At 43.1% G+C, this 137,068-nt stretch overlaps 1 protein-coding gene and 1 long non-coding RNA gene across 4 annotated transcripts; one reads left to right on the top strand and one right to left on the bottom strand.

Annotated features, from left to right (window-relative positions):
- Positions 1–30,686: 30,686 nt before the first annotated feature.
- Positions 30,687–82,038, bottom strand: JAG1 (jagged canonical Notch ligand 1). 2 transcript variants are annotated; one of them, XM_073553830.1, is made up of 26 exons: positions 81,710–82,038; positions 80,939–81,244; positions 63,298–63,349; positions 60,940–61,194; positions 60,591–60,651; positions 57,884–58,014; positions 57,529–57,648; positions 56,987–57,100; positions 56,762–56,875; positions 54,414–54,527; positions 53,958–54,004; positions 51,499–51,672; positions 50,906–51,056; positions 50,220–50,384; positions 49,972–50,085; positions 48,896–49,009; positions 48,683–48,796; positions 47,717–47,833; positions 47,319–47,346; positions 46,640–46,725; positions 43,547–43,660; positions 43,003–43,112; positions 35,846–36,085; positions 35,142–35,273; positions 34,849–34,996; positions 30,687–33,174 (listed from the first exon to the last, which is right to left on the bottom strand). In XM_073553830.1, the coding sequence occupies exons 1-26, from the start codon at positions 81,785–81,787 to the stop codon at positions 32,720–32,722; spliced, it is 3,654 nt and encodes a 1,217-aa protein (XP_073409931.1). In that variant the 5' UTR covers positions 81,788–82,038; the 3' UTR covers positions 30,687–32,719. The 2 variants fall into 2 exon arrangements, with proteins under 2 accessions (XP_073409931.1, XP_073409932.1); XM_073553831.1 differs by lacking the exons at positions 80,939–81,244; positions 81,710–82,038 and adding an exon at positions 79,349–80,816.
- Positions 82,039–82,144: 106 nt separating this feature from the next.
- LOC141057287 (uncharacterized) lies at positions 82,145–130,094 on the top strand. Of its 2 annotated transcripts, none has more exons than XR_012222021.1 (4): positions 82,145–82,207; positions 107,351–107,547; positions 107,639–107,688; positions 128,549–130,094. It is a non-coding gene; the product is annotated as an uncharacterized lncRNA (long non-coding RNA). The 2 variants fall into 2 exon arrangements; XR_012222022.1 differs by having other exon boundaries at positions 82,159–82,194.
- Positions 130,095–137,068: the final 6,974 nt, after the last annotated feature.

Raw genomic sequence — 137,068 nt, 5'->3', positions numbered from 1 at the left:
TTCGATATGTAGGGTGGGAGACTGATTTGAGGTTGAGCATTTCCTATCGCCAGTATATATTGGGCAGCTTTTGTGGCAGTAGAGTGGATGCTGCAGGTGTTTGCCAGTAAATGAACCATCTTCTGTCTTACCGTAAGTGAAGAACCACATGAAACGTGCAGCAGGTGGTCCTTATTCCCAGAAACGTACTTTAATCTGGATATAATCTCACCTGCCTGTGGTTCTGTTGTGGCCGCGCATACTTATTTCTTGTTAAGCATAGAGATTATGTCAAATCTAAAGGTATTAATTGCCTGAATCATTTATGCATGACTGTCATAAAGAAGTACCAGGTAATAACATAAAAGACAACAAACAGGTTATTCCCATTATTGATTTGATTGGCATATCGCTGGCATATGATTTAATGGATACACACAAACCAAAAAATGGAGCAAGACCAATTGTGTCATCATTAAACATGTTTTCTGGTTTAGGAAAATCCCTGTTAACCTTTTTAAAAGCAAAACAAAAAAATGTACTTTTGTCACGCACAGTGTAGGAAAGACTAAGTGCAACATGAGGGGAAGGGAGCCCAAACTAGGGAAGGGGGGAGTGGAGATCCCTAGGCAAATCTAAAGTCGACCTGTCTGCCCTAAATGTCCCTATATAGGTTCTGCACCTATTGCAGAGCAGGAACCTAATCCTTGCCTTTCCCTGGCAATAAGCCCTACTTGAAGAATGATGGGATGAGCACTAGTCACTAGTCGATCCCCACTAACACTAAAGACAGCTGGGATAGACAAACAAGGGAAACACTTATCTTGATGACTCCGAGATGTAACACAGGTGTCCTTCAGTGACACCAAAGAGGAAGATAGCCTACTTCTGTAATTCCAAGCCTCAATGGGGGAAATGGAAATATCACCGGCAACTCCCAGCAGAGGCTGGGAGTCTATAAACACCGCAGGTCCCGGTATGTCAATTAGAGCCGGAGAAAGGTTGTCACTGGGTCAAAGAGTCAGAAGGGTTAAGAAAGTGTCTGCAAGGCCTAATGCAGAGACCATCTGCAGCTAGATGCAGTGTGACTGCAGCCTCTGACACACCATTGACAACTTTAGTCACCCTCCCCAGGTCCAGTGCTGAGTCTCCACCACTGTTATTGTCTAGAAAAATGTAGTAGTGTTAAAAGTGAGCTTAGTGTCTCTTGCGATCAACTCAGTCTGAACTCCAATTATCAACTTGACATTAGTGCTGCAGCTAAATAACACAGATCGGGAGCAGCGGCGGAGACTGAGCACTAGACCCAGGAAGGGTGAGTAAAGAACTTTTTTTTCTTTTTTTAAGAACAAACTGCACCTGGGCAAGAGAAATTTTCAAAAAATGAAAAACCTCTTTAATGACACCATATTATATCATTATATAATACAAAGAAAACATTATAGGAATAAAAAACACAGATAGTGGGTAAACCCCTCAGCTGGGGTACAGAAATGCCGCCATGGTCATACCTATAAATAAGGCTGCCTTTATATTTTTCAAGTTGGATCTATACATTAAAAAGAGATGGAAACTTTGGCTACTTGTACCTAAATTTTGGCTTACACATTTAATGTAGGTTATGCATCCATTTACATCTGTATATACTTTTTAATCATAGAATAAGGGTTTTTTTCTAACTTGATCTTGCTAATTTAGATAGGCCTACCCCCTGGTCTTTATTGCCAATTCTGTGGAGAGGTGCAGATTGTTTAGAGGGGTAAAGCTTTTTTTTTTTCTACCACATTCATTAAAAACATACAGTACAGACCAAAAGTTTGGACACACCTTCTCATTCAAAGAGTTTTCTTTATTTTCATGACAATTAAAATTGTAGATTCACTCTGAAGGCATCAAAACTATGAATTAACACATGTGGAAGTATATAATTAACCAAAAAGTGTGAAACATCTGAAAATATGTCTTATATTCTAGGTTCTTCAAAGTGCTCGAAGAGGTAGTCACTGGAAATGGTTTTCACTTCACAGGTGTGCCCTGTCAGGTTTAATAAATGGGATTTCTTGCCTTATAAATGGGGTTGGGACCATCAGTTGTGTTGTGCAGAAGTCTGGTGGATACACAGCTGATAGTCCTACTGAATAGACTGTTAGCTGTTTTTTTCTTTGCATAATACAAATTCTAAGTAAAGAAAAATGAGTGACTATCATTACTTTAAGAAATGAAGGTCAGTCAGTCCGAAAAATTGGGAAAACTTTGAAAGTGTCCCCAAGTGCAGTGGCAAAAACCATCAAGTGCTACAAAGAAACTGGCTCACATGAGGACCGCCCCAGGAAAGGAAGACCAAGAGTCACCTCTGCACCTCTGCTGCGGAGGATAAGTTCATCCAAGTCACCAGCCTCAGAAATCGCAGGTTAACAGCAGCTCAGATTAGAGACCAGGTCAATGCCACACAGAGTTCTAGCAGAAGACACATCTCTACAACAACTGTTAAGAGGAGACTTTGTGCAGCAGACCTTCATGGTAAAATAGCTGCTAGGAAACCACTGCTAAGGACAGGCAACAAGCAGAAGAGACTTGTTTGGGTTAAAGAACACAAGGAATGGACATTAGACCAGTGGAAATCTGTGCTTTGGTCTGATGAGTCCAAATTTGAGATCTTTGGTTCCAACCACCGTGTCTTTGTGCGACGCAGAAAAGGTGAACGGATGGACTCTACATGCCTGGTTCCCACCGTGAAGCATGGAGGAGGATGTGTGATGGTGTGGGGGTGCTTTGCTGGTGACACTGTTGGGGATTTATTCAAAATTGAAGGCATACTGAACAAGCATGGCTACCACAGCATCTTGCAGCGGCATGCTATTCCATCCGGTTTGCATTTAGTTGGACCATCATTTATTTTTCAACAGGACAATGACCCCAAACACACCTCCAGGCTGTGTAAGGGCTATTTGACCAAGAAGGAGAGTGATGGTGTGGCACCCCTGAGGATTCAGTTGCCACAGAGGTACTGCACCTCCTCCTGAGGTGTGGTACCCCACCATCCAGGTAGGTTGGAGGCTCCTGACCACGCTCCAACACCTGCATCCCACACAACACAGTAGTTCAGCAAAGCCACATTGCGGCTCCCTGCTTGGAGTGTAGCAGAGCACCTTTGGTGGCTCCCTGCTTGGAACACGAAACGTGCTGCGAGGTGGGTGGAGTTAGAATGCATAAATGAGCGGGAAGGTTTAGGATTTCAGGTCAGTCGGTCGGTCAGTAGGAGAGAGTGAGGAGAGAGGATTCCTGGGAGAGGGATGGAGGAAGGAGGTGCTGCAGCAGACCTCAGTGACCTGGGTCTGCTGGCACGGGAAAGGAAAGAAGGAGAAAGACATTGAACAGAAACCTGATCTTCCATAAGAAGGAGAGACTAGTACAGAATGAAGGAGTAAAAGGGAACAGAGGACGTGGGTTAGGAGAGAACCCTGCCTTGAAGTTCTAAGTGCAAGACCGGGGCCCGGTCCCCGAGGTTGTATGGATACTAATGGTCCTACAGCAGACACCAGTGGAGTAGTGAGCTGTAAATGCACTACTCCCATCTAAGACTTGGGGGCACAACAGCAACTTGGATAGTGAGCCAGGACTCAGGAGTAAGGAGTCCCCAAAGCAGGCTACAGCTGTCTGCCGTACAAGTATGGTTCTTGGGAACATGTCAGGAGGAACTCCAGTGTAACTCAGTACTAGGAGTACTTCACACCAAAGGCGCTATAAGAGACGTTCAGAAAGGCACATGTTGGCGGAGTGTTGGAACGGAGCATTCCATCTGACCTGGAGGTTGACTGGGTCCCTGGCCCGGAGGACACAGCATGGAGGCAGCCACCTGTGTGTACTACAGACTGTGAGTAAAGCTTTGGAACTACATGCCCTGGTGTCCTCCAATTATTCCTGCGCTAACATACCCTGTACCACTACATCGGGGTACCAGCTTCTACACCGCCTGTGCCTCTCCTCTACCCCTACATCTACACTGCCCTGGGACTACAGCTCCACCTGTGGGGAGATACACCATCTTGGCTGCAACACACCACCAGTCCCAGAGGATCTGCATGCAGCGTCGGCTTAACACCTCACTTGCCGAACACCACAGGTGGCGTCACGAACTATTCATTTAATCAACTACATTCCACCATTCAAATCTCCCCCATTACTTGGGCGCCCAGGGCCACGGACCGGGTCACTGCTGCTGTGACACATCCCACTGACACCGACCCGGTACCGAGTACCCCACAGCCCTGGGAGGGCGACCCAATGGGGTGCTACACCAGATGACCTGACCTCCGCAGTCACCAGACCTGAACCCAATCGAGATGGTTTTGGGTGAGCTGGATCGCAGAGTGAAGGCAAAAGGGCCAACAAGTGCTAAGCATCTCTGGGAACTCCTTCAAGACTGTTGGAAGACCATTTCCGATGACCACCTCTTGAAGCTCGTCAAGAGAATGCCAAGAGTGTGCAAAGCAGTAATCAAAGCAAAAGGTGGGTACTTTGAAGAACCTAGAATATAAGACATATTTTCAGTTGTTTCACACTTTTTTGTTAATTATATAATTCCACATGTGTTAGTTCATTGTTTTGATGCCTTCAGAGTGAATCTACAATTTTCATGGTCATGAAAATAAAGAAAACTCTTTGAATGAGGTGTGTCCAAACTTTTGGTCTGTACTGTATATGTCAGACATTTAAATATACCATTGTTCGCTTCAAATAGTCCCCAAAAATAACAAAGAAAAAACAAAAAATCTTTTATAAATTTGTTTTTTTGGACCAAAAAAAGTTATTTTCTGTAGTCCAAAAAATGCAATATGACATCAACCTGACAAAATGAAGTCAAAAGATCATTTTTTAACCCATTTTAGTCTGAGTATCATGCCATATATGTCTGAATATAATTTTTCGTAGGTCAAGCGTATACACACAGCAGAATGTACTGTGTCTACAGTGGCATGTCAAATTTTGGGCACCGCTGGTCAAAATGACTGTTATTGTGAACAATTAAGAAAGTTAAAGATGAAATGATCCCTAAAAAGTCCTTAAGTTAAAGATGACACATTTCCTTTGTATTGTAAGCAGCAAAAAAATATATATTTTCATATTTTGCATATTAAAATTTACAAAAAGCAAAATGGGCCAATGAAAAAGTTTGAGCACCATGGTTAGTACCTAGTAGCACCCCCTTTTGGAAGTATCACTGCTTGTAAATGCTTTTTGTAGCTATTAAAGCATCTTTCAATTCTTCCGTTTCTGTGAGATTCCTGGGTCATCTTTGGTTCTCTGCTATTTTGAAGTCTAGCCACAGATTCTCAATGATGTTCAGATCAAGGGACTTTGAGGGCCATTGTAAAACCTTTAGCTTATGCCGTTTGAGGTAGTATATTGTGGATTTTGACGTGTGTTTAGGATCATTATCCATTTGTAGAAGCCATCCTCTTTTCAATTTCAGCTTTTTGCATCAAGCATTTGTTGAAATTTCATTGAATCTGTTTTTCCCTCTACCCATGAAATGTTCTCTGTGTCAATGACTGCAACAAAACCCCAAAGCATGATTGATTCACCCCATGCCTAATGGTTAGCGCAATGTTTTTTTCCTGAAATTCTGAACCCTTTTTTCTCCACACATACCTTTGATCATTGTGGCCAAAGAGTTCTATTTTAACCTCATCAGTCCACAGGACTTGTTGCCAAAATGCATCAGGCTTGTTTAGATGATCTTTTTCATACTTCTGACTCTGAATTTAATGGTGAGGATGCAGGAGAGGTTTTTTTCTGATGACTCTTCTATACAGGCCATATTTGAGCAGGTATCTCTGAACAGTAAAATAATGTATCACAACTCCAGAGTCTGCTAAATCTTTCTGAAAATAGTAACTTGGTTAGCAAGGCCGAAAAAAACCATTTGTCCATCCAGTTCAGCCTGATGGTCTTTGGCAGTCAAGTGGTGGTTCTGATTTGCCTCTCTAGCAATCCTACGAGCAGCTCCCACTGAAAATTTGCTTGGTCTTCCAGACCTTATCTTAACTTCCACTGTTCTTATTAACTGCCATTCCTTAATTACATTTCAAACTGAGGAAAGGGCAACTTGAAAACGCTTTGCTATCTTTTATAACCTTCTCCTTCTTTGTGGGCCTTCACTATTTTCAATTTCAGAGTGCTAGGCAGCTGCTTAGAAGAACCCATGGCTGCTTTTTTTGGCACAAGGTTAGAAGAGGAGGCTGGGTTTTTATAAAACTGGGAAATTGGCATTACGTGGCCTTTCCACACGATGATGGAGAACAAGCCATAACCCTAGCAGGCTAATTAAGGTCTGAAACCTTGGTGGTCAAAGTTATCCGAGCACACAAATCTTCAAGGGTGCGCAAACATTTGCATTGGCCCATTTTCCTTTTTGTAATTTTTTAAAAGTAAAAAGAAATGGGTAATCTATAACTTTAAGCCTTTAGAGATCATTTCATCTTCAACTGGCTTAACTGTTCGTAATAACAGAAGTTTTGACCGGGTTCCCAAACTTTGCATGCCACTGTATATATGAACTTAAGTCTAAATTGCTAAATGCATGAAAAACATTAAACCCAGATCCAATAGCCCACAATTTGTTAAACAGAATAAAGCCTTATTAGGGCTTGTTCACATGACTGTATTTTCGCTCCAAGTTCTGTCCTTGTAAAAAGCAAACCATACTCAGACCAATTTTATTTAATGGGACATGTGTATGAAGGAAACCACAGCATGCGCTTGTACCTTCCATAAATTGGACAAGGCTCACCCTAGGTATAGGTTCACACGACCTTATAAAAAAAATCGTTCAAATTTTCATCCAGAAAAGTGGGATATTTTTCTCACTTGTCGTCCATGTGCAATCCGCTTTTTACAGCAGCAGCTATTAATCAATTACAGGAAAATTTATGGTTTCTGCTGAAAAAGACATGACAGCGCCTCCATTCATAGTTTCCTATATTGCAATGTATCTGTAAAATTTCGCTGCTGGACTGTGGCTCCATATGGAATCCGATTTTTTCTTTCTCACACCCATAGACTTGAATGGGTGAGTCTCATCTGATTTCCCGGGGGCAATTGTGCATGCTGCGATTTTTTTCACACGCAGATTCGGTCAGTGAAAAGAATCGTTCATCTGCACAGCCCCATTGAGTGACATTGGTGCAAGTGTGATCTGTTTTTTTAACGGATAGCACTTGGACCGAAAATGTGGTCATCTGCGTGAGCCTTAAAGTAGATTCATAAAAGTATTAAAAAAAATCATTTAAGAGGTTTTTTTATACTGAAAAGTTGTAAGATTTTTTTTCTCACTTGTCATCCGTGTGTATTCCATATTCAGTCTTTTTTTTACACAAGATATTAATCATTTACAAGACCATTTACACACCCATAAACTTGAATGTACAGAAGAAACTAGTGCATGCTGCAGATTAGGTCAATGAAAAGGTCATCTGCACTGCCCCATTGAGTAAAAATTGGTCTGAGTGCTGTCCGTTTTTTTTCCACAGATAGCACTGGGACTGAAAATACAGTGGTGTGAACGAGCCCTGAGAGTGATCAATTTATCACCCCCTAATTCCATACAGTTGCATAATAACAAGTGCCACAGACAATTGTCTTAGGTTCACCTACCAGATTTAACATGCGTTTCAGCAATATGACTTTTTCGTAGTCTGATACCTGGGAGTTTAACATATAGGACCCTCTCCGATCCAAGGGGCCTCATTTTGACCCTTAAAGGGAACCTGTGTCAGGTTTTCCCCATATAAAGTAGGGCCAGCACCTGTACACCCTCATATGCAGCATTCTAGAATTTTGTATATATGTCCCTAATGTGCTCTTCATAACACAAAAAATAGCTTTTATTATACTCGCCTAGAGCGCAGTCAGATGGGCGTCTCTGGTGTTGACCCGGCACTTCCTCCCTTCTTACTATTGCCCTTCTCCTTCCCTACTTCGTGTGGATGAAGCTTCCTACATCATCATTACGGTGTTCCCCATAGCGCTCTGCACAGGCGCACTTCTCTCTGCCTTGCTGATGGGCAGAGCAAAGTAATGTAAATCGCATGCACCGGGAAAGGTCAAAGAGTGCCGATGACCCGTAGGTAAAGCCGGCGCACGCACACTACAGTACTTTATTCTGCCTTCAACAGGGCACATAGAAGTACGCCTGCACAGGAGCGCAATGAGGACACTGCGGATGACGTAGGTCGCATCATCCACACGAGATGAAGGACGGCAATTGTAAGAAGAGAGGAGGCACCGGGTCAAGACCAGCGACGTCCATCGGAATGGACCGTGCTGTAGGTGAAAATAATAAAAGCTATTATTTTTGGTTATGCAGAGTAGATTGGGGGAATATATACAGCATCTAGAATGCTGTGTATGAGGACCAGCAAAGAGAGATTGTCTATTTTCATTTGTCCACGTGTTTGAACTATGTTAGTTTATAAAATGTGAGGAGGAAACGGTCAGATGATTCTGCTGGTCTCCTACAGATAGACCTTATTGTCTGGAGATTATGTGACAAGCCCTACAGCCACTCCAACCATTAATTAAATTAAGTCTAGTAATGTATAATGATCTGTTATAAATGAATGCAGGAAATTTAACTAAATGACAGACAAATTAATGCACTGCTCTCTTTGAAGACATTGCTCTCTTTGGCTATTTTTTTTTTCTTTTTTGATGTTCAGACCAGTCTGGGTATTTTGTTCTAAAAAAAAAAAATTACTGTAGTATTTTGACTGACAGAATTTATAATTTAGAAGCATAGTCTCAGCTTTAAAGGGAATGTCTAATCAATGATATAAAATCTGTTTTTTGTGTTTATTTTATTTGTTGTTTGAGTATATGTTCCTGACGAAGGTTCCAGTCTGGAGCTGAAAACCAGTTTGTGCATGGAAGTCCTCAAATAAAGGTATCTCCTGATACTTGCAGTGTTATCCCTTTCGTGATTGGACAACACATCAGCATTCTCCCAATATATAGATCACATTTAACCTGCTCAGCTCCTGAACGGGCAAGAAATTGAGGTTACTTCCCACTCCCCAGGTGAGTGTGTGCATCCACTCCAGATGCCACTACACTTGACTACTAATATATTTGCACACATTCAGGATTTCGCATTTATAGCTACCTGTGCTGCACTTTATATTAGGGGTGTAGTAGAGTCCTAAGGGACAGTCACCAAGGAGCGGGGGAGTCATATTGCACAACTTAGGGTGCCAACCTCCGCTGACAGGCAGGGATTCCCATAGGGAATTCTATGGTGACATAGTCCCTACCTATTATATTTCATCAATTCATTACGGTATATTTTTGTAGGTCTCTTATGCATCTGTTATGTGTATTTGGATAGACATTTTCTAATATATGTCTTTGAACGTTTTTTAGTTTTAATTTAATTATTAAAGGTTATATTTTAGGGGTCTGTTTTGTTTGTGGTTTCTAAATAGATTGGGGTCGCACCCTTGATTTTTTCTTTATGGTCTTTTACCATTACAGCATCACCATAACCTTCTTCCTTTATGGCTGGAGTCACACTAGCGTACAAAAAAATGATAATTACTTACCGGTAATTTGATTTTCCAGAGGCATGACAGCACCGCAGACATGAGATGGTATCCGCCCCCGGGAAACAGGAAAACTGTAGCAGAGATATAAGAAGGGGGCGGCCCCTCTCTCCTCAGTTTTTCAGAGTATGCAAAGGTAACCGCCTTATTAGTTTTCATATATGTTATATAACAACGTCACTAATATCCAACTTCTTTTCCCTTTTTTTCCATATCTATCTATCTATCTATCTATCTATCTAAATAAAAAAAAATCAAAAAAAGGGCAGCACTACCAAAATTAAATAGTTGGTGCAAAACCTATTCAGCAGTGTCCAAACAGCCAAATTAACAAAAGTAAAAAAATAGGCAGCACTCAAATTAAATGTGAAAAAAAGTGGATACTTTACTGATCCTCCAGTGGCAACGTTTCAACGGTGACCCGTCTTTATCAGACGGGTCACCGTTGAAACGTTGCCACTGGAGGATCAGTAAAGTATCCACTTTTTTTCACATTTAATTTGAGTGCTGCCTATTTTTTTTACTTTTTTTTTTATCTATCTATCTATCTATCCATATATATATATATATATATATATATATATATATACATATATAGATCAGCTCTATCTTCATATAAATTTACATATCCAGATACAACTTTCAAATTTTCTGGTGCACCACACAACCATCACCAAGATAGGGCGGGAATAATGCGGTGCTGTCATGGCTCTGTAAAATCAAATTACCGGTAAGTAATTATCATTTTTTCCCTTCCCCATGACAGCACCGCAGACTTGAGTGGAAAGATAGCATAGACTCCTAGGGTGGGACAACAGCAGACAACACTTTTCTCCCAATGGCCAGATCTGAGGGCCCTAGGTCTAGTCTATAGTGTTGGAAGAAAGTGGATGGTGAGGACCGTACTGCTGCCTTACAAATCTGTTCAACAGAAGCATTTGCTCTTTCAGCCCAGGACGTGGCTATGGCTCTCGTAGAGTGAGCTGTTACACCCAGTGGGGGAGTCTGACCGAGGAGTAAGCCAGTGCAATACCCATACGTAGCCATCGTGCAATCGTTGACTTTGAAGCTTTTTTACCCCTGTTTGTCCCCTGGAAGGAGACAAAAAGGGCTGATGACTGTCGCCATGACTTTGAGGCTTCTATATATTGAAGCAGGCAACGTCTGACATCTAGGCAATGGAAGGTTTTCTCTCCCTGGGATTTAGGGTTTGGACAAAACGAGGGCAAACTTATCTCCTGCTCCCTGTGGAATTTGGAATTAACCTTCGGTAGGAAGGCCGGATCAGTTTTTATGATCACTCTATCATCCAAAAAGGTGGTATATGGGGGATTTACCGATATAGCCTGCAGCTCGCAGATATGTCGAGCTGAAGTCAGGGCCACTAGGAGCACTGTTTTTAAAGTTAGTGCCTTTAATGAGATGGAAGCAATAGGCTCAAATGGAGACGATGTCAGTGCCCTTAATACTAAATTTAGATCCCAGAGAGCTACCTTAGTTGGTAATTTTGAGGGCCTAGATGTAAAGGAGGCCCGAATGAACCTATAGATCCATGGGTGGTCAGCCAATTTTTGATCAAACAACGCACCCAGGGCAGATACCTGCACCTTTAAGGTGCCTGTGGACAGTCCTTTTTCTAGTCCTTTCTGGAGGAACTCTAGGATTTCTTTTATTGGTACTTTCTGGCCTGTCTCAGCCCATTGTCGGCCCAAGAACTGTAAGAATTTTTCCCAAATCTTTTGGTATTTACGCGAAGTTACCTCCTTCCTGCTAGCGAGCAGGGTGGTTACTAACGGAACTGAGAAACCCTTTGCTAGAAGGAGTCCCCTCTCAAGTTCCATGCAGTGAGGTGCAGCCTGTGAACCCGGGGATGTTCTACTGGGCCCTGGTATAGCAGACTCGGGGTATCTGGGAGGATCCATGGGTCCTAGATAGACATGCGTCTGAGCCATGTGAACTATGCCCTTTTCGGCCAGAAGAGCGCTACCAGGATTATTCGAGCGCTGTCTTGTCGGATCTTTTTTAAGACTACCGGAATCAATGGAAACGGGGGGGAACGCATAGGCCAGCCGAAATTTCCAGCGGTGTAGTAGCGAATCCACCCCTTCTGGCTGTTCTCTTGGATTTAGGGAGTAGAACCTGTTCACTTTTCGATTTTCTGTTGTGGCAACAGGTCTACCTCTGGTGTGCCCCAGGAAGCACAGATTTCCCCAAATATTTTTTGATTTAGGGACCATTCTCCTTGGTGTAATACATGACGGCTTAAATAATCGGCCAGATAATTGTCTGCCCCCTTTAAATGTGTACCCGATAAGGACAGAAGATTGTTTTCCGCCCACACGAATAATTCCCTGGCTTCTGCCATAAGGGTTACCGACCTTGTACCCCCTTGTATGTTTATGTACGCTATGACGGTGTTGTTGTCAGATAGTATTGTGACATGTCTCCCTTGAACTTCTTGTTTTACTAGGAGAAGGGCTCGCCTTACAGCTGCCAGTTCTTTTAGGTTTGAGGATGCATCCCTCCTTACGGATTCCCACTGGCCCTGTAGGGTTCGTTTCCCTATGTGTGCCCCCCAACCACTCGGACTTGCGTCCGTGGTTAGTACCACCGTGTCTTAAGTAGTCCAGGGCACTGGTCTGTTTAAATTTTTGGTGCTCAGCCACCATTTTAAGGACTCCTGCACCTGAGGTGAGAGAATGATTTCCCGATTTAAATTGTAAGGACACTTCCCCTGCTTGGATAGGATCTACCACTGTAGTTCTCTCGTGTGGGCTTGTGCCCACTGGACCGCTGGGATTGTCGCTGTCAAGGTGCCCAGGAGCGACATTGCCTCTCTTATTGATATGGCTCGACCGGATTGTATCCGTTGTATTTTTTGTTGGATAGCCCCAACTTTCCTTTCTGGAAGGATGCGTTGTTGCTTTAATGAGTCCAACTGAATTCCCAGGAATTCTTGTGTCTGAACTGGAGTTAATCTGGACTTTTTTAGATTGATCATCCAGCCTAGTCTGGTTAATTTTTCCAGAACCTCTGTGACTGCACTCTCGCAACTTTGCTTGCTGTTTGCTATGACGAGGAAATCGTTTAAATAGGGCACCAACAGAATGTTTTCCCTTCTTATAAAGGACGCTACTTCCCCAATGATTTTCGTAAATATACGAGGGGCTACTGATAGCCCGAAGGATAGGCACTGATGGCACTGCTACTGGAGGTGAGTGAGAACTTGAGCGATCTCCAGTACCAATCTTAGATATTGATGATGTTCCCCCATATTGGCACTTGGTAATAGGCGTCGGTAAGATCTATTACTGCCATGTAGCAGCATGGGTCGAGTAGCTTCACTGCTGATCCCAAGGTCTCCATTTTGAAATTTTCTGTTCTGATGTATTGGTTCAGGGCTTTGAGATTGAAAATTGTCCTTAGTGACTCATCTGGTTTTGGCGTGAGGAACAGGGTGCTGTAAAACCCCTTCCCTACTTGATGACACGGTACTTTTATTAGTACCTCTTTTTGTCTGAGGAGTTGAATCTCCTTTTCTAGCGTGACCTGATTCTTTTTGGCTACCCTGGTCACTTTTACTCATTGAGGTGGAAGGCTTAGAAAACTTAGTCGTATGCCCTCGGCTAATAGGTCGGTCACCCACTTTGAGGTGGGCAATGCTACCCATTGATGGACAAAGAACCGAAGCCTCCCCCCAACCGCCCTGGCGTCATTGCTTATTATCGGGTCTTGGGGTGGTTTTACTAAAGAGGAATCCTTTCTTTTTCCTTTCCCTCCAGGGCCTGCCCCGCGTGGCTCTATCGTCTGGCCGCCCTCGGCTCCCTCTATTCCCCGCTCCACGAAAGGATGAGCGAGCTTCAGTCCACCGATGCCTAGAGAAGGGGGGTGGAAACCGTTTCTTCTTATCTGATGCTTTTTCTAAAATTTCCTCCAACGCCTTACCAAAACAGGTATTGACCCTCATAGGGGATGGCGCAGAGTTTGACTTTTGACTGAAAGTCTGCTGACCAGTTTTTTAACCAAAGTGCTCTGCGGCCTGAATTCGAAAGGGCCCTCAGACGGAATCTACCGTGGCGTCAGCCAGGAATCCCGCTGCCTTCTTTAGGGAAGGTATTGCTTACAGCAGTGTCTCCCTTGGGCATTTACTTCTTATTTGCTCGCTTAATTCGTCCAACCACTTGACCATAGCACGTGCTGTACAAGTGGCAGCTACCCCCGGTTTAAACGACCAAGCCGATGCCCCCCAAGCAGATTTTAGAAATGCATCAGCTTTCTTGTCAAGGGGATCTTTTAAGGCGCCCATGTCCTCAAATGGCAATGCTATCCCCCTAGAGGTACTAGCGATGGCGCCATCTAGTCTGGGAGCTTTTTCCCACTTATCGCATACCTCCTCATCAAACGGGTATTTACGTTTGAGCGCCTGCGGTATGGACATCTTTTTGTTGGGTTTTTTCCATTCCCTCTTAATTAGATTTAACAGGTTATCATGAAAGGGGAAAACCTTTTGTTTTTTTCCCCTCAAGATTACTAAACATAGCATCTTGAATTGACTTTGGCTCTTTAGGTGTCTCAAGCCCCATTGTGGACCTTACAAGTTTTAGTAACTTCCCAATGTCCTCAGATAGAAAACAAGGTCGGCCCTTTTCCTCATCCGAGGAGTCTAGGTCTGAGTCTGAGGGCCCTATCTCCCCTTGTTCTTCCTCAGACTCTACGTCAGTAGTTATTTCTGTAGGAGGAGGAGGAGGAGGTGGGGGTGGGGGCGAAGCTGGGGTTACGCCGGAGCTAGGTGTAGTCTGCTCCTTCAGCTCATCTTTGACTGTCGTCTTTACTTGATCCCGGATCATAGCTTTAATGCTCTGGAATAGGGATGGTGACTCTTCGGCCACTGTCTTTTTAATGCATGAGCGACAGAGTCACTTCTCATAAGTTTTGATAGGGCCTTTTTGCATAATGCACACTCCTTATTCTTTTGTTTTTATGTGGCCTTTTCCTAAAAGAGATACAACATAGGGCAATTGTTAATATAATATGTTGCCTTACAAAGGCACCCACCCGGACCCTCTGGGTACCCCGGTAGCCTGTGGTTCTTCCTCCTGTGCGCGCATCTCGCCTTCAGGATCCATTTGAACCCTTTTGCCACCTGGCTGCTGGTCTGGCTCTGCTGCCTCCGGAGCCTATTATGCAGCCTCTTAGGGACCGGTGGCACCTTGTGCCTTGCTTCTTTTTTATGGAGGAGCAGTGTGCGCCTCTGGGGCCGCTCCCTCCTGGAAGTGCCCAGTCCACCGCTCCCCCGGCGTGTGATGTCACTTCCGGTGCGACCCCGGAAGTCGTCCCCACTCAGTCGGCGCCAGCGTCGTGGTGGCCACACCTCCCCCGGCCCAGCCTCCCCCAGGAGCGGCCGCCGGGGAGCCCTGCGAGGAGGAGCATCGCTGAAGCACCCGCAGAGCTGGGCTGACAGGCGTGCGCGACCGCGTCCCGCTGCCCTTCACTCCCTGTGGACCCCGGCCTCCTGGCCGGATATCATCAGAGGGGGATCCGTCCGGGTATGTACTCTGCCCCGGCTATCCGCCTGCGGGAAACAGGAAACCAAACCGCCCCCTTCTTGTATCTCTGCTACAGGTTTCCTGTTTCCCGGGGGCGGATACCATCTCATGTCTGCGGTGCTGTCATGGGGAAGGGAAAAAATCAGTCCGATTTTGATCCAGAAAAGTATTACGAGTGCCGTCATGTGATTACAATGCAATTTTTCTCAACTGATCTGCATGCGATTCGTTTTTAACATCATCTTTTACATACTGTAATATCTATGTAATTTAAAGTTAGTTTTCTAGCTAATAAAGCAATGTTGTATGCAGATATAGATAGATCATTAGATAGAGACAGAGAGAGAGATAGATGGCTGTCAGATATTTAATAGGCATCGTGGAGCTTATCCAGCAGCTTTTTAGGAACAAATGTATTTTTAATAACCAGCTAAGGGAAAGCATACAGCTTTGAGCTAGTCTTATTAGTCTGGTAAGGCACCAATATCCATGGAGCTTCCCAGTTTATTACTATCAGCTCATAGCTGTCTGCTTAGTCTTTACTGGTTATTAAAAAGGTGGACCCTAAAAAAATTTACGTGGGATCACCCCCTATTTTTAATAACCATCAAAGACTAAACAGCAGTGGGCTGATCATAATAGGCTGTGAAGGTCCATGGATAATGGCCACTTCCCAGCCTAATAAGACCAACCCTCAGCCACCCCAGAAATGGCACATCCATTAGATGCCCCAATTCTGGCACTTAGCCTCTGTTCTTCCCGATTTCCCTGGTGCATTGGCAATCTGGGTAATGGATTTGGGGTTGATGTCAGCTGATATTAATCCTAGTGGATAGTAATGGAGAGGCGTGTACTAGACTTGTCCATTACGAACGCCATAGTAAAAAGAAAAAACACACAAACAAAAGTCCATTATTTGTGAAAATCACTTCCCGACCATTTACCTCTGTTACTTATTTGTTATCCCCAAAAAAAGTAATCCACAGTGTCCTCTGTAATCCATATGGAGGGAGGTCCAATGATGATCCCTATCTGCTTCATTCAGTGTATGAATCCCCATTCAGAAAAAATAAAATGTAAAACCAATATGAAAATAAAAACATTAACCACACGGTTGCAGAAGAACAGTTTATGGTGGCAACCTATGGATAAGCTACAGCAACAGAAGACCACTCCATGGTGCACACTTGTCAGTTAAGGCCACGTGTAATGACAAAAAAAATTTTTTTTTATGAAACAATGTGCAATGGAGGAACTTTTATGGGTTATTTAAGAATAAGTATTGCTTTTTTTTGTTTTTTAAAAAAAGTTCCCCCTTTCATTCAAATGAAATAAGGCAAAAATTGTATTTTTCTGCCAAAAAAGGACATGCAATTTTGCATTATTATCTTTTATGTTGACAATAGGAGGGCAGATTCCTCGTCCAGATAGACCTTTTTGCTTTTACACTGTTGCTGGAATTTCTAGAAGACATTTTCTGAATGCACTTCTTGATCGTAAAACTTGAAGCTTTGCACTGAAAATGAAAAGATAATACTAAGTTCCAAAATATTTTAAAATATTCCAGAATGTTCTAGATGTGAATAAAATACCACTTTTTGTTACAACTTAGAAACATATTTTCTTTAAAGATTAAAATTAAAAGACGAAAAATCTTTTGAAAAAGAGGGGGAACTTTTTTGAATATTTTACAAATTTGATGATACTAATGTCATTTGAATGCAATTGTTCCTCCAATGTAAGGGGTTTCATTTTCGTTTTGCAAAATTTTTAATCATTGCACAGTGATATCGCTGGCGAGATCGCTGATTTTGTGACACATCAGCGATCTCTCCAGCGATATCGCTATGTGTGACATCCAGCAGCGACCGCCCCCCCCCCCGCTGGGTATCGCTGATCGTGCTGGATCGTCCTGGAATGCCTGCGTGTGGCAGCGGGAGCCAGCGATCAGCGACGCTGCACGCTGGTATCCAACGTAAACATCGGGTTTCTAAGAGCTGCGCAGCTCTTAGAAACCCGATGTTTACGTTGGATACCAGCTTGCTCGCTGGTCCTGATTGCTGGAGGGGCTGTCTAACATGTCCCAGCGATCCCATCCATGTCGGATCGTTGATGGGATCGCTGGGACATCGTTATGTGTAACGGGCCTTTAGGAACAACTGCATGTGTCATGTTTAATTGGGCTCTGTATCTGTGGAGGTAGATCTCCATAATCATAGAGTCTGTAGCCGGGTAGGTTTTTCTCTGGAAGAGAGAAAATATAGTTAGAAGACCGTCTGGGGATTATGCGAAAAAATAGACTAGTTTGGAGTCACCTCTAGCCAGCTTTTACTGCTGCCGGTGGAGTAGGTTGACCTGTCAGTCATCTGGAGAAACACTAGGATCTTCCACCTATATCATGCAGCTAGGCTCTCATTAAAGGTGGTGTCGACCACTAGGACAACCCGTTCTTAAACTAAATGTTCTGCCCCGATAAAATAATAAAGCCTATACTCCCTTCTCATGCCGGTGCAGTTCTAGCGGTGTCGGCACTCGCTCACCCTGGGGTTGTGATGCCGTGTTGTGACACATGATGCCCAATCAGTGCTGGCGTCACCGTCCCCACCTTCGCACAAACTGAGCATGAAGAGGGAGTGAGAGATCAGCTGCAGCTCATCCCAGACTACTTCTTCATGTTCATCTTGTCCAAAGGCAGAGACAGTGACGCCAGCACTGATTGGGCATCATGTGTCACAACACCACATCACAGCCCTGGGGAGAGTGAGTGCCGACACCGCTAGAACTGCACCGGCATGAGAGGTGAGTATTTTATTGGGGCTGAACATTTAGGTTAAGAGGGGGTTGTCCTTGTAGTAAGCAATCCCTTTAATATCTCCCGTGGTTTAGTCAGCATGAATCAAGTGACAGGTTCCCTTTAATATAATTTGCTTTCCTCAGCTCATAAAATGGTGAACGTCTTCATTCCTCAATGGATATTTTTAGGTAATTCAACTTTCCCCCCCCCCCCCCCCCCCTAATTACTGAAATTGCGTGCTTGTTTAGGCTCCACTTTAAAGTGAGCTTTTATCCTGGGCATACAGCTCATTACATCTTGTGTGTATTGCTGCCTCCGCATTCATAGGATCGTGCACGCTCCTACACTGAATGATGATAGACTAACACACTAGCAATGTATCGAAGATATACATAATATAATATACATCTTTCCTGTAGCAATGTATCGGTATTTCAGAGAGGGAAGCGGATAATGGAAATGGGTTTTCTCAGCCCAGGTCTGTGGATTAACCTGTAATTTATAGATTAACAATATGGTGGATCTTGTAAACATACAGCGTTGCTAGAAACAGACTGATATCCCGTGACTGCACCAAGACAAACAGAAGCAGCTGACTTTAAGCTTCACATGCATCTCTGCTTTCACTATGACATTGGATGTATTACTTCTCTCTGTGTTTATGTGGGGGTTTTTTTTTTTCGATGCTGTAACATATTTTTCCCACGCTATTGTGGTTGTATCCATTTATAGAAAATGTCAGCGATACATACATGAAAAATCTGAGACTGTAAAGTCTACCTGCATTACCTAATGTCAGACTACATTGGGTCGAGCACTCGAGCAGGGACCTCTGCCTATGATCTATGACCTTTTTCTGGATGGACAGAACCCACTTAAATAATTCCAGATGAGTAATATTTGGTGTTTCAGTTATAGGGAGACTTTTCTTTTTTAGCCCAGAGCTCCATATCATACTTGCCGTTAGGGCATGTGCATATGGCTGTTTTTCTCGGAAGAATGCTATCTGTGATTTTCATTAGAGATGAGCAAGTATATTCGTTAGGATTCGGTACTCGGCGAGTAATGCGGTACTCGAATTCTAGAGAGTAAATTTCACTACTCGCCTCCCAATATTCGGATCTCCCACCCAGCATGCGTTAGCCAATCACAGTAAAGCCACCACCTTCTTTGTTGTGGCATTACTGTGATTGGCTGGCCACGCAGCGTCATAGTCTATGAGTCATAGCCTATGACTATTTGTGTGCGGAGAATGTGTGCGGGGGTCTGTGAGGCTGTGTGTGTGCGGAGAATGTGTGCATGTGTGTGCTGTGTCTGTGCGGGGCTGTGTTGGGCTCTGCGGGCTGTGCCGGCCTCTGCCGGGGCTGTGCGGGGCTCTGCTGGTTCTGCGGGCATCGTCCGATGGGACTACTTGTCCCATCCGGCTATGCCTGCTACAATGACAGAATTAGCGGATGATGGGAAAGTAGTATTCCCATCATCCAGCTAAAGTGAATGTAGAAAAAAAAAAAAAAAGACATACAGAACATACAACATATAGTAGATACACAACAGAGTACATACCGCACACACCTATTTCCCCAAAGCCCTCGTCTCCTGCAAATATTAAAATAATAAACCAACCTATACTCACCTTTCCAACGCAGTCCCTCTTTAAAAACGAGTGTCCCACGACGATCTCCCATGGAGAGCTGCCACATCACCTGATGCGACCGCTCTCCAGGGGCTCCAATGACACTGACCGGAGATAACCCTTCGACAGTGTATCATTGGAGTTCACTTTACGGCAGCACTGCTGCGTGAGAAAATTCTCACGCTGTAGTGCTGCCGTAAGTCACAGGTGAACTCCTGTGACCTCCCGGCGGAAGATTATCTCCATCATTGTACCGCTGGAGCCCCTGGAGAGCAGTCGCATCAGCTGATGTGGCAGCTCTCCACGGGAGATCGTCGTGGGACACTCATTAATGGATTACGGTGGAAAGGTGAGTATAGGTTGGTTTATTATTTTAATATTATTTGCAGGTGACAAGGGCTTCGGGGAATTAGGTGTGTGCAGTATGTACTCTGTTATGTGTTGTATGTTATGTGTATGTACTGTATGTTATATGTTGTATGTTCTGTAGGTCTTTTTTTTTTTAAATTCACCACATTAGCCGGATTGTGGGAATACTACTTTCCCATCATCCGCTAATGCTGTCGCTGTAGCAGGTATAGCCGGATGGGACAAGTAGTCCCATCAGACGATGCCAGCAGAGCCTGAGACAGGCAGAGGCTGACACAGCCCCGCACAGTATCGGCAGTGCCCCGCACAGTATCGGCAGTGCCCCGCACAGCACCGGCAGTGTCCCGCACAGGCCCAGCAGTGCCCCGCACAGGCCCGGCACCGGCAGAGGCCCGCACAGCACTGGCAGAGCCCCACAGAGGCGGGCACAGCACCGGCAGAGCCCCGCACAGGTCCCGTACACACACACACACAGCCCCACAGATCCCCGTGCACACACAGTCTCCGCCCACACTCTCTCTGCCCATTACTGGCATTTCCCATAGACTTACATTGGACTCGCTAATCGTTACGAATACCCGAGTATTAGGACTTACTCGTAACGAGTACAGCGAGTCCGAGTATTTCACTACTCGCTCATCCCTTGTTTTCATACCTGTGATAATATATGGGGATGTGCACATCTCCAGTTTTGATCCCAGAGACAAGTGGTTCGATTTAAAAATCAGAGATGACTGATTTTGATACGAGTGTCGGCTCAAAATTGGCAATGCAAGTCTTTGGGTCCCTGAAACAAATTGGACCACACTCTGATGGCAACATCTTATTTTATTTCTGCTGTTCTTGAGTATTCTGCTGAGAGTATATGTCCCCGATGCAGGCCCGAGGAAGAGCATGGTATCATGGTGCTGTCTGCACCTTTCCCCAGTTGCTCTGCATGTTGGAATACAATAATGCTGGAGTTTTTTATATGGTGAGCGCTCTGTTCTTCCCTGTTGGGTGGCTTGCCGAGTGGTGCTAAGAGCCTGCAGCAGTACAGTAAAAATTAATTCAGACATATGAACGTATGTAACTCTTCCTGTTTGCCAGTCAATGCTTTGTCGGATCTATGCCTGTTACATGTAGTGCCGATACACATACATTCTCTGCGGACTTCATTGCAAGGTTCAATTATAATTCACACCAATAATAACAGTTCAGTGTAACAAGCCAAGAACAGGGGCTGCTTTTTGGCTCAGAGCATGGCTCTATCTGTGGATTACAGCTGACTTTCTCTTTGATGCTCTAGGAAGGAAGCGAGTTTGTTTTCATACTGTCTAGAGTAACAGCTGAAGTGAGAACGTCAGCAACATGAAACAGACAGTGGTGGATCTGTGCTGATGACTATACAGTGTCTCTTGGCTTGGGAGATCATCTAATAATGGCGCTGTGTAATTCTGCGCTGTGTAACTGTCATTTGAATTACAGAAGACCATTCAGCCACAGCAATTATTACCCCCCAAAATGGGAATGTCCTGTGTAGAAAGTCTCAAATACCTGATTGATTATTCTGAATTGGGATGGGGGTACTTTTTTTGGCTAAAGAGATTGGCTAAAAACAGTAAGGGTACCGTTACACTTAGCAATGCACCAGCGATCCCGACAACGATATAGATCGCTGGTGCATCGCTAAGTGGTTGCTAGTGAGCTGCCAAACAGGCAGATCTCACCAGCGACATAGCAGCGGTCGGCGGTCATTACTTACCTGTCAGACGTGGCGATCCTGACGTCCTCCCGCCCGCGTCCACGCGTCGCTCGTCGGCGCCACAGGAAGCCCAGCAGGAAGCGCCCGATGAGAAATGGTCCAGGACGTTCTCGCGCGATCAGCGATAATCACCGGGGGAGCCGGTCGGAGGTAAGTATCACATGTAGAGATATCGCTAGCAATATCGCTGCTGCGTCACAAAATCAGTGACGTTACAGTGATATTGCTAGCGATATCGCTATGTGTAACGGGCCCTTGACTCTCGCTGTAGGACCCAACACTATCATACATTAAAAAAAACATTTCATTGTCTCCAATGAGCAGCATGCAATTATCTATTTTCCCTACGATGGCGCTGCAGAAAAATAAAAGATTTTTGCAAGGTAACAAATCTAAAACTATTTTCCCTGGGGTGGGTGGGTGCAAGGTAACAAATCTAAAATTATTTATTTTCCCTGGTGTGGGTGGCGCTGCAGAAAAATGAAACACTTGCAGCAAGGTGTACATCTACAGAATGGGAGGAATAGAACTAAGCAACAGCACGTATGAAAAAGACTTGGGGATACTAATAGATCACAGACTGCACATGAGTCAACAGTGTGGTGCAGCAGCAAAAAAAGGCAAATAGAGTTCTAGGATGTATTAAGAGAAGCATAGAGTCTAGATCATGTGAAGTCGTTATCCCCCTCTACTCCTCCTTGGTCAGGCCTCATCTGGAATACTGTGTCCAGTTCTGGACAACACATTTTAAAAAAGACATTGAAAAACTTGAGCAAGTTCAGAGAAGAACTACCAGGATGGAGCAAGCTCAGTGAAGAGCTACCAGGATGGTGAACAGAGTGCAAAGTATATCCTACAAGGAACAGTTAAAGGATCTGGGAATGTTTAGCATGCAAAAAAGAAGGCAAAGAGGAGACTTAATAACTAAAGGGATGTCACAGTGTAGAAGGATCATCTTAGGATTAGATATTAGAAAACACTTTTTGACAGTGAGGGTGATCAATGAGTGGAACAGGTTTCCATGAGAGGTGGTGAGTTCTCCTTCAATGGAAGTCTTCAGACAGAGTCTAGACAGACATTGGCCTGAGATGGTTAGTATATCTTGCATGGAGCAGGGGGTTGGACCAGATGACCCCAAAGGTCCCTTCCAACTCTAACATTCTATGATTCTTTGATTCACTCACAGTTGTTAGTTGATCTCTGGGGGTCCAAGCAGCAGGACATCCTGTATCTTATCATTGAAAGATTGGTTTAATCCCTTCCCGACATAGGACTTGCTATTAAGTCATATGTTGATTACAGATGTGGGCAGCAGCCACATAAACAGATCCACTCCACATACAGCAGATGCCAACTGTTACTCAGCCAGCACCTACTGTTAACAGCAGTGACCGGAGCTGCTGTTAGGATCATGGAAGCTATTGATACTCCAGTGGTCTATTAGTAGTGATGTTGTCCAACTAAAGGGGTTCTCAACAGGTGGGGTTTTATTTTCTTAGCTCGAGTTGGGACTAAGACTCGAGAGCTTTGATCAAGTTGGGCACCAGAGTGCAAAACTGAGTTTTAATTATATTGACTAATTTTAGGAGTCCTCAAACCTTCTGACATGGTAAATGGAGTGCACCTATAGGCACAGGTCTACTTCCAGTAGCTGGCCAATTGCTATTATTGTACCTTGAGACCTAATTTTTTATGACATGTTCCCACATAATGTAATTGCCTTTATTAGATGTTCAAACAACATTCCCAGACTATCCCTCTACCACTATAAAGCTATATAAATATATATTTTAATAAATGCTTTTATTGCAGCTATTATTAAGTGAAACACTGATCCTTCTTGGTTTAATGGGAAGCAAGTCTATTTCTGCTCAAGCCTGGTGAATCATGCTTGGAGTAAAGAAAAAAACACAAAGCAGCAGGGGGAGACTTATTGCATTTTCTTCCATTGAGTGATTTCCTTCCAAGTCTTCATGACACTTTGAACTCTGCAATTCTCATGAAGTCAGGGAAAGCAGAAGAAAAATAAACCATGGACACCACCTCCTTGGTTAGCCTACAGTGACTGTGTAACCTATGGGAAGCCATCTTGTGAATGGCCTGGCCTAATATTTAGAGGTTCTCTCTACATCACAGAGGATTATTTAATATTTATAACTTTGTGATCAGTAGTTCATACCATCCAAACCATCTGTTCACAGCATTGTTTCGGCATTCTGGCTACTCATCAGTATCGATCAAGGTACTGGTTGACTGAATGAGAGCCCGTAGATGCAGCTCAGGGAGGGATAATTGATCTTTTTATAGGTACTCTAATCAATATGGGGACTTATTTTCAAGCCAATGCTTCATGGAAACTAAAGAAAAAACAAAACAAAAATGATGATCATACCACCCAAACCCCAATATACCTGCAAGTTCACTAGAGTTGAGTTAAAATATCCACAGTAGCCTGGTCAACTGACCACATTAGTAGTCTATGGCTTCCAGACCAGAGACCTATGAGTTTCTTACTAGCGGCAATTATCTTCTGCACCATAATACCATCCCAGGACCTACTCATCAGAAGAGGCATCAAGAATGCCAATAGATAGTAGTAGGTTTGCAGGACTCTGGTTGGGTGGATATCGACTGCTGATGTGGCCGCAAGACGTGTGACTCTTTACTCACCTCTAAAATTGACTATTCTGTGTGGTCAATGCCAATGAAGACTGGGTCAAGGCTCAATATTGAGCCAAAACATGGATGCAACAATTTTGTTAGAATTTTCATTGTTAACTCATAGTTTTGTTTTGTCTTTATTAAAGGGAACCTGGTACATTTATAAACTCTCTTTACCTACAACTATAGGGGTAATCCGCAAATAGAGTTTATTTCCTGCCTGGCCAGCTTACTGAAGCAGTGGCCACAGGGAGAAAATGAAGCTTTATTTTCCCTGCAGCTGCTCGCTTCCAGTCATATGGGCAGTATAGAGAATGATTACAGTCACCGCTCACTACACAATGAGCGTGCTGTAATCACTTCCAGTCACTTTTTTTGACCACCTGCTCTGCAGCGTGTGTGCGCACACAGGCTATCAATCCATGTGTGAGGGAATTATTACAGGCGCGCTCACTGTGTAATTAGTGGTGACTGTAACGGCTCTTGCCCAGATGACTGGAAGCGAGCAGCTGCAGGGAGAATAAAGCTTCATTTTCTCCCTGTAGCTACTGCTCCAGTAAGCTGGCTAAACAGGATTTAAGCACCATTATCCTGCAGATTAGCCCTGTAGCTGCTGGTAAGTCAAGTTCCCTTTAAATAACCAGTATTATGCAATAATGCAACTGACACGTCTGCATGTACCAATGGCCATACTTCCATATGAACTCCTTACGTAGATGTCATATCAACGCTAAAACCATAATACAGATTCATATTTAATATTTTTGTTATCTATTTTATGGTTTGTATATGCAATTTGGGTAAAAATATGTAAGAAAATACTGAGAAATATAGTGGTCAGCGCTAAGAACACCTATATTTAATGTCCTATTTAGTTCTGTACATTTGTGGTTGGTAAGAATGGTAAAAGTGATCCGTAACCTGAATGATACTTATAGGAAAATATACTGTCGTGTGTAACTATGGTGTCATTTTAAACACATAGAGAAACTTCATGATAATTTGTTTACTACTGATTTTTTTTTTATTCTTGAGAATACAATTTTTTTGGTCAGTTTCAAAACTTCAGAGGATTATATATGATGTGAATTGAGCTCAGGTGACGGCATTCAGGAATGCATCTTGACATACTTAAGAAAAATTATATTTTAACACCTGAAGCATAAGGAAGTATACAATGTCTCTGGTTTGGGTCACAGGTGATAAATCCAGCTCTCACATTACTTTCATTCTTTTTAGTTAAATCTTAATTAGATAAATATGCCTTTTACATTTATCTTTCCATCTCCTCAGTATAATGTAGACCCTTAAGGGGGTTTTTACACATAGCGATATCGCTATGAGTGATACTTACCTCTGACCGCTCCCCCGCTGTCCATCGCTGATCGCGTGAGAATGACCGGCTCCATTTCTCATCGTCCGCTTCCTGCTGTGACGACAAGTGACGCGTGGAGGCGGGCGGGAGGACGTCAGGATCACTGTGTGTGAAAGGTGAGTATCGTGCGCTGCGTCGCTGCTGCATCGCTGTGAGATCTTTCTGTATGAAAGCTCACTAGCGATCATTTAGCGATGCACCAGCGATCCTGACCGGGTCGGATCGCTGGTGCATCGCTAAATGTAAAGGGGCCTTTATTCCAGTGGTGTAAGTTACTGGGCTACTTACTGCAGTTTTGATAATCACTTTTATAAGCAAATTATCACTAGAGGACTAGTAAACAAGCTGCCATGTAGTCCTCCATATTCATGAGCTTTGTGTAACCCCCGCCCCCATTACAGATTGGCAGCTTTCTGTATATACAGAAAGCTGCCAATCAGTAATGTGGGTGGGGTTATATTGGGCTCAACATTCAGAGAACTGGTAGTAAGCAGCTCAGTAAGTGATTCATGCCTGGAATCAGGGTTTTCGGCACCTACATCATGTTACTCTCAAATGAGGTAGCAAATATATGATGACAGATTCCCTTTAAATATATGGGGGCCTTATTAGCATCTTTCTCTTTTTTCCTAAAAGTTGCAGCTTGTCAAAAATATTATTCCATGTACTCACTTGTTCTTCTAGTGGCAGGTTCTTCCGGAGGTGGCCGATTAGAGATGACCGAATCGGAACTGTGAAGTTCAGTGTTTGTAACGTCCATTGCTGAACTCCAAACAATGACTTCTCCCGGAAGTCCATTTTAGTGTTCAAAGTTTATGGAGAGGAGAGAGAGAGACACCTAACCCTTATTAACACTTACCATTTTACTGTACCAAAGTTCAGCTTCCCATCGACTTCTATGGGGTTCGGGTAGAGTTCTGGTACCCAAACTGAACTTTGGACAAAAGGTCGGTTGAACTCAAACAGCCACAGATCAGCTCCTCCCTGTGGATGATCATCTGCATTGAGTTTTTATCTTTTCTCCCCAATTACATGGCTTCTCCTCTTGATACTCATTTCTTCTCAAACTTCAGAAACACAAAGGTTAATTGGCCCTGACGTGTCTAATATAGGAAAATAATTAGAACAGGTAGCAAGAAGACACAGCACAAAGCATAAGAATCCACATCCTAGATACATATTCTTGAACAAACATGAGGAACGCTTCTAGGTTTTTCATCCTTTACCAGGCTTTGCCCAACCTAACTCATAAGCATTACCCGACATTAACGATCTCTTTACATATCAATGTATTCCTTCGCCCTTGCTGGCGGCTGGCTACCATACATGAAGCACATGCTCATATACAACACTCAAGCATTGTAGCGCCTTTATGATATTGACATTTCCAAACAATGTCGCCCAACCCTGTGTAAAAGTAATATGATCAAATAACCAAAACACTTCCTTATGATCACTAGGAAATTTAACTCTTTCCTGTGTTGGAGGCCTCTAAAAAACTTCACCCTTTTCAATTTTCCACTTAAAGGGGTTGTCAACCATTTGTAAAAACCCCTCTTATAAATACTGTATTCTCCAATGTGATGTAAAAATAAAATTCTCACTAACGTCAGCACCTTATCTCGCCTGATGTTATGCCATGTGAGCGCTGCAGCCAATCGATGGCCGCTAGGTCGATACTTCCCTTTGAAGACCAGGCACTGACATTGTTGGAACAGCAGCAGTGTAGAAATCAAGTATCCATTATTTTTATTTTACATTGGGGAGTACAGTGTTTAAGAAGGGGGTTGTCTGAGTAGTGGACAACCCCTTGAAAATCTATAAAATGAAATTTTCGTTATCAGTCTTTACTTTTTTTCACAAACAGATGCGCCATTCAAAGGGTATCTGATCTCATAGAAATGTCCAGGAGTTATCGATAGTCTTCAGGACTGTACAAGTAAATCCAGCAATACCAAAGTTACCATCAAGCAAAATCTGGTTAATACTACCAGTTTTGAGGTATTTCAGACATGGTTTGTGATAATTTAGAGATGGTGGGAGACAAGACCGCAGAAACAGCAGATATTTCTCGGTGTGACATTATCGATCCCTCTCAAATTTAGGCAATTCTACTTCGCCATGGTCCATTTATGCCGATCGATTATCGTGAACAAGTATTCCCAAGAACGATTGTTTCTAGATATTTTTGCGTTGTAATCAGGCTGCAGATCACCCTACAAATACCGATTGGTGGTCCTTAAAGGGGTTGTCCGGGCTTTTCACAATCTCAGTACATATCTGTGCTGCAGAATGGTGACAATAAGTAATTTACCTTCTGTCACCAGTTTGCAGGGTTTTCTAGATATCACTCTCTTGCTTCTGAGCAGAACGTCCAAGGGGGGTTGTGTTCTGGCATTGAAATGAGAACTGGTTGTTTCCTCTACTCTACTAAAAACCTGCCCTCTATAGCAACAACCCCACCCTCCATAGCAACAGGCCCTCCCCGACCACATGAACAAGCCCTCCTCACACAGTAACAAATCCTCCCCCTCTAGCAGCCTCAGTGCAGAGAGCAGAACCACCCAGCTGCTCCTCCTCCAGACACACACTGAACAGTGATCTATGGAAAGTGAAACTCTAGTGAGGAGGGAAAATTGTCCTGTATTCTGGGCCACTCCATGATTACAATACATAACTCATTATCCCTTCCCTCACTGTCCCAGGCTGCTGGCAGCAGTGAGAACAGACTGTGTGATGGCCAGTGATGGGGGTCTGCAGCTTCTAATCTGCACAGAGGATGGCAGTCACTGATGTAATCTGTTCTGTGACAAAGCCTCTGCAGTTTAGTGCAGTTGAGCGAGGGTTTTAATTTTTTTCTCTCCTGATCAAGAGGTCCTGCAATCTGAAGGCGAAAAAAAAAAAAAAATTTCAGACATGTGAAGAACCATAAACAGGTCCCCAACCTATGGCTCGTAGGCCTATAATGAGTGGCTCATGGCTGTGGGCCAGCTTGATGCAGCCAGCTATTAATAGAAGGGCTCCAGATGGCTGACTTTTGTAAGTAGCCAAAAACAGAAGAGCAGGTCTGGATGCCCATTTACTGTCCTAGGGGTAATCAGGTAATATTTTAAGCTGAGAATGGGTTGATACTTGCAGTTAAAGGGTTACTTGATGGATGTGAAGGTGTGGAGGAAGTGGTTGATGGGGGCAAGGTGGGAACCCTTAAGGCCCCTTTACATTTAGCGATGCACCAGTGATCCCGACCCGGTCAGGATCGCTGGTGCATCGCTAAATGGTCGCTAGTGAGCAGCCACACAGGCAGATCTCACAGCGATGTAGTGACGCAGCAGCGGTCGTTACCTTTCAGACGCGGCGATCCTGACGTCCGTCCGTTGCTCGTCGGCGCCAGCAGGAAGCGCCCGACGAGAAATGGAGCTGCGCGAGCAACGGCAGACAGTGGGGGAGCCGGTTGAAGGTAAGTATCACACATAGCGATATCGGTGACGCTTTAGCAATATCGCTATGTGTAAAGGCCCCTTTAGATGTAAGCATGCTGTCTGTGGAGTAAGGAGAGCACAATGTTTCGGTGTGACATCTGGGTGGAATTTTTTGCGGTCATTATACTGGTAAAGGGGGGGGATCTGGGTGTCATTACTCAGGGGGCTTTTGGTGTGGCTTATGGCCATTTGAAATGTAAAGTGCTGCGGAATATGTCGGCGCTATAAAAATAAAATTTATTATTATTATCTCTAAGGGTATGTGCACACATTGCAGATTTGCGTGCAGAATTTTCTGCACGGAATCCGCATCTCTTGGCAGAATCCGCAGGTCAAAATCTGTGAGATTTTTGAGTCTTTACTGCAGATTCTTTGTGGATTGGCATATGTTTTTACCCCTGCGGATTTCTATAATGGAATGGGTTTAAAAATGCATGCGGATGCGCAAAAAGAAATGTACATGCTGCTTAAAATAAACCGCTTCGGATTCTGTGCGGGATTTTCCGCAGCATGTGCACAGCATTTTTTTACCCCCATTGTACTGTAAATCACTTGCGTATCTGCGATTCCTCATGGAAAATCCGCCACGGATCAGCAGCAAGTCTGCAACGTGTGCACATACCCTAATGGCTGAAGGTGGCTCTAAAAGTAAAATAAATAATTTGGGAATCCCTGCTTTAGCTCTTGTACCCATGATGAATGTCTGAAAAACAGATCGCACTCAAACACGAAAAAGGGGATGCTTGAATGAGGTCTTATTGCTTTTGTACCTCACGCTTTCCTCTCCACCCATCGTCTTTTTGCAAATGACGCATCAATCTGAAAAAATATTAAATTTTTTACGTTAGAGGTGGTCAAAGTAGATTACCCAGAGCCTCTTGCTTCCATATTGAAATAGGAAAGATGGAGCCAATGGTGCCATTGCTGGTCTTGTGTTTGCCCAGCATTTAGACACCTGTCCTATTTTTTGTTTTTACAATAAGATGCATGTACAATATCTGCCAATGCCTGGCAAGCGGACGTTACCTACTTGGCATCTTTCAGCTCCCAATGCAAGAACCGCTCGATGACCCCTAAAGGCCAAGTGACATGAAATTCCTTATACGAGGATGAAACAGACTAAACAAAATATGGCAGCACAGAGGAAACCCTACCCGTCTCAAACTGGTATGCTGCCACTATGGACGTGCTCTTCTGTGCAGTCATTATTGGTAAAGAACATGTACTCCTTAGTCTAAAGACCCCCCGACCAGACGAGATAACAGATTTGTGGACAAAAAACATAAAATATCAGCCAAAACAAGAAAGAGCCGACCAGAAATCAAAGCGGCCTAAATTATAATCTAGAGTTCTAATTGGTAGTAAATATCCATGTAGCGCCTCACACAATGGATGCCACAGTTGTGTGCAGGTGGTAGGTGCTGGTGCATTTAATACATAATTGGAGTATAATTGACAGGTGATAACAAGCCGTGTAATGAACAAACATGAATTCCAATATCACAGGTTTTCATACAAAAAAAAATTTAATAAATATTACTTTCCAAAATTTGTAGCCTTGAACAACACATCAAAGAGGCAGGGTTTATATAACACTAATATCACAATACAGGGAATCTTCTGGATCTCTGCGGCCAATGATCAGGTTACAGAGTTTAACCTTTTGGTGTAGATGTATACAAAGTTTGTAGTGTAAAGGAGTTACACGTCCCGTTAGTAACACAGGGGGTCCACGTATGGAATGTTTTTTGGTCCGGACACACAGGCAACAAAATGGCATAGGGATAACAAAAAGTTTGTTTTTTTTCGGTGGGGAGGGGGTGATGGTAAAGTACAGATTTAACCTGTCAAACAAGGAATTATTTTGCATGGAGATAAGGAAATGAAAAAAAAATATATGACAAAGAACAAATGGACATTAGACATCAGGGTCAAGTTTTTGCCTTTTCAGTTTTTGCCTGGCCAGCGTGCCTAGTGTGCCATGACATCAAGGGGTTCTCTTTAAACAAAAAAAGAAAAAAAAAAAAAAAGACACCCATGTGCCTTATTGGAATGGAAGGCAATATGTTATGTGGAAAAGCAACAGCGATCACTGGTTTTCTACTGTTCAAGTATTCAAAATCTAGCTTAATGGAATACTCCGGAGTATCAGCAGATTACAAAATAAAAATTAAAAAAATATCTACAAAGTGGTTCTTTAGTTACAATTTCAAGGTGGAAGAAAACGGAAGAAAATCAAAAATGTACAAAAATACAAGATTGTGGAGCTTGGAACTTCAGACAATTTGATTTTATTTATTTTTTTATTTTTTCTTAAATGTGAACAGCTCTACATGGCTCCTCACACTGCCTTTTAGCAGAATATCTGCCAGTCACACATTTTTCCTTGTTTTTTCTTTTTTTTTTTTAATTTTTAATATCAAAGCCAAAAAGCAGCAAAAGTTTCTTTTCCCTAAACTCTACCTCTGAAAACGGTTTAATTCTCAACTTACAAAAAAACGTTTCTCTTATGTGATGCTTTATAAAGTTATTTAACATTTGACAAATGTACAAAAGAAAAAACAAACAAAAAAAAAAAAAAAAAAAAACAACACAACAACAGCATTGAGGCATGTGCGCCCTTCCTATTCATAAAAAATAAAACTATTTTTAGAACACCTTAAATTTTGGCATATACCGTAGTTAACATGTAACAAGAAAAATTTGGGAAGGGGGAAAAAAAAAAAAAAAAAAATAATGAAGCCACAAGCTTACAAAGCTATCAAAAACCTTCAACTCTAAACAAGTACATATAAATTAAAAAAAAAAAAAAAAAAGGGAATGATATTTAAGGCTCTTGATTATTAAGTTAATAAATCAAATATACACAGTGATTAATAAAAAAAAGGAAAATAAAAAATAAAAATATTTACAGGTCTATACAAAACTTCTACGTGACAATTCTTCATTTTACCAGCAACAGCTGACAGTCTCGCCCGCCGCCCTCCCAGATTCCCGACACAAAACACAATAAAAAAAATAAATAATAAACTTAAATTTCGATAGCTGCTGTGGTTCTGAGCTACAAAGGCACTTTCAAATACAGAACTAGTTGTACGTTACTATAAAAACCAAAATATACAAAATTAAAAATAAAAGGATATACAATAAATATAAAAAAAACAAAAAAAACTATTAACTTAAAGACTATTATTGTGGACACCAGTCAAAAATGTGGCGTGTTAAAAAAAAAAAAAAAAGACAAAACTAGCCAACTGCAAAGGCAATGCACGATCTCCTGGGATGTTTCAGCTTCGGCTGATTTTACATTAGGGCACTTTTCACTAGTTTTGCATAGATGTGAAATGCAGCACTTGGTATTCCAGCCAACCACAGCAACTATCTTTGCCAGTGTAAGCCAGCTTGTCAAAACTTAAATTAACATAGGGATTCTAAGTAAATAATAGCCTTAGACTCAAATATTACACAACAGTTTAAGAACTAGAGAGTCGCAAGCCCTTAACAGCAGACACCAGCTCTGCATGGCAGCGCCTCTGTCCGCTATACAATATACTCCATCCGATTTAGACTTTGTGCTGTTTCCAAGTCTCTGTTGTCCTGTTTATTTGTCCAGTTTGGCTGTTTTGTGGGAGTGCCATTAGGCGGCTTTTCATCTCTATCTACCAGAGTGTAGGCTGGCTGCTTCACGTATCGGCTCTTCTGCTGGTGTTTATCCATGTCGTCTTCCTCTACTTCGGAGTTGTGTGTCCTTATTTTGGCGTTGATTTTTTTGTTTTCGTAGTCTTTGATGGGAACGCTGATGGATGCATGCTTTTCTATGGGGTTCTTAATCTGGTTCAGTTGCTCTCGGACATTGTTGGTGGTGTTGTCGTCGGCAGCCGTGTGACTCTGGCCGCTTGGCTTCCTGCGTTTCCAGATGCACCAGTAGAAGGCTGTGATCAGGCAGCAAATCCAGGCCACCGTGAGAATGGAGCTCAGCAAAGGCACAAGGAAGTCTAGAGGGAGGATGAAGAGGGGGTTAGTATGTTGTTTCACGCAAAAAAGGAGAGGACTGCAGTTTTCTAGAAATTAATAAAGGGACTCTCAGCACAGAATGGCTGTTCAAACCAAGTACAGGCGCCCAGTGCTTCACGGCGCGGCCATTTATATACACCTTCCCACCTACTTGTTTTCCTTCAGTCTCCACACAGTCTTTGACAGCTCTGGCTTCATAGGAACACAGAACGGCAGAGACAGATGGAAACCAAGCAGGTAGGAAGGTGTATATAAAGGACTGTCCTCACCATGATGTGCAATGTACCTGTACTTTGTTTGAACAGTCAGTCCGTGCCAACAGACCTTCTAAAAAGGAATTCTGTCAGCACAAAATGATTGTTCAAACCAAGCACAGGCGCTCAGCGCACCATTACCATAGCCAAAACGGTCAGTGCATCTTCCCACCTACTTGGTTTCCAACTATTTCTGCACTTCTCTGGCTCCTGTAAAGCAAGAGCTGTCAGTCAAGGAAGAGAAGGTGGAGATAGATGGAAAACGAGGAAATGGGGAGGTGTAGTGAGCACTTGTGCCTGGTTTGAACAGTCGTTTTGTGCTGACAGACTTGCTTTAAAATACACCATCCAATAGGACGAGACCCTGTAAATTTGTGGCAACATGGGATTATGTGCACCCTTAAAGCTGTGGAAAATCCCCATCAGGGGAAAAAAAAAACCCCCACAACACTGCAGTGTCCGATGTAGAAATGCTGCCGATTTGTTGCACGTTACATTACAATTTCCTTTGTGGAAATATAAAGCAGCATGTGGATGAGGATGCACAATGCTGCTGCAGCCATGCACGTATGCCCCTTATGTACATACCCCGAAAGTCCTAGTAACTAGTACACCGAAGGGATTCAGTGTTTCAACACTACGCTATAAGTCAATAAAGGCTGTAGCATCAATCAGTATGTTCTATAGGGCAAGTATATCTACATAACTAAAGTGTGCCCAGCTACAATGATGCCCATTTTCAACATAAATCAGATTAGTAAGGTGACCCTACACTATGGCTGGGCTATATATGGCAGTCAAGTACTAGGATTCGTGGCTAAATGGAGGTATCACTAATAGTTGAGTGAATGTGCTCAGATAAGGTGTTATCCGAGCATGTTCGGATAACAGAGTGTCTTCGGCGTGCTTGAAAAATATGTTCCAGTCCCCGTGGCTGCATGTTAGGCAATCTCTGCATGTGTTGCGGCTGTGTAACAGCCACAAGACACATCCATGGGGACTGGAACATATTATTCGAGCACGCCGAAGTCACTCAGCTAGCACCTGAGCATGCCCGGCTAACACTCATGGGCAACTTCAAATTTTTAAACATTAGCCATGGGTACTGCAATTTTTGTTTTTTCCCCTTAGGGAAAAGCTGACATTACCTACAAATTACAGTAAAATCATGGCATTACCACATCTTTTGCCTCTTGTTATTTCACTTTGTAGTCTACCAAATGGATCACTTTGGATAATGACCTGTTCTTATGTCAGATTTATGTCTAGGTCAAAAATGGAGAGATAGCAGCTTGGACTGGCCTTTCTTCAACCAGCTGATTAAGCCGTTTGGGGGCATCCATAACCTTAGATACACAAGTAACCGCTGTAAAGCCTGGAATGTAATGGGTATATTCTCACCCGTTCTGTTTTTGGTATGCGTTTGCACTCGGACTTCTGCCACCGACGCGATAAATGTGTTGTTTCCGTCTCTTTTGCTTACGAGGTCGATGATCTTTTCCGTGATACTCTGGATGGTGCTTCTTCCATTTCTTGTTTCATCAGCAGACTGGAAGAAAACACAGAATTCGGTCACAAAAGGATCGTTGATTATTTTTCCTATATTATATAGAAAAGCATCTATGCAAAAACTACAGGAGCGTGTAATATCTCTCACACACACACACAGTTGTGTAAAACGCCATATGTCTTACTATAGCAACGTGGATCTCATTGTTTGCCAAAGGAGATGGCTCGCAGGTAACGTAGATTGAATATTTCGCTGAAGCATTCTTCAGGATGTTAAGATTCCTCAGTTCATTGCAAATGCTTTCTGTAGTGAGGCCCTGATAACACAAACACAACAGGCTAGTGACATTAGAAAGGGACAGTTTGTGGCACGGAAGTCTAATAACCAATATGTAAAAGCTCAACGTTTCATCACATGATTACCGACAGTGATCAAAATAGTAAAGTGATTGGATACAGACAGTGGACTTTTCCCTAAAGGGGTATTCTCATCTCCAAGATCCAATCCAAATTAGTAGTAGTTGTAATGCTATTACAAACTACTTCCAGTTATAAATGTAGTATAGTTATTCTGATTTGCCAGGTCTCTTTTCTCATGTGCAGGGCGTTGCAGTAGCTTAGGTATCCATGGTCACAACTAGAGTGACAAATAGCTAGTTACCAGTGGTCGTAACCATAGATACCCAAGCTTTTGCAAGACCTTGCACATGAGGAAAGAGACATAGCAAGTCAGAAGAACTATACATTTATAACTAACATTATTACACCTACTACATATTGGGATAGGATCTTGGAGATAGGAATACCCCTTTAACCATCTGGAAAGTACCATTATAGATTTTTTTTTTTACCAAAAGGGAATACAAGTATATAGGATGGCCTCACTCACCGGGGACATCAGCTCCTTGTTGAAGGTGAAAGTGATGTTCACACAGTTACTGTCCTGATAACTGGCATTGGAGTTACATTTTGTCTTCACCGGCGGCTGACCGGAGGGCCAACATTCCCCGGCTCCAGTACAGGGAGGGACAAAGCAGTGGTCGTCTTTGATGGGGACACAAGTTTGGCCAGTGGGACACTCACTATGACCTTTACTGTGCAAATCACAGCGCTGAGGGCCACACCATACCTACAAATTAAATCAAACATTAACGTACAGCAAGAAAAAAAATCATATATAATGAATAAAAAAAAAAAAAAAAAATAAATAATGGGTCCCTTCTATATGGAGACTGAAATTCTTTTTATCCTAATCTGATGCAGAAAGTCAAACAATCCTAATTTCCAATACAGTACTGCAATATAAATAGGGAATCGCACAAGGCTTGAAACAAAACACTTAAAAAGGGAAAGTGTCAGCAAGTTTGACCAGACTAAACAGTTTAGAAGAGTATGTAGCCCAGTAACAGATGAACTCAATAGTACCTTTATAATGTCCAGTTATTGCTGGAATCTTGAAAAACAGGATTTTTGGGTTGCTTACCGTAAAATCTGTTTCTCGGAGTCTTCATTGGGGGACACAGAGACCATGGGTGTATGCTGCTGCCACTAGGAGGCTGACACTATGCACAAAAAAAGGTTGGCTCCTCCTCCGCAGTGTACACCCTACCGACCGGCAGGAAGTTCCTCAGTTAGTGAGAAAGCAGTAGGAGAAGTAACAGAATAGATTGAAAACGGAACAGACAACTCAAACCAACCAACATAATAACAAGAGTTGTAGAACATGGGAGGGTGCTGTGTCCCCCAATGAAGGCTCCGAGAAACAGATTTTACGGTAAGCAACCCAAAAATCCTGTTTTCTCGTTCGCCTTATTGGGGGACACAGAGACCATGGGACGTCCCAAAGCAGTCCCTGGGGTGGGAAAAACAAACTTCCATCAGGCCAGCGGACTCACTACCGCAGCCTGCAGGATCCTTCTACCTAGGCTGGCATCTGCCGAAGCGTAGGTATGGACCTTGTAGAATTTTACAAACGTGTGAACCGATGACCAGGTTGCGGCTTCGTAAAGCTGCAGCGCGGAAGCTCTGTGACGTACCACCTAGGAGGCACCCACTGCCCGGGTAGAGTGCGCTCTAATTCCCGGAGGGACCACTCGTTGTTTGACCCGGTAGGCCTCCAAAATTGCCGATCTGATCCAGCGAGCAATAGTAGCTTTGGAGGCCGGGTGACCTTTCCGCGCCCCATCTGGAATGATGAAGAAAGAATCTGTCTTCCGCAAGAAGTCATCCTAGTTAGGTAGACATTCATCGCCCTGACCAAGTCCAGCTTGTTCAAGGACCGCTCCCGAGGGTGAGCTGGACCCGGACAAAAGGACGGGAGAACAATGTCCTCATTCAGGTGGAAAGTGGACACAATCTTAGGAAGGAAAGAGGGCGGAGGCCGCAGAACTACCTTGTCCTGGTAGAATACCAAGAGAGCGGCAAGAGAGGGCCGCCAATTCCGACGCACGCCGGATGGAGGTGATGGCTGCCAGAAAGGCTACTTTCCACGAAAGGAGAGAAAGGGAAACATCCCAGAGAGGTTTAAAGGAAGGACCTTGCAGAACCTCGAGAACCAGATTAAGATCCCATGGATCTACGGGCGCTCGGTACGGAGGAACCATGTGAGCCACACCTTGACGGAAGGTTTTAACCTGAGGACGGGAGCCGTCTTCCGAAATAAAGTGGACAGCGCCGACACTTGACCCTTTAAAGAGCTGAGGGCAAGACCTGCATCCAGCCCCGCTTGAAGGAATGCCAGGACAGAAGGGAGCGAAAAAACACATGGGCGGAATGTCATTGATCTCGCACCAAGTGAAATAGTTCTTCCAAGAACGGCAATAAATCTTGGAAGAAGATGGCTTCCTGGCTCAGATCATGGTATGAATAACTCGATCGGAAAATCCTGATGGTTGCAAAACCTCGGCCTCAACAGCCACGCCGTTAAATTGAGCGGCCGAGAATTGGGGTGGCAAATCGGACCTTGAGACAGCAGATCTGCTCAGTCTGGAAGCTTCCAGAGGGTGTCCGCGAGAAGGTTGGCGATGTCCGCGAACCAATCCCTACTGGGCCAATTCGGGACGAAGAGGAGGACTGAAATTCCTTCCGCCTTGATTTTCTTCAGCCGCCTGGGAAGAAGAGGCAGGGGAGGAAACCGGTAGGGGAGCTCGAACTGTGACCAAGGAATGGCCAGAGCATTGGCGCCCACCGCGAGAGGATCTCGAGCCCTGGATACAAACTGTGGAACTTTTCTGTTGAGGCGAGAAGCTAGCAGATCTACGTCCGGGGTTCCCCACGACGGCAAGTTGAAGAAATACTTCCGGATGTAGGGACCACTCTCCCGCCGCGAGATCCTCGCGGCTGAGAAATCGGCGGCCTTTGTCCACGCCGGGAATGTGTACCGCGGATATTGCCGGGACTGAAGCCTCCGCCCAATGAAGAATCTTGGACATTTCTGCCAGGGCTGAGACTCCCTGGCGTGTGACATATGCCACCACCATGGCATTGTCTGACTGAATCCGGATAGGCAGTCCCCTGAGAAGTCTCTCCCAGTGAACGAGAGACAGATAAATCGCTTGTATCTCGAGGACGTTGAATGGCAGGGCTGACTCCTGAGTTGACCAACGACCCTGAACAGTGTGATTGCGGAACACTGCCCCCCCAGCCGAGGAGGGTGGCATCCGTTGTCACAATCTGCCAGTGAAAGGGGAGGAATGACCGTCCTAGGGAGATGAGAGGAGACGTCAGCCACCAATTGAGGGACTGCTTGACATGGTTTGAAAGACGAAATGGGCGATCCAGGGAAAGGACAGACCTGTTCCACCGGGATAGGATGGCGAGTTGGAGAGGTCTGGAGTGAAAATGGGCAAAGGGGACCGCCTCTGTTGCCGCCACCATCTTTCCCAGGACTTTGATGGTCGTCCGGAGAGATGGAATTCTCATGAGCGGCCGCGATCGTACATCCCGTTGCAGGGAGCCAATTTTTTCTTGAGGGAGAAAAACCCTCGATCGACGAGTGTCGAACAATAGACCCAGAAACACAAGACGTTGTGTCGGGACAAGACAAGACTTGTTTTCGTTGATGAGCCACCCGAAATTGGTCAGGTAAGACTTTGGCGAGCTTGACGAAAGGATGGAGCTTTGATCAGAATGTCGTCGAGGTACGGAAAAAGAACGAGACCTCTGATTCTCCACCAGGCCATCAACGCCGCCATGATCTCTGTAAATGCTCTGGGTGCGGTGGCAAGACCGAACGGCAGTGCACAAAATTGATAATGTTCCTGGCGAATCGCAGGAATTTCTGATGCCCGGAGAATATGGGAACATGTAGATAGGCATCTTGAATGTCTATTGAACACATGAACTGCTGCGTCTCCATGGAAGCGATTAACCGAAGAAACTCCATTCGGAAATGACGCAGTCGGGCTCTCCTGTTGAGTAATTTGAGGTCGAAGATGGGGCGAACTGTCCCGCCTTTGTTCGGCACCACGAACAGGTTTGAAGAAAACCCTGTGAAACATTCTGATTCGGGAATGGGCACAATCACCCCGGAACTGAGGAGAGAGGCGATGGATGCAAGAACCCCGGAACTAAGGCTGGATCTTTTGGAGGACGGGACTCGAAGAAGCGTTCCCATGGACGAGAAATGAACTCTATCTTGTACCCTGAAGATACAAGCTCCCTGACCCAAGCGTCCTCTACTGAGGCCAGCCAGGTATCCCTGAAGAAACGGAGTCGACCTCCCAATTGGGAGGGACCCTCGGGAGTTCGTTGACAGTCATGCTGACGTGGACCGTCCAGATCTGGAGGGTCTGCCCTGGGAGGAGTGAGATCGCCAGGAGGGAGTGGGTCTGAAGGACACCGTCTTTCTATCCTGGCGTACCTGTGGTCTTTGTTGGTTAGAGAAGTTCTCTGCCGTATTGAAGCGGCGGTAAGCCCGAAAGGGCCGAAACTGACGCCTTGGCGGGGTTCTGCGAGGTTTGGACTGAGGGAGGAGAGAACTCGTGCCTCCAGTGGCGTCCTTAATAATCTGGTCCAGCTGGGACCCAAAGAGACGCGCTCCATGAATAGGCAGATTGGTAAGAGACTTTTTAGAAGACAAGTCCGCCTGCCAAGCCTTGAGCAAAATTGTACGTCGGATTGCCACAACGTTGCTTGACGCCTGAACAGTGCGAGACGCGGCATCCAAGGAAGCAGAAAGCAGATAATCCCCTGCATGGGAAATCTGGTTGGCCAGATCGGTCAATTGCTCTGGTTGGGCCTTATCTAGGATGCCCTTACGGAGATCCTCTGCCCAAGTGGCTATGGCCTTTGCCACCCAAGATGAGGCAAAGACTGGACATAGCGCCGCTGCAGCCGCCGCGAATGCTGACTTTGCCAAGGATTCTATAATTCTATCATTAGAATCCTTTAGTGACGCTACACCTGAAAGCGGGAGAACCGTGTTATTAGAAAGTCTGGACACGGGTGCGTCCACCGACAGGGAAGCAGACCAGTTGTCAGAGAGCTCTTTAGCCAACGGATACAGCACGCCGAGACGCTTCCCTCTTTGAAAACGCCTGGACGGATTTTTTCTTTCCCTGGCAAGGATCTTGCCAAACTCAGAGTGGAAGGCGAATACCCTGGATGGTGTTTGTGCCCGTCTGAACGAAACCTCCTGATCTGAGGATTTCGCAGGGGAGTCAGATATTTCGAAGGTGTGGTTAATCGCAGCAATGAGGTTCTGTACCGTAACCTTCATGTCCGCGTCCTGGTCAGAATCCAGCTCTAAAATCCCTTCAGAGGACATATCCGAGAACGCTTCACCTGACTCGGGTGAGGAGGCATGGGAGGGCGACTGCTGGGAAGGACTAGGTGCCGATGAGAGACCAGGAGAGGATTCCAGCCGTGGATCCTGCCTGGGCCTTTCGCGGCATCTGCTAGCTGGCTCAGATGGAACGTCTTGCGACCTGCTGGACCCTGCAGAAGTGTCCAGGGGCAACTTATCAAGAACGGCCAACTAGGGACTGAGACACCCTGGTGAGGTCTGCCACAGATTGTGAAAGGGACGAGGCCCAGCCAGGAATGGGGGGTTCGATTTCACGTGGGGCAGTAGATGGCTCCTGGACGGCATCCTGCTGAACGGGATTGCTGCAGTCCCTGCAGAGGGGAATTTGCGATTGCAAGAGGAGCATGCGGAAAAAAAAAAAAAAAAAAATCTGCGGAAGTGCTGGAGGGTTGGGGGACAGCAAGGCAGGGTAGGGTGTCAGTCTGCAGTTGCAGAACTACTCACAGTCCGGTGTCCCCGAAAGATGGCATCTGCTGTAGTCTCCGGCTGTCAGGCTGCAAAGATGGCGGCAGCCTGATGTGAGGAATCAAAAAGCGCGGTCTCTGTGTAAGAAGAAAGGCGGAGCTAGCCGCCTGCACCAGAGGGAAGAACCGCCTCCTCCCCCTTCCCAGCCACAAGACTAGAGAGGCGGTGGGAGGGCTTAGGAACGGGCGGGAGCGCAGCCGGCCTATGATAATGAACGGGGGGCGTGGCCGCGACGGGTGCAAAGGCCCAAACTGAAGCCGGGGACTAAATTTGAAACGGCGGCCGCCTGTCAGCACAGGGCGGCGCGGAAGAATTGCGACGCAGCCGCGTCCGTCCCTAAAGGAGACGCCGCCATAGCCCTGCTCCCAGACGCAACCCTCACAAGAATACCGGCGGTGGGGTGAAGAAGGCCCGCACCGCCGCCGGGGCCAAAAAGGGATGCGACGACCGTCGGACGGCGCGAGCAGTGCGAGAATCTGCGGCGCTACTTTGGCGCCGCTCCCGGGTCATCTTGTGGCTTTATGTTCCGGTGCTCCAATAAAGGTACCTTCTGTATCCCACGCTGTCTGCTCATCTTCTACATATTCGCGCCTCGTCCAACCGACAGGCCCTGGTGGGCGAGTGGGTGGGAGGCGGGGGGCAAGGACCATCTGTTTTCGCTGGCACGACACCTGTGCTCAGCCTGTGGTCCACCCGGAGAACTAAGAGGATACGGGGTGGCAGTACACGCCGTACTCATAGCCTCTTTGTGGGAGTACAGTTGTGACTCTTCACACTGTATCCCTCCTGGAACCTGAAAAGGAACGACGCACATCGAGGTAGATATGGGTCTAATGAAAGACCCGTGTCCACCTCCTACTGACACTAAGCTAAACTGAGGAACTTCCTGCCGGTCGGTAGGGTGTACACTGCGGAGGAGGAGCCAAACTTTTTTTGTGCATAGTGTCAGCCTCCTAGTGGCAGCAGCATACACCCATGGTCTCTGTGTCCCCCAATAAGGCGAACGAGAAAATCCACGTTTTTAGTGGTAAGCAAATGAGGTGTTAAGTGCAGTGGGTGGGGAATGCACTTAACACCCAATTTGCTTACAGCTAAAAATTTAGATTTCTCCAGATTAAGGCAATGAGTTGAAATGATAAAAGGAACCAATGAGTTCATCTCTCCCTGTGCTACATGCGCATACATAACCAGGTTAGGTGCTTGTGGGGTACAGGCCAAACTTACTACAAATTCCATTAAAGGTTCTTTTGCATGAGTTTTTGGGCAGTCCAACAATCCACAACATCTGATAATCAGGACAATCCATTGCCGACATCACATGTACCATATTATTACAGCAGCATGATCCGTCACTCACAAAGAGGTCTATAAAGTGGAGAATATATATTGATTTTACGCTTTAGATATTATAATAAGTGTGTGATGTAGAATATGGCGCGCACACACGATAAACCTAAGGGCTTATGCAAGGTCTATGTTCTGTCAAGCGAGGAAACATCTGAGCTCAAACGTAACGCATCATCTCCAAGGATAAAGAATCGAGTGCATGAAGACGAAGCATAGCATATCTTCAAAAAAGCCGGCCGTGTGTACAGCATGAACTGTGCGGCCCGTGATTGTGGGTGTATCAGTACGTGGCGAAGACAAGACGTTCAGATTTTGTTCAAAGAGTTTTTTTGTCCTGACTAATGCAGAACACGTTGTGCTATTAGTCTGTGTGAACAGCTCTCTGTCGTCCCTGGGAAGTGTAAGCAGCCGGTCACCACTCATCTTACCTTCGAGCAGGAAACCCTTCCATTCAGACATTGGCACGTGTTACAGTCTTCGTTCCACTTGGCACCATCGGGCATAACATGTTCATCGATTATACAAGGCCGGCCCATAACTGCAGCGATAAGAGGGTCTGGCTTAGAATAAGTGGTTGGCCCTCTATCATCCTCTCTATTAAGTCACAGTCAGATGACCGTATAACATGGATGATCACATCGCAACGCTCAGACTGGCCAGCGGCTCTCCTGACAGCTGCATAGAAACACATACTATCACTCTCCAGTCAGCAGAGCCGCCGGCCAGTCCAAGCATTGCTATGCGATCGGCGGCCGTGTTATACGGCAGTCTGACTACACCCTAGGCTACAGTTATAGCTTCCATTCTAAGCGGTTTAAAGGGATATCATGAACAGATGCAAACAAGCGAGTACAGATTACTGCCACCCACAACACTAATGAACAAGTCTATTGGACGCCAGAAGCTTTATGTGAACAGTCCTCTAGATACCATCTTAGTATAATACACATCAGATCAGGACATGGCTTGTACCTTCTTGACACTTTGGGCCGCTGCGGCCGGGTGGACAGATACAACGATAGCTGTTGATCTCGTCTATGCAGGTAGCTCCAAAGGCGCAAGGAGACGACTGACACTCGTTGATATCTAGAAAGAAAATTTAAAAAAATAAATAATCTGAGACCTCAACTCACTGAAGCTCATTGTGCAACATAATTAACACATCCTCCCCGAGTTACTTGGCCGTTTTACTGCCAATTACATCACGTAACCTTTGTAACAGCAATAAAGCAGAACAATGTATACAGACACTAAGAGCGCTGGCTGCAAAAGGAAGAAAAACATGATGAAATTCAAGATGTAGTTAAGAGTTTAAGGGCAAAGGTAAATGTTCTGTCCAAAACTTCCAGGAACTACACAGATTAATTATTAAGCGATTATAGTAGAGACTGTAATAGTGATGATGGCGGCTGCGTGCTGCCCATTACTGCAGCCTGCAAGTAAGAACTCACTAGTTACATACAACTATAAAAAAAGAAACAGTACAGAGCGAGGGGAAAATATGCAAAGGACCACTGTATAAGGAAGCAAATGTTAGGGCCTTGGGATCTCCAGGAGCTGTTATTAGGATTTCCAGCAATGGATAGAACAAAAACTTTGTCTGGGTTCAGAAAAAAGAAAAAAAAAAGAAATTTGAATATTTTCCCAGAAACAGCCCAACTGGTAGGGTGCATCTTATTGACTTAAATAGGAATAGACTGCAGTACCAGACATGGCCTATATACAAAAGTGGCGCTGTTTCTAGAAAAAAAAAAATATTGAGTCTAACGATAGTAAATCCTCTGCTGCTGTGACACATGAATAAACCTGTATTACATGACTGCTGCAGCCAATCACTGGCTGCAGCAGTGGACGGCACTTGACCACTGCGTTTAAGTAAACAGACCAGAGTGGTGGGCATTTATCTGATAAAACGCTATTTACTACTTTTTTGTTTTCTGACCCAAGAAGTTCTACAAGAAATGGCTGCTTGTTTTGATCAAAACTGAGTCTGGCCCCCCCAAAAATGAAAACCGGCCACCACTGATCCGGTCAACTTCATTCAGAATATGTCCTGCTCTCTCCTCCCAACCCCGACACTGGTCAGGCTGTAATAAGTTTTATGTCCATTAATGCTTTCCACACTTTATTTTTTGTTTGGAAAAGGAAGAGTTGAATTGCGGTTTAGCTCCCCGTACTTCTGCCTCGGGATGGCACAGAATGTAATTTCCATCCATCCTGGATTTTTAAATGGCATTCTGTCACAAATGTTATCCCTGTAGATTTCACACCAGATTCCTTGTAGAAAGCCATGGACGTGCTAATACAACTGGGAACCTTTCACACACCCAGTTATGAATAGGCTTGCTCAGATTTGGGTGGCAGCCAAGCCGGGGTCTAGTTGGCGTATAGATAGCGACATCCCTCCCTCGCTGCCTGCTCATTAGAAGCTCCGGCCAGCGTGCCTAGTGCAGGTCTTTGCAGGCAGGGAAGAACTTTTGTGTTTGTGCATCAGAGGAAGAGATTGGACTTCTAAGGGAAAAATGATGATGATGGCGAGGAGGTAGACGGCTCGTCCAACGTCTTTGTAAGTCAGCCGGCTCCACATTTTATTACAGTGGAAAATAAGTCAACCTTTTGGCTTAGGGAAAATTACTATATTTTCGATCTGAAAAGCTGCCTGTAATGATGTGTGGACTTGTCTGGCAAACTTTTTATTCCAGTATCGGCCATGTTTCGTCAAGTTATCACCTATTCACAGGACAAGTGATAACTTGTTGATCGGTGGGATCTAACCACTGGAATCCACACCGATCACCAGGACGGGCACTTTATCTGCCTTACAATGCTTTAACCATTGTCTATATGATTACCGGGCGCAACATTTGGCTTTTTTTGGCAGCCCCAAAAGAGAATGAATGTAGTGGTGTTCGGGCAAGGCACTGCTGCTCCATCCTTACAAGGATCAATGTGTCCCCTTCTGCAAATCAGTGTGGGCCCAAGTGATCAGAGCTCCACCTGTGTGGTAGTTATCACCTCTCCCGTGGTCAGATGACTTCTTTTCACCGAAGAATCCCTTAACTAATCTATTAATTTTTTTTTTTAATATACACTCAAATCTTTTTTTTGCTGGTCTTGTCAAACCCCTTTAAAGGGGTATTTCACTACTATGACAGGATAGCTCATCAATATCAAATCAGTGGTGCACAATACCAGACCACCACCACCGATCGGATGTGCTTAGCTCCGGCTGAATGTCAGCAAATGTGGAGCTGAACATGACAGCTCCGTTAACAGTTTAGTGGCTGTTGACAAGTAATACAGATCCGCTCCTATCCATTTGGCTGGACGAGTCTCGCAAGTCAATACCCGGCACTGCCGCCGGCACTAGGGATCGGAGGGAGCGGCTGCATAAAAATACATGGAGCTGTGCACTCCGGTCCCGAGTGTCGGCGGCCGTGCTGGGTATTAAGATGCGAGACTTGTATAAGTTTCTCACAAGTCCGACCCTGGCCTTTGAGTATAAGCGGAGCTCTAATTCCAGACGAAGTTGGGAGGAAAAGGCAGTCGTGTCCCGGCCCTGTAGGGAGCTAGTGCAGCAGCAATTCATCATTTGGTCCTATGCGACTATCAGCATTGTCCCCAGCACAACTAATCCAGGTATCCAGGTGAGTGATCCTCATCCCACCACCTCCTCAATCACACGGTGGTCTCACACCGGGAGCGCTCCCTTTTTCTTTGCATACACTACAAGCTCTAATTCTCGGCAGTGGCTGGTGAATAGTTGATGGAGCGGTGCAGCTCCGCTACTGCTTACATCCAGCCGCCAGTGCGGGGTGTCGAATCCCCCCCGCCCAATCTGATATTAATTATCTATCCCTGGGACAAGTCCTAAATTTCACACTTTGAGTATAAGTAAAGTTTGCCCTTACAAATAAAGGATACCAGTGATGTTGGAGGCATGAGGAGCTGTATGCCCCAATAACAATTCCCAGTTTCAAATGCGCCCTTTACATAACAGAAGTGCTGATTAGATCTTGAAGACAGTCACCCAGAAAAAAACCCAAACCCGAGCATAATACTTACTAATTCTACAGTCGGGACCAGCAAATCCAGGCGCGCACTCACAGCGGTACCAGTTGTCACCGTCCACACAAGTCCCACTGTTGTAGCTGAAAGAACATAAAACACAGACGTTAATTCTCCGCAACAATAAAGCGTCTAAGTTTATCTGCATCACGGCGGAGGAGAATTTATAGAAATTCCCGAGTTTCAGCTGAATATAGAGAAACACTTCAGCCTTTTGTGTAATCGAAAAGACTTTTACAGGTTCATAAAAATTCTCTTTACGACACGAGCTTGTTGCCTTTTCACAATCATTATCATATACTTTCTAGTAAAGATACAGGCGGCCAGACAGGAAAGCAAGCGGGAAAGCAAGCGCAGTTCTGGTAACGTTCTGACTTTTTGATATATTGCCTATGTAGTAGTAAGGATCCCTGTACAGAGGGGCAAGGATGCCATTTAGGACATGCACTCCCTTTTGCAAAATATGTTGCTTGCCCTCATAGGTGTCATAGTTCAAAAGGGCAGCAGGAAGGGAGGCAGGCGGCCTCTCCCCACCTCCATACTCTGGGTGGTCAGCACAATAAAAAAAAAAATATTAGGGAGGAGTCCTTTAGACCAGTGCATATTTGGCATTTCCCTACAGGGGTGGATTTTCCATGTTTAGCAGTAATACATATTTGTTTGCAGTTGCGCTTACCATGGATGTGGGCTGCAGTCATTAGTATCTAAAAAACAAGCCAAAAAAGTAGAAAATTAAACACAGGCCACAAACCGGCAATCACTCTAAACAAAATCATTTTATGCACTATAATAAAATCATGCAAACACAGGAAGAGACCCTTATAGGCAAAAAGACACGATAAAAGCGAGCGAGGGGAAGCAGACAAGTCGTGTAGGAAAGCACTGGGCAACATCTGTCTCTGGTTATCTCAAGCACAACTTTCTCATGCCCAGGTGATGCTGACGTCCACATCAAATGCTTCTTCTCTCTTCTGGTTTCAATTTAGGGTACATGGGAGTGACGGGATGAGCTAAAAGGTCTCGACTTGGTTACCCCCTCCCCCCATCCAGGGCAGCACTAGCACTTAAACTTACTTTGAGAGCATGTTGGACCTTCCCAGCCTTCTTTGCAAACACAAGTGAAAGAGTCCCCACGGACCACGCAAGTTCCACCGTTGAAGCAAGGATTTGGCAAACAGCTGCTGTTTCTTGCTATGAAGAAAACAGTGCAATGTAAGCATGAAGCCGAGCATGGAGTGGAGGTCTTAAGAGCAAACAAGATGTTCCCTGTGAGTTATTCTCTGCACATTGCGAGAAACAAATGCCCTCCATCTACCGAGATCCTACAAAACCTAAACCTGGAAGATCACAAGTCATAGTGTGAGGATCTGAGACTTACTAATAGTTTAGTGGTCAGTACTCCCAGTTTCCTTCCGGTTATTAAATTTGATTGATGGGATCATCCAAAATTTGGCCAAATGGCATATAATAACAAAACTACCATTACTTACATGAGGATTCTCTGGTTACTCCAGAGCCAACACGCCAGCAATCCAAGATTGCCTCCATTTACTTCTCTATGTTGGGGACGTGGGTACTGCTGACACCAATCACAGACACCAATAATGAAGCCAAGGTGGACTAAACAAGACCCCCTTAGGCCAGTGATTGGTGTGTGGATTTCTCCAAAGGAGAAGAGAGCACAGTGAGGAGTCTCGTAATGGCAACGCAGGAAATTAGGCAGGTACTGAGTGATCCTTTTGCCCGTGAGCAATTTTTTTTTTAATTTATTACTGATCGAAGAAAATTACGGAAAAAAAAAAAAAAACCTAAGACGACCATTACAGATCTTATAGGACAAGCAGTTAAGCTACTGGCAGTGGTTTTTCAGTATTTCTTTGGCTGCACGTACAATTATTTAGCGATTACCAGGCCACAACCTACATTGGGCGTTTCTAAATGTTATTTTTGGAGAAACCAATTGACTGTTTTGATAAATATTGTCCCTTTCCAAGAAGTGATAAAGTCCCAGTACTGGATTCATCCCTCCGGTGAACTTACCAATGTTGCAAGTGGTTCCCTCCCATCCAGGTGAACATATGCATTTAAATGTATCGCCCTCGTCGTAGCACGTCCCACCATTGTTGCAGGTGGACTCGTCACATTGGCTGTCCTCTGTAGTAGAGAAAAAAAAAAAAGAAAAAAAAGAAGCATGGTTATAGATTCAGCACTCAAAAGAGATCAACATTTATCCTCAATTAGAAACACACTTACGGGAGTGGCACGTCTTTCCTTTCCACCCATTCTTACATTCACAGTAGAAATCATTAACCAAGTCTCGACAAGTACCTCCATTGTGGCAAGAATTTTTACTGCAGTTATTTATGTCTAAAAACAAGAGCAACAGATATAGCACATGGTTAAACACAAATGTATAGGACATAAGGATAGTCAGGCACAGCAGTAATCTGGATCAGAGAATCAAACCTCACCAATCTCTAAAAAAGATACATTAAAGGGGTCATCTGGTTTTGTGGTGAATGTCCACAGACTAGTGATGAGCGAACGTGCTCGGATAAGGCGTTAAAGGAGCATGCTCGGGTGCTAACGAAGTGTCTAGGGTGTGCTAGAAAACATGCTCAAGTCCCCGTGGCTGCATGTCTCACGGCTGTTCGAGAGCCACAACACATACAGGGATTGCTCATTTGTTAGGCAATCTCTGCATGTGTTGCGGCTGTCGAACAGCCGTGAGACATGTAGCCGCAGGGACTTGAACGCATTTTTATTTTTTGAGCATGCTGAAGACACTTGGGTAGCACCTTATCCAAGCACATTCGCTCATCACTGCAGACTACCCAATCCTTAAACCGCATGCTGTCAGGATTCTCTAGCATTGCAAATGAGAGCGGGCGGCCACAAAACCACAAGTATATGATTTGCAGACTTCCAGCCACGTTACAACTGGATGTGCTCGGCCTCGCACAATTCACTTGTATTGAGCGAGGCCAAGGAACGTCTAGTCGGCAAGTGACCGCATGTATGCAAATCACTTACTTGTGGTCATGCTCTCGCTGGCAATACGGGAGAATCCTGACAGCATAGGGTGCGACTGCTGCAAAACTTTAGTCGTCTACAGTCATAGAGTAACTGCAGACAGACATCACAAACCCTTGAATATAAATAATGATTTTGATAGAAATGAAAACCAATAATCCCTCAAATACCCCTCCCGACGGACCTATATCTCCAACACTAATGTTTAACCCTCAACATAACCAATTACAGCATCACTGCTTGCTTGATGAGATTTTCCTTGGCAGATTACATCATGAATTCTTCCTGCCACTCACTTATTTCACAGTACGTTCCTTCCCATCCTTCGCTACATATGCACTGGTAGGAGTTCACCCCATCAATGCAGGTCCCACTGTTTTTACAAGGGTTGCTTTCACAGTCATTGATATCTGCAATGAAAAACAAATATGTTGTAATATATTATTCATGGTAATGACATCTCAATACAGCTTTATATATACACACACACACACACACACACACACACACACACACACACACACACACACAAGGGTGCACTTACTTTCATGACAATATGTGCCGGTGAAGCCCTTGTTGCAGTCGCAGGTGAATTTGCCACCAGCCTGGCTTTTGCATTTCCCATGTGGTCCACACACATTAGAGGAAATATACCTCACTCCTTCCGGGGTGCTGTTGGAAGCCACCGCAACTGTGCAGCTGTCAATCACTGCGAGATCGAGGGACAAACCATGGATTTTTTTTTTTCAGTGTTTCCAGTGGAAATTACTAAAACAACTTTGCATTTATCGTCAACGATTAGGGAAAAGCAACTTTCCGCATTTCTAACTGGACTTCTCCGATTCCACCATGGCTGCATTTTTGCCCAATTTTCATATGATTTAATCTCAGTATGATAAATCTGATGCAGATATTACTGACAATAAAGCCTCTAGAGTCCAGAGGCCAAGTACTGAAACAGGACTTTGTCCACTAGAACTCTTTTTTTTTTTTTAAATTCTAAAGTGGTATTGCTTTCTAAAATTCCAAGATGCAATATGTCAAAGCATTTAATTGACCCGTGGAACAAGGCTATGGATTTAACCCCCTTAACACAGCTGGATTTTATCCTCTTGCTGTGAGGGTCATGACCATTTACGTGGTTGTTGCACATACAAGTGATGGCGTTGCTGGTGGGAGCCCATGATATGATAATGACGGGCAGGCACAATGTTGGGCAGGCACGCATACCTTCACAGGGAGTAGTGCGACAGTGATCTTTTAGCTGGGAGCAGTTCTTTCCCTCGTAGTCCTCGGAGCAGTTACAGAAGTAATCTGTGGCCAGATTAAAGCACTTGGCTCCGTTCTGGCATGGGTTGGGCTCACAGTAATCTATGTCCAACTGTAAATGGGAAGCAAAAAACAAAGGTTTTATTATTACCCTATTCAACGCTAAAGCGAGCAGACACTCTGGAATCTGACCTTTTCATCTCTCTGCCTCCATTAATTTTACGTAAAGCAGAATGTACAGCCATGCTTTCCCTAGATCTGAGCCGACAGATTCAGGATATAAAACAGTCACCAAAGGCCAGCAGCGAGCGAGCGAGCAACAAAACCTCTAACACGCAAAACATTTGCGATCTGTTTAACTGAATGGATCCGATTTCTCTTACTCATTCCACCCCTGACTTTATTGGCAGACAGCTGTAAGGAGTATGACTATACAGCAAGCCTGGCTGAACATAAGGTATTTAGTGTACAAATCATTAGAAGGAGGAAGGGAAAGAAAAAAGAAAAGTTGGCTTATGGCCATTCCTTAAGGTTTGCATTTCACCAGGGCTCACCTGACAGAGGTTTCCAGAGAAACCAGCAGGACACAGACATTGAAATCCATTGATTTCATCCTGGCAGTGACCCCCATTCAGGCAAGGGTTGCTGGCACATTCATTGATGTCTTTCTCACAGCGCTCCCCTGCATAGCCGGGTGGACAGATACAGCGGAATCCATTAACCAAGTCCTGCAATTGACAGAGGTTGAAACAAAAGGAACGCTGTTTACTCAGATCCAACAATAACTTGTTAGAAAAGAAAATCCTCAAATGAATGTAGTATATTCGGTTTTTCTTCAGCATCCCACCATAAAAACAAACACGGGCGCATATACATAATGGGCCATTACGCTCGCCGTACGTGCACAGATTTTACTTCTACATAAGAGTATTTGTCCAACGTGCAAAGCACAAAAATTATTATGTGTATGTGACGAATAACGGCACAGAATGACCAATAGATACTGTACATAAATCATCCAAAAAGCAGAAACTTTATAATGCACAGCAGAGGCGGCCTCCAAGGATACTGATCAGGTGGTATGATTTTAGGCCATTTCACCCAACATGCTTAGAGCACTATTAATATAATATTTTAATTATTTAGCTCCTTCTAAACCAAAGTTTGAATATTACAAAAAAGTAGAACTTGATGGCTAGTTATTAACAAGTGATGAGCGAATGTACTCTACTAGAGAGCTAGAGTTGAGCGAATTTGTTCGGGTCCCTGCTTATTCGGCAAGCTATAGCGCGTACCGAATAAGCTGCAGCGGAAACCCGGATACCTGGAGCGAGCCAGTTGATCGGTGCCGCAGCTGGATGTGTCGCAGTCACAGCACATGTATGGAGAGCCTGTTTGTTGGGCTGTCCATGCATGTGCTGTGACTGTCACACAACCGCAACACATGCAGCTTGCGTCGCCGACCAGTTGATCTGATCAGCCGGAACGATCCAGGAAACCAGGTTCCCGCTGTAGCTCATTTGGTAAGCGCTATAGCTTGCCGAATAAGCGGGGACCCGAACAAACTCACTCAATTCTAGTTCTCTACTCGAGTTTGCATCATGAGCTCGGGTACGCACTGAATATCGCGGGTGCACGAGCGACACACTCAAGTCCCCGCCCCACATATTTTGCGGTCGTTAAAATAACCGCAAAAAGAAAAAAAAAAAAATGCAGAGATCGCCTGCCGTACACAGCCAATCACCACATGCGAAACACGCGGGGCGATAACTCGAGCACCCGTGATACTCTGTGTACCCAATCACCCGAGTAGCTGCAACACATGGGGGGCAGGGACTAGAGCATGTCACTCGACCACCCGTGATCTTCAGTGCGTATCCGAGCACTTTTGCTCATCACAATTATTAACTCATTAAGCTGTATTTAAAGGGAACATGTCACGATATACATGCAGTCCGAGAGCATAGTATAGATAAAGAGAAGCAGAACAGAATGATACATAGGGTTTGTTTTTATGACACATTCAGCATAACTTGTATTTTATTCATTGATATATATGGTGTTTGTCTGCAGGAGTCCAGTGGGAGGTCCTAGTAGTGATTGACAGTCTTAATGACTGACACCTATCTCTGTATCACTAGTAGGACCTCCTGCTGGACTCCTGCATTCAAACACCAGGGATTTGAATTAATAAAATGCAAGTTTTACTGAGCCTTTTTGCCACAAAAATGTCTCGGTCTGATCAGCTTATCCTGCCTGCAGATCAGATACAATTTTTTTAACATGACGGGTTTCCTTTACACGTGCATTGGAGGCTTTGCTAAGGGCTGCTACTACAGATGCGGCAAAAAAAGAAGAAGTGTAGCCTGCTGTACTATTTTTTGACAGGTATAAAATGGACTAAATGACAAACCTGACGGATATCAGACAATGGGGTCCATCAAATAACAGATTAAAGCCCCCGTCTCACACAGCGAGATCGCTGTTGCGTCACCGATTTTGTGATGCGCTAATGATCTCGCTACGTGTGACACATAGCGGCGATCGGGCCCCTGCTGCAATGTTGCTGATCGTGCTCGAATGTCCTGGGCCATTTTTTGATCGCTGTTGTCCCGCTGGCCAGCATGCATGCAGGGACAACGACGAACGACCTCAATACTACAGGTCTGAGAGACAGGGTCCCAATGACCGTCGTATCGTTCCGTATCGTTGCTGCATCGCTGTTGAGATCTGACATCTCACCAGCGACCTTGTAGCGACGCACCAGTGATCCCAACCAGGTCGCATCGTTGTTGGGATCGCTGGTGCGTCGCCAAGTGTGACGGTACCCCAAGTTATTTTTGTTTTTCCGTATTCTAATTAGAGACAAACAATGGAAATAATTAAAGCAAATGTGAACAAAGCCTTAACAAAAAAAAACAAAAAAAAAAAAAAAACACAACACCACCACACAGCACAAGATCCTGTATAGCAAGGTTTGTCATAATGCAATTAATAGAGTAGAGAGACGTACCCTGCACGATCCTCCATTTTGACACTGGTCAATACAATCATTAATATCTAAAGAGGGGGGAAAAAAAAAAAAAAAAAAAAAAAAATATATATATTACACATTGTGCTTGTACCCATGACTATGCATACACTGACTGCCGGCGACAGAATGCAAATCTGTAGTACAGGAGCGAGATAGCGACGTTTCCTGCATCCTTTCCTTTAGATAAGGTTATTCTTAAGGGTGGGACCTTGAAGCAATTCTTTCACAAGCTTTCTCAACTTCACATCATTGTTTTAGCCATGTTATCAGAATATGCCCATACTACACACCAATACGTTTTGATAAAATTGTATATTTTCTTTCCAGGCGGACAACTCCCTTTTTCCTTAAATTATATATTAGCCATATATTTTCATCTAGGGTTCAAAAATAGGTAGAGACAGGAAGAGGAGGACATGTGAATGGTGTACTTACTGATGTCGCAGTTCTGACCCGTCCAGCCAGGGATGCAGTCGCAGTAGTAACTACCGATGAGGTTTTTGCAGGAATTTGCATTCACACAGGGTTTAACTTCACACTCATTGGCATCTTAAAAAAAAAAAAAAAAAAAAAAAAAAAAGGCATTGGTATAGGTCAGCTGAAACCGTTAGCACTTCATGGTCCAGCATGCTTTTCCTAGAGACTTATACCACTATGCTTATTAGTCATGTTCGTGGTATTATGCTTGATGCACTTCTTAGGTTGGGGTCAGATGGCCGTAGATTCTCTCATGAGAGAGGATGGGGACGATTATGCAATTGATCAAGCTCTGATCAGTTTGTCGGCATTGGGTGATCAGATTCTCTTGGATAAGAGTCAGAGCACACTAAAGAGAAGATGGCGAACAAAATTGCTTCATCTTCTCTATGGTGTCAAGTCACAGAAATCGGACTATACTCAGATGTCAGCCAAGTTCAGTCCGATGATTTGCATGCACTCATTGACTTGCATGACGGAGTGTGATCAGAGCAACATTTTTCAAACTTGGTCCAAGGAAAGGGAAAAAAAAAAAAAAAATAAAAATTTTCAATTGGACAGGTGCATGGCCCCATAGAATAATATTGGTCTGAGTGCGTTCCAATGTTTGGTCAAATCGCACACGGACCAAAAATACGGTCATGTGCACCTGGCCTCATTATGTTATAAAACTACCGTAAAGTCCGAAGCTCATTAAACTCCCTAGAGCAAAGCCTATACAGATAACCATGAGCCTGGAGCAGGGTTATACTATGGTAATGTACTGACAAACAATCCAGATTGTTTCTATTAGTCCACACAATATATATTAGGAAGGGAAAAGCTTTGGCGGTTTGTTTTCCCAGACTCGTGCATATATATGCAAAGGCTCTAGTAATCCTACCAGCTTATTAAAGTTCCTCTCTCCTAATTTCCCATAAATATATACATGAATAACCTTTGAACTTTCTTTCTGCCATTACTCCCTACACCCTGGATAAAACAGTTCAGCACATTTGCCTGTAAGGTGAGATTTGTAGACCAAAAAAAAAAATCTGCCTTAATTTAATGGTATTTGCCCAATTGCTCATTAAGAACAGTAAGAAGCAATTGACCATTTGAGGAGGGGGGGGGGGGGGGGTCTTCCTTCACTATTGTCAGGCAGATTAGAGACTTCATAAAGAGAACGTAGACAACTCATTCTTCATGAGATCATCCACATTTTGGAGACCAGCTGTAAAGTCCTGGGTCTGTGGGAGTTGACACGGCTGAAAAGATACAGCAACTTTCCCACAGGACCAAGCAGTGGAGAGCGTAGGCTCATGTTAAATTCTTTCCCGAGGTACACCACTTAGTTTAAGCATGCTCATTTATTTATGGTTAATGCTGTAACCAAGCCGTACAGCGCCAGCGGTGCTCACTAAACTAGAGCACGGAGAATTCCTGCGCAGTGAGCCTGCCAATAAATATATCTGCGCTAATGGAGTCATAAAAAGGTAGAGCTAAAAATGTAGACACCCCACCATCACAACCTGAGCGTTGAGCTTGTAGAAAGGCTCAATTCTTTATATGTGGCTCTACAGACTAAATTAAGGGGGATACAATCCATCAGAGGATACGTTCCAGAAGATACCCAGATGTAATAGAAAAGGAGATCCTGGATAAAACAGACATTTTAACAAAGAAACATCCAAGAAAGACCCTTATATAGCGCCCTCCCAAGCCAAGGGACCGAATTCCATAACGTCTCACCTGTGACATTCCTATGTTAGTAAATGATGGCAGATCACTCAAATAAGCCAGGACTTATAGGACTTTTGCAGGTTGAACCTCTGTGCCCCCCTAAGAGTCGTGAGAATTAAGAGGCTTCAGCACCATGTCTCCTTTAGGACGGGGTCCAAAACTCGGACGAGTCTTGCACGTCAATACCCGACTCTTGGATCGGAGCGTTCAGCTGCATGTATTTCTAGGAAATTGACCGCGCCGATCTGAGTGCCGGTGGCAGTGCCGGGTATTGACTTGTGAGACTCGTCCGAGTTTCTCGCAAGTCTGACCCCGGCCTTACAGGAAAAAACTGATTTGCACTAAATCAGTACTAGGGCCCCATTCTCATGGTTAGGGGGGGGGTCCAGACACCATTAAAAAGAGGGCATATCCTAGTTTTATTCCATCACAAACAGAGATGGGAATACCCATTTAGAAAACTTCTGTATGTATTACCCAGCAATATATTATGTAAAACACTGGCTCTGGTACCAAGTGTAACAAAACCTAAAAGACAAAAGGCTAGAAACACTACATTTTTACTTAAATAAAACCGTTATTACCTATTTGACAGGTTTTTCCAGTCCACTGGGAAGGGCAAACACACTTAAACCCATCTATTAAATCTTGGCATGTCCCACCATGTCCACAAGGATTCGGGGCACAATCATCTATGTCTACAATGAAACGAAAACAATAAAAAAGTAATTATATGTAACCATGATCCTGGAGTTATTGAAGATCTGGATCATTCATTTCGTTACTAGATTAGAATGAGCAATACATACTGATTGAGCACATGGGACCGGTCCACCCTGGAGCGCAGTTACAATCAAATCCCCCAATGGTCTCCAAACAACTTCCACCATTGTGGCAAGGATCAGAGAGGCAGGCATGTTCGGCTGAAAAAAGAAAAATCATTAACAAAAATTTATGTTAAAAAAATGTACATACACACTGGAGAAAAAAAAAAATAAAAAAAAATAAAATTCTGCCTTATTTGCAGACCACCTTGCTCTGCAAGAAGTGACCAGCACTAATACCGCCATATCTTATTCTCATTAACAGTGCTTGGTTTAACACAACTTCAAACACCAGAGAAATAATCATTCATGCTATGCTGACCAGATCAATGTGCCATAGCTTAGATTAGTGGAATCCGAGCCAGGACGAATACAGATTCCCATAGAATTAGGAGGGAAAAAAAAAAAAAAAAACCCACAGCTTTAGAATTCTCCTTCAGTCTATAATTATAAACATGCACATATACCCAATAAAAGATTATAATAAAATTAGAGAATCAGAAGTTACAAAAAAAAAAAAAAGTTACCAATTTCACAATTCCGTCCCGAATACCCCTCCGTACAGGAACACTCGTACTTATCCGGGCCGGTATTGCTGCAAGTGCCTCCATTTAGGCAGGGCTGGTACGTCCCACAGGAGTTTAGATCTGCCAATAAAAGATGGCATTCATGGGTGAATATCGTGAGAGAGCGCCATCGTAGAGGTATTCTGACGACAGACAAAGATTTATTCAAGCACTCGAAGGACGTATATTAAAGTATACTGGCTCGGCAGCTGTTCTTCAAGGTCAGAATGTAATTGAACGGAAAACACACAACTTGCATAAAAAGCAAAAAAGGCTTTACTTGGGGAATGTGGCGTTTGCTGTATGATTAGCATACCTTTGTTACAGAGCTGACCACCCCAATTCGTTTCACACAGACACTGCCATGGTTCAATGCAAGTGCCATGGACACATCCTGGGTGAGGAATGCACTTGTCACAGTACTGTCCCTGCCATCCATATTGGCATCTAGGTTGGAGGAAAAATAAAAAAAGGACAAAAGGTTTATACAATTAGCCTTCAGAGCAACGGAATCCTTCCCGCTTGCAAAAAATGTATTGCATTCCTAGAGGGAGTTTTTGGTTCTCTCTCATAAACAAACCTACCAGTAGTTTTGCCAAGGTCTGTAAGCCAATCTTTTTACAAAAGAATAACTGTTCTGGGAGACCCTGCATGGTGCCATTGAACACAATAATACTCTATTCTCAGGTCATTCAAATGAGACTGGGAGGGTGGGTGCTCCCTACAAATCAATCTTTAGGCAATGTCAGGGTGGACAATCAATTGCATGAAAAAAAAAAAATCCCAGAGAACAATGGAAATGCGGCTTTCCTGCCTGCCGACTTTTCCTGCTACATTTCTGTGTTCTGTGCCTTTACAAAATGTGCACTCTGTATAAACAGCCACTCTCATTTTCTGTGATCCATGTTTAGAAAAATTAATTATATCCGCTAAAACTAAAGAGGGGAAAGACCGCCATTTTGACATCATAACCACATGAAGCAATGAAGATAGGAAACAGACGTGCCGAGTTACAAAAGGCTAGTGGGGTCTTCAATATTACATCAAGGATTCCTAAGCTAAACACTCCTTCAATGACCAAGACCAAAAACTTCCCCCAAAGCGGTCTTTAAATTTGTAAAAATAAACCATTAGATAGAGGTCACCCAGACTTCAAATACAAGTCTGCCAGAGCAAATCCCTATCATGGGAAAGCTAGAGCGTTCGGAGGGGGGAGAAATAGGGAAAGGGAGTCTGTTTAACCCTCCGCTATACTGTTCTTTTAAGGCTAGGGTCACACGAGCGTCTGCTCTCATCTGAGAAAATTGGTCTGATTATGCTGATCAGGGTGTGATCCGATTTTCAGGGATGTGGAGAAGATGAGAAATATTGAAAAAAATAAATAAATAAATAAATGAATTCTCCATCTTCACCTGTCTTTCGGTAAAAGTTGGACGGAGTACACAAATCTTGAATGCACTCGGACCCAAAACTCGGCCGTCTGACCCAATAGTAAGCATTGATGTAATTCAACACTGATTGTCTGCCTTTTTACCCAATCAGGGGTTATACGTAGAAAGTACGGCCATAATGCCACCGAGAGATTGTGGCTACGCTCTGGAATGAGCAAGTAAATTTTTTTTTTGTAGTGCTACCAAAATTCTTAAAATGGGTGCATATTAATATCCCTAGAAAAAAAAAAAAATATCTGGTGGTCCTATGGGAAAGGAGTCTGGCAGGAGCACTGGGGATTTTGGCAGATGCGAACACCAAAATGATGCCCGCCCATCCCCCTTGCTCTCAACACAGTCCTTGGTTTCTTGGCGAGATCGCCCACCTTGGTTTTTCTCCATGTCAATTAAGAGCCTGTAGGTTTTTCTGTTCTATCCCAGCCAGTGACATGAATATATTGTTCAAGCTGCTCTCCGACAAGGGTACGTATGCAAATAACATGTGGGAAAGTTGCACCTTAAACAAATACTATATGAGCAGTAGTGCATGTCTGAGCATCGAGTGGGAGGCAGGCTAGAAAGAGAAAGGCCTAAAATCTGGAAACAAAGCCTGTTGTTCTTGTAGTGACACAGCAAGCCATGTTTATTTAAGTGACAAGTGCACAAATCATTAGCCCTCGCCTCATGGAGTCACTATATACAATGCCCAGAGCAACCATTTTACATGTTCACCAAGTAATAGCCTGAAAAATTACACTGGCAACTCTGCCGCCTTAGAACGCAAATTGCTTAAGAGCATGATCAATACAGAAGGATGGCTCACCTATTTCATAATTATGTTAACATATCATTTTTTTCCCTTAAAATAGGGAATGTATGTCGTTTAGAATTGAAACATTAATGCACTTTTTTTTTTAATTAAATTTGTAAAAAAAAAAATTGTACAAGTTTTTAGTTGCCAATGGTTAGCATAAATTTTCAACATTTTTCTATGACCATCATCTAGTCAATAGTCATCTAGAACCTACCCCGTCCCAGTAATGCCAGATTAAAGGAAATGGCCGGTGAATGTGTATACCTACGTAATCCTAACTCTACACAATTCTATGTTTACGCTTCCCGTGATTTTGCTAAAGCTCAGCCTTGCCATAAAGATGAAAGATAATCTCTAATTCCAAGCCATCCCAATATTTTAATTATTAAATTGTCCGGGTCTGTATAAAACCTGCTTTCCATTGTATCAAAGCCAGAAGACGGACAACTTCAAAGCTCCGCAACAAACAGTGTCTACTGACAAGATTCCATCTCAGCCATTAACCTCTCAGCACTCAGATACTGGCTCACAAGAGCCAAGGGACCCAGAGATTTTACTAATCCTAGTCTAAAGAATGCCTCACTTTTTGCCTATTGATAGACCTGGTGTGGGGGATGGACAGTACAAAGTGTTAACCCCTGTAATGACACTGAGCTAAGATGTACACTGGCGAGAAGCCCATTATAGTTCCTACACACTGAAATGGGTCACAAACATGTACAGGAATTTAAGTTGAGACTCCATACAAGTTTTGCTAAATTCCAAAAAGGTAGAATTACCTGCATTCTCCAGGAACCTTGCAAGTCCCATGCTTTGAGCTACAGCCTTGACTGCATATTGCTAAAAGAGAAAAGAAAATTAGCGGGGGGTAAAGATCAATGATTTTATCCTATAAATGTATAGTAGTATAAATGGTAAGCATCAACTACCTCAATACAATCTCTCACCAAGAGTGGATAAAAATCCAAGCAGAACCACGACAACTCATTAAATGGTCCAGCAAGAACAATATTCATAGACATCAATGGAAAACAACCCAAAAGTCAATTTCTAGGCACATGGCCACTTTGGTAACTTGAACCAATTCTTTTTTATAAAAATATTGAAAAAAAAGCAAATATCACTTGCCTCTGTTGCATTCAGCTCCATTCCAGCCTTCCAGACAGGTCTTGTTGCCATTTTGGTCACAAGTATAATGTCCAAAGAAATCATCTCTGGGCCGGCAAAATTTATTGCAGCCAAATCCATAGTAATGTTCACCACAGGTTACTCGGATCTGATACTCGAAATGGGCCATTCCGGTGTTTTGTTTGAGGGTTTGCCATTGTCGGCTAGGGTTGATCATACCGGAGTGGGTGGCCTTGTCTATGATGTCGTCACGCTCTTTACAAAAGATAAGAAAAAAAAAGTCATGAATAACGACTCTTGAAAATTAAATAATCACATTATGTATTAAATAAAAATCTTTAAAAAAAAAAAAAAAAAAAATGATTTAAATCTACGGTTTGGAGGATTTCACCTTCCAAGCATACTAGGGACTAGCTAAGACACACGACATGTCCTTCTAAAACATGCATCTTTTTAACATTATAACCTGAAATAATATTTCACAGTAGTCCGGAATATTGTATATATCTGTGGTATTTCACTCTGTACCCTGGGCCTTATGACTTAAACGATCTGACACCGTCTTACGACCTGCAGCAAGCTCTGCTTTGACTGCAAAGTGAAGAATTATCATAAAACGTTTAAATTAACTTTACACACACAGTGGAAAGAAAAGCAGAAGGGCAGACCATTTAGCACAGCAAACAAGAAATGGTAAGGGACTTGTATAACAAACAAGAGAAGGGGAAAAATGTTCAGGGAGGTGTCTTTGGTACGGATGACAAGTTTTCTTATATGTGAACAAAAAAAAAAAAGAAAAAAAAAAAAAAAAGAAATTTTTGGGACTTTAAGATTTTACTATTCAGTATTCTAAAAACCATTAAACACCACATTTTCTTTACCTTTGCATTACCAATTTTTTTTTTTTTTTTTTTTTATTTGTGGGGGGGAAAATCACAAAATATAAAGTGAGACTCCAAAAGTTTCCCCATAATCCTTCGAGGGGGACAGTTATACAAGGGTTACGTAGCCTTGGCTTGCACCTGCCCTCATCATCCTACATTTCAAAACATTTTCATAACCAATAATGTTCTTCTACAGAGGGGGCCGTCATCTTCCAGATCGACCTATCAGCACTTCAGCCGCTAGCTATGGGAATACCATTAGCTTGCAGGAGAAGAAATAAAAACAAAACTTCTATAGCTAAAAACCCTAGCCGTTTGACTTGAAGGTCAGAATGGAGTCCCCACTGTGGTTTCTTGATGGGAATGAACTGTTGCTGTTCCAGTGTTTATATTTTTTGTGCAGTCAAAAAAATGTGGTGAGGGAATAAATTGAGCCAGAAAAAAAAACCCTGTGGTTTAACCTGTACTTTTCCAAGGGATGACTGTCAGGCTTTGGAGGAGTCACTTTAAAACCTCAAAAAGCTATAATCAAAAGGGCTTCCCTCTAGGAAGAAAAAAAAAAAAAAAAAAAAACCTAGAGAGGCCTGAAGTAAGAAGTAGAATATACACTGTCTACTTATTTAGGAATATTAAGATAAGCTAGCCATGCTCATTGGATTGCCGACAGCTAGCTTGCCCAACTCAACTTGGCTGAGCATCCATGTGTTTTCAATAGGAAGAGTGGTGCCAATTGCTGTAAAACATCTTTGGTGGTGGCATACCGCCAGGAACAAGAGGATTGGGCCGTTAACATCTTAATTTCCCCTGACACTGGGGGAGAGTTGGGTTGCCCTCCATATACATTAGGTGATGGGCTCAGCCAATGTGCATTACATGTATAAACACCAGTGTAAGGCCTTATTCATATGCTGTTAATATTTCTAGTATGCAAAGAGGTCCGAGTTTCAGTGTTTGTGATCAAAAGTTTCATCAGTGTTTCAGTTTGTCCCAGAAGTGATTTTCACGTATGAAAAATTAATACATTGCATAGTGTCTGCCACCCACTGCAATCACGGACAGCAGACAGTTTGCACGTACATGCTACCCGCTTGCTCTTTGTGATTTTTATGGATCCGTAGGCTCCATGGCATCTATAGAAGTCCACTGAGACCAAACTGTATTTCATACAGAGGCCACATCTGATTCAACAGAAAAAAAAGGAGAAAATTGTGACATATTCCAGAGGTTGCAATAATAAGACAACTATCATTCCTCTAAAAGCAAGCAGCGGTGCTGGGAGTGGCAGGTAGGCCTTCACGATTCTCTGCCAGGGCTCGGTTGCGTACATGAGGTGTAAAAGATGTTTTCTCTATGTGCCGCCATTCTTTTTCATGTATGTACATTCAAAGATCTTGCATGTAGTCTTCTTTCCAGAAAAGTGATGGGTTGATAAATCAGCGAAGCAAATACAATTAGGTTTCTTATCAATACTCACCATTCGTCTCATTATTGTGATCCCATGCTTCAACAACCAAGGTGTAAGATCTCTGAAGAAAAGTAGTAAAAAAAAGCATTACATAATGTACAATATGCAAAAACAAAGCAAAAAAAAAAGTATTCCTGAAGAATTCAGATTTAGAGAGTATGTTTGTGCCAATTGAAACCAAAATAGGCAACAGATTACATGTAAACCAAACATGATCCTCTTTCACCTTCTAAGCTAACTTATCCAGACTGATTCAGCAGAGACCTTTCACCTTAAATTACTCATCATTGTCAACACTAATGAGTTTCATGTATTTTACTAAGAAGAACCAATAAACACATTAATTTAGTGTAAGAAATCAGGAACAAGTTCTAAAAAGTAGAAAAAACGAAAAAGGGGGAGAAAAAAATAGGACAAAAATAAAAAGTCTGTAAAGAAGATAAATATGTGCATATTCATATAGTTTTCTGCAAACACTAATTCACTGAGCATCTGAAGTGAAGTCTCCTGGGAGTTTTTGCTTTTCAGCACCTCTTTGAAAGCTTTGTCTGCAATAGACCATCACTGCTCCCACAAGTATCAGGTAACGAGAAAAAGAACTGATGACTTTTAGAGGAGGTTGGAGAGAGGAAAGCTTCTTTAATACAAAGCCTAGGACCTAAGCATGCAAAACCTTTAGGGCACAGCTATGTGTCACATTTATAGGCGCACTAATCTGACCAGGAGATCTCATACATTCCTGTAATAATCATAAGCATCTAATGCTTAAACTGACTCCTTAGCTCTGGATGGTTGCCAGCCATTGTATACAGCCACCTTTTATCTCTACTCCCCAAGCCAGGGAGGCAGAAGCTCTCGCTCGCTCCCTCTCAGCACAGGCTTACAGTTTTTGACTAGGTTGAGATACAATAGGACCACTTTAAAAACACGTCTTTAAGGAGACTAGAAGTGGCTAAATCCTCCGTTATATTCTCACACGAGCAAGTTAGAGCTGCTGGCCAATGAGAAAGGAACTAATAAGTATTAAATAAAAAAAAACAACAACTTAGTTCAGTCATAGTAGTAGCTGAAGATCCATAACCATTTGGAAACGAATGGAATGTGGTAATTACATAGAAGACAAACCAGAAGCGCATATAGCGTTTATGGAGAAAGGTAAACACCTTGAAGGTGTAGGCATGAAGATAAACTTCAAAAGTCAGCATAAAGCTACTTCTAATAACTTGACCGAGCATGCAGTCTTTGAAGGAAAGCCCTTCTTTGTGAGGCTCCACTTGGAATACAGCCTAAATATGTTTCATAGTCAAAGAACAGGATTCCATTTTGTTCACAGATAACTGTGGGAAAATTCAGAGACGAGTAAGCAAATCTTCACGAGCCCAGACATGCTCATAGTCTTCGATACAAAGGCCACCGCCAGGGCCATTTACCGGGTTATGAAGCTAGGTTTTCCAACTGTTTACAGCACATATTATATTTTTTATGGGCTTTTATTCAACTTGTACAGTCCCAGGAAAGGGAATCTGCAAAGTGTTCACAACAATCCACCAAATAGTTGCTGCGTTATTACCACACCTTCATTCTTGAGAATGTAACTGCGCTGGGATTGTTGCTTTTAAAGACCGAAGTTAATTTACAGTGGGTGACGGGCATTTCACGGGAAAGAAAACCTAAAAGTATTTTTACATATAACAAACCCTGCTGATAGTGAAAAAGAAAAGAGGTGCAATGTAGAGATTTCCAAGACTATTAGAGATCAAAGTCAATAGCCAACTTTTATTCCAGTCAAAGTAAAGGAGAAGCAGCACCGCGGCAGTGGCCGCGGCTCAGTCCTCTTTATATATAATAAGCAAAAATAAAAAAAACCACAGTAACTCTCCAGAATTTCAAGAATTAATGAGTAAGGATACATTATTCACCAATGAAATAACGCAACATTTCGATCCCACATGGGCAATTTTTTCCACCACAACAGAAACATAACAAATGCTAAATACCAAACCCCAAGAGTCCAAAATGTGTACAAATATTGTCAAGTTTACAAAAACCTAAAAACGTATGACCTCTAGGTTGTAGCTGAATTAAATAGTTTTTAAAAACGTATCACATCATGTCAATGTGTACCCGCTCATCGTACAACCCCCTGAGTTTCACCATTTATCTTCTAACAATGAGCTAAGCACTTGGCCAATAAATTATATCTGCCAAGTCTGGAATGCCGACCTGATGTTAGTGCCAAAAGGTATAACTAATTACTAACTGAAGATCCAATCGGGCGCCACACTCACTCCACATCTGCCAGCCTGGTTGTGTGAAGCTCTAGGTCAACTTCAGTTTATTTCCACCTTAGAAAATTCCTGCGCACTCTGGGGTATTGTTTTTAGAGATATCCCTGTTGATCTTTTAGAGCAAAAAGTCCCCCATCAATCTTATAGAAAGAAAACAGCTACTGAAATCATAAAAAATTGTAAATGCAATTAAAAAAATAAAAAATCCAAACCTGTAGAAACCCATCACTAATGATACTGCCCATTACGACTTTCATTTATTCCATCATTTGTGGCCAACTTAATTTAGTCCAGGCAGAGATCTCTTTAGAGATCCAGTATATAACATTTTTACAAAAATAAAAAAAATTTTTTTGCCTCCACACTTTTTTTTTTTTTTTTTTAAAGCAATAATCACCATCTGTACATGGGGCCAGTCAGTTGGTAGTCCAGCAGGTCAGGAAAGTTAACCTCTAGCCAATCTGAAGATAAGCAGACCATTCCAGAACCACAGGTAGTCAATCTTTTTGAGTAATCTTAAACTGGTTGAAGGTTAATGAAATAAAAAAAAAAAAAAAAAAAAGGGAAGAAGGGGGGGGGGGGAGATCCATGCCAATAAATCTGCCATGTACCAGACAGGCCAGAAAGGTGTCAGATGTTTTTGAATTAGCTATGCCACTTACATGGCAGCGATGCCACACACCATGTACATTAAAAAAAAATATAATAATCATGACAAGATATAATAATCATTTCAGGATTGCTAATGGGAGATAATCTCACTGTATACCCTGCTCCAGTACATCAATGATCATGGCTTTTACATGGTAACTGTATGCGGCCCGAGATAGAATACCTACCGAATGGAAACGGGAGGGAGAGAAGCTCACTCACAATTATAATGGGAACTGTTGGTTTAATAATGGGTGAATGAACGTTCACATCCATCCGGCTTGTATTCAGGTTTACTGAACATCTCTGGAATGAAGGCAACCAGCAGGTTTTAATGTTCCCATGACCATAGATGACCTCTGATAAATATACATCCAACCCAAATAATAAAACTGCACACAGTCAACGTATTCAAATGAGAGATCCTCCGTGGTGTCAAAGATCAGCTGTGTACTGATAATGTCACACTTAATTAGCCACCAGAGGTCTGACCCCCAAGACAAAATATGCCCCTCCAGGACTATGCAGAGTGCGGAGGCCTTACAAGTCATGCAGCGAATGTAGAGGACGCTTCACTTCAACCAACTATACACGGCATCTAGACACCAGAAATAAAAAGGTTTCCAATAACTAATTATATCCGCTCCAAACAAAAGGATTAGTCAATATGTGACAGTAAAGATCTTTCTCTTACATCACCTGTTGGGTGAAAGTCAAGAGGCCCTCATACACATGCGGGTGATAGAAGTGGATTGCCGAGGGTTAGAAAACCATGTTTGCTTTCTTCCAGATTCGCCGCATCTGTGTCCACGTAGTTTCTGCACTTGCAGCTCAGCTCTAACGCCGTTAATACCCGGCACTGCCGCCAGCACTCGGATCGGAGCGTGTGGCCGCATAGCAATAGATGGAGTCGCACGCTCCGTTCTCAAGTGCCGGCGGCAGTGCCGGGTATTAACGGCGTTAGAGCTGAGCTGCAAGTGCAGAAACTACGTGGACACAGATGCGGCGAATCTGGAAGAAAGCAAGCAGAGTTGCTCGCATTTGTGATCCCGGCCTAATGAAAAGAATAGGACCGAGCTTCAATACCACACACGACCTGTGGACAGTTGTGGTGCTGTTTTTTTTTGGAAGGAGGCAGTTATATCTTTAGGATTTCCTTGCAACAGCTTTGAGCAATCACTCAAAATTCTAAAACCCAACTAGGAAGCACTAAGTGGCAGTTAGAGGAAAAAAAAAAAAAAAAAAAACTAAAATAAAAAAAACTTATGCATTGCAGTATGAAAATGACTTGTGCGTATGTTCAGTCTTCTTGAGCCTTTTATCTGCTTCAGGCATTGGAAACCGATGTGGATAAAAAGAAGTGACCTGACCATCTTTCAGAAGGCCTCAGTTTGGAAGCCGTTCACAATATAGATATATCTATATCTCACATACAACGGCATCAAATCTGCTTCTAAAACTATTAGGCTATGTGCCCACGATCAGGAATAGCAGCTTTTCGGATACAGCGTATTTTCGCTGCATCCAAAACGCTGTGTTCTAATATCACACAGTTAGGCCGGGGGTCACACTTGCGAGTGCAATGCGAGAAACTCACGCAAGTCTGTCACCTCAATACCCTGCACTGCCGCCGGCACTCGGGACCGGAGTGTGCGGCTACATGTCTTTCTATGCAGCTGAAAGCTCCAGTCTGAACCGCCGGCAGCAGTCCTGGGTATTTCATTGTACTCGGCCTTAAATCCACCATGTGGTCAGTGAACCGTGCAGATTTACCGCATGTAACGAATGGCTATAGCCAAGACTACGCAGTGGAGACTAGCAATAATTGACATGCTGTGGCTCATAAACCCGCGCTGCGGGTGAGTTCACGCAGTGGTAAATAGAATCACAGTGGATTCTATAAATCCCATCCGCCGAGCTTGTAGTCTAGATCGCGCCGTTTTGGACGCAGCGCAGGTGAGCCGCTTCCAAAACGATGGTTTTCCGGATTGTGGGCACATACCCTTAGAGCATCACCAAAGACTCTTTAGGAAAAACACCGCCGTATTCCTGGTGTTTTTTTCTGCTTCAAAAACTCATCTGCTACGCCAACATCTATGAGACGGCGTGTGCACAAACCCAGAGAGGCCGATGGATCACAGTTTGTGCCATAAATCTAGATTATAAACTGCTTGAAATGTTGCAGAATTGTGGACAACTATAGGGCTAAAATTCAGCAATTTTTCAAAAAGTGCGCGAGTGGGTGAAAAATGCCGAAGCGGTGACGTGTTTCTATTATACTTTTCCTCCGATTGTTCCTCTTTCGATTTTGGCTTATAAATACTAATGTAACATACTGACGAAATAGTGAACATGGCCTTATGCGTGAAATTCACCAAGACGCACACGCCTCATTGAATTTGGAGCATCATACACATGATATTACAGAGAGCTCTTCATCAAGACCAGTATGTAATATGTCTGTCTCTACGAGTCAGCTGCAGTATGCCTTGCCTATAGCAACATATGCAAATTGCCTCTTCAGAGAGGAAGAGGACTTGAACTCTATAGCGCACCTGTTGGAAACAGCAATCCTACAAGTCACAAATCGACCCTTGAAATGTGATTAGGACAATAAACCAAATCAGAATCTCAATTTTCAGATAGTGTTTTGGGGTATTGCTCCTCATCAGTGCACAGTATGAGAACAGATTTTACTAGGTGAGAGGCTCCGGACTTAGGTCTAAGGGGTAACATTCCTTCTTGTGGAGAGTGACATACCGGTTTTGGCATGCCAAGATAAGGAGGCTTATTTGCCATACAATTCTCCTCTGGGAAATGTAATAAGCAAATTGACTCTTCAGAGAGGAAGAGGACTTGAACTCTATAGCGCCAACTATACTAAGATTAGGTCAAGACCCAAAAGAAACAGCCATTACAATAGCCATACACCTTAATAACAAATTTGTCAAGCTTGTCCGAATTGCTACATGGCAACACAGATTGAGTCGTCGAAGTTGAGTGCAGACCTTGTGGAAAGTGTAATGGTGGACATAGTTTGTCATAAGCACAAGTTGAAAGGCCTAAATACAAAATACTGTAATGGGGCCACCATGTGGCATTTATAACACTAGTAGCTTATGTGGCAGAGTGGTCTTTGGGTTTCCTTTAGGCACCAGGTACGACTGCCACCTACATCCACCATAACCAAGCCCCTGTTGGTTGTTCTCCAGCTTTCCTAGAAACAGAATTTTAAAACTATGGGAAAGAAGAGGCAAACACTTGGGACGTGAGAGAGAAATGCCTGTTAAGAGACCAGATTGTCACAAATTGAAATCACACATTTTTCCAACATTCCCTGTACACGGATAATGACAGACACAGTTTCAAGTGCTGGCTTTAGCCTTGCCTACAAGCAGACACTAAAACACTACGTCGTCTGTATATGCATCATGTAGTTGCAGTTTCCACATACTTTGCCAAGAGCAGAGCTTTCACCAGATATGAGAAAGCACCTAATCATGTCACAGCTAGGGAGCCCGGCTCGTAAGCCTTACAAAGAAGGTAACAAAGCTCTTGTCGGGCCTTGTCCGTAAATTGCTGACTGAACGGAAAGTCCTGCTTTCACATAATTCCTAGAGAACCAAAAACACAAAACGAAGAGTGATGAGCAATACCATATTTACCGATGGGGCAGCAACTACAGCCGCTTACTCATCGGGTAACACAAGCATCCATCGACAAACCACACAAAGATGGGGCTCCTATAATAAGCAACATGCGATAGACGCCATCGGAGTACGGTGAGAAATCCAAACACCATCACTAATAACACTGCTAAAACCACATCAAACAACTGCAAGTAAATAAATTCATTAACCAAGTTGTGGGTGTCCGAGTAGCCAAAGCCACAAACCAGTAACCGAACTCATGAACTTGTACGATACAGAGCAAATGTCTTGCCAAGTGACGGAGAGCAGACAAATGCCATGATCCAGACTATGCATGTGCTGTATCCAGTACACTGGGCTGATCTCTGATCTGGCAAGCCCTCTGGAATAATGAGTATCCTGTGAATACATAATGTGCTAAAGTTGCCATTGTGTGAACTAAGTCCACGGTTTGTCTGGGAGCCGAGCTCTGCTGAGTCTACTGCTGCTTCCTGTTGCTTGTCCTGTATTTGCATTATTTTTGGATGGGCCCCCATTATGTTCTGTAATCCTCGGTGCAGTCAGAATCGCCACGCTATTGTTCGTGGTTAATATTAGCAGTCATTGCCTGTCTGGGTGGCCAGACTACAATGTATCCTAATCACAAAAACTAGCATGTATTAGAAAGATTTTTTTGTTAAAGATCATATCAACATTTACCAGTTATTCCTCATATGTATAGCAGTAAATTTAGGATGTCATGGGGGAGGTGGGGAAAGTTATGAGAACATACCCTAAAAGGTTATGTTCACACTGAGCTTCCCCCCCCCCCCCTCAAAAAAAAAAAAAAAAAAAAAAATCTAGATGTTTTTCAAGTGGAAACTACATCTGGAAGGGTTTTTTTTAATGGAGTCTTTTTGGGTCAGAAAGTAGGCAAAAACAGAGAGGAAACACTATAAATCCTCCTCCAGATCTCAAAAACTCCTCCCGTCAAAGTTTTTTTTGGGGGGTGGTTTTGGAGCAGAAATGCTGCACTCAAGTACTTTTCAAGAGTTTTGGAAAAGATTTTTCCTGAATAGTTTTCTTTGCAGCCTTTTAATTGGTCAGTGACTAGTTTGGAGTAGATTACAAAGAAGTTTGGCTACAAAGAAAGTACATTCACTTTCCTTCTTTAATTTCCCCCCGCCAAGGCATAAGAGTGTCAGAAGGAGGGGGGGGGAATTGTAGTGTGCACATTGCACCTCCAATTCCCCCCTCTAGAGTTTTGTTAACCCGAAGGGTCTTTTTTGTGCAAAGCACTCTTGGCCATTCTTTACAATTCCATTAAGCAAGGAAGAGAATGCTGAAAAAATTCTCACATGTGCCATAGTTTGGATAAACGAAACTTCATATCAAAGTAGACATTGTGGCCATAAATGCCTTCCCCACCATTTGACATTAACCCGCCATCTTAAAGACTCCCACTGATAATTAAATGCACTAGTTACAAAAGGGTGGCAAGGTTAATAGATAGAATACCAGCTGGCCAGCCAAGCACAACAGTCAGGTTCACACACAGCAGGCAGGAACAAGAGCCCTTTCTACTGATTTACCTGAAGTGCAGAAACTGGGTAGAGCTGGTAGAAGAACGTCACAGAGTCCCCATTTTTAGGACAGATTTCTCACACTGTGGATATGTAGTGCACCAACTCTACGAGACTGCAGACCCATTACTTTTATCTACATCTCTAGTTCTTGTTTTTCTTTTCATTTCTGTTTGACTCTTCCTAAAAACATATTAGGTTATGTGTACATAACATTTCTCCAGGTGGGGAACCGCCGGCATCTTTCTCAAGCAAAAAAAGCTGACAAGACAAAAAAAAAAAAAAAAAAAAAAAAAAAAAAAAAAAGGCCTGACAAATCTCACTTTCATTCGCTTAGGATTTTGAGCCTTTCAAAAAGGCCAAACAGCAATGTCTTACATAGAAATTAATTTGTTAATTCTTTTGAATATTATTCTAGGCGCATATTTTAGTCGTTTTTTGGAGCGTATCCGCTCAATATCAATGAGTAATGATCACATTAAGGTGACTCTACATTACTCATCTACCGGTAAAGCCCCCGTTACACATAGCGATATCGCTAGCAATATCGCTGTAACGTCACAGATTTTGTGACGTAGCAGCGATATTGCTATGTGTGATACTTACCTCCCACCGTCTCCCCCGCTGCTCATCGCTGGTCGCACGAGAACATCCTGGACCATTTCTCGTTGGGCGCTTCCTGTGGCGCCGACGAGCGTCGCGTGCGGGAGGACGTCAGTATCGCCGCGTCTGACAGGTAAGTAGCGACCCCCGACCGCTGCTATGTCGCTGGTGAGATCTGCCTGTGTGGCAGCTCACTAGCGACCACTTAGTGATGCACCAGCCATCCATATCATTGTCGGGATCGCTGGTGTATTGCTAAGTGTAACGGTACCCTTACTCTACCCAGTGGCCTCCAGCTGCTTACTCCGTTGACCATTAAGGGCCTCCTGCGTCCAAGATGGCCACCGCAGTAACATGGGGCGTACAGAGGCAAGTCTGAACTTCACCACTCCTATCCTAAGGCCCGTACACACGTTGAGTACGGAATTTGATGATTTTTTTTTACCTCAATATTTCTAAGCCAAAACGAGGAGTGGGTAAAAAAAGTGCAGAAGTGGTGCACGTTTCTATGATCGGAAAATCATAGAAACACGTCACCGCTTCTGCATTTTTTTTACCCACTCCTGGTTTTGGCTTACAAATATTGAGGTAACAAAAACTCGAATACCATACTCAACGTATGTAAGTGGCCTGTACCATGGGAGGTGAGGTTCACTGCCCCCTACACCATTGCGGTAACCATCTCTGTGGTAGCCATCTTGAAGGCAGGAGAATGGCAAAACCAGTCTTTGGCCACGTTCACAAGTTCAGGTTTTGGTCAAAACAAGAAGTATAGTAGAAACATGTCACCACTTCTGCATTTTTCACCCATTCCTGGTTTTGACTTACAAATACTGATGTAAAATAGTGACCAAATACTTAATGTGTGACTTTGGCCTTTGTGTAGGAGACCTTAGGGTGCAAACTGAAGTCACCAAGTGCTGCGATTATACATGATTTTGGAATTTTGGATAACTAGAGGCGGAAGACCTGTGAAGACTCAGACGTCAAGGTTAGATTTCAGAAAGGCAGATTTTAAGGGATTCAGAAAGAGAATTGGAGGGATCCAATGGCTGGATATCCTTAAAGACAAAAATGTCCAGGAAGGATGGGAAATCTTGAAAAATGAAATTCTCAAAGCACAGTTGTTAACAATTCCGAAAAGAGGGAAGAATAGGAAGCAGTTAAGGAAACCAGGATGGATGAACACAGAACTTAAGCACATGCTAAAAAGGAAGAAAAAAATGTTTATAAAATGGAAAGAGGGAGGCATATCTAAAGAAGAATATAATGCTGTCTGCAGAACCTGCAGGGCACAAATCAGATTATCTAAAGCTGAAAATGAATTGAGGCTTGCAAGAGATGTCAAAAGCAATAATAAAGGATTTTGGGGATATGTCAAAAGTAAAAGAAAAGTCAAAGATGCTATAGGATTTTTACAGGATGAAAATGATGAAATGGTAAGACAGGATGTTGAGAAGGCTGAACTTTTAAATTCCTATTTTGCATCTGTTTTCTCTCAGAAAGGAAATGTAACATCAACTGTTATTCACTGTCCTATTAAGGGAATAGAAGAATCCAGGATATCTATAAACAGAAAGATAGTGAGGAAACACTTAGCTAGCCTAAATGAATTCAAGTCTCCAGGTCCAGATGAATTACACCCCAGAGTACTGAAGGAGATAGCAGAAGAAATTTTTGAACCCCTCTCTATAATCTTTGAAAATTCTTGGAGAACAGGAGAAGTGCCAGAAGACTGGAGAAGAGCAAATGTTGTTCCTATCTTCAAAAAGGGGAAGAAGGTGGACCCAGGTAACTATAGGCCGGTGAGTCTGACTTCTATACCAGGAAAGATCTTTGAACAAATTATTAAACAACATGTATGTCAATACCTGGATAAGAATGAAGTGATTAAACAGAGTCAGCATGGGTTTGTAACTAATAAGTCATGTCAGACTAACTTAATTTCCTTCTATGACGGTATCACTGATTGGGTGGATCAAGGAAATGCTGTAGATATAGTATATCTTGACTTCAGCAAAGCATTTGACAAAGTCTCTCATACAATCCTTATTGAAAAAATGATTAAGTATGGAATGGACAAGGCAACTGTTAGGTGGATTCATAACTGGCTTAGTGATCGGACCCAAAGAGTGGTCGTAAATGGCTGCACATCCAGTTGGAAGAATGTCTCAAGTGGGGTACCACAGGGCTCTGTCCTGGGCCCTGTATTGTTCAACATCTTTATCAACGATTTAGATGAAGGCATTGAGGGTAAACTGATTAAATTTGCTGATGACACAAAGCTAGGAGGGATAGCTAATACTAGAGAAGAGAGAGGATTCAAAAAGATTTAAATAAACTGGAGAAGTGGGCAGCAACAAACAGAATGGTTTTTAACAGGGAGAAATGCAAAGTACTACATCTGGGCAATAAAAATGGAAAAAGCATATATAGAATGGGAGGAATAGGGCTAAGTGACAGCACATGTGAAAAAGACTTGGGTATACTAATAGATCACAGACTGAATATGAGTCAACAGTGTGATGCAGCAGCAAAAAAGGCAAATGCAATTCTAGGATGTATTAACAGAAGCATACAGTCTAGATCACGTGAAGTCATTATTTCCCTCTACTCCTCTTTGGTCAGACCTCATCTGGAATATTGTGTCCAGTTTTGGGCACCACATTTTAAAAAAGACATCAACAAACTGGAGCAAGTTCAGAAAAGAGCGACCAGAATGGTGACCGGTCTGCAAACCCTGTCTTATGAGGAAAGGTTGCAGGATTTGGGAATATTTAGTTTGCAAAAGAGAAGACTGAGAGGAGACTTAATAGCTGTCTACAAATATCTAAAGGGCTGTCACATTGTAGAAGGATCAACTTTATTCTCATTTGCACAAGGAAAGACTAGAAGCAATGGGATGAAACTGAATGGGAGGAGACACAGATTAGATATTAGAAAAAACTTTTTGACAGTTAGAGTGATCAATGAGTGGAACAGGCTGCCACGAGAAGTGGTGAGTTCTCCTTCAATGGAAGTCTTCAAACAGAGGCTGGACAGACATCTGACTGGGATGATTTAGCGAATCCTGCTTTGAGCAGGGGGTTGGACCAGATGGCCCAGGAGGTCCCTTCCAACTCTACGATTCTATGATTCTATGATTAATACTCACTTTCCAAAGCCAAGGGGGGACAGGTTACTTCCACTCTGGGCTAAAGGCTACAAAAGGTCGAACTGATAATCACGATGGCTGCCTTCCTCTAGAAACAGTGCCATATACGTTGTATGTGGTATGGTAAAGCTCAGTCTTATTCACTTAAACAAAACTAAGCTGCCATATCAGATGCAATGCATGGAGAGGGGTGGCCTGTGTTTTTCTAGAGCCAGTTTTACACATTCATCATTCACGTTCGGAGTTTTGATCCAAAATTAACGCCCTCATATATTTTTATGAGGCTGTTGCATTCGGCTCATAAGACCCACAGCTAGTCCAGACATCATGGTTGGTGCTTGTACTGTGAATGCTGAACATGTCAAACCAGACTGATCCTGCACAACACATTATATGAAGATCTTTGACTATCAAATGATAAGGGCTGAAGTCCAAAAACTGGACGCCCTGCCAAGCCATAGTGAGCAGTTTAGCTCTGCATCATTTACATGTCCAGTCCTCTCTTATCTGCCTAACTAGGAAAGGTCACAAGGGTTTAGCACATCAATTCCCAATGTAAACTGGAGGAGGTGGAGGAATGCTTGTACAATTCAGCAGTACTTCATAGGTGATGTATTACATACAACCATGTAAGAGCACAAATGGTTGAACGACACAAAGCCCGATCCATCAAGGGGATTTATGGCAGAATTCTGGCATAAAACACTTTCAAAAATGCTGTGGCATTTCATTTTGCAACTTTGGGGTGTTTATACACAAGTCCAGGACGGCTTTGCCAAAATGGCCAGATCTGTGGCATAGCGAAGCAAACCTGTTAAATTCAGCAAAATTTATGTAAATTATGCTAGAAATGTACTCCAGGGTGCGCGCCACTTGTAAGATGTGCCTTATGCATTAAGTCGCATGCGCCATTTAATCTTGCCATGCCTTCACTAAGACCGCTGTAGAAAATGATTGTTTTTTTTAGGATCCTATTAATTAAAACTCAGATAAACATAATTTAAGAGATTTAAAAGAAAAAAAATCCACATCTAGACTGTGTAGGGAGAAATACAACAATGGAAAACTACAGCTACCATCATCCTGCAGATTGGGAGTTATATACCATCGTTGTATATGTATCTGGATTAACAAAGACAACTTTGGTCCAAGAACATGATGATTCAGCCATTAAGTGGGGACTATCTCATGACAGCAAATGCTCTGTCTGATAAGTTCTGAGGAAAACATGAAAAGGACTTCCTTGTTAGATAGACAGTTTCTTTAAGTGATAAAATACTGTCTGAAAAGGGGAAGAAAAAAAAAAAAAAAAAACATCCTTATCCTCTATATTGCAGAAAATAGCAGCTTAAACCAGAAGCAAAGATTAATTTTTAGTGTAAATTCTATTTTAAAATCTGAGACAAAAATCAAAGCGGTCCTCATCGTTCACACCAACTGATCCCTTTAGTAAGTATTCCTACTACAACACAGGCAAGAAAGTGAAATAAGGGATTCTACAGGTTACCGTGGGCAACAGGGCCTAGGTTGGTTTTAACATATGAGGCCTACTCTAGATTTGCAGGCCTGCTCTATGTGACATCAGAACTATGACAAGGAAACCAGAGGCTAGATGTATCATATCTGGTGCAAAAGGAAAAAAAAACCTTAACCAGTTGTCTTTAATAATCAAATAATACCACAGTCATCTTTGCTTCTTATCTGGTGGAGAAGTGACCATAGTTCTCCACAAGAGCTTAGGGATCAGGACAAGTCGTTTGCAGGAATGGCTGATGTTTTTATGCAACAACCTACACATTTAGGCCAAATTACATATGTACTGAAGTTTCCCTTTAGATACAACTTATTTCAGTAACCCCTATGGTCCTGGAGATCACCATCCAAGGACTTTGGTGTATTATAATCTGGGCTGTGGAGGAGTCAGTAAGCCAAATTTCAGACTCCAAATCCTCATTTTCGCAGACTCAGACAACCTCTTTAAGTATGTCCCAAATAGAAGTATAGAACAGACCAAGCATGTCCTGCTCTTAGTGGGAGATGGGGCAGGCAATTTTATTTTATTCACTTATATAGTGCCACCATATTCTGCAACGCTTTACAGACATCATCATCGCTGTCCTCATTGGGGCTCACAATCTAATATGACACGTAACGTGATAGGAATAAAGAGTGGTGTGAGCCGAGGTTCACAAACTGCAATTTCAAGTTTATGTTTTTAATAAAGAGCCCAACTAAACCATGAACGACTCACAACGATGTGAACACAGCGGTCAGAAAGGCTGTGAGAAAATGTTAAAATCGCTTCCTAATGAATGACCTAGTAAACAAAATATAGATCTATTCTTCCTTCTTGTCAAAGCTGTCTGATATAGTTCTTCATTCTGCAGCCTCAGGACGTCCAGAATTAGATTACTGGAGGCCGCTATTAATTATAGGCCTAAACAAAATCAGTTACACGCAAAACCAATACAAATATAACACAGCCGCCTAAGTGACATAATGTGATTAGGAAGGATAAGAAAAGGCAAAGTAGGGACAATGTGAATACTCTGCAGTATGGACGGCCATTCCCATTCGCAGGTGCAAGAAAGTTTAGTGGACTTGTTTTGTCCCATGTCAGCCTGTAACCTAGCAACTTTACGTTTATTTACAGCCCCCTATTCGGTGGGCCCATTACTCAAGACTACACAACAGAGAAAGTCTGTTATCCAATCCATGAATTAAGAGATCACAAATACCCATAAAGGACGACGGAACAAGTAGGAATCCCATGGACATCAGTCCAAGCAACTGAGTGAATGGAAGAAAAAAAAACAAAAACAAAACTTTCCATCTATAGCAAAAAAAATAAATAAAAATACGACAATATTACCAATCCCCAGCTACCAGAATAGCCATATACTGTTCTCACATCCAGCTGCATGAAACACTGCCTCCTAGTGGCCAACACATAAAAAAATAAAATACCGTAAAGTAAAATAAAAGCCACAATACTCTCTGTCTCAAATATAAGGATTTCTTTTATTATTGGGGTGGGGGGGAAAAAAAAAAAAAAAGTAAATGCATAGATTCCAAAATTTATGGTTCATCCAAACTTCCTTCTAGGACACATCACTTGTCTTCCCCCACACAGATGAGAACAGTAGCTCTTCATAACTCCATACCGCTGAACATAATAAGTTGTTCAGGACCAAACACCTGAATTTATTTCCTTGGGTTAGTAGGCAAACATCCGAATGAGCCCATCCTTCAAAGCAAGAATGAGAAAGAAAGTCAAATGCCACAACAATGGAGGCACTACCTGCGTTGGCAGAACTTCAAATACCACAGGTTTTTTATAAAACCTTTTATCCCTTTGATGGTAGTTTTTTGATAACAGTTTTCTCTCACTGCAAGCAAAACCTGGCTCTTTTTCTCCACCAACACAGGCCACTTGTATGAACCTGGGTATTGTACCAGTATCTGGCCAAACTTTACTTCTAGCTCTGCTCAAGAATCCTGAAGACTACAAGGCACAGTACTCTACTAGGAGAGGAAAAAAAAAAATAAAAAAACCCCCTCTTTTTATGGATGTTATACGATATACTTGTAAATCAGATTGCCGAATGTAAACGTCCAGAGAGACTGACAATGTAGCAAGCGCCGAACATGTGATTGGTTCCATACTAGGCTGTTACAACAGGGGTGGCCTCATTACAACAAAAATATCTGTGGTCCCATTGGGCAACAACAAGGTTGAAAGCCTGAGATTGAAAACCACCAGTAGACAAAAGAGAACTGGCCTTTGAGCCAATTAAACCCCCCTCAAGGTTAAGAAGTGGATGCCCACACACCAGGAAGAGCAATATCCAGCTAATTTAGCCACCAAGGCTCGTCATTAGAAAAAAACAAAACAAAAAAATTCATTAGATCGGTAGTTATGATGCGGATTTTTCTTTATTATTGCAAACTACTAGTGTTGATAAATAAGAAATTGTTACCCTAACAAAAAAAAAAAAAAAAAAAAGTGTAGTAGTTCCTAAAGAATCTAAATATTAAAAAACACAAAAGATGATATTTTTCAACAGTAAAATACAACAGAAAATAGACGGTTTCCCCTTGTTGAGTTTGCAAATTATAAGCAAACACATATGATCCTCAGCAACGTTTCACCTGATCATGCTCTGCAACCTACACGTGGCCTCGGATAACAAGTTAGCTCCCGAATAGTGAGCGAAACGTGGACACCAACTTGCTCGCAAAGTTCAGAAAAAAAAAAAAAGTTTGGACACTTTGCAGAAAAGAAAAATAGTCTACGGCACCAAAGCCATGATTAATACGAATGGCACTCCTTGAATCAGTGGAGTTTGCACACCCACCCTGCAACACCTGGCTGGGATCGAAGGACACAGCTGGAGGGGAAGGGTAGGGCAACCACTGGAACAGGCAGGGCGTTCAGAGATACCATAGGTGCAACACAATATAAAGTCCTGCGCCTTCTGGATCGACGCCAAACCTTCTTCTAAAAGCATGCAAAAAGAAATTGATAGCTTACACCAGCAATAACAAGTCTCTCTGGAATAGCAAAGGGCAATTACCATCCTGTCTAGCATGAGTTTACCAATGTAAACCACATGCAAGCCCATGTGTCATTCAGGAGGAAGTGGCGCAAATGAAGCTTTCAAAAAGCACATGGCAAATACCAATGCTGGATGCAAGCAATACCGTGACAGACAGATCCTACAGTCCAAAAACAAACAATACTCCCGGTGGGCATTTGCCCCCTTCCCCAAAAAAAAGTATCCCAGATCCCGACATTTCCCAATAACTTTACTACAGCTGTGGACGTACAATCATATTAAACCACAAAAAGGGAGGGGGTAAATTGGAAATCTCAGCCTAGCCGGACACTGCTAGAAAGGTTTAGAGGAGATTAGGCCACTTCCAGCTCGTCAATGCTACTTGAACAGCAGACCGAACTTCTGACCTTCTAATACACTCACAGTCAGGGTATTAAGCCGCACGTAGACGGGACAATTCTTTTTAATAATATATAACTAAAAAAAAGTTGTTTTTTGGCAGTTCAGAACAACAATCGCTCCCACAAACTAAGTACCAATACACACAACTGTGACTATAGAAGAGAACATATACTCTGCCCGAATGGGACCCGAGGTTCACGACGTGCCACATACACACCAACATTGCTATATGGGACCTCTACCACCAAAAACAATACAATCGACTGATCAGATCTGTCAGGGGCATGAGGATGGTGGCCTGGGATAGGGATTGTAGTGTTTGTGGGCCACTTGGCACAGCATTCCCATACTGGGACCACTAGAGGACACGCATGTTTCTAGGAGCAGCTCATGCTATTCCCAGGCACTCCTCCCTCTCTCCTGGGTCACATACTGGAGATCACAGTCCACTTCTCTACTCCCCAACCTCCCTCCTCTTCCAGTTGTATCCCCTTCTGCATCTCAGGCTGTAGTAGCTGAATTAACCCCTTGCCCACTGACGACAGCTGACATCTTGATCCCTTACTAGCTGCTAAGGCATCTACTTGTAAAGCCTCTGCGCTGCATTTAATCTGGCGATAATAGCATCTTCCCATTACGCAATACTGGAGTCCCAATGTACAGCGCAGCGGACAACGTCGGCACCATAGTTGGAATAAAAGCAACTGCAAAAAATAAAAGAAAATGTGCGACGTGCAAAAGTAAAAAATTTCTAAAACTTTATTTTTCGCAAGTGACTCACCGGCCATGCAAAACTGAACGGGAGCACAATCCTGTTCCTCTCGCTATTCCTGCTGAATTTATGGTTGAAGGAATTCCCTCCTAGAACAGGGGTAGATCCAGAGCCGAAACTGCAAGGGCCCCCAACAGACACCCTGGATTGGTACTCCTTTAGGCAAACTTTAAAATAAGTATCACACTCATCCCTGGTGCACTTTCTATCAACAGGGTTCCTGGTGCCATCACAGCAATTGCTATTCTGCAATTCTCCATTGGGATTTTGCATAGATAAGATTTCCAATTCGAAGTACCCCGACGCTATGGACACCTGTTACAAAGAAAAGGAAAAAAAAAAAAAAAAAGCCTATGATGAGTGTTACTGCACACCAAACAAAAAAAAAATGCAATCAATTTAGCCACTAATTGCCACAAGGTGCATCTTAAAGGGACAATACACCAATAAAAAAAAAAAAAAAAAAAAAAAGGGAAAACAAAAATTTCTCTTCTGTGCATGTAGTGATTTTCCATGAAAGGAGTCCAGAAAAAAAAAAAATGTCTGCCCCCTTGATCACTACTTTATAACAGATCTCCAGTTTTGATCACTTCCAGAAACACATTGACAGGGCATGGCAGCAGCAGTCGCGGTGGACTGTAGGTGTGGTGTCCCTTTAAATGCATGCAAAAAAAGTAGTGCACTTTTTGCAACAAGGTGCATGCAAAATAATAATAATAAAAAAAATAAAGTAAGCCGAAGCGCTGATCCTCCTGCGCGGTGGTGCACGGAGCTCCATACCTTCAGGGGGAGGCATAGTGCGGCGATGATGAGCCTGATGGATGGGTCAGAGATCAGGGGTCTCCTCCGTAAAAGCATCGCCTCTCTTCTGCAAGTGCTGCCCTGAAGCCACTGATGGCTGGGACCGCTCCACAGCTCTGATATAGCAGGCTGATCAGCTCATGCACGAGCGGAGGGCAGCACACTCCTCTATTGTCCGGAATGGCAGCCTCCTTTTATCACTGGATCCTCTACTATTAATATTAGGGATTCTGATCCTTTTCTCTCTTTTTTTTTTGTGCAAATCAGCTGCAAGCGTAGGATGAGACAATGAGCGCAGAGTGCGGGCTGCCTGCGAGACTGCTCATCTAGGCAGAGGCGGCAGGAGGAGGATGGAGCGGTTAATATTCATGATGCTGGGTGGTCACAGGCTGCACCCTCCCCCTCCTCCTCCTCCTCCTCCTCCTCCTGGAGGGCAGACAGCTCGGAAGCAGCAGGGCTTGTAGGTGAGGGAGACAGGTAGGAAGTTGGGATTAGCTGGCAGCAGACGAACCAGGTGCCAGTCACAACAAGGCCGGGAAATAGCGAGTGCAAACTTGTGCCATGACTCCTGGGAGAGGAAGAGGCAGGAGGGGCTGAGGAGGGTGCAGGGCTGGGAACTCTGCTTTATGGACTGCACCAGGGTTCACTACAGCCATGCTCTACCTCAGGACAGTGACTCCATTTCTCCAAAGACAGCACTTTGTGACAGGGGGGGAGATCCACAGGAATTGTGCGGAAAGTTATACATATGCGGCCATCTGATCATCCTGTAGCACGGAGATCCTAGACCGTCCCTCAAAAAGTTCCATAAAATCAGAGCCTGTTCCTGGCCTCAAGCATACGTTCCCACCTTCCTGATCTGCTGCGGTTTTGACGCTCGGAATGTCCGCGCTGTTTCCGCGTGTATACCCTCGCGGTTTTTCCTCATTAATGCAAGTCTATGCGGAAAATCCACCTGCGTACCCGCAAGAGAATGTAACACGCTGCGTGAGTCCGCACGTCCACATAGACGCCCCGTGGACGTGGGAATTCTCGGAATCTCATCCACTATGCCGTAACCATCTGACCGCTGAGGTTTTGGCACTGCATAAATACGCAGCAAATCCTAAACCTGGGAACGTATCCTAAGGGAATGTGCCCACGATCAGGAAATAGCGGCGTTTTGGATGCAGAGTGTTTTTGGACGCGTTCTAGTGGCGCAGGTAAATCTAGCGTCTCCGCTGCAAGTGATTGACATGATGCCACTCGATAACTCGCATCGGAGGGTGAGTTTATGCGGCATTAAATAGAAGCACAGTGGCCTGCGATTTCTATATGATGTAGAGCGCAGCGTTTTTGACGCAGCCTTGGTGAGCTGTGTCCAAAACGCTGCCATTCCGGATTGTGGGCACGTACCCTAAAGATGAGGTTTTTTTTACGCTGCGTGTTTTCTCATCCACCTGTGTATTCCATGGATGAGCTAAGTTCCCCAGAATCAGAGCCCCCCTTTGCTTTAGATGACCTTCTATACCATTTATATATTCCAATAGAGCGTTTGGATTTAAGTTGTATAAACTATAAGGAGTCGGCTAGCGACTGGTTTGGTTTCCATACATTCGACTTTGGAACCACACATAGATTATCTGATATTGCCATGAGGAGTTGCGTCTGATCACATAGTGCACCCATTCATGTAACCATCCAATCCATGGCAGGACCAAGTCCACCAAAGTGGGAGTTCACTTCCCTAGTGACTCTTTGGTCTGTCTTAAAGAAATAGCTCTTAAAGAGATTGTCCCTAGGAAAATGTTCACATGATGAGATTGTAATGCTTTTTTTTTCCACAATCGCTTTGCAAAATCGCAGGGAAAAATATCAGCTGCACATTTGCACCTTGTGGACATGGACTTAGCGCCCCATGTAAGCCATGTTACTGTCAGTGCACCTGTGAGATTAGCAGCACTAAAGTACTTATTGGTTCTAAACTATTAGTGAAACCAGTTTAAAGTTTGTACTGATCTTTAAATTAAAGTTACCAAAACTTATTTTTATTCAATTGTAAGCAATGAAAAAAGATGCAAGAACAATGTTTTCATTCTAAAAAATATTCTTAGGTAATCAATGAATGGTAGAGAAAAGTATGGCTCATGGAAAGAGGATGATTCTAAGGGCTCGTACTCACTTGCAAGAGACTCGCACAATTCTCGTGCCAGTCTCTCACATGAAAACCTGGCACTGCTGCTGGGACTGGAGCGTGCGGCTACATGTATTTCTATGCAGCTGCACGCTCCGGTCCAAGTGCCGGCGACAGTGCCAGGTTTTCATACGAGAGACTTGCACGAGAATCATGCGAGTCTCTCGCAAGTGAGTATGAGCCTTTAAAGGGAACCTGTCACCCTTTTTTGGACTATGAAATGCCAGCATCGACATCAGGGGCTTATCTACAGCATTCTGTAATGCTGTACATAAGCCCCCGATGTAACCTGAAAGATAAGAAAAAAGAGTTAGATTATACTCACCGGGGGCGGGGGGGTCCGGTACGATGGGTGTCGCGGTCCGGTCCGGCGTCTCCCATCTTCATACAATGCCGTCCTCTTCCCTTCCTATCGTGGCTCCTGCGCAGGCGTACTGCTCTGCGCTGTTGAGGGCAGAGCAGAATACTCCCGGCGCCTGCGCACTGCAGGACTGCGCTGCCCTCAACAGGGCAGAGCAATGCGCCTGCGCAGGAGCCTCGACAAGAAGGAAAGAAGAGGATGGCATTGTATGAAGATGGGAGGCGCCGGACCGGACCGCCCCTGGGTGAGTATAATCTAACTCTTTTTTTCTTATCTTTCAGGTTACATCGGGGGCTTATGTACAGCATTGCAGAATGCTGTAGATAAGCCCCTGATGTCGATGCCGGCAGCTCATAGTCCAAAAAAAGGGGTGACAGATTCCATTTAACCTCCAAGTTGACATGTCGTTAAGGTGTTATAGGACATGTTCAGCTTTAATGGGATCAGTCAGATTTCTGTCTGTTTTTGGTGTTCTTGATGGTAAAAATAGGGCTGCGGATCGCATTATGGGCAAACATACTAGATCTCATACAAACATATGCTACCCCCAGTTGACATCATCTCTAAAATAAGTATTCAGGTGCCAAATTGCAAGACTTACATCACAGCATGCTGACCATTCTTGCCCACATTCTGTGCAACTTTGAGTATCTGAGAAGGTACCACTTGCCATGGACTATTCCTCAGCCATTGCTTGCAGGATTGCAACATCTACATGTCTATGGTAACCTAGACAGATTAGTATACACCAGTGTTCTTAAAACTGCTCAGTTTATGAGATTCTTTCACTGTAAACAGGCTGCTGATCTTCCACTGAACAAGGAAAATGCTCATTCATCAGAGGAAATGAGCTTTTGTACAGCACAAAAATCATCATTCTTGGCACTGCATCATCCTTTGTAAAGAAGACTCGTGCTACAGACAACAGTGACAGTCTATGTGCACTGAGTGATCTGTTACAGATTCAGAGCACATGGTTTACTATAGACTGCTTGTGTAAACAGGCTATTGGTAAAGATTTACCGATTGGCGGTCATTTAATAAAATAGATCGCTTAGTGCGCAAAAGTTCATTTCATCCAAAGAACGAGTGTTTTTTTTCATACATCGGGAGATCAGCAGCCTATTTACAGTGCAAGATAATTGTGAAATTTACAAGTTTGAGAGCGCTCGTTCACAATTTTCCGCTTGTGGTAATACAGCTTAGGCTATGTTCACATGTCCAGTAATCATCCTTCAGAACTCATCCAGCAGCAATCCGTTGACAAAAAAGTTTTGCAGACAACTTTTTTGTCCTTCTGAGAAAAACTGATTTCAACTGGATCCGTTTTTTTAATATAATAACAATCTATTTATATAGCGCCAACATATTCCGCCCATATTCCTCTACAGTTTGCACAAATTATCATCGCTGTCCCCGATGGGACTCACAATCTAAATTCCCTATCAGTATGTCGTTTGGAATGTGGGAGGAAACCGGAGAACCCGGAGGAAACCCACGCAAACACAGGGGGAACATACAAACTCCTTGCAGATGTCCTTGGTGGGATTTTAACCCAGGACTCCTGCACACAAGGCTGCAGTGCTAACCACTGAGCCACCGTGCTGCCCCATGTCTACGGAAAACGGATCCATTAATTAGCCATCCATTTTTCTCCCTTTTGAAAAGGATCCGTTTTATGCTTACTGGATCAGTTTCAAATAGATCCAGCAGCAAAATCCGTTGGCTAAAAAGTTGTGCAGACACAACCTTCTACTCCATTTTTATAAAACTAATCTCTGCTGCATCCATTTTTTTTAACATTGAAGTCTATGGACAACGGATCCATTAATTAGCCATCCATTGTTCTTCCATTTGAGAAGGATCCGTTTTTTGCTTAAAATCTGTTTCAAATAGAAGATAACGGATGGCTAATTAACAGATCCGTTGTCCATAGACTTCAGTGATAAAAAAATGGATCCAGCAGAGATGGTTTTTTTAAAAACAGACTAAAAAGTTGTGTCTGCGCAACTTTTTTCTGCCAACGGATTGCTGCTGGATTATTACTCGACATGTGAACATAGCCTTACAAGGAATCTGTCGGTAGGATCAACCCTCCTACGCCGTCTATGTGAGCATGAAGGTAATAGAAAATTGAATAAGATGATACCTTGGTATCTGCAAACCGATTTCTAGTTCCAGGGAAATTCATATTTTTCTTAATATATAAGCTTTTAAGATCTATGGGCTGGAGATAGATCTCCCTGAGAATTTGCCTCCAAAGCTTATTTTAAGTGAAAGGGAGATTTATCAGTGTAAGGCTGGTTCCACATTAGCGTTTTTGTATGCAGCGTCGGCCTGCTTACTTAAGATCCGCATAGATCCACATGCGTCTCGCGTATCTATATACACTGCGTTCCAAATTATTATGCAAATTGGATTTAAGTGTCTTAAAGATGTAATTTTTTGTTTTTCAAATAAACTCATAGATGGTATTGTGTATCAGGGCTCTTTGGATCACTGAAATCAATCTCAAATTCCTGTGATAATTAGTTTACCAGGTGAGCCCAATTAAAGGAAAACTACTTAAGAATGATGTTCCACATTATTAAGCAGGGCACAGGTTTCAAGGAATTTAGGAAAGAAAAAGGACCTCTCTGCTGCTGAAAAGCATCAAATAGTGCAATGCCTTGGTCAAGAGATGAAACATTAGATATTTCCCAAAAATTTAAACGTGACCATCGTACAGTTAACAGATTTGTGGTTGATTCTGAGCACAGACATGTTTGTGCTGATAAAGGCAGAATGAGGAAGGTTTCTGCCAGGCAAGTTCATCGGATTAAGAGAGCAGCTGCTAAAAAGCCAGTACAAACCAGCAAACAGATATTTAAAGCTGTTGGTGCCTCTGGAGTCCCTCGAACCTCATGGTGTAGGATCCTTCAAAGGCTTGCTGTGGTGCATAAACCTACTATTCGGCCACCCCTAAAACGTGTTCACAAGCAGAAATTGTAGCAGTGGGTCCAGACATACATGAAGACTATTTTTCATACAGTCTTTTTTACTGATGAGTGTCGAGCAACCCTGGATGGTCCAGATGGATGGTTGGTGGATGGCCACTATGTCCCAACAAGGCTGCGACTTCAGCAAGGAGGAGGAGGAGTCATGTTTTGGGCCGGAATCATGGGGAAACAGCTGATGGGGCCCTTTAAGGTTCCTGAAGGTGTGAAAATGACCTCTGCAAAGTATATAGAGTTTCTGACTGACAGCTGTCTTCCATGGTATAAAAAGCAGAAACATGCCTTCAGGAACAAAATCATCTTCATGCATGACAATGCACCATCTCATGCTGCAAAGAATACCTCTGATCATTGGCTGCTATAGGCATAAAAGGAGATAAACTCATGGTGTGGCCGGCCACCATCTTCCCCTGACCTCAACCCTATAGAGAACCTTTGGAGTATCATCAAGAAAAAGATCTATGAGGGTGGGAGGCAGTTCACATCAAAACAGCAGCTCTGGGAGGCTATTCTGACTTCATGCAAAGAAATTCAAGCAGAAACTCTCCAAAAACTCCCAAGTTCAATGGATGCAAGAATTGTGAAGGTGATGTCACAGAAGGGTTCCTATGATAGCATGTAACTTGGCCTGTTAGGATGTTTTGGAGTTAAATAGCTTTTTTGTTCAGTGAATGTGACCTCCTAATGCTGCAAATTCCACAAATGAGCATTTTCAGTTCTTTAAAACAGATCAAATGTTTAGAAATTCTACTGTGCCTAATAATTTGGAACAGTGCAATTTGAGTTTTTATTCATTTTGGAGATTATACTGTTATCATTGGGAGGTTTCATCAATAAAATTTGATGTATACTCTAACGGGTGATGACTTTTATTAGACTGACTGTCATTTGTACCGACTATTTAGGAAAATCATAGAAACATATCATTTGCATAATAATTTGGAACACAGTGTATAACATTGTGTACGCAGGCAACAAATATGAACCTAGCACTCAACTTAAAGGTATTTGTAAGGCGGTTTATTGTAGTACACAAAAAAAGACGTTTCGGTCAATGTGACCTTCTTCAGTTACGTGTGGTATATAGATTGTGTAGAGCTTATAGGCATCTATCAGAAAGGACGATGGTGCTTTAGGCATTGAGGAGAATGATCTCTCTAAGGTAATGAGCTTGTCAGTATATAGGAGAGGGGCAAATGTGCCTCCAGATGCGGTGTCCACCTGCCATCTGATGGCATTGTTTTTATCTTAATTGGGGTTCTAAATAGTGATGAGCGAATTTGCTCTGGTAAAGTGTTGTCCGAGCATGCTCGTGTGCTAACCGAGTGACTTTGGCATGCTTGAATAATATGTTCGCGTCCCCGCACCTGCATGTCTTGCGTCTGTTTGACAGCTCTGAGACATGCAGCCTCGGGAACTTGAACATATTTTTCGATCATGCCAAAGTCACTCGGTTAGCACACGAGCGTGCTTGGACAACACCTTATCACTAGTGTTGAGCATTCCGATACTGCAATATCGGGCATCGGCCGATATTCGCAGTATCGGAATTCCGATACTGAGTTCCAATACTTTTAGAATATCGAATACCGGAATCGGAAGTTCCCATAATGCAATGAGCCAGTTTGATTTTATTCAGCCAATGAGGATCCTAAGAAATGTGGGCACATCCTGTTAGAGCATGTTAGGCATGTAACTACTGGCATGGCTGTGATTGGCTGCTGAAATGATGTCATGATGCACTATAAAAGCCTCCGCCGCCATTTTGGGTTCACTCTGCTGTGAATTCAGTTAGGGATAGGACGCTGCTGTTCTGAGGGACAGTGTGACTTAGCGATTTGCTATATTGTGCTTTACCCAGGCTACTTTATCAACCGCTGTAGCTTTCTTTTGCCTTGCAGCGCTGTTCACAGCTGTCTGCTAGGTCTCTGTGTGTGAGTGCAGCTCACGCTGTAGTGTGTTCTGCAGCCACCTCCGGTTGTAGTCCGCTCAGCGTGCGTCTGCCTCATACATTGTCCTTCTTTGCATTAGTGCTGCTCATTTTTCCAGATTTCTCCTATTAGTGTGGTTCCATCCGTATCCAGCTACAATATTTGCAAACAGTATATCGGAGTAGATAGAGGAGCCTTTCTGCTGGCTTGTGCCCTGCAGCCTCAGCCAGATTAGTATTACCTTCCTGCATTGTAATAGCTACAAAAAGTTTGTGACACTATCGGTTTTACATCTTTGGGCACATCCAGTGTCTTTTTGTGAAAAAAAAAAAGTTAATAAAGTTCACCAAACACTCCACTTTACAGTTGTGTAGGCCACATTAGCTCATATTAAAGTCATGTCCACATTTTATAAAATTAGTGTTTCTTATACCTGTTAGCAGCTGTTCAGGAATAAGCACACTAAGCCCTTAGTACTTTTCTGCCTATCTTTATCAGTCTACCAAGATGAAGAAGGCAGGGAGTAAGGCACATGGTCGTGGGCGTGGACTTTCTGCAGGGAGAGGACGTGGGGATTCTGTGCCTGCTGCGGGCACCAGTGACTCGGCATCCCCCAGTTTTACTAGGGAACAGTCCTTTATGCGCAGCTTTGTAGGAGCTCGCCGTACCCCACTGCTGCGGGATGAACAAATTGAAGCCGCTGTCGGATGGATGTCAGCTAACGCATCGACTTCATTTAGTTCCAGATCCTCTCAGGTCCAGAGCACTGAAGAGCACCCATATGTCTCTTCACCTGTCAAATTGCCCAGGCAGTCAGAGAGCCCTGGACAGGAGCCATCTCTACTTCTGTTCTCTGAATCTGTTGGCTTGGAAAGAGGGGGCCAGCCAAGCAGCATTCGAGAATTTGAAGAAGAGGTAGTATGCAGTGATGCGCAACAGCTTTGTCTCTCTGAATCTGAAGAGGCGGGTGGGCCAGTGCCTATGGTCAGCACACCTGAGTACGCATCTGATGATGAGACTCAGGTGCCACTTTCTGGTGCGTACTGTGCTGTCGAGACTACACAGGAGAAGCAGTCGTTTGAAGAGGGTAGTGTAGATGATGAGGTCCTTGACCCATCATGGCGTGAGGTACAGGAAGGTGGTGGGAGCAGCTCTGAGGCAGAGATTCCCCGAATGGCCAAAAAAGAAGGGAGAGGGAGGGGGCAGACTCGGTTGCCTGTAGCCTCCACTTCGGCACCCATTAGGAGCATGCCTCTTCCATAATCCAAAACGGGCGCTCCCAAGACTTGCAGTGCCTGGTCCTTTTTTGACACAGTTGCAGATGACATTTGCTTTGTCAAATGCAAGCTGTGTAATCAGAAAGTGAAAAGAGGGAAAAGTGTCAGCAACCTCAATACCACAAATATGTGGAAACATGTGCGGACCAAGCACGTGGTGGAGTTACAAAGACACACTGAAGACCTAGGCCAACCTTCAGCTCCACCTACCAACTCTTCAGCTCGTGTTATAGCCTCTTCCTCCACACACAGCTGGTTCAGCTTCCTCACAGGATCGCCATGGAAGAACCTCTGGCACTGTTGTACAGATTCAAAAAAAAGGAAAAAAAAGCCAGCTCACGTGAAGGCATGTGTAGTGGATAGCCCGGACCACATGCAGTCTTCACGCAATGACCAAGGAAAGGAAAAAGAAAGGTCCAGCTTTGCAAATTCAAGTCCAATTTATTGTTAAATACAAGTCCAAGACAGAGCAAAAATGGTATGTTCACATGAGTAACAAGTAGTAGATTACGCGTTTCGAACAATAGCTTGTTCTTTCTCTAAACTTTTTAACAATAAATTGGACTTGAATTTGCAAAGCTGGACCTTTCTTTTTCCTTTCACTGTTGTACAGAGACACAGTGTCATTCCACCCACAGCATCACGTTCCCTGTCATCCTAACACTCCCAGGCCAGTCTACAGCTATCGGTAGCACAGGCATGGGAGAAAAGGCGCCAATACTCTGCAAACCACCCCCGAGCACAGGCTCTGAATGCTGGCATTGCAAAACTACTGTCCCTTGAAATTCAGGCTGGTGGAGACTGAATCCTTCCGTAACTTAATGCATTTGCAGTCCCACAATACAACGTGCCCAACCGCTTTTATTTCAGCAGGCAAGCCGTCCCTGCCCTGCAAAAGCATGTGGAGGGAAAAATTAAGCATGCGCTGCTAAACGCCGTCAGTAGCAAGGTCCACCTGACCGATGCGTGGACCAGTAACCATGGACAGGGACGATATCTTTCCCTCACTGCCCATTGGGTAAATGTTGTGGAGCCGGGTACAGATCTTGAGAGTGGCGCTGTACTTGTTCTGCCAACTCCAAGGTTTGCAGGAATCCAGACTGTACACATTGACTCCTCCTCATACTCCAGTTCCTCTGACTCAGCGCTGCAGGAGCCGTCACTGTCTACCTCCACATGGACCCGTGAACACTTACCTGTTACGACCGATATGAGCACAGCCATGGCCAAACGTCAGCAGGCCGTATTGAAATTAATTTCTTTGGGAAATCGAAGCCACACAGCGCAGGAGCTCTGGAATGCCATCAAGCAGGAGAACGACGTGTGGTTTGTGCCAGCGAATCTCCAGCCAGGCATGGTATTGTGTGACAATGGCCGAAATCTGGTGGCAGCTCTGGGCCTAGGCAACCTCACTCACATCCCATGTCTATCACATGTGCTCAACTTGGTCATGCAGAGCTTTTTGAGGGACTATCTGGATCTTGATGCACTGCTGCACAAGGTCTGCATAGAGTGTTCTCACTTGCGGCGTTCCAGCATGGCAAGATCGTGCATTGCAGCTCTGCAGCGCCGATTCCGCCTTCCGGAACATCGCATCATATGTGACCTACCCACCAGGTGGAATTCAACGTTACATATGTTGGAGAGGTTGTGTGTGCAGCAGGCAGCAGTAATGGAGTACCAGCTGCATCAGGTGCAAACAGGTCGCACTGCGCCCCGTTCACACTTCACCACCACTGAGTGGGCCTCTATGAAGGACATCTGCGACGTTTTGGGTGCCTTGGATGATTCCACATGGATGGCGAGTGCAGATAATGCACTAGTCAGCATGACTATCCCCCTTATCTGCCTGCTTGAAAAAACACTGCAAGCACTAAGGGAGGAGGTTGTGGAAGAGATGGAGGCTGTGGAGTCACAAATGCCATCTGTTTCTGGACAGTCTGTGCAACGTGGTTCCTCACAAAGGCCTAGGCAGAGGACACTTTGTGAGGAGGAGTCAATGGAGGAGGAAGACATCTGTCCAGAGGAGGGAGGTACACAATGCTCTAGTAGTCAGTATGTAGAGTGAGGGTGGGGTGATGCAGAGCAGGCAGAGATGACGCCTCAAGCAGGGGACAGCGTTTCTTGGCCAGTTGGCAGTCTGCAGCACATGGTTGACTTCATGCTGCAGTGCCTGAGAAACGACCACCGCATCGCCCACATTCTCAACACGGCTGATTATTGGGTGTACACCCTCCTAGATCCTCGCTACCGGGATAACTTACAAAGCCTCATAACACCGTTGAACCAGGAGCGTAAAATACGGGAGTACCAAGACACACTGGTGCATTCCATCATGTTCTCCATTCCACCCGAGAGCAATGCTGCTAGTGCTTTACAAAGCAGCTCAGTGCGTCGAGGCAGTGGAGGAAGCTCTGCACAAAGAGGGAGCAGAAGCAGCACCTCAGCACAAGGCAAGACCAGTATGGCCCAAATGTGGCAAAGTTTTGTGTCCCCGCCACAAATGTCTACACCATTACAGACGGCTCCAGTCAGCAGGAGGCAACGTTTCCGTCAGATGGTGACAGACTGCATGTCTTGCCCTCTCAGTGTTCTCCCACACGACTCTTCCCCCTTCAAGTTTTGGGTCTCTAAGCTGGATACATGGCCAGAGCTTAGCCAGTATGCATTGGAGGTGGTGGTTTGCCCTGCTGCTAGTGTATTATCAGAACGCGTCTTTAGTGCCGCAGGTGGTGTACTAACAGACCGTCGCATGCGACTATCCTTCGATAACGTTGACCGGCTTACTTTCCCGAAAATGAACAAGGCCTGGATCTCGCAGGAATTTGCCAGGCCTCTTCCAGATTAAATAATTGGTTGGCAACAGTATCCAGGTCTCCTGTTGTGTTCATGTTTCTACCACCTGAACTGTAATCCCTGGGCTCCAACACCGCCAGTTGCTGCTCATAAGTGCCGTCTACACAGTCAACACATGCTCCAGTGTTATTGAGGTTCAGTAACGTCAGCTGATCCCCTGCTATGTGTCTGGCAATTTCTCCTTCTCTGTCCACATTCACACTACTACAGATATTAAACTTGCTCCAAATAGGCCTCTGGCTACACTCTGTTTCTACTGTAATCCCTGGGCTCCAACACCGCCAGTTGCTGCTCAGAAGTGTCTTTGGCACGGGTACTCCCTCCTGCCCAGCCTGGTTCCAGCACGCCTGCTGTTTCCGGGTAGTGTCAACGTCACTTTGCCTCCAATACTTTCGTGTTGCGGTCTATGGTGCCTGCAGTTTAGGTGCTTCCTATGTGGGCTGCGGGATCTGGCAATGAAGGCTGGTTCCGTAGTGCCAATAGGACAAGCTCCCCCTGTAGGACTGTGGGTTTCGGGAACTCCGGCCGGCTCACGGCCTTGCAACTTTTTTTTTATGTGTACCTTCTGCTGCCTATCTGAGTTCCAGTACCATTAGCTGGTTCTTTGGAAGTCAATCTTGAATATGTCCCCCTGGGTTCCAGTAACGTCAGCCGGTTCCAGGCAGAGCCTTTGGCTTAGGTGCCTCCTTCTCGGTATCCGAGTTCCACCAACGTCTGCTGGTCCTTGGTAGTGCTTTCTGGCACAGGTATCTCCTGCTTAGTAACCGGGTTGCAGTTCCATCAGCTGGTCCTCGGTAGTTCCATTGGCTCTTGTACCTTTGGCTACCCATCCAGGTTCCAGTACCGTCAGCTGGTTCTCAGCAGTTCCTCAGTCTTCTTGCACCTTCTGCTACATTTCCAAGTTCAAGCTTTTTGAAATGGTTTTTGGTAATCACTCTGGATCTCCCTGACGACGACCCTGAAGTCCACCCCGAAGAAGACGACGACCCCGAAAACGACGAACCTGAAGACCACCCCGAAGAAGACGATGACCCCGAAAATGACGACCCTGGAGACGACGACCCTGAAGACCACCCCGAAGAAGACCAAGAAGATGACCCTGAAGAGGATGATGAAGGAGAAAGTGTGGGATAAGTAAAAAAGAAGGTGAAGAGCATGGAAGTAGTGAAACATAAATATCTGACAAGTGACAAAATATAAAAAAGCTTAACATTGTCAATATCTTTGTAACTCCGAACGTCTTAAAAAAAAATTAATTCCTGCTATTCCATTTGATTGGGCTAAACCTCTATGCCTTTAATGTCTCCTCCACCTCCCCCAATACATTCTACATTATTCTTAGTTGTTTTCCTTCATGTAGAATTAACCTACAAGGAAAGTAAGGGTTTATTTTCATTCCGATATTTGTGTCCCATTGACTTGCATTGGTTTCCGGTATCGGAATCGACGCTATCCGATATTTTTGGGGTATCGGTCCGATCCGATATTTCCCGATATCGGAAGGTATCGCTCAGCACTACTTATCACAGCATGTTCGTTCATCGCTAGCCCTGAATGATTAAGCAGGGGTTGTCCAGTACCCGACAACTCTATTAAAGATACATGCATGCAATATTATATAAGTGTCAATGTAAGTGTGTAATTACAGTTCACCTGCCTTACAGGCAAAACTGACGTGATTTTTTTTCTCTTAAATGAATGTTTCAAATGGATAATAGAGAACATATTGTCTGTTAGTTCTGAGTAGAAGGACATTTGCTGGGATTGATTACAGCTCCTGGTGTATTATACAGTCAAAAATGTCATATCTATATCCAATAGCGTGAGATAAACCAAAAAAGAAAAGTCTTCAAGTTTGCTTTAGCTAAATAAGGTAATATTGTTATAGGGACATATCCATTTTACATTCTTCAGGGGTTTACATTATGGGAAAATTGAATTTGTTTATCCAACAGCTGCCAACTTCCAACTTATGCCAAAAATGGTGACCTGTGATTTGGTTCCATTGGCACTGTAAGGGAAAGATTTTTCTTTGTAAAAAAACACATACCGTACATTCTAACGATTGTTAGAGGAAAATTTGGGAGGATGGTGAGATAACAAGAGTGCCTTTCTTCATTTCTTGGCAAAATATTTATGATATGAGCCTATCACGTTTTTGTATAATGATTTTTTATCTATTTTTGTAGCACCAACACATTCTGTAGCACAGAACCAGAAGCCAATCAAAGTACGATATCTGCTTTTATATTGTATGAAGAAGCCTATGCATCTATGACCACCGTCCTACTACCAAAAGGGTTTTCTCGCAAAACGTCAGTCTTGCCCATGAGTCATGGTAGAACTATGGAATTACAACAATAAAACCTTATGGAAAATAAATTGTGAAGACACCTTGTCACTAGAGTTGAGTATAAAGATTTACTTTCCTCTGGTCTGCCACCCAGTCCGTGGCAGCAGTCTTCACTTGTGCAGCCAGTGTCCTGGGTGCTTCTGGCATTTACTAGGGAATTACTAGCATTTACTACACATGTCATGACAGCACATAAGAGTTTGTATTCCCAAACTTTTCTGCCAATCGGGGCAATAAAAAGTCCAGACTCCTTATCTATGAACTGGTCCAATATTTATGTTTCTCCCTCTCCCACCATGATAGTTCTGCTTCATGTCACTTGTCTTATCTATTGCATTTTTTCTGTGCTGTATTGTGCATAAATATGTGACTTCAGATTTTGTATTAATCTAGCCTGATGAAGAGACCTGAGTAGTCTCGAAAGCTTCCAATGTGTTACCATCTTTTCAGTTAGCCATTAAAAGGTATCAACCACTGAGGACCCTCAATTCTGAATATTTTTCCATCTACTGGCTAACACGGTACAAAGATATACTGTACATCTTTTTCCTATACCTCTCTTTTGGTAATTCAATGTATGAAAGTTAAAAAAATCAAGCTCTAAAGCTACAAGTCAAGGTTGGTAGTGCTTTGGGGGCATGTCTATGATTTCAAAGTTCACCGACTCGCCCCCAGTACATTCCCAGGTATCATTTTTATTTTTGTTCTACGACCGATACAACAATACCACTAGTTTGATTAGTAATATTTTCCTGGCGAGCCACGAGACTGGTGTAACCATTTTTCTATTTTTGGGATTGCGATTGCTGGTCGTTAATATATGCTATAAATCTATTGGAAAAACTCCTCTATGATGCAAAATGCATCCCCCTTTAATTATAAGAAATGTAGCAATAATTTAATGTCAGGAATAAATGCAGATTTTTCTGGTTTCTCTTAAACTTGTAGTCAGATGGGGATATTACATGAGACGAGGAATTCTCATCAAACTTCAATACTCTTCCAAAAGCTGCTCAGAACGGTGCAGATTTTATCACCATTATTTAAGGGTAAATACAATGTCATTGAGCCAAACTTCATCTACATTGCATATAAACATTTCATGACAGAAACAATTGTTTGTCCGAGTTTCCTAATTTTATGTTGATCCTAAAAGAAATCTGATCAGTCCGTGGCCAAACATTCCCCTTTTGAGTGGTCACAATTTTGCTGTAGGATTGACAAAAATATTTCAACAGATGCCAATGAAAAAAACAAGTGCAAAATGCTCACTGGACTGGACAGCCTAAACTTCAGTGCTGTAAGATTTACGGGCTCTATCTCTAATCAGGAGATGAATTAAATTAAAATTGGAACAATATTAAGCGCAATAGGGTCTTATCTAGTTTACAAGGGAAAAAGTAAAACAGGATCTGCTCACCTGGTGGGGTTGTGTCAGTCAAAACCCCTTAGGGTCCCATCACACACAGCGATCTCGCTAGCGAGATCGCTGATTTTGTGACACATCAGCGATCTCGCTAGCGAGATCGCTGTGTGTGACGGGGATCAGCGACCGGCCCCCCTGCCAGTTATCGCTGATCGTGCTCGAGCGGCCTGGGCTGTTTTTCGATCGCTGTTCTCCCGATGCCCAGCACGCATCACTGCGTGTGGCAGCGAGAGACCAGCGATCAGCGACGCTGGACTTTGGTTTCTAATATAAACGTCGGGTATCCAGGAGCCGCGGCTCCTGGATACCCGTGGCTCCTGGATACCCGCTGTTTACCTTGGAAACCGGCATACACACTGGTTTCCAAGGTAAACAGCGGGTATCCAGGAGTTGCAGCTCCTGGATACCCGACGTTTACATTAGAAACCAGCATCCAGCGTCGCTGGTCCTGATCGCCGGGGCTGTCTATTTGACAACTCACCAGCAATCAGCCTAGCGATGTCCCGGCAATCCCATCCATGTCGGATCGTTGGTGGGATCGCTGGGACATCGTTATGTGTGACTGGGGCTTTAGTTTGCTTGTTTAAAGATGGCGTCTGCAGATCCAACAAAATGGTAAGATGCAAATTTGGAGATAAATTGGATGGAAATCCGCGCTGCCGAAGATCCAATATATGATGAGAGACAAGAAACAGTATGGATGCAGTTTTATTTGTCAGCACGTTTAGAGGTAATCATATTTCTTCATCGAGACAAACCACAATGATCATTGATCACCTCGGAATATGTTGAGAAATAAAACCACATCCATACTGTTTCTGAACACTCATTGTATATTGGATCTTCAGCAGCGTGGATCCACTTTATACCCAGATTTGCAGCTGATCAGGAGATGTGTCCCTCCGAAAGACATTCGACAACACTAATTGGAGGAGATCTGGTGACTGACACAGCTGTGCTAGTGACGCCTTTTAGTGCCATCTTTAGATTCCCAAAGGGACTTATCACACAATTTTTAAAGGGACTGGATTGGGATCACCACCTGCTCCCATACTGCTTCATAATTTGGCAGTTTTATTGGGTAGGAGATGTGTTGTCATCCTTTTTGCTCAAGTGAGTTCTGTACAAAAGTATTGGAATGAGCTGTGTATCAATATGGCAGTTTTAAGGGAGTGACAAAGTGAAAAGTCACTCAATGTCTTACTTTATTCCGAAGGAGAAAACCACAACTAATTAGTATTATGTAGCGATATATGGTGACTAGTGATGAGTGAGCATGCTCGTATAAGGTGTTATCTGAGCATGCTCGTGTGCTAGTAGAGCATCTTTGGTGTGCTCGAATACTATATTCGAGTCTCCGCTCCTGCATGTCTCGCGGCTGTTATCTGTCTGTATTGCAGCTGTCGAACAGCCGTGAGACATGCAAGAGCGGCGACTCGTGCATAGTATTCGAGCACACCAAAGATATTTTATTAGCACATGAATGAGGTCGGATAACACCTTATCCGAGCACACAAGCTCATCACTAATGGTATTATGTGTAAATTAGATAGCAGTACTGTCACTGTATGGCAGTATTATTTCCATACTATAAAGTGTTTTTTTTTGTGGACTTTATATTGCATTTTTATCTCGGAAATATGTGGCTGTATGCTATTATTAGGATTGACAATAAAGTATTTTGAAGAATTGTCAAATGAAAGGTGCAAGATGGCTAATTTTATTAATAAATACTCTTTTTTTACTGAGTTTTCAAGAAATATATATTTGGCTGTCATAGACTGAAGAAACTTCCTGACATTTATTAGTGATTTTACTAGTAGATACTATGACAAATAATGTAATATTTCTCTGAAATGCATGAAACTGGAGCTTAGTGCCAAGAAAAGCCAATTTAAAATCAATGTGCCAATTTTCCAGCATATTACAGCCTTTGACCTCTGACGGCCATTGTAACAGCTGTGTCCAGGACTTTGGCCTTTCCATGACTCTTATTAGCAAGGGAAAAATCCACCTGTGCCATGCGCGGTCACATTAATACATCGTCATGGAATATTTAGCAGAAATATTTTCGCAGGGTGATCGTCACACACTCAGGTTGTTCTAGGTAGCCTCAAGCTATCATTTGGTAGTGAGACACTAGCATGTTCAACATTAACCTTTTCATCTCTAATGGCAGAAGGTTTTATTGTCCTTAGATTTTTGCTTTCCTTTGAACTTTTGCAAAGTCTGTAGACACTCTAAGTGCCATACTTAGATGTAAAAAGTTGTAGCAAGGGAGATTCTTTGTAACTAATATTGGGTTCCAGCTTGAGGCACCCATTCTTGAAAGAGACTCCATCTCATAGACAGTATACTTTAATTTGGGTGTCTGTCGGATGTCCTATTAACATTCAGCTAGTGATTGCAATGGCACCCACTTAATGGCCCCGAGGGTGAAAGAGCGCCAGAGTTCTTTGAGGAATTGTGTTGATTTGGTGAATGGACTGAAACAAAAGTGGAGCTCAGCACTTCCATCCTAAAGCATAGGTTCCATTTGTGACTGATGCCAAAACGGGACCTGGGTATATGTGCCATGGCTCGATATATATGGAAATATAATACCTAATCTGTTCTGTATTAATGATAGCGCAGCACTAGGAGCACATACTCCATTTTAATAATAATCTTTATTTATATAGCGCCAACATATTCCGCAGCGCTTTACAGTTTAACAGTTTCAAAGCACAAGTCATAAGTAACAACGTTAACAATACAATAATTAAAACAAAATAAGACGACCCTGCTCGTGAGAGCTTACCATCTACAATGAGCTGAGGGAGATACAAAGTACAGGTGTGTATTTACAATGATGTATTTACAATGAAGGTCCAGCCATCTTGAACTTTTCTATATTTTTCACATTACACCCAGAAACTTAAATGTATGTTATTGGGATTTTATATTATATAACAACACTAAGTAGCAAGTATATGTAAAGTGTAAGTAAATTATACTTGGTTTTCTAATTATTTGAAAAATATAAATCTGAAAATCGTGACGTGCATTTGTATTCAGCTCCCCTGAGTCAATACTTTGTAGGACCACCTTTCGCTGCAGTTAAAGCTGAAAGTCCTTTGGGGTATGTCTCTTGCATCTTTCCACATTTAGAATGTTTGTCCATTCTTCTTTTCAAACTAGCTCTAGCTCAGAGAGATTGCATGGAGAGTGCCTGTGAAAAGCAATTTCCGAGTCTTTTCACAGATTCTGAATGGGATTTAGATTTGGACTGTGACTGGGACACTCACACACATGAATATGCTTTTGATCTAAACAATTACATTGCAGTACTGACATTATGTTTAGGGTCGTCCTGCTGGAAGGTGAACCTATGCCACAGTCTTAAGCTTCCCTGTGCCTGCTGCAGAAAGCTTCTGCTGCAGAAAGCTTGCCACCACCATGTTTGACATTGGGGATGGTGTTTTTTTAGGGTGATGTACAGTGTTAGTTTTCCGCCACACATAGCATTTTGCATTTACAGTGGGGAAAAAACATATTTGATAATTTGATATACTGCCGATTTTGCAAGTTTTCCCACCTACGAAGAATGGAGAGGTCTGTAATTTTTATCATAGGTACACTTCAACTGCCAGAGACAGAATCTAGAAAAAATCCAGAAAATCACATTCTATGATTTAAATATAATTATAATTAAATTGCATTTTATTGTATGAAATAAGTATGTGATAAAATAGAAAAACAACTGAATATTTGATAAAGAAACCGTTGTTTGCAATCACAGAGGTCAGACGTTTCCTGTAGTTCTTGACCAGTTTTGCACACACTGCAGCAGGGATTTTGGACCAATTCTCCATACAGATCTTCTCCAGATCTTTTAGGTTGCGGAGCTATCGCTGTAGTCCAAACATTTCTACTTTGGTATCATCTGACCAGAGCATCTTATTCCACATGCCATGTAGTGGATGGGAAGATGGATGGAAATAAATACAGGGCAATCTTGGAGGAAAACTTGTTAGGGAAAAAATTTCATCCTCTAGATGTGTAAAGCAGGTAGAGACATACCCCAAAGGATTTGCCATAGTAATTGCAGCAACATGTGGTCCTACCATGTATTGACAGGGGTCTGGAAACAAATGTATGTCACAATTTTCAGATTTATATTTTTAGAAAACCATGTATCATTTCCTATGCACTTCACAAACACTTTCTACTTAGGGTTGGTATATCACCTAAAATCCCCAAAAAATACATTTAAATTTGTGTGTATAGCGTGAAAAAATGTGGAAAAGTTCATGGGGTATGAATACTTTTTAAAGGCCCTGCATATATAAAACTCGGCCAAATGCATTAATTAGTCAATGCAACAAATACAACATCCTAAAATAATCAAGGGTGATTCTACTGTAATGTATAAATAATCAATAATTTTTTATTAAGATATGATATGCTTTAAAGACTCAAGACTTATACCATGATTAAAAATAAGTTTTAATGCTTGTGTTAACATGCTGACAGTCATCTGAAAGATTGTAATAACTATGGTGCTGTTCCCAACAAGGGACTGTGGGCAACTGTTGGATCACTCAAACTTGGGGCGCCCTAGGCTATACCTGTCCCCGAGATTACCCTGGATGGTGGAGATGCCAAGGTCTTGTGACTTGTTATGCTCCTACCTTACCTCTATCTGTCCTCCGCTACCAAGATAGGTGTAAGGTCAAAGTGTGTAGGCAAAAACTAAAAAGACAGACAGAGGGTAAACAGGGATAAAAGAAAACTACAATCTTAAGGCCCTGTTACATTTAGCGATGCACCAGCGATCCCGACCACGATATGACCCGGTCAGGATCGCTGGTGCATCGTTAAATGGTCGCTAGTGAGCTTCCAAACAGGCAGATCTCACTAGCGATGCAGCAGTGGTCGGCGGTCGTACTCACCTGTCAGACGCGGCGAGGGTGACCGTCTTCCGCCTGCGTCCATGGCTCGCTCGTCGGCGCCAGCAGGAAGCCGACGACGAGAAATGGACCAGGCTGATCTCCTGCGATCACCGATAACCAGCTGGGGAGCCGGTCAGAGGTGAGTATCACGTAGCGATATCGCTAGTGATATCGCTGCTGCATCACAAAATCGGTGACGCTTTAGCGATTTTGCTAGCAATATCACTATGTGTAACAGACCCTATACAAATGCCCTCAGAAAACAACAGAGTGGGAAACAGAAGGAATAGGAAGGAAGAAACCAAATGGGAGAGGATAAGGATAAATATACAAACCAACTCAGTGTAACAATTTCCTGAAAAACTCTCTAACTGCCGACTCCAAACACTGAACCCTCTCCTTCAACTCCTAACCAGTTAGTGGTGACTATCACTGGCAAGGTCAGAAGAAAATTGGAGGGTTCTTAAGGTACTGTCACACTTAGCGATGCACCAGCGATCCCGACCAGCGATATGACGCGGTCAAGATTGCTGGTGCATCGCTAAGTGGTCGCTAGTGAGCTGCCACACAGGCAGATCTCACCAGCGACATAGCAGCGGTCGGGGGTCGTTACTTACCTGTCAGACGAGGCAATGAAGACGTCCTCCGGCCCGCGTCCACGCCTCGCTCGTCGGCGCCACAGGAAGCTGACGACGAGAAACGGTCCAGGACGTTCTCGCGCGATCAGCGATAACCAGCGGGGGAGCGGTCGGAGGTAAGTATCACATATAGCGATATCGCTAGCAATATCGCTGCTACGTCACAATAACCACGTTATAGCGATATTGCTAGCGATATCGCTTAGTGTGATGGGCCCTTTATACCTGCTGGGAGTATCAAACTCAGAACAACTGATACAACCCAAGATAAGAGAACTCCAGGAGACCAACTAATCAGTTTAAGTTTGCAGCACCAGAGCAAAGAAGCCAGAACTGCTAATAGAACGGTGAAGTCTACTACCATATGTGTTTGTATCACTAGATAGTGTGATCATCTGACCCCACTCTGTCACGGTATCCCAGTGACACGGGCCAGTGCATAAGCACCGATACACTTGTATGTTGTAATCATCCTATCTAAATGGGCCATAGAGGTACCCCTACACATAAAAAGTAGAATAGTTTTGAAGCAGATAAATGTAAGCAAAGATCAACAATAAAACTGTTGATTGTGTCGTAAAAAAAGGACATAATTAATGGCGCCATGATCTGTGAATGTAAATACAACATGACTCTCATGAGGGCCATCGTTAGGCAGCAAAGATGCTTCCCATCTGACCAGGCAATAAAATATTCATTAAATCTTCAGCAAGTATGATAGTGTTCCAAAGTCACCTTAATTATTAATTACTATGAAGCGTTCAATTTGCATTTTTGTAATTGTTATAGTTGTCCAGATTTGGATAAAAGTATCTGCCTTTTTTCCTGAAACAGTACCACATGTATATTGTCTGTGCCTGTTATTGTAGCTCATTTCCATTCATGTCAGTGGAGCAGAACTGCAATGCCAGACCCATCGGCAGGTGCAGCACTATTTCAGGAATAAAGAATCATGGCCTATAACTCGAGAAATAAACAAGACCAACAAATGTTTATGCAGCATTACAGTTCTTTTACTTCTCATGATTGGGAATAGTATTCATTTACTGATAATCGTGGAGTGTAAACAGGTTGGAGATCAGTATGTCTTTGGAGTGTGGAGGAAACCAGAGAATCCGAAGGAAACCCAAGCAAACCCGGGGAGAACATACAAAACTCCTTGTAGAATGCTCTATTACAGTGATGGCGAACCTTTCTGAGACCGAGTGCCAAACTGCAACCTAAAACCCAATTATTTATGACAAAGTGCCAACATGTGCCAAATGCCCCATCATGATCCCCTTCATGTAGAAATGCCCCATCATGACCCTCTTCATGTAGAAATATGCCCCATCATGAGCCCCTTCATGCAGAAATATGCCCCATCATGATACCCATCATGTAGAAATATGCCCCATCATGATCCCCTTTATGTAGAAATGCCCCATCATGAGCCCCTTCATGTAGAAATATGCCCCATCATGATCCCCTTCATGTAGAAATGCCCCATCATGATCCACTTCATGTAGAAATGCCCCATCTCTGCTCTATTACTCATCAGTGTGTGCAGTTTGGCCTGTTGAAACAGGCTATTAAACGACTGCTGATCGGCACTAATTTACTGCCTCAAATAGTATAGTATCAACCTGGCCTTAGTCAGAATAAGCTTTGCACCTGATTTACAGCTACAATGCTATCTATATGCTGAGACTTGAGCCTTATTCAGATGTTCGTTTTTCACATACATTTTCTATCTGTGTTTTTCATGGCTAGAACACATCTATATATATAAACGCCTTATCGTGTCTGTCTGTAACCAAAATCGTGGGCCGCCGAGTGGTTGCGGCCGCCAGGCCACCGCCAGGCCACAACCAATCAGCGACAGGCACAGCTGTTTGAAACGGTAAGCTGCGCCTGCTGCTGATTGATCGCGGCCACCAGGCCGCGACCAATCAGCGGCAGGCGCAGGCCTTAATCTGTAAAAAGAGAATTAAAATTAAAAAAAAATATTCTCACTTTCCGACGGCCTCCTGTCTTCTTTCCACGCGTCCGGCCTCGTGTTCCCAGTAATGCTTCGTGGCTTAGACCGCTGATGACGTCACTTTCGCGAGAGCGAGAAAGAAGACCGACGTCACCCTCGCGAGAGCGAAAAAGAAGACCGATGTCATCAGTGGTTTAAGCCGCAAAGCATTACTGGGAACGTGAGGCCGGGTGCGTGGAAAGAAGACAGGAGGTCGTCGGAAGGTGAAAATAACTTTTTTTTATTTTTAATATTATTTTTGTACAGGGCCACGGCAGTGACTGGTCGTGGCTACAGGGCCGCGACGCTGATTGGTCGCGGCTACACGGAAATTGGGTTGAGGGGACCATGCATCCAGGAAAGGGGGGTGAGGGGACCATGCATACCAGGAAAGGGGGCTGAGGGAACCATGCATACCAGGATTGGGGGGTGAGGGGACCATGCATACCAGGATTGGGGGGTGAGGGGACCATGCATACCAGGTTTGGGGGGTGAGTGGACCATGCATACCAGGATTGGGGGGTGAGTGGACCATGCATACCAGGATTAGGGGGTGAGGGGACCATGCATACCAGGATATGGGGTTGAGGGGACTATGCATACCAGGATTGGGGGGTGAGGGGACCATGCATACCATGAAAGGGGGGTGAGGGGACCATGCATACCCGGATAGGGGGTGAGGGGACCATGCTTACCAGGATTGAGGGGTGAGGGGTCCATGCATACCAGGATTGGGGGGTGAGGGGACCATGCATACCAGGATTGGGGGGTGAGGGGACCATGCATACCAGGATAGGGGGGTGAGGGGACCATGCATACCAGGATAGGGGGGTGAGGGGTCCATGCATACCATGAAAGGGGGGTGAGGGGACCATGCATACCAAGAAGGGGGGGTGAGAGAACCATGCATACCAGGAAAGGGGGGTGAGAAGACCATGCATATCAGGATTGGGGGTGAGGGGACCATGCATACCAGGATTGGGGGGTGAGAGGACCATGCATACCGGGACTGGGGGGTGAGGGGACCATGCATACCAAGAAAGGGGGGTGAGGGGACCATGCATTCTAGGATAGGGGGTGAGGGGACCATGCATACCAGGAGTGGGGGTTGAGGGGACCATGCATACCAGGATTGGGGGGTGAGGGGACCATGCATACCAGGATTGGGGGGTTGAGGGGACCATGCATACCAGGAAAGGGGGGTGAGGGGACCATGCATACCACGAAAGGGGGGTTAGGGGACCATGCATACCAAGAAAGGGGGGTGAGAGGACCATGCATACCAGGATAGGGGGGTGAAGGGACCATGCATACCAAGAAACGGGGGTGAGGGGACCATGCATACCAGGATAGGGGGGTGAGGGGACCATGCATACCAGGATTGGGGGGTGAGAGGACCATGCATACCAGGACTGGGGGGGTGAGGGGACCATGCATACCAAGAAAGGGGGGTGAGGGGACCATGCATACCAGGATAGGGGGTGAGGGGACCATGCATACCAGGATTGGGGGGTGAGGGGGCCATGCATACCATGATTGGGGGTGAGGGGACCATGCATACCAGGATTGGGGGTTGAGGGGACCATGCATACCAGGATAGGGGTTTGAGGGGACCATGCATACCAGGATAGGGGGGTGAGGGGACCATGCATACCACGAAAGGGGGGTGAGGGGACCATGCATACCAAGAAAGGGGGGTGAGGGGACTATGCATACCAGGATAGGGGGGTGAGGGGACCATGCATACCAAGAAAGGAGGGTGAGGGGACCATGCATACCAGGATAGGGGGGTGAGGGGACCATGCATAACATGAAAGGGGGGTGAGGGGACCATGCATACCAAGAAAGGGAGGTGAGGGGACCATGCATACCAGGATAGGGGGGTGAGGGAACCATGCATACCAGGATTGGGGGGTGAGGGGACCATGCATACCCCGAAAGGGGGTAAGAGGACCATGCATACCAGGAAAGAGAGGTGAGAGGACCATGCATACCAGGATTGGGGGGTCAGAGGACCATGCATACCAGGATAGGGGGTTGAGGGGTAGCATGCATATCAGGATTGGGGGTGAGAGAACCATACATATCAGGATTGGGGGTGAGAGAACCATACATATCAGGATTGGGGGGTGCATTATTGCATTATTATTAAATCTTCAAAAATAAACTGCATATATATTCTAGAATACCCGATGCGTTAGAATCGGGCCACCAACTAGTAATCATTATACGGTAATCTATAGAACGAGAGTGGCTCACATGTCCATGTATTTTTGTGGATTGAGTGTGGTGTGTGTTTATGATCTGAATCACGTGTCTAAATCATCCATACAAGTCTATGGGTCTGTAAAAATTACAGACAGCATCGGATGGCACCCAATCCCTGTGATGCCCTAGATTAAAATTGCAATGGGTAGGAGAAGTTCTGCAATTTTTTTTTCCATATGAGAAAATCACTGATGGTTAAGGCTGGTGCACTGATGAAACTTCTATTCAAAACTTTGATGAAACTCTGAAACGTTTTTTTTTTCCATATCGGAAACATCACTGACGCCTGAATGATGCCTTAGCACAACTATTGTAATGTTTATACACTTAAATGTCTTTTTTTCACATGTTTCGTACCTTTATGTATATGTCATTTTTTTTTAAGTGTATTCTCTCTTTCTTTTTCAGTTCTGAACCGCAAGTACCCTTGTATTTCTATCACTTTCTGGTGTAACACCTAAAAAAAAAAATCCGATTGCCTCTCCACTATCTGATATCCACAGCCAGAGGCATGTTATAAAGCTAATGAAGGACTGAGGTCATCAACAGAGCAGACACTTCCAAGGGATTTGTATTCCTCGAGGACCTGGCCCTGCTAATGGAATGTGAGATGAAAGATGTGGCCATTGTTTTGGGAACCACAAAAAAATAATTGATATTCTATTGTCCTAATCTGTCCATTATATTGTATTACAGCCCGCAGAGAATTTCCGAACTTCTCATCCTACGTATGTGAAGACAAGTAGGTATGAATTACAATACTCTGGTATTTAATATTAAACCTAAGAACTTCTTTTCTTCTTGTCAAATCTGAATCTTTCTTGTGGTTAATGTGGGTGTTGCATCCCGTTCTGCAGTAACGTGCTGAGCAATTAATGGATCCTCTGGAGACTTTGCCCCATGTACAACCTTGCCCTTCCCTTACCAGTCATGACGTTTCTCACAATATATGGCACAATTCCTTTGTGTGTCCCTTACTGTAAGTCAGAATGTCACATACATGGGAATAATGCAAGCCTATGGTTCCTTCATGTGAGTGGTTAACGTTCTGCCCAATATCTAGGATTGCATTCTTCTAAAGACCGTAATACTAAATGTGTGCATCATATAATTGTATACTAGCCACAAAGCAGTGTAAATAGCCATAGCTGGAATTGGATATCATTTGAAAGGCAGCAGGTAAATTAAAGAGAGGGGTTCCCATTCATCTCTAGGAACAAAGAGAGGGGGTTGCACCTAAAGACTGAGCGCTCTTCTGGTGTCACTTGACACACATCATTATTCCAATGCCGCCTTTGTCACCATAAATACAAATTACGACTTGGAATGCAGTAAAGCATGTGGGAAATTGGTCTCTATGACCATCATCAGACTCGGTGCATTGTTTAATCCTGATGTCATCGGGGACGATTGCCTTTTTTAAATATTAGATGTATAGAAGAAATATAATATTATGACATGTTAATGCGATATTTATTTTAAGAAGATTGATTGTATGCACTTATGTAATCAGTTTTTTGACATATTTGACTCGTGTTATGTGCATACAACAATGAAATGATATAACTAACTAAACTATATCTATCTATCCATCTATAAACCAACTATAAAATACTGTTATTCCATTAAAGGATTATTCCCAAGTTCTTAAATGGGTAAAATTGCAAAGTGCTTGTAGGGCTAAGGTCACACAATAGTATTTTCTCTCATCCGTGAGAATCGGGCCAATTATGCTAATCACACTCTGATTAGAGATTGATCACAGTGTAATCTGATTTTCTCGGATGTGGAGAAGATGGAAAAAAAAATGTTTCCATCTTCTCCAGGATTGCTTTCTAATTACTGGTTATTCTAATCTAATGACTTAGATTTTAGCCGGTGTCATGACTTTCCATGGCTTTTTTCACCTCTCTTTCGTCATGTGTTCAATACTTACTTCCCTGTATCATTTGTCATTATTACATATAACTTAGTTTATGGACATCTATGGTTTGATTTCTTTACCTTTGTGGACTGGATGGGTTGTTACCGACATCGGGTGAGAATTTCACGCCTATAGCATCTTAGAAAATTGGTGACGTGTTCAATACTTATTTCACCTGTTGTATATCAGGGCTCGGCTTTATTAGTGTAAATATTTTTATGACCAAAAAAGACAAAAGCTTACTAAGTATTGTACCTTTATTGGCTAACCAGAAAAATTGTCTTTCCAAGCACAAAAACTCCTGGCTGAAGAGGGAGCCTCTGTGCTCCGGAAGCTTGCAAAGATAATTTTTCTGGTTAGCCAATAAAGCCATCCTTCTTAGAACGCTTTTGTCTTTTTGGGCATAAAAGTATTTGCGTAGATGATTCTGGTTATCATGGTACCACAATATAATTTTTTATTGTACATCGATTTTATTACTGAAAGTTTCCTGATTTACTCGATCTATTAAGAAGAAGATAAGAAGTGCATTTCAGACCTACCAGCTTGCTTCCCATCACCTAAATGACCCTGACTTTCAAGTGCCTATGGCTCAGACTGAAAACTATTATAAAAGGGGGCAGGGAGGCACAGGCTTCCTGGTGCCAGTGAATTAGAGGTCAAAATACAGTAGCACTAAAGGTGAGCCAGAGGATTAGTAATGGTAATTTGCTGAATAAGGTTTTTATTGCCTCAAGCTATGTGAGCTGGCAGATCTGCATGTGGAGAGCGTGTTTTACAGCCAGGTACTGTAGTTTAGAGAGGCGCTGTGTACTAAAGGCCCCTTTACATTTAGCGATGCACCAACGATCTCGACCACGATACGACCCGGTCAGGATCACTAGTGCATCGCTAAATGGTCGCTAGTGAGCTACCACACAGGCAGATCTCACAGCGATGTAGCGATGCTTGGCGGTCGTACTTACCTTTCAGACGAAGCGATGACCGCCGTCTTCCGCCCGTGTCCATAGCTCGTTCGTCGGCGCCAGCAGGAAGCCGACGACGAAAAATGGACGTGGACGATCTCGCGCGATCAGCAGTAGCCAGCGGGGGAGCCGGTCGGAGGTAAGTATCACATGTAGCGATATCGCTGCTGCGTCACAAAATCGGTGACGCTTTAGCGATATCGCTATGTGTAAAGCCCCCTTAACAGTAAATGTGGCAATAGACTTAAGGCCCTGTTACACACAGCGATGTCGCTGGCGAGATCGCTGATTTTGTGACACATCAGTGATCTCTCCAGCAATATCGCTACGTGACATCCAGCAGCGACCGGCCCCCCCGCCGGGTATCGCTGATCGTGCTGGATTGTCCTGGTCCGTTTTTTCATCGCTGGTCTCCTGCTGGCCAGCGCGCATCGCTGTGTGTGGCAGCGGGAGCCAGTGATCAGCGACGCTGCACGCTGGTATCCAACGTAAACAGCGGGTTTCTAAGAGCAGTGCGGCTCTTAGAAACCCGCTGTTTATGCTGGATACCAGCGTGACGCTGGTTTCCAAGGTAAACATCGGGTTTCTAAGAGCCGCGCGGTTCTTAAAAACCCGATGTTTACGTTGGATACCAGCTTGCTAGCTGGTCCTGATCGCTGGAGGGGCTGTCTATGTGACAGCTCACCAGCGATCAGCCTAACGATGTCCCAGCGATCCCATCATGTCGGATCGTTGGTGGGATCGCTGGGACATCGTTATGTGTAACGGGGCCTTTACCCATCTGTTGTCCGATTCAACTATTAATGAGAAATGATGGTAATTGTTGCATCTGTGGCATCATAAACTCATATAAGTCAATTAGATCATGATAGTTCATGATGGGTCAGACCTGAGGATAGTTGATCATGAATAGTGTTGAGCAAATTTGTTTGGGTCCCTGCTTATTTGGCAAGCTATAGCGCTTACCAAATAATCTGTAGAGGGAACCCGGATACCGGGAGCGTGCCGGCTGATCAGCTGATCAGCACCGCAGCGGCATGTGTCGCGGCTGTGTCACAGTCACAGCACATGTATGGAGAGCCTGTGTGTTGGGTTTTCCATGCATGTGTTGTGACAGTGACACCGCCGCGACACATGCAGCTGTGGTGCCAATCAGCCGGCACGTTCCATGTTTGCGGGTTACCTCTGCAGCCTATTCAGTAAGTGCTATAGCTTGCCGAATAAGAAGGGACCCGAACGAATTCGCTCAACTCTAATCATGAACTCTTGAAAACTGTTACAGTTTGAGAGAATTTTGAGATGTGTCCACCTCAGGTTTCTCCTCAGTTGTTCCATCAAATTTAATGGCAGCAATAGTGTTGCATGCTTAAAAACATCTGAAACGCCAACAGATATTGATGGGTAAGTCCACAAGGACGGGGTCCTCTCCCCTCTGTACCAGTCTGTCATTGTAAATTTGTTTACTGTTAACGATATCTATAACTTTGTGTGTAACCCCCCTTCTCATGTACAGCACCATGGAATTAATGGTGCTATATAAATAAATAATAATAATGATAATAATGGGTTTGGGCAACACTCTAATGTGTATGGGGGTTATCAGACAAATTATCATCAGGAAAGATGTCGATCGGACATGTTGAATTTCTGATTGATGATCGCTTTGCTCTCCTGGAGAGAAGCCACTGTCAGAAAGGTCTCTCAGGGGCTTTCTCATAGAAAACACAGGGGATGAGCGCTCTTGTGTATTGGACATACAACTGAGATGGCTGTTAGCCGAATGATTGGCTGAAGCATCGTTTAGGTGACAACCATCTGATGTGCATGTCCAGAGTGAACACTAGAGTATCTCTTTCCCCTCACTATCACTTTTTAGGTTCCAAATGTTGACATTCACAATAACAATAGTACATTTTCGAGACAGCAGCAACATATAGTGGAAGCTTCTCTGGGTGTTACAGTGGTCACCAACATTTTGTGGCATCAATGAACTTTAGAATGGCGTGTAAAAGTTTGGGCACCCCTGGTCAAAATTACTGTTATTGTAAACAGTTAAGCAAGTTGAAGATAAAATGATCTCTAAAAGGGCTAAAGATATAGATGACACATTTATTTCCTTCAGGCAAAAAAAAACATATATAGGTTTATCATTTCCTATGGGTTTGCCAAGTGCTGCACTCAGCTTTTTCCAGCAGAAAGAATGCATGGAGCTGCAGTCAGGCTTCTGAGCGGCTTAAACATTTTGCAATTTGGATAAAAATTCTCTGCTTTGGTGATCGGTGCGGCTCTCACCAGTTGGACACCCACAGGTCAGCAAGTTACCTTCTATCCTCTAAATAAGTGATAACTTGTTTTCACTGGACAACCTCTTTAAAGGGAATCTGTCACCCCATTTTTCGACTATCAGCTGCCGGCACCGCCATCAGGGGCTTATCTACAGCATTCTGTAATGCTGTAGATAAGCCCCCGATGTAACCTGAAAGATAAGAAAAACGAGTTATATTATACTCACCCAGGGGCGGTCCGGGTTCGGTTCGGGTCTGGAGGGTGTCGCGGTCCGGTCCAGCGCCTCCCATCTTCTAACGGTGACGTCCTCTTCTTTACTTCCCTTCGTGGTTCCTGCGCAGGTGTAGTCTGCTCTGCCCTGTTGAGTTCAGAGCAGAGTACTGCAGTGCGCAGGTACCGGACCAGGCCAGAGAGGTCCGGCACCTGCGAACTGCAGTACTTTGCCCTCAACAGGGCAGGTAAAGTACGCCTGTGCCGGAGCCACGACGGGAAGCAAAGAAGAGGACGTCACCGCTACAAGATGGGAGGCGCCAGACTGCGACACCCATCGGACCAAGACCGGACTGCCCCCCGTGAGTATAGTATAACTCGTTTTTCTTATCTTTCAGGTTACATCGGGGGGGGGGGGGGGGGGCTTATCTACAGCATTACAGAATGCTGTAGATAAGCCCCTGATGGTGGTGCAGGCAGCTGATAGGGCTAAAATGGGGTGACAAGAGTCCATGTAAATGGCTGGGTACTGTTATGTTCACTTTCTTGGCATATAGGACATTTTTTTTCCAGCAGTAAAACATTTCATGTGTGTAATTCGTCTATTATTTCAGCATGTGACTTGTGTAAGCCACTGCGAATCATGTATCAAAACTAACTTGGCCAATGTGATAAGCTAAGACTTGGAGGATTTTAATTTCCTGTTGCTCTTCCAGTGTGTCTGATGTCTGTGTCTGGTCCACAAACATTTTTACAACTAGATTCCACCTATCTATTATCCGAGCTTATCTCCCCGGTGTCTCTGATGTGTCACAGTAAAATAAATAAATGAATGAAGCTTGTAAAAAACAGACTTCTGAAGAAGTGATATGCCGTTTATCAGTTTTATATTGAGTCAGTATTGGTATTAGGTTAAGATAGTAATCTACAAATAAGGTAAACTTTTCATATTATTATTATTATTATTATTGAAAATCTGAATTCCCCATCATTTTATGAATGTGAAGTTCTCAAAGGGAAAGAAAACTTCTTCCAGGCACAAGAAAAATAAACCTCATTTTTAGTTCTATTAATTTCTGTGAGACTCAAACTGGCACCAAAATTCATTAATCTTCATCTATTCCATCAACATTTTATTTTTGTACAGGATCTTACATGTTTTTTCCCCTAAATCTTTGAGGTCAAAAGGTGACGGACTGAAATTCCGTGTGACTTTATCATAGGTTTATACAGCTGTAGAACAAGAAAAATGGATATAAAAAAAAGAAAATAACAAAAAAATCCTAAATGTGAGCAGAACCTCAGGGTTTACTGATTTTAACAAGAAAAATGGACAGCACATAGAGGCAACACAGGTAGCATCACTGTGATGTCCTTTTTATTTTTTTTTGTTTTGCAGACTCATACCCTAGAATGGGTAAGTGTGGTGCTCACACCATTCACAACAGAAAAAAAATACACATGAAAAGAGCCGTACAATATATTGTGTCCTTGTGCTATCTGGAAAAATCGGCACAAGCATTACAAAAAATCACATGGCCTACCAGCTCTACTCTACCACACATCAGTGTTATGGTTATATACAGTGGGGAAAATAAGTATTTGATACACTGCCGATTTCACAAATTTTCCCACCTACAAAGAATGGAGAGGTCTGTAATTTGTATCGCATGTACACTTCACCTGTGAGACAGAATCTAAAAATAAAAACGCAGTAAATCAGATTGTATGATTTTTAAACAATTATATCTTACAATTACAATTATCTTACAATTGTATCTTATTGCATGAAATAAGTATTTGATCACCATTCACCAACCAAAAAAAACAAAAAATCAAGATGCGTAATCAGGTCCCAATTAAATAAAAAAACACTAAAAAAAGGCCCTCGTAGTATTTTCAACAACTTTAAATGATCAATATTAAAAAGGGGGGTTTTGTCAAGCAGGGGAAAGTCACAAAACATGAGTGAAAAGAAATCTGACCCTAATTATGGCCTGATGGTTTCCCTATCTTCCCACGGAGGTTGGTACCCTATAGAGCGATATGCCGCCCCTCGCTCAACGTCAACTCATCCTCAACCCTGTTATGTCCTGCAATGAAGTAGTACCGCCATGAAAAATAAACAACACCAAACAGGTATACGTGACCAAAAGGAAACCCAAGAGGAAACCTCAATAAGAAATGACAATACACATACAAAAGATAATTGTGTCAAACACACTGGGTATGTCACTCAAATATCACTGATTAACAGTTCACATACACCTACTGGAAAATTAGAAAAAATGGGCGCTATTTAGTAAGGTCAGACAAAAAAGGTAGCACCACCAATAAGGCTGGTTTCATGCTTGCGTTGGACAGAGCTGCGGAGGGCTGCATACTTCCTCTGTTAAGCCCCGCCCACTGCCCACCTCTTCCATTCAGCTCCGCCTACGTCAGCATGCGTCCTGCGTACCTATCTTTAACATTGGGTACGCAGGCCATGCGAATGTATGCGCATGCCTCCGCATGCGTCCTTTTGATGCTGCGCCGAACACAATATGTTGCATTTTGTTCCGGTTGGCGCAGAGTCAAAACGATGCATGCAGAGTGTGAAACCAGCCTAAACCTATGTGTCCATCCAAGGTTGTGAAGGGGTTAAAATAAACCATTTTAGAGCTTAGACTGACTATACAATTCCTTCTAAATGAGTTGCCTCACAAAGAACATTTATCACTTATCCACAGAATAGATGATGAATATCTGATCGCTAAGAGTCCTAAAGCCCCCGTCACACATAGCGATCTGCTGAGTCACAATTTTTGTGACGCAACAGCGATCTCACCAGCGAGATCGCTGACCAGCGACCGCCCCCCTGCCGGTTATCGCTGATCGTCCTGGAATAGCCAGGACATTTTTTTGATCGCTGGTCTCCCACTGGTCAGCACGCATCGCTGCGTGTGACAGGCGGGAGACCAGTGATCAGCGATCAGTGCGCTGGTAACTAGGGTAAATGCAGGGTTTCTAAGCAGCGCGCGTCACTTAGAAACCCGATGTGTACCTTAGTTACCAGCGCGCTGATGCAGGGCGCTGGTAACCAAGGTACACATCGGGTTTCTAAGTGACGCACGCTGCTTAGAAACCCGATGTGTACCTGAGTTACCAGCTCCCTGCATCAGCGCGCTGGTAACTAACGTACACAGTGACGCCGCACGCTCGGCGTCGCTGGTGCTGATCGCTGGTAAAGCTGCCTGTTTGACAGCTCACCAGCGATCATGTAACGACACACCAGCGATGCTGACAAGTTGTGATATAGTTGTTGGGATCGCTGGTGAGTCGCTATGTGTGACGGGGCCCTAACTCTTGGATCCCGAGCGATCATTAGAAATGCACTGCCAGCTTTACCCTTTCTTCCCTTTTCAGCCATGCAATATGAAAGAACAGGATATCAGGAGCCTCGTCTTAATGATTGCTGGGAGTTCCAGCTGTGATGTCTTTAGAGACCAATCATTTATTACCTGTCTTATGGATATGTTTCTTGTGGGATCACTCGTAAGCATTCTGAAATACTGTATTGTTATTGCCAAGCTAATTGGTTCATCTGAATTTTTAGAAATGTGTCCAAAAATATGTCAACTTTTCCTCCGCACGCTTGCCTGTTGTACTTGCAGCCTATGTTGTTTTTAGTTGAGCCTAACTGGCCAATGATGTTGCATGACAGTGAGTTCATGTCTCTTCAGAAATGACACCTGATCCCCCTACTAACATGAACCTTCAGCTTGGAATTAACAACTCAGACATAGCAAAGCCTGCTACTTCGATGATATTTATGCTCTGTGAATACCAATTAACATGTGGTATGACCGGAAAATCCATAACATACCATCAAGGGAAAAAGAAACACAGACACTTCTTCAATGGACCACCTCTTTGAGAAGACTATCCTTGAGATAGACTTTAATTTTTCAGAACAAACTTTCAGTTTCTCTTAGTGAGTTGTCGTACTTTTTGGAAAAAAATAACCCCTTTAGAACAGTGATCCATCATGTACCTTAGAATAAGGCGAAGTTATAGCTGCCTTCTCCAGTATAATTCATGAGGTCTCCAGTATGCTGAGGGCTTTGTCCAGAGAAGCTCCTCTTTTTTCTGTGTACACAAACAATGACATAGCCCAAATTTTTGAAAAAAGGAAAAAATGTAAACCTTTCAACTCCACATAAGGAAACACATTTATATTTTAACTAAAGGCATCAACAAAGTGAAGTTTATTTTCTCATAACATGCCAGGACAAGCACATAAAGATGTTTCTCACTGAGAATTAATTGGGGTCTCCATACAATGCAGGAATATTAGATGGTGACGACTTTGAATGCTGCAATTAGTGTTGGCGGTATGTAATGAAATGGCAGGGTGAGAAGGTCTCTGCTCACTTCTCAACCCTCACTCAAAAAGATCTTTCTTTCTGGTAATTTGAATCAGTTTTCGTGTGGGCGACTGTAATGGTTATTTTGCTGGGAGCCATTTATTCCATCCAACTACTAATAAGAAGTGCATCACACCAAGGTACTTAAATAAGGGCAATTAAAACAATTCCTCTTGAAAAGTGCCTAATGAGAGTGACTTAAACTCTAAAGCCTTCCAAACGCTGCCCAAATCCAATAAATTCTTTCCTTCCCAGCAAAGTTTTTAGCACATTGACCTATAATGTCTTGCCTTCTCATGGAAGACCTGAGGGAATATATCCGAATGCAATGTAATGAATTCTTTGGAAACCATATTATAAGTGCTCTATAAATACCAAAGTAATAGGCAGAAAAAAACCAACACAAAACTCAGAATAGAAATAGTAATGCTACACAGGTCTGCTACATCAGTTATATATTTAGTGGGGGTAGAATCATTCTTTTAGTGGATTACATGAATTGTAAAAAGTTTGATTTTTAGGCATCACTTAGAAATGCAAATATTGCAATTTCATGTTACTATGAACTGCTAATTTAGAGCTACTGCAGAATTAATGTTTGTGTTTTCTTACAATAATCTCTCGGTATTTTGCTACCATTAAAAATTTGCTACATAAGACTTTTTTTTTTGAATTTTCCATATTAAAAGTAGTTAGGCTAATGAAAAAATGTGACTTAAACATTTTGCTTTTTTTTAGTCAATGATACCAGTTACATCTCTGCTGTTCTCCTTAACTATTTTATAATAAATGGATTGTGCATAGTGTTAAATGAATTTATTTTTTTATATGTCAGAGCTCTATTCTCTCTGTGTCTCCTAAGGCTATGTGCACACGTTGCGGATTCTGCTGCGGTGCCGCAGCGTTTTTGGCCCTGCGGAAACGCAGCAGTTCCACAGACATGGTACAGTACCATGTTATCCTATGGCATTTCAAAACCGCTGTGTTCACGCTGCTTTTTTTTCCGCGCGGTTTTGCTGCGGTTTACAGACCGCAGCATGTCAATTGTTTGGGCGGATTCCGTAGCGGTTTCACACCTTTAACATAGTAGAGGTGTGAAACCGCAGGGCAAAACCGCAGGCTAATCCGCAGGAAAACCGCAGGTCACTTTACCTGCGGTTTTACCTGCGGATCCGCGTGGAAAAACCCGCAGGTGAATCTGCAGCGTGTGCACATAGCCTAAGGGTTAGATAAAGTTAAGATTTGCTTATATTGCGCGATACATAGCGTTAAACTACCGCCGACCGGCAACATTTTTAATATCCTGCTTACACAGGCCAACCTCGCTTCAGATTCTTACAGTATGATTTATAATAGATTATTCAGTACACATAGTTGTTCCCATTGTTCTTGTCAGCGCATTGTCCTGTGTCAGCAGCACCTGTGCTGTCGAGAACAATGATGTTGTGGAAAGCAAAAGAACATTTCACCCGACGAACGAGCATTTGGCTTTTTTGTTGGACGATCCGCAGTAAGTTTACACTGCATGATCAGCGTCGGACTGGCCCACCGGGGAACCGGTGGATTCTCCGGTGGGCCCTGGCATCTGGTGGGCCCTGGCACCTGCAGGCATACAGGGCCAGCAGTTGCCTAGGGCCCCCGCTGCTCCAGGGGCCCCCAGCCAGTGGTGTGTCGCACACCATGCAACTGCTATGGGGGCCCCTGCCAGCGGAGTAGCAGGGTGTCAGGAGGCAGGAGCCCCTGTCCCCGCTGCTAAAGAGAAATGAATATTCACTGCGAAGCATATCATTTCAGGTCTCCACCCCCCAGAGGCCCCGCCCCCAGCCCAGTAAGCCGCTCTGCATCAGGGCCGGCGCCGCCCTCAGTCCTCTCTGCTCCTGGCTCACAGCCAGTGCGCGATGACGTCACTACATCGCGCACCCGCTGTGTGTCTGGCAGAGGGGGCAGCTCCTGACACTGAAGCCGGGATCAGCGTGGGAGCGAGGAGGAGAGGTGAGTATTGTGTTTTGTTTTTTTTTTTTATATCTCTCTCGCTCTCTCTATCTGTCTCTCTCTATCTATCTATCTCTATTTCTCAATATATCTCTATATATCTCTCTATCTCTCTATATCTATCTATCTATCTATCTATCTATCTATCTCTATTTCTCTATATATCTCTCTCTCTCTCTCTTATATCTATCTATCTTTCTATCTCTATCTATTATCTATATCTATCTATTTCTATATCTATCTCTATCGCTCTATCTTTATATCTATCTTTCTATCTCTACATCCTACATCTATCTCTATATCTATCTATCTATCTATCTATCTATCTATCTATCTCTATATCTATCTATTATGTCTATCTATCTATCTCTATATCTATCTATCTTACTCTATCTATCTCTATATCTATTATCTCTATATTTATTATCTATCTAGCTACCATCTATATCTATCTATCTTTATCTATATATATCTCTATCTAATATCTATATCTATCTATCTCTATACCTATCTATCTATTTATCTATCCGTTATCTATCTCTATATCTTTTCTCTGTATCTATCTATCTCTATATCTATATCTCTCGCTATCTATCGCTCTATCTCTATATCTATATCTATCTCTATATCTATATCTATATATCTATCTCTATCTATCTCTATATCTATCTCTATTTCTCTCTATATCTATCTCTATATCTCTATAGCTATCTATCTATATATCTCTATCTCTATATCTATCTCTCTGTATATCTATCTATCGCTCTATCTCTATATCTATCTTTCTATCTCTATATCTATCTATCTTTATCTATTTATCTCTATATCTTTTCTCTGTATCTATCTCTCTCTATATCTATATCTATCTATCTCTATATCTATTATCTCTATATCTATATCTATTTCTCTCTATATCTCTCTCTATATCTATTTATCTCTATCTCTATATCTATCTCTCTGTATATCTATCTTTCTATCTCTATATCTATCTCTATATCTATCTATCTTTCTCTATCTATTTATCTCTATCTATTATCTCTATCTATCTCTATCTATCGCTCTATCTCTATATCTATCTTTCTATCTCTACATATATCTCTATATCTATCTTTCTATCTAAATCTATCTATATCTATCTATTATTACTATCTATCTAGCTATCTCTATTATCTATATCTACCTATCTCTATATCTTTCTATCTTACTCTATCTCTATATCTATCTGTTATCTCTATATTTATTATCTATCTTTATCTATCTATCTCTATCTATTATCTATATCTATATCTATCTCTCTATCTATCGATCTCTGTATCTATCTCTCTATCTACCGCTCTCTCTATCTCTATCTATCTTTATATCTATATCTATTATCTCTATATCTATCTACCTATCTATCTCTATATCTATCTCTATATATATATCTGTTTCTCTCTATATCTATCTCTATATCTCTCTCTCTATAGCTATCTATATATTATCTCTATATCTATCTATATATTATCTCTATATCTATCTATCTATCTATCTATCTCTATATCTATCTATCTATCTCTATATCTGTTATCTCTATATCCATATCTATCTCTATATCCATATCTATCTCTATATCTATCTATCTCTATATCTATCTATCTCTATAGCTATCTTTCTATCTAACACTATATCTCTATATCTATCTCTATATCTCATTATCTATCAATCTCTATCTCTATCTCTCTCTCTTTATCTATCTATCTATTGATCTATCCATCTATCTCTATATCTATCTCTATATCTATCTATTATATCTATCTATTATCTCTATTATCTATATCTATCTATCCATCTATCTATCTAGCTATCTCTATCTATCTCTATATCTCTCTATATCTATCTTTCTAACTCTATATCTATCTATCTCTATACATATCTCTATATCTAGCTATTATCTCTATATCTATATCTATCTTTCTATATCTATCTGTCTCTATATCTATCTCTATATCTATCTATCTATCTATCTATCTATCTCTATATCTATTATCTCTATATCTATCTATCTCTATATATCTCTATATCTATTTTTATTTATAGCCATCTATCGATATATATTTATCTCTATATCTATATATGTCTATATTATTATTATTATTATTATTATTATTATTATTATTATTATTATTATTATATCTGTATATCTCTATCTATTATCTATCTCTATCTATATATATATATCTATCTCTATATCTTTCTATCTATAGCTATCTATCTCTATATCTATCTCTCTATCTATCTATCCATTATCTATTTTCTATCTATCTCTATATCTATCTACCTATCGATCTATCTATCTTTCTTTCTATATCTATCTTTATATCTATCTCTATCTATCTCTATGAATCTTTCTATCTATATCTATCCATTATCTACTTTCTATCCATTATCTACTATCTATCTCTATATCTATCTATTTCTACATCTATCTTTCTATCTATATCTATCTAACTCTATATCTATATATCTATATAGCATTATACCCTATGAGGGGGGCAGTATTATACCCTATGAGGGGGCAGCATTATACCCTATGAGGAGGCAGCATTATACCCTATGAGGAGGGCAGCATTATTCCCTATGAGGGGGTGCATTATACCCTATGAGGGGGTGCATTATTCCCTATGAGGGGGGCAGTATTATACCCTATGAGGGGGGCAGTATTATACCCTATGAGGGGGCAGCATTATACCCTATGAGGGGGTGCATTATTCCCTATGAGGGGGGCAGTATTATACCCTATGAGGGGGTGCATTATTCCCTATGAGGGGGGCAGTGTTATACCTTATGAGGGGGGCAGTATTATACCCTATGAGGGGGGCAGTATTATACCCTATGAGGGGGCAGCATTATACCCTATGAGGGGGTGCATTATTCCCTATGAGGGGGGTGCATTATTCCCTATGAGGGGGGCAGTATTATACCCTATGAGGGGGGCAGTATTATACCCTATGAGGGGGTGCATTATACCCTATGAGGGGGGCAGTATTATATTCTATGAGATGGCTGCATTATACTATGTGAGGGGGCTGCTTTATATTCTAAGAGGGGGCTACCCCAACTCCTGCTACATAATTAAGACATGTACAACCTTATATTATACCCGGATATTAGCGTGTTTTACCACATAATTGGTGGTCTGGTATTTAACTCTATGCAGCTACATAGTGGGCCCCAAGAATGATTTTCTCTGGTGGGCCCAAGGTGTTCCAGTCCGACGCTGTGCATGATTATTGTGAATTGAGCATTCCTAAGAACACTCACTCATGATAATAGTGAAGTGTAAATGGACCTTAAGAGGGTAAAGTGTTGTTACTATTTAGGCACTATATGACGATATTAGATGGCAATATCATTTAAAAACTGATTAGCCTACCACTAATGCAAGGTGAAAATCACATTGTGCTTTATTGTGATGCACTTGCAGAGATATGTAATAATGTGATTTATATTTTGTGTTTAGAAAAAATGGTTTCACACTTGTATTTAAAAATATACGGAATATGCTTTTATTTTGTGATAGTGTTAGAAATGCATGCCTACATCTCACTAACTTTAAAGAAGCACTCATATTAAAATTTTTATCCTCTTAATATATTGCAGTCATCATATTATATCAGACTGTGTACTTACAATTGCTCATTTTGCCTTTCCACCCAGCAAAATTCTTTTTTTTATTAGATATATGATGTCATGTGATTGAAAACAGACTAGCGGAATCCTTTTAAGCTCCATGTAGAAACAGGAGGTCTATTGTACTTGCATGAGTCATCACTGCAAAAGTGACTGGATGGGAAAAGAGACTCTAAACATAGAGTAGAGAAAAGAGAAGAATTAACTGGAGAGAAAGGCAAAATAAGCAATTGTAAGTACACAGTGCTGTATAATATGATGACTGCAGTATATTAAGAAGATAAAAACTATGATGGAGGAGTGCCTCTTTAAGTCAAAGCACTGCTACATCAGAAATAATATTTTGTGGAAGGTTGAGTAACTGCATAAGGTAGTAGGCCATGTACATAGTAGAGTAGCCTGCTGGCCCTTCATTAAAAAAGGAGCATGTGGGCATTGGCATAAATTGATACTTGTGAACCCTAATGCAAAATTGTCAACAGGACCCCCAAATATCAAGGGTCTTCAGCAAGCCCTGCAAACACTATAGTTGCGCTGTGTGAACCGTAGAAGCCGGTGGAGTGAACTTGAGATTGTATTGTGAATTAGAACAACAAGGAAGTAGTGGACATATGGCAATAATTAACAATTGGCGGCCGTCTAACAGCACCATGCTATACTTCAGTGATGACAGTAGAGGGTTCTGAAACCCCTAATTGGCCACCAAGAAAGATTGTTTAACATTTGTCCAAATTTTTAGCAGTTTGGGTGGTGACCCTGCATGGTGCCTCCTTCTCCCTCCATGCAGGGATGCCGGCTTATTCGCCGACCCTCAACGTGGTTCCCCTGCATGCTCCTGCTACTTCCTGGTGTGTGCCCTCCAGTTCACGGTGGCATGTGCTCCCCTGCTCTTAAAATTGCAGCGCGCCTATAGTAAATGATATGTTACACCTGCAAGATGGCTCTCATCCAATTGCTGTCCGTCATCTTGTATATAAGACTCCCTCTTCCTTAGGGAGCCACCAAGCAACGACTTGAGTCATTTGGTAGTTGGTGTTCTACCAGTGCAGTTGTGGGGTCCCTTTGTCCCAATGCAGCCAACGTCCTGAACCTGAATCTCTGGTCTGGGTGCGGCCAGAGTCCTGAAATCGAATCCCTGGTCCCGGTACGGCCAACGCCCTGAACCTAAATCCCTGGTCCCAGTGCGGCCAGTGCCTGAACCTTGATTCTTGGTCCTGGTGTGGCCAGTCGTGTTCCTGTAGTTCCCTGATCCCAATATGGCCAGTTCCTGAACGTTGTCCCTTTGTTCTGGTGTGGCCAGTTCTGTTCCTGTTGCCCCCTGGTCCCAGTGCAGCCAGTTTCTGATCGCTATCCCCCAGTCTGTGTGCGGTCAGTCCCTGATCTAAACCAGTGTCAGCGAACCTGACCCCTAGGGTCAACAGCTGCAGTAGTGGATCTGCCCAGGAGTGGTATCTGGTGGCTACCTGTAGCCCAGTCTGTCTCCACCATCTAGCCACTTAGCTACACCCCTTCTGGACAGGCCCAGTACTGTGGCGCAGGGGGTCCACAAATCCATGTACACCACCATTGGACGCAACATTATATAAACTTGGCCCAAATACATTTCGTAGATAAGCTAGCAACGAAAAAGTTAGCTTAACGATTCAGTTCCTCCAACACTGCTTAATAGACAAAGCTTCCAACTATCCTGTTGGCAGATTCAGGCAAATCATATCCATAAGTAAAAAAGTTGGAGATTCTGTTTAAAATGTAATATCTTGTCATAATTCCACCCCTCAGTGTGTCTGGGATGCTGTTACTGGCAGCTCGGCCATCTAATCCGGTACAGGGGCATGCTGAAGCTGTCAGTACTTTGATTGACAGCATGGCCATCCAGTCTGGTTCAGGGGTGTGCTGAGCTGTCAGTGTGTTGATTGAAAGCTCGACTAGCCAATCTGTGACTGGGAAGCATCGGCTGTCTGCAAGTGTTCACTATCCTGGGTAATGCCTTGTCTACTTAACTGAGAAGCTTCTCCCAGACCACTGCCAGATGTACATTCAACAAGTGAGGTTTGTGCTTCCCTGTGCCTTGAGTTCTGTATGCTTGATTGGTTTCCTGACCTTGGACTTCGTTCTGACCATGCGCCTGTTTAACCCCCTTCTGCTCTGATCCGTTATCCTCCAGGTACTTTGACTTTGGAACGTTAGCGGTCTACGCTTTTGTCTCTTTCTTCTGTTTATGACATACCCTCCTGGTTTCTTACCTTGGACTCCTTGACCACTCTGACTCACGGCTTGACCGTGAGAAGTGACTAGCGTCACATTTGTATTCAAAATTCAGTTAAAACATCTGCATGGCAGGATAATAGCACATTCTGTTGACGGTTCTCAACCATTTGGTCTTAAGGCCCAGTTACACATAACGATGTCCCAGCGATCCCTCCAACGATCCGACATGATGGGATCTCTGGGACATCGTTAGGCTGATCGCTGGTGAGCTGTCACAAGACAGCCCCTCCGCCGCGGCTCCTGGATACCCGATGTTTACATTAGAAACCAGCGTCGCTAATCGCTGGTCTCTCGCTGCCACACGCAGCAATGCGTGCTGGCCAGTGGGAGACCAGCGATCGTAAAACGGCTCAGGCCGATTGAGCACGATCGCTGGCGAGATCGCTGTGGCGTCACAAAATCAGAGATCTCGCTAGCAAGATCGCTGTGTCTGATGGGGCCTTTAGTTTTAACATACAAGATAAACACCAGCAAATCAATTTAAGACTGCTTCTCAAATCTCCCATTGGTGACATCATTCATTGTTTTGTAGATGTCGGTGTTTTGTCAAGTTAAACCAAAATCACTTTTAATGAAACTTTTCCACCAAATATTCCTCCAACGGTAGAATGTTTTCTTTGCATATTACAATTGACTTAATATTATACTTCTTTCCTATTCCATGGTGTTTTCAGGTTAAGTATGTAAATATATTAATTGTCCTCAGTGTCTATCTTCACTTTCATATTCCTGAGACTCCACTAGACATCTACCTATCTTCTTGGCAGTGGTTCCAAATAATTAATTCTTGACTACAGTCCTCATTGATCTCAGTTTTATCTGTCAGCTACAGCAGATGATCTTATCATGACAGCTCTGGGGATTTGTCACTGTGTAACACCTGCTGGTCATCTAGTATTCACCAGCCTTTTTTTCAACCCATAGTTTCCTGCTTCCTGTCACTGGTCTTTGTAGCTCTAGACAAGAGTTTCCTGAATTTTGTGACCATGTCTAACTCCAGTCCTCAGTTGAAGCTCGTTGTCTTTCCCTTACTCTGTTTTCTTTCAGTGTTGGTCTAATGTCTTATGTTTTTATTTGACAATCATGGATACTTTTTGTCCATTTTGATGGTTCTGAGATGTAAGCCAGATATGATTTTGATATTTTTCAATCACTTACCTTCATTTTAAAGCGCATGGTATGTGGCTTGATTGTTAACTACAGTTGTAGCCTGGCACATGATATTTCCATTTCTTTATAAGGTTTTTAACCAAATTTTCAAACTCTTTTGTACATTTTTGCAGCAAAGTGAGCATAAGATTATCAGTATTGGGACTAAATACTAAGCTAAATACCTGTACTATGCCTGCTCTGTCATAAACTGCCCGCTATTCATCTAAAGGTGAAGAAGTATTGAAATGTGGCCATAGACAATTATGATCAACAAACTTACAGCGAGTAAATGACAGATCAATAACAAAAACTGACTATCAACATTCCAGGCTAAACTAACAAATCAGGAAAATTGTGTAAAAATATACAAAATATGCAATATATACAAACTGTAGGTTCAGTAATCAACAGCTGACAGTTACAACATGATCAGATATCTTTGTTTTTAGACGTTAGCCATTGCAAAAAAAAAACACAACAATTCATTTACCTACCGGGAAGAAGATATATAGCCCATACATTAGATACAGGAAAATGTTTAAAAACCTCATTAAAAATTATTGTTAAAAAAAATTAAAGCAGAAACAGGGAAGCACCACTGGAGAACTTAGCCCCCTCCTCATTGCGCTTTGCCTTGAACAGCTTTGTCTAGTGTGTCTATAATTCCTAGAATTTTAGTGATTTTTTGAGAACATATACACCCAGATTAACAATCTGTTCTAGTTATAATTATAAACTTATCACTCTCACCCACATAGCGCTACACAGCTCAGCACCATCCTACATCTCCTCCCTCATCTCAGTCTACCACCCTACCCATGCCCACCATTCTGCTAATGACCTAAGTTTAACATTTTCAATAATTTGAACCTCTCACTCCTGTCTCTAAAGGGGGTTTTACACATAGCGATATCGCTAGCAATATCGCTAAAGCGTCACTGATTTTGTGACGCAGCAGCGATATTACTAGCGATATCGCTATGTGTGATACTTACCTCCGACCTGCTCCCCCGCTGTCTGTCGCTGATCGCGCGAGATCGGCCGGGTCCATTTCTCGCCGGGCGCTTCCTGCTGGGCTTCCTGCTGGCGCCGATGAGCGATGCGTGGACGCGTGCGGGAGGACGTCATGGTCGCCGCGTCTGAAAGGTAAGTAACGACCGCTGCTGCGCCGCTACATCGCTGGTGAGATCTGCCTGTTTGGCAGCTCACTAGCGACCATTTAGCGATGCACCAGCGATCCTGACCGGGTCATATCGTGGTCGGGATAGCTGGTGCATCGCTAAATGTAAAGGGGCCTTAAGACTTTTCACGTGCTGCACCAATTCTTTGGAATGCACTACCCAGGACAATTTGATTAATCCCCAATACTCACAGTTTTAAGCTCGCCCTCAAAACGCATTTCATCAGACTGGCCTACCGCCTCAACATATTGATCTAACTATCCCTATGTTGCCATTTCAAAATTTTCTTCAAAACCAGGACCCTTGTATCATCTGTTCTTACACCTGTTATGTATTTAATAGCCCTCTGTGTCTGTACTTTTACACATACTGGTTGGTTACTGGTTCATGCAGCATTACACCCTATCTATTACATTGATGGCTGAACCGTACAGCGAAAGCAATTGTTACCACCCACCTTTCGTGTCTCCCCTATTTCCTCATAGATTGTAAGCTTGTGAGCAGGGCCCTCACTCCTCTTGGTATCTGTTGATTTATGTGGTTATTGTTATGCTGTAATGTCTTTTATTGTCTGTACAAGTCCCCTCAGTAATGTAAAGTGCTGCGGAATATGTTGGTGCTATAGAAATAAAAGAATTATTATTATATTGTAAAGATATTTATTTGGCTGAGATGCGGAATAGCTGACCAAGAATGTTACAGATGACAACTGACAATTTTTGACAAAATAAGAATAATCTTTTCATTGCCCTCAAGTATCCTATCTTTGATCACTGAACCACGAAGTGGATGATTGACCTAAGCATTCAAATTGTTATTGCAATTTTTTTTTGTTAATTTCTGAAACATTTAAATAGAACCATCATTATACATTCTCACTTAGAAAATGGTCCAAAATCCATTTTTTTTTTAAATAAAAACTATTAGGGACCAAACACCATAAGTCATTTTATAATGCTTTGTAAATGTTTCTAGCGGGAATATTTTGTCTTCTCTATCTTTCCTTACAATCTCTCTTCTTTTCTGTCAAATAAGAAGAGACAGATCCCTTGACAAAAGCCCCGACTTCCCATCAGAATTGTTTGTTGTTTTATGCCTTTCTGCGTCATTTGCAAAGTTGACTTTGATCTACATTCCTGTTGGGTCTGTGGTTTCCCTTTTAAGCCGCAAAAAAAGGAAACTTGTTTTGTTTAAAAAATGTGCTTATTTGGATATTTTATCAATGTTAAGTACTTTGTCCCGCAATTCTTAAAACCTACACAGATCTTTTTTCACTCTCTCACCCTTAGGACATCATCTTACAATAGTTTTTTTTTCCTTATCTTAAATTCACTGCCCTGTAGCTCTATTGCTGGGATTCATGGTGTGAATTTAAGCGATTTAGAGGGCAAAACTTTTCAACTGGTCTAATTCCTTTAAAACTAATAGCTTTCCAATTGGATGTGCTACTGCAGCTGCTCTAATTTAAGAATAAAAAGAATACAGCCCTTTGTGGCCCAGGCTTTATCTGCCATTGATCTGAAAATTTTCTCCCCTTCTTTGCTTCTTTTCAGAGTCACATCATCTAAAAAGATTGACCTGGCAGGAGTTGTATAGAGATTGCACTTGTTCAAGGGACTGAAACTTAAGTCCTCCCTTCTCTGCCTTTTGCAATTAAAGGTATTGTAAAAACGGTGGATTCAACAGATGGGACTAGAGACTATGATTATGTTGTGCTCCTCCCGCCATCAATTTCCAATGCAGGCTACATCACTCTGATTAGCATGGCAGGCTTGCAGATCCACCAGCACGTGCTGTTAATAAATCTGTAATAGGGCGATGTCCACGGCAATTGTCTTTCAGTAGCTGATGTGAAAGAGAGGGGTAGACCACCATCACCTCACAAGATCTAGGCTCTGATTCATAACCCCTATATTTTTTTGAAAGTGACTTCTTATTTTTTTTTTTTGTCTTGCAATTCTTCAAATTATTATGATGAACTATGTGCAAAATCAAAGATGTTTTTTTTTGTCTTTTATCTTTTTTGCAACTTTTTAGAGCAAAAAGTTGCATGATCTTTTAAAATGTTCCACGTTGATACCCAAAACTGCTGTAGGTTACTTTAGTACAATTGCACAAAAATTTAGCAACATTTAAAAAAGTCACAAGTGTTGGTGACAAATTCATCAAAATGGTTCACCGGATTAAAAAATTTGGCACAAAGTAACAAATAGGCTTTCTGTTCTGCTGATGACCTGAGGTTAGCATCCTCAATAATACACGTGCTGCGCCAATTCTTTGGAATGCACTTCCCAGGTCAATATGATTAGTCCCCAATCCCCACAATTTTAAGCGTGCCCTGAAAACGCATTTATTTAGACTGGCCTACCACCTCAACACATTAACCTAATCAATCCCTGTGTGGCACAGCCAAAAGTTTTACCATAACCAGGTTCCCCGCATCATTTTCCCACATGCTTTATGCATCTATTAACCCTGTGTGTCTGTACTTTTAAGGGCCTGTCACACTAAGCGATATCGCTAGCAAAATCGCTATAACGTCACTGGTTTTTGTGACGTAGCAGTGATATTGCTAGCGATACCGCTATGTCTGGTACTTACCTCCGACCGGCTCCCCCGCTGATTATCGCTGATCGCGCGAGAACGTCCTGGACCGTTTCTCGTCGTCAGCTTCCTGCTGGGCTTCCTGTGGCGCCGACGAGTGACGCGTGGACGCGGGCGGGAGGACGTCAGGATCGCCTCGTCTGACAGGTAAGTAACGACCCCCGACCGCTGCTATGTCGCTGGTGAGATCTGCCTGTGTGGCAGCTCACTAGCGACCACTTAGTGATGCACCAACGATCCTGACCACATCATATCGCTGGTCGGGATCTCTGTTGCATGGCTAAGTGTGACAGTTCCTTTACACACTTAACATTATGGCTGGTCCATGCAATCAAGGCAATTGTTACCACCCACCTTTCGTGTATCCCCTTTTTCCTCATAGATTGTAAGCTTGTGAGCAGGGCCCTCATTCCTCTTGGTATCTGTTATGATCTATGTGATTATTGTTATGCTGTAATGTCTATCGTCTGTACAAGTCCCCTCTGACATGGAAAGTGTTGCAGAATATGTCGGCGCTATAGAAATAAAATTTATTAATATTATATTATTTTTTCAATCTTGAACTGTTTTTGCAACGTTTAGTGCCAAAAGTGGCAAAAAATTGCACCAAATTTTTGGCGTAAACAAAAATACACGATGGGGAGGGGAGACTGGAATGAAGTTGCACCAAAATTTGCAACTTTTTAAAAGGTCTCAATTGATAAGTCAGGCTAAAGCATCTGGAATTGCTAGACTCTGATCACAAAGACGAAAACAAAAAAAAAGCAGGAGACCACATATATGGCTACGGTCACACTATCAATATGTGATCAGTATTTTGCATCAGTTTTTGTAAGTCAAAACCAAGTGAGGAACAATCTGAGGAAAAGTATAATAGAAACACGCCATCGCTTCTGTATTTTACACTCACATCTGATTTTGACGTACAAATACTGATATGAAGTACTGAACAAATATTGAGCATGTGACCGTAGCCTAAAGGCCCCGTTACACATAACGATGTCCCAGCGATCCCAACAACGATCCGACATGGATGGGATCGCTGGGACCTCGTTAGGCTGATCGCTGGTGAGCTGTCACATAGACAGCCCCTCCAGCGATCAGCGACACTGGACGCTGGTTTCTAATGTAAACATCGGGTAGCCAGGAGCTGCGGCTCCTGGATACCCGATGTTTACCTTGGAAACCAGCGTGTACGCCGGTTTCCAAGGTAAGCAGCGGGTATCCAAGAGCCGCAGCTCCTGGCTACCCGATGTTTACATTAGAAACCAGCGTCCAGCGTCGCTGATCGCTGGTCTCTCGCTGCCACGCGCAGCGATGCGTGCTGGCAAGCGGAAGACCAGCGATCAAAAAATGGCCCAGGCCGATCGAGAACGATCAGTGATACCCGGCAGGGGGGCCGGTCGCTGATGCCCGTCACACACAGCGATCTCGCTGGCAAGATCGCTGTGGCGTCACAAAATCAGCGATCTAGCTAGCGAGATCGCTGTGTGTGACGGGGCCTTAAAACAGACTTCAGTAAAGTGCAAATAGAATAATAAATTGGGTGCAGACAAAAAAAGTGCGAAACACACAAAACTAGACAAAGTTCAGGTGCAAAGGCAATGATGAATGGGAACCCTAGTCTTTTAATTGAAAGGCCAATAGCTTTCAAGTTGACTTATCTCATGTTCAATATAAAGTTTTTGTTTTTATGCTTTAAACTTTATTTTTTTACTTGGTCTTGAGGTTCTTCCAATTCCAGCCAAATATCACGGATCTGACTGATATTGTCTTGAAATTTAATGGATCAAAAGTGGTATAATTTTAAGTAACTTCATTTATTATAAGTGTGTCCTATTTGATAAAATTGTCACAGCATAGAACTCAATGATTAAAGCACCACTCCAGCTTTTTTTTTATATTGCAGTGCTGTAGTGGTGCCACTAATCTACGGTCCCTGCACTTAGACTCATACTTACCAGTCGCCATATTCTTCTGTTATCTGCGCCATTCCGGTCTGTCTCCTGCAGCCTGTGACCTTTCAGATGGCTTCTGTGTTTGCTGGGTGAGACGGGAGTCACTAACTCTATGTAAGTTTATGAGAGCCAGAATGAGGTTATCATAGACATTTATTGAGAGCTTGTGACAATTAGTTCTGACTTCGAGTAAGTCAGAAGTTGCGGTCACAAGACAGCGGCGCAGGACTGGAGCGGCGGTGGGATCAGCTGAAGACGGAGGGCGGTAAGAATAATACTAGGCTCAGGGACCTTATGTTAGTTGCACCACTCCAGCACTGAAATAAGAAATTGCTAGAGTGGTGCTTTGATTTTCACGTTGGCTGAAAATCCACTACTTTTTCTCCATCAAGATCTGTATCTTTTTTGCTATTCATAGCTTTTTTTTAACTTTTAAAAAAGTTGCATTAAATAAATTCTTGTAAACCATGTCAGCTTTCCACTTCACTATTGCAACTTGACATTTACGGTTCAAATTACATTATATTCTTAAAAAAAATTAAAATGACAAAAATATTCAAGAATGACACTCGTCCATGAATCTAAAGTCTGTGCCCATTCCATTTGCTTATTTTCAGAGAAGGTATAGCGATTACTGTGTGTGCTTGACTTCTTTTAAAGGATTTTAATCTTGATCAGCATTTATCACAAATCCGAGACATACACTGTGTTCCAAATTATTATGCAAATGATATTTTTCTATGATTTTCCTAAATAGTCGGTACAAATGACAGTCAGTCTAATAAAAGTCATCACCTGTTAGAGTATATATCAAATTTTATTGAAGAAACCTCCCAATGATAACAGTATAATCTCCAAAATGAATAAAAACTCAAATTGCACTGTTCCAAATTATTAGGCACAGTAGAATTTCTAAACATTTGATATGTTTTAAAGAACTGAAAATGTTCATTTGTGGAATTTCCAGCATTAGGAGGTCACATTCACTGAACAAAAAGGATATTTAACTCCAAAACATCCTAACAGGCCAAGTTACATGTTAACATAGGAACCCTTCTTTGATGTCACCTTCACAATTTTTGCATCCATTGAACTTGTGAGTTTTTGCAGAGTTTCTGCTTGTATTTCTTTGCATGAAGTCAGAATAGCCTCCCAGAGCTGCTGTTTTGATGTGAACTGCCTCCCACCCTCATAGATCTTTTGCTTGATGGTACTCCAAAGGTTTTCTATAGGGTTGAGGTCAGGGGAAGATGGTGGCCACACCATGAGTTTATCTCCTTTTATGCCCATAGCAGTCAATGACTCAGAGGTATTCTTTTCAGCATGAGATGGTGCATTGTCATGCGTGAAGATGATTTTGCTCCTGAAGGCACGTTTCTGCTTTTTATACCATGGAAGACAGCTGTCAGTCAGAAACTCGATATACTTTGCAGAGGTCATTTTCACACCTTCAGGAACCTTAAAGAGCCCTACCAGCTGTTTCCCCATGATTCCGGCCCAAAACATGACTCTTCCACCTCCTTGCTGATGTCGCAGCCTTGTTGGGACATAGTGGCCATCCACCAACCATCCACTACTCCACCCATCTGGACCATCCAGGGTTGCTCGACACTCATCAGTAAACAAGACTGTATGAAAATTAGTCTTCATGTATGTCTGGGCCCACTGCAACCATTTCTGCTTGTGAACACTGTTTAGGGGTGGCCGAATAGTAGGTTTATGCACCACAGCAAGCCTTTGAAGGATCCTACACCTTGAGGTTTGAGGGACTCCAGAGGCACCAGCAGCTTTAAATATCTGTTTGCTGGTTTGTAATGGCTTTTTAGCAGCCGCTCTCTTAATCCGATGAACTTGCCTGGCAGAAACCTTCCTCATTCTGCCTTTATCAGCACAACAGTACAATGATCACGTTTACATTTTTGGGAAATATCTAATGTTTTCATCTCTTGTCCAAGGCATTGCACTATTTGATGCTTTTCAGCAGCAGAGAGATCCTTTTTCTTTCCTAAATTCCTTGAAACCTGTGCCCTGCTTAATAATGTGGAACATCATTCTTAAGTAGTTTTCCTTTAATTGGGCTCACCTGGTAAACTAATTATCACAGGCATTTGAGATTGATTTCAGTGATCCAAAGAGCCCTGATACACAATACCATCTATGAGTTTATTTGATAAACAAAAAAATACATCTTTATGACACTTAAATCCAATTTGCATAATAATTTGGAACACAGTGTAGAAGAGAAATGTCTGATCATGTGGGCCTTAAAACTGAGACCCTCAATGATCCCAAGAACAGGAGTCCTGAGTAATAGAAGCTTTGGACCACAACTTCATTCACTTCTGTGGATCCATGATAGTGGTTGTGTGTATAAGACAGTTAATGGAACAAGGTCATGTACAGGCATTAATTCTCCATTTTCACGTGATACATGGGACATCCATTCTCATGATCTCTAAGGGCCTCACCTTTACATTGTGTTATGGTGATAAATATTGTGAGCCCCTTTGTGATTCATGTTGGCAAAGTTAATATTTTTGAAGTGTGACTTATGAAAAAGAAAAATCACAAAAATCAACAAACAACCTACAGACTGTCTGAAGTCAATGAACGGACTGGCCGTACATCTCCTATCCTGATTGTCACAGCTTCATATATTTCGATGAAGCTGTCACGCTTGAGTCCGGAGATGTGCGACTAGCCCGTACATTGCGATTCAACATTGTGCCGATTATCACAGACATCTGAACCAGCCCTAATAAAGCAGACATGTTCCTCACCAGGTGTTAAATGTGTGAATTAACTGCTATGGCCTTTGGCCTGACCATGGTATTCAGTATGTCTCATTGTGTTTATTACCCCCTGCATGGGCATGCACACTACCCAGCTTATCAATTATTCCTGCACCCTTTCACATGACCTAAATCGCCTTCTACAAAGGATATATGCTAGTGTATCCCTATGGCACAGATTTTAGACTGTCTGGCGTCTTGGTGAGATGTCTCTTAAGACAATGTTGTAGGCTTTCAGCAAAGCTGATTACAATTTGGAAAAAGACATGGCTTTAAGGCATTGTAGGTGTAAAACTAAGTACAGCTACAGGACAGTCCTGACTAATTAGAAGGCCACGTTGTGCCCTAGGACAACCGGAGATAATTTACCTGATTCCGCACCAGGAATTGACAGTACAGTGCTGCCGTACTTTAATTTTTTTTTACTTTCAATGCAATTCAATCTGCATTATGAATTTTGTTGTATATATTGTGTGCTAAAAACAATTCTTAAATATATGATCACTGTTGATGGTGGGAAAAGTGTTAAAAGATGACTGAGCAAACGGCTTCACTGCTGAGTTGATTATGTGGTCAGCCTCTGGCCACAGTTTTAGGCTGAGGCGGTGTGATTTGAATAATTGGCTCGAGAGACTAGAGCATGGTTTGAATCTTGGAAAACCCTTTTAAGGGATTGTCCCCTTTCGGTTAGCTTCTACACCAGCTTAAGTTCATTCAGTTCTACACCAGCTTAAGTTCATTATAAAACAACGAACTGCGATGTACTCACCTTCCCTGGGTCCACTGGCGAGTCTCCAGCTCCGTGCTCCGTGCCTGGCTCTGGCTGTGGCGCTGACGTCATATCAACAGTGCGGCTGCCAAACAGTGAGTTCAGCAACCCCATCAAGGTGATGTCAGCGCTGCAGCCATTGCCACCAAGCAAAGGTGAGTGCAGTGCGGTTTCTTGTTTTATCATAATCTGCAGCCAAGGTAGAGACTTAACTGAGAAAGTGAACAACCCATTTTTTACATTTTACACAATGTTCCAGCTTTTTTGGAATCAGGATTGTAGAATGAGATGTCATAAAAGCTCCTATAATTGTAATGTGTAGTATAGAGTATGTTATCTGTAACTTTGGAAAATGTGCATCACAGGTAGTTTTTTTTACCTACAAAAAAAGTTTTTGCTCCTGAAGCTAAAATGAAAGTCCGATAACTCCTGTAAATGCATTCTATGTGCCACATCGGTTCTCAGTCTACTTCTTCTACCTGTTTTTTAATTAGAAATAGCACCACCCTTTCGGTGAATTGTGTCTGCAATCATATACAGCAACTGTAAACCTCCAGAGCATTTTTATGTTGAATGCTCCCTGATTTTAAACAATTGGTTAAAGGTCTATTCCGGTATATCACCTGTCCACAGAACTTCTAGATCATTGGGACCCAACTGTTGACACCCCTACGATTGTGTGATGTAATGGATGTATCAGTTACGCTCAACCGCCTGCTGCTCCATTCGTTGTCTCTAGGACTGCAGGAGATAGCCAAGTACTGTACTTGGCTATCCTATGTGGATCGATAATATCCTTTTTATTATAGCCACATACTATATATTTATGTACAGATTTAGATTATACTGTATTTATGTAGGTACACTAAGGACATACTAATTATTAACATAGGTTGTTATCCCGGAGTGACAAGTGGTAGTACCAATGTAAATTGGGATCAAATTGTTCCTAGTTAAATTTGAAAAAAATGAAAAATCTGCAAAGAAAGTATATTTTCTGCTTCATATATAGTGCCAACCTGTTTCACAACACTGTACAAAGGTTGTCGATATTCACATCAGTCCTTGATAGTCCCACATTCTTATTCTCAAGTTCACACACTAAGGCCAATTTCAAAGGAAGCCCATTACTGTATTGGTATGTATCTCCCACGTATACTGTACGTTTTCCCCTGATTGTTAGAACTTAAGAAGTTGTCTATGAGCAAATAAAGTCCATCAGATGCAACCCACCATGTTTCTTATCAGTAGTAAAGGGAGTGTCCCAACATGCCAATCCTTATGTACACAAGTAGTCAAAATTGTTTGTACCCCTCGTTTAATGTCAGAAAAACCCACAATGGTCACAGAAATAACTTGAATCTGACAAAAATAATAACTAAAAAATCTGTGATAATGATGAACAAATGAAAGTCAGACATTGCTTTTCAGCCATGCTTCCACAGAATTTTTAACAAAATATAACTCATGAAATAGGCCTGGACAGAAATGATGGTACCCTTAGCTTAATATTTTTTTTGCACATCCTTTTGAGGCAATCACTGCAATCAAATGATTCCTGCAACTGTCAATGAGACTTCTGCACCTCTCGACAGGTATTTTGGCCCACTCCTCAAAAGCAAACAGCTCCAGTTGTCTCGTCTTTGAAGGTTTCCTTTTCCAGACGGCATGTTTCACCTTTTTCCAAAGATGCTCAATAGGATTTAGGTCAGGGCTCATAGACGGCCACTTCAGAATAGTCCAATGTTTTCCTCTTAGCCATTCTTGGCTGTTTTTAGCTGTGTGTTTTGGGTCATTATCCTGTTGCTAGACCCATGACCTGCGACTGAGACCATGCTTTCTGACACTGGGCAGCACATTTATCTCTGAAATCCCTTGATAGTCTTGAGATTTCATTGTACCCTGCACAGATTCTAGACACCCTGTTCCAGATGCAGCAAAGCACCCCCC

Source organism: Dendrobates tinctorius, unplaced genomic scaffold (assembly GCF_039654945.1).
Source record: "Dendrobates tinctorius isolate UK_male_01 unplaced genomic scaffold, ASM3965494v1 ptg000203l, whole genome shotgun sequence".
NCBI classification, from domain to species: Eukaryota; Metazoa; Chordata; class Amphibia; order Anura; family Dendrobatidae; genus Dendrobates; species Dendrobates tinctorius.
This window is presented reverse-complemented; position numbering and strand designations above follow the sequence as displayed.

Bases quoted from the DNA above. Each gene is read 5' to 3' on its own strand.
- JAG1 (XM_073553830.1), bottom strand. From the start codon at position 81,787: ATGCTTTTACGGAGGAGACCCCTGATCTCTGACCCATCCATCAGGCTC. The intron at 60,652-60,939 runs GCAAGTGATATT...TTTCTCTTTTAG, and splicing joins TGGAGCTGAATGCAACAGAG to CAATATGCAGTCAAGGCTGT. The intron at 49,010-49,971 runs GTGAGTGGCAGG...TCTTGTTTTTAG, and splicing joins AGGAACGTACTGTGAAATAA to ACATAAATAACTGCAGTAAA.